Raw genomic sequence first — 142,438 nt, forward strand, 5'->3', positions numbered from 1 at the left:
TTGCTTGGCTGCTGTTTTTTTTAATATTTATTTAGTTTTAGTTTTAGGTGGAACAATGTTTAATTTTTATGTGGTTCTGAGGCTCGAACCCAGTGCCTCGTGTATGCTAGGCAGGCGCTCTACCTCTGAGCCACAACCCCAGGCCCTATTTTTTTGTTTTTGATCTGCATCCTGATATCACCTGCACAGGTCTCGGCACCCAGGAAAGTTCAGGCTGAGGAATTAATAAGTCAGACACTTTGACCAGGACCTGTTGCCCCTCAGGGATCAACAGCTGGACCCTCCCTATGACCCACACATCACAGCCCAGAACTTAACACACAGTAGGTTCTCAAGAATTGCTTCAGATCAGAATGAATAGTTGTACCAGAGCCAGAGCCATTCAGGGTCAGGGAACAGAGTACTTTCTTCCCTGTGCCCCATACAGCCCAGTGCTGCCCTGGCACACAGCAGGTCCTCAAGAGATGCCAGATAAATAAGCGGCTCAATCTCCTCAGTACCAGCACAGGAGACAGCAGGGTGAGGACCGTGGAGTCTGGTGCCTCCCTCTGACCAAACTTTGTCCAGTCCAGTTCTCAGCACACAGAAGGTCCTCAAGAAATGCCCAGGGTCCTAAAGAATAACTGTACACCCCCAGCACCAGCCCTAGAGCCATTCAGGGTTAGAGATCACACAGTGGGCTCCTCCCTATGCCTGATACATCACCCAGCCTAGAACTCAACACACAGTAGGTGCTCTGGAAATGATGGGTGAATGGGCAAATGAGTGAAATGGAACCCTAGTTGACAGTTATGGACAAAGTTTGGTCACCCGAGACAGCAGGTGAGCCCAAGCGGGTGGACCCTTCTGCGGAGACCACTAGGCTGTGGGAGGGGCCAGGACTGTGGGCGGAGCCACGATTGCGGAGAGGGCTAGGCCAGTGGGCGGGGCCTTCTGAATCCCTTCCAAGAGCAGCCTAGTGGGAGTGCGCAGGCGCAGGTGCCTCCGGTGCCTCTCAGTGCTTAAGTGCTGAGTTCACAAGGGGCGCTGGGCTGTGCCAGCAGGTGAGGGATCTCCATTGAGTCCATTGGCACTGGGCGCTTTGGCATTGTGTCAGTGTTGGCTGATCCTCTGGCGGTGAGCTCCTGGCGCTGCAGGGGAGCAAGATTCTGCCTGAATCCCTCCTGCTGTTTAAGAGTCTACCCTGAGTCTGCTGCTGTAGGACCCTAGCAGCGGACTCCAGAGGAATCATTCTAGAAGACACTTCCGAGCTTGTGACCTTGAGACTCTCCAGGATTAGCAGGGAATTAGCTTGCGCTGATTGAGCACCGGATGCCAAGCCCCCACCCCCACCCCGGGGGGGGGGGGGGGCAGCGTGCAGCAAACTGTCAACCCCAAGCTGGTTGCTCTGGGGAGGGGACTGCTGTCCTCAGAGAGTCCCTGAAGGGCGTCCAGCATTTCCCTATCACCTCAGCCTTGTGGAATTCGCAGGCTTGCGCACAGATTTCCCCTGCGGATACTCCCCAGAGGCCACTTCCAGATGCCACCTGGGTCCACGCCCTGCTCTAGAGTGGGCAATGCAGCTTCAAGGGCATGGGACCAACGGGTGGGAGAGGGCGGGGTCCCGCTCGCACTGCTCCAAGCACCTGGAGGCTGCTGCCCAGGGAGCTCTGCAGGAACCGCGCTGACGAGGCTCCCCTGTTGCCCCTCAGCCGTGAGAACCGTGCAAGAGGCCCGAGAGGGGCGTGCTGCCCAGGGGCTAGGGCCTCTCTGCAGGGAGACGTCCAGAAGGGGCACCCGGGGCAGGCACAACCCCCGAGCAGGCACTTGCACTCCCACAAGAGAGGGATCAGGGAGGCTGGTACGAGCAGGTCAGGAGGCCAGTGTGAGTACTGAGGCCCCCATGGGTGACCCCGGAGTCCAAGGGGGCAAAGTTGTGCCTAAGGAGGGCGCCTGTTGGTGGTGCAGCAGGAACCCTGGGCTGCCGAGGCCAGCTGCGCCCAGCTCAGCATGCAGCCTGCGGCCCAGCGAGCAGCCCGGGCCCCGCGTGCCTGGTGTGGCCTCCTGGTGGTCCTGATCCTTTTCACATCCATAGCCTCCATGGAGCCCCGGCTCTGTGGCAGCCCACGAGCTCCCAGAAGAAAGATAAACACACACACACCACACACATCGCACAAACAATAGACATCACACACACACACACACACACACACACACACACACACACACAATTTTAAAAAGAGCAGAATGAAAATATCAACCAGCATTAGACAAGGAAAATTTTAAGGCAAAGGCTGAGTTGAAGGCAATCATTTCATATTTGATAGAAGATTCAGGGTCAAGTTTTAACTGACATTTATTGAGTGCCTACTGTATGCCTGGAACTGTGCTTGGTGTATTACATATATTGCCTATTTGACTAAGACAGCAGTGCTGGACTTATCTGCATTGATTTACACAGCTATTGAATACATAAAGCCAATATTATAAAAATATATTGGTAAACCAGTTGTGCTAACAGATTTTCACACAGTCTGATTAGTTTCTGATAGATGCAGTGGGCCACATTAAATCACATGAAATATGAGCAGTATAACTGACCGTGCCTGGCCAGTGAGCAGACTCAAAAGCAGTTAACTTCTACAGACGATGAGCACACGCTCATCTTAAATGTCCATTAAACTAGAGAAACCAGTTATGTCCTAGGCTGCAGTAACAGCTTCTCACAATGTCTTGAAAGAACATCTATTCTAGGCCACGTTCTCTGTTCACAGTGCAGTAAAACCAGAAACGAATTTTAAGCAAAATTTAGCCAAATCACTGAGATTCAAAGCACTCTCTAGGAACACTACAAAAACAAAACAAAACAAAAAACTATATAAACAAGAAGATGACTCACCAACTTTGACGTGTGGCCAAGGCTGTATCCAGAAGTACATTTATATTTTTAAATATGCTATTATTGCAAATATAAAGAGAGTATAGATTAAGTATTCAACTTAAAATTTGAGATAAGGAATAAAAACAAGTAAAAATAAAACACAATATATATTAAAGAAAAATGAATTACAAATGAAAAATAATGGATATAAATAAATCCTAATGCTGACTCTTTGAAAAAACAGTAATAAGCCAGTTAAAACTTTCAAATCAAATTATGAAATAAACTGCAGGCAGAAGTTAAAAGGAGAATATGGCTAGAACACAACAAAGAGAAAGTCTGTGTTTAATTATAAAATAGGACACGTAATTAAAGTAGCTATCTGAAAAAGTCTATGGAATGAAGAATCCTTTAGGGGATGAAAGGCCACCGTAAACCATCAAAAGGAACAAGATGTAGAAGGTATGAATAGACTGCCATCGTGAGGGTATTGAGAAGGCTGCCCAAGGGTTCCCCTGACCCTCCCCTCCGTGGCTCTGGGACCTGGCTGCCTTACTAGTAAACTCTTCTCAACTGGCAAGGCCTTGGGCCCTCTCAGGTTACAGAAAGTATCCCAAAACAAAGAAAGGGCGAAGGTACTCAGGTCTTCCTGGGATGCAAGCTAGCCATGATGCCAAACTTCACAAAGATAGCACCAATCTCACTCGTGAAGAGAGGCAAGAGTCCCACGTAAACATGGAATAATGGAATAAAAGAACTCAGCGTAGGAAGACTGGCACACCCCAGCCCCAGGAATGGGAAGACCAGGGTGCCAGGAAGTCGCCAGATTCCACAGCCGCTAAGCTGTTTTCACCTCCTCTGAAGTTAAGAGGAGTCTTCTGATTGTTGACATCTTGCAATTGATTACCATTTTTTCTCAATGATATATAAAATAAAATGTGTTTTACAATCAATGAGGCCTAATTTTAATGAAATACAGTAATGCAAAATCTCATACTAAAAAGTTTTTTTTTTTAAATCATCTCAGTGGATGTTTGAAAGGCATTTGATAATATTTCATACTCATTCCTGATTTTTAGGCCAAACATTTCCTTAAATTGACACAGAGTATCTATCTGAAAACAACAGCCATTCTTATAGCTAAATGTGAAACATCATGGGCATCCCCGTCAAAACCAGGAACAGAAACAGCACGCACACCACCAGGACTATAGTCGTATGCTGTGGAGCTTTCGACCACTCCACAAAGCCCTGAAACAGAAGAGAGGTAAGTGTGAACACCACAGGAAGGGGCCACCACCATCACTTGCAGGAAAATAGGATTATCTGGCCAGAAAAGAAACAGCACATCAAAAGAAAAGCTTTTTGAAATTAAAACGGTACAACAAAGTGACTAGATATAAGATAAATGCACAAAAATAACATGCCTATGGTCCATTGGAGAAAATTTCAGAATAATGGATGAAAATTTGGTTTAGAAAGTCTTACAGATTTAAAACACCACTTCAACTCTGGTTAGTTATTGTTGTTCATCTCTTCCTCTAATTTATAAACTATACTGTATCATAGGTATGCACATACAGGGAAAAACAGGACATACAGGATGTGGTACTCTCCTGGGTTTCAGGCATCCATTGGGGTCTTAAGACATGCCCCCCTTGAACGTGGGGAGGTCTCTGAGCAATCTTCAGAGGTGAATACTGCACGAAGCGGCTCCCAGAACAGGAAGTAGATCATCACCAGCACCCCAATCCCCAGGTTCCCTCCCACTCTCTCTAGTCCACCTCTGTCCTACCTCTAGTGTTGTGGAAGAGTTCACCTGTTACAGCAACCTTCACCAGGGAACTTTTCTGGGCACTGGTATTTCTTTTTTCCTTTAAACTCACACACTCGGATAGGATTTGCTAGTGTTGCACCTGCTTGTGTTTATAGAATGGTAGTAACAGGACCCTTTTTTCCTCCAGAGTGGGAACTTCTTCACTCTTGGAATACAACTCCAAGGAAGGAGGACCTGTCCATGCAGAAAGTTCAGCTGGGCTGACCAGGTGAGTGGATTGATGGATGAATGGGTGGATGGATGGATGGATGAACCTGAATGGGTGAATGGATAAGCGAAGGACCTCACAGAGGCCTCTTCAAACAGCCTGTCTAAATTGACCACGTGTGGATGAAGTTATATACATATCATGTGGAGACCCTTCACTTGTGTCTGACCACCATAAGAATGTGTCCTCTTTCCCACAACCTGATCCTTGATCTCTGCAGTGCTTTGACTGTGTCCCCCAAATGATTGCAGTGGTCTACAAGACCCTGCATTGTCTACCCCATCATTCCATGGCCTCACCTACTACTGCCCTCCACTCCTCTCCCTCCTTATGACCCCTGTGCTACTGCTCAAGTGTGTAGGGGCAGGTAGGTTGGATAGATGAATTGCTGGCATGTGGTTAAAAGGGTATATGAGAAAGCATGTAGATAACTAGATACATGGGCGATGAGATGGGAACATAAGTGAACAGGGCGTTAAGGACTGGGCAGATGAACAAGTGAACATATGAATGATTGGTGGGTGTTCAATGGGAGATGGAGGAGTGGATGGGCGGTGGATAGACTGATGACTAGTGATAGAGGGTAAGTAGAGGGGAGAGTGAATGGACAGATAAGTGAACAGATAGGTGAGGTGGGTGGATGGACAGATGGATGTCACAGGGATATGGATGAGTGGGTGAATAATAGTTTGGGTGGATATAACAGTGAACATATGGATGAAATGTTGGTGATGTTTGAAAGGATGGGTAGATGGGTAGATGGATGGGTGGGTGGGCAGATGGATGGGTGGGTGGATGGATGGATGGATGGGTGCAGAGATGGGTAGATTGGTGGGTGGGTGGATGAGTAGATAGATGGGTGGATGGATGGATGGATGGATGGATGGGGTAGATGAGTGGATGGATGGATGGGTGGGTGAGTGGATGGATGGGTAGGTAGATGGATGATGGATGGATGGATGAAGAGATGGATAGATGGATGGGTGGGTGGGTGGGGTAGATGGGTGGGTAGGTGGATGGATGGGTGAGAGGATGGAGGGTAGTTTGATGGATGAATGGATGGATGGATGGAAGGGTGAAGAGATGGGTAGGTGGATGGGTGGGTGGGTGGATGAGTGGATAGGTGGGTGGATGGATGGGTGAAGAGATGGGTGGGTTTATGAGTGCAGGGATGGAGAGCATGTGTGGATTAAGTCACATACATATCACATAGTGTCTTTGTGTCTGATCACCATAAGAATATGTCCTCTTTCCCACAAGACAACTCTTGGAAATTCCACGGGGCATGGAAATCCCAGGCTAAAGAGGAAAGCATGGCAGCCCCCTAAAGTCCTCCAGGTGACACATTTATGGAAAAGGAGAGAAGCCCGCCTGCCACATACCTGGGAGTCCTCTGACTCATCATCTTCCTCCACTGAGCACCACTCCTGGGAAAGTCCAGTGTCTTGAGAAGACAGCTCTGACGGGGGAGGAGCAGAGAAGGAAGGAGCCATGAGTGAGTGACCAGGCCACTGAGGCAGGCCCCTCTCACTCTTCCTACTGGCGTCCTACCCTTCTCTGCTGACTCCTGCCAGCTGCACTGGCCAGTATAGCTCAGGTGGGCAGGAGAGGATGTGAGAATTCGGACCCTACAGCCTCCTGGTCTCACACTGGCACACCTGACGGGCCCTTCTCCCTAGGCCTCGTCCCCTCACGTGTCCACTGGCAGGAGCTCTTCTCCATGGGCCTCCAGCAAAACTGACTGAGGGAGCAGAAGCAGCAGCCAGGGAGTGACATCAGGATGACAGCTTCCTGGGGAGATTTCCCACAGTGGCCCCTCAGTGTCCTCATCCCTAAGCTGAATATCCTGGGCAAAGACTGGCATTTCCCGTCCTCCTCTGCTACAGCCCCACAGGGCCCAAGCCTCCTCCTCCCTCCCACACCTAAGCTCCATCCAGTCCCCCGCCTCCGACCCAGGGAAGAGGACAGTGGAGGATGGAGGAGGGGGACAGTCCCTGGAGGACGGTCCAGCCCCCTGTGCAGTGGGCTGAGGCTCAGATGCCCCCGCCTCAGCAAACAGCAAGCTGTCCCACTGTCTTGGTCAGAACCCCAAGGAGAAACCCTTGGTTTCTCTCACTTCCCCATGTCCCCAGCAAGAACCAATTCTCCCTCTCAAATGTGGCCCAAGTCTGTCCACTTCTCTCTCCCCTCTCTCTCTTGGACAGCTGCCACCCGCGACCTCGGAACCCTGCAACCTCTCAGGCTCAGAGGCGGGGCTTCTCACCCTGGGCACTGCCACATTTGGGCTGCATGATTCCTCGTGGCCAGAGTCCCACAGATTTACAAAACGGCCTAGACTTCCACCCACTAGATGGCAGCAGATGACCCCCGTTGGAGTAAACCAATCCGTCCCACTGCCCAAAGCTGGGCACGTCTGTTGTCTCCACTGGAATCTGAGCCCTGCCGGGCCCTCCCACTATATCCCCAGCCCTCACCACGGTGCCTGGCGTACAGCAGTGTCCACGCTTGTCACCAAGTGTCTGTGTCCACCCCCGGTAGCCCCTTTCTTTGCTGATTCTGGGCTTGATCCTGCGGCTCATCCTGGCCAATGGCCGAGGAATAACTGGGCACTCAGCAGAGACCTGCCGCCTCTCCTGCTGCTCCTGAGAAGGCCTGCTAGAGACCCATGGCCCGTGGCCACCAGCTAGCCAGCCAACACCAGCCAGGAATGAGGGCTCCGTCTCCCGGAGCCCAGCTGAGACCCTCCCGCCTCCCCCGGGACCCTCCCTCACCTCTCTCACTCTCGCAGCCAGAGGCCCCGACGTCCACGGCCTCCCGGTCCTTGGCGAAGCTGGGGTGCGTGGACTTCTCCCAGGCCCTGCTCTCCCAGGGCAGCAGCACCGTGGCCCTTTCGGGCTCCAGCAGCCCCCGCGTCTGCTCAGGCCTGAGGCTCTGCATGTCCCCAGGAGGACGTGGGGCTTCAGGGACGGCTTCTCCTCTGGTCCCAGGAACAGGATCCAGAATCTAAGGACTGACAGACATCCGGCCGCTCAACGCGTAGTTAAAAAGTGCAGGGCGCCAGGCTCTGTCCCAGATGCCAGAGGCACCCAGCCATCACCACAAAGCCACACTGTGGGATTCGCACTCGAGCGGGAAGAGAGAGGGGACGGCAAGGACACGGTGTGTCCACGGCAATGAGTGCCCGGAGGCCAACAAAGCAGGGGAGGGAAGGCTGGGCTGAGTGTGTGCCCACAGGCGCACACTCCCGATCCACACCCGAAGCACAGTCGCGGGTCTTCAGAAGACAGAGTCACCCTCAGGTCCCTGCCTTGCTCATGGTCTGTCTCCAAGCATCCATAGGTTGGCGACACCACCAGCATGGGGATGACAGGAGGTGGGGGGCCCTTTAAGAGGTGGGGCCTACAGGGAGGTCATCGGTCACCCAGGCCTGTCCTTGAGAGGCAGCAAGGAGGTATCCAGGGACCCTGGTTAGTCTCTGACACCAGCCCCGCCTTGGAATCTCTGGCTACCTGCCTGGCGATGTGGTCTCTCCCACACACTCCCACCAGAGGTCCTGTGTGTCACACGGCAAGGCCACCCTCACCAGGGCAAACCAATCGTGGGCTTTTGATTTTCCACCACTGTGGGCTAAATAAACCTCTTTTCTTTATAAAGTACCCAGTCTCAGGTGTTTTTCTACGGCAATGGAAAATGGATAAATCCAATCTTCTGTCACCAAGAGAAGGACCTGGCCTTCCCAGAGGGCCTGCAGCCCCACTGTCTCCTTTGTCATAAAAATGACCGATTTGCCATGTAGGGGTTTAAAGTCTGTGATCAAAGAGACATTTTTCGATGTTCTCATTCTGTATCTGACTAACCTGCAACCAGGAAGCTGTTGGCAAGGAGCCATCTGAACTGTAATGACTTATAGTGATGCTGACCGCCCCCCACCGGGATCTGCTGCAGCAAGGTGCATGCATCCCTGAAATCACACAGATGACCACTGACCGCCCTGACCACTGACCGCCCTGACCACTGACCGCCCTGACCACTGACCGCCCTGACCACTGACCGCCCTGACCACTGACTGCCCTGACAAATAGTTACTTTTTTAAAAACTGCACACGGTTAGAGTGGGAATCTTCTTAAAGCTTTTTCTTCTTTGCTTGGGTCATGCAAATACAGACTGTTCTATCAGATCTTTAGACCTGTACATTCAAAGAGAACTTAGAAACTCAACAGGTCTCTGAAGTGGAGGATTCCATGTTTGGATGCAGATTATAAAAACCGCTAAAAAGACTTATTTAAGAAGAGCATGTGAATTCATGAAGAACTGGGGATTTGATGAGACCAAGGGACTGCCCCTGATTTTGCTGAACGGGGGACAGCATTGCAAAGGTGTGAGAAATGGTCCATCTTCTTTCTCCAGAGGTGCTCTCGCAGAATGTAGGGGTGGACTGATGGGATGGCCGAGATTTGCTTTATGCTCAGGCAGAGAGAGGAAGGCCATCTCCAGGAATCTCACCTGTGCACAGAGCAGAGGAGGCTTCCAGAGCCGGGGGGGGGAGGGGCAGGGAGGAGAGAGGATGGCTGGGTTTGGGGCTGCCGCGGGGCCTGAGGACAGCTTCCAGTGTCCTCCAGCCCAGCAGGCACCCGTGGAGGGGCACCGGTGTCCTCCAGCCCAGCAGGGACCCCAAGGTTCCCCATCAGGAATAAGTAAGTGACAAATGTCTGAGGCGACAGACATGCCCATCGCCCCATCTGTCGTCACACATTGCTCACAGGTCCTGCTACGCCACACTCTACCCCTTAGATACGCCAACTATCATGTACCCACTAAAAAGAGCTCTGCAAAGAAATAACAAAAATATAGACAAAAGATGAAGGCGCCCGGCCTGGGAGGGCAGGAGGTGGCGCGCATAGACATCCGAGATGTCTTGTCGTGGGTGTGTGACAGGTGACGCACGCTGAATGACGTTTATCAGAGCAGGTCAACAATAAGCTGATAGTCACGTCTCGTGCACCTGTGGATAGGCCGAATGTGCCCTTTACTTCTGCATCACGAATCATCATCCACGGCTCCCTGGTGGGGAGGGTGTCTCGAGGCCCACCACTGGCCCGACACCTCTGCCCACTGTCTCCCCAGGCAGGCCCCTCCTGGGTCCTCCACCATCTCCACAGGCATCAGCCACCACTGTCCCTCCTCACGCCCACATCAGGTCAGTGGCTGAGCCCACTGCGCGTGCCTCCTGACGGGGCCTCAGCTCTCCCGCTGGCCTGTGATTCTGTCCCCAGGACGCAGTAGCCTGACGCTGCTCTCCCTGGTACCAACCCTGCTCCCAGACCACTCCTCCACCAGCTCGCCCCCTCAGGCCCCCGTGGGCCAGCTGCAGGCAGCAGACAGACCCTGGCCCTGCCCTCTGCGCTCAAGGGCCGTGGGCAGAGATCTCAGGCATGCCCAAGACCTAAGGAGAGAGGAGCCGGGGAGAAAAGGCTGCCCTCCTTGGCACTGGGACCCCTGGGCCCTCTGGGAAGTCGCAGCTCCTGCTGGAGCACCTGACGCCCCGCCAGCCCGTCTGAGGGCTGTCCCGCTCAGCTTCCACTGTTTGCTTTCATGGTCACCCGCCATCGCTGTTAACAAGTACGACCGGTGGCGCTGGCCTCCTTTATATCTGGGACATGCGTTGCCCTCAGAAACTCCAGAAGTGGATCTAGGGGGCGGGCTGCTGCATGGGAGCCGATGGGAGCACCTGACGGCCCATCCACTCCCGGGCCGCGTAGCACCATCTGCCAGGGCTGAACACGCGCTCGCCCCAGGACATGGCAGTTCCGCTCCTAGGCACTGACCCAAGACAGGTGGAGCCTGCATCAAACACTAGTTCACGGATGTCGACACCCTCTGTCATGGACACAAGCTGCGCAAGCTCTGAGTAAACCACTCAGTGCATCATGACAGGCCAACCACCAGCCAGACGGGACACGCACGTTGTGTCCATTCCCACAGCAGACCCTGCACGAATCTGCCATGTCTGCACTGCAATGTATGCAGGTAGGTAGGCAGGTAGCTGGGGACAGAGAAGGACGGATGGGTGGACAGACAGATGGGTAGACAGAGAGATAGAGATAGAGATAGATGGATGGATGGATGACAGGTAGGTAGGTGGATAGGTAGGGATAGAGATGGATGGGTGGGTGGACAGACAGATGGGTAGACAGAGAGACAGAGATAGAGATAGAGATAGATGATGGATGGATGACAGGTAGGTAGGTGGATAGGTAGGGATAGAGATGGATGGGTGGGTGGACAGACAGATGGGTAGACAGAGAGACAGAGATAGAGATAGATGGATGGATGGATGACAGGTAGGTAGGTAGGTAGGTAGATAAGTAGGTAAGTAGCTAGGGATAGAGATGGATGGATGGATGGACATATAGATGGGTAGATAGACAGAGATAGAGATGGATGGATGGATGATAGGTAGGTAGATAGGTAGGTAGGTAGGTAGGTAGCTAGGGATAGAGATGGATGGATGGACAGATAGATGGGTAGACAGAGATAGAGATAGATGGATGGATGGATGGACAGATAGATGGGTAGACAGAGATAGAGATTGATGGATGGATGGATGGACAGATAGATGGGTAGACAGAGATAGAGATAGATGGATGGATGGATGCATGGATGATAGGTAGGTAGATAGGTAGGTAGGTAGGTAGGTAGGTAGCTAGGGATAGAGATGGATGGATGGACAGATAGATGGGTAGACAGATAGAGATGGATAGATGGATGGATGATAGGTAGGTAGGTAGGTAGGTAGATAGGTAGGTAGGTACATACGTGGATGGATGGATAGCAAGATAGATGGATGATGAATAGGTAGAGAGAGATAGGTAGGTAGTAGGTAGAAAGTGAGAGATAGAGATGGATGAATGGACAGATGGATGGGTAGATAGACGATAGGTAGATAGGTAGGTAGGTAGGCAGGTAGGTTGGTGCGTAGATGGATGGATAACAAGATAGATGGATGGATGAATAGATAGAGATAGGTAGGTAGGTAAAGAGTTAGAGATAGAGAGGATGGCTGGATGGCTGGATAAATGGACGGACAGATGGATGGATAGATAGATACGTGGATGGATAGAGAGCAAGATAGATGGATGGATGAACAAGTAGATAGACACAGAGAGAGGTAGGAGGGTAGGTAGGTAGGTAGGTAGGTAGATAGATATGTATGTAGGTAGCTAGGTAAGCAAGTGGGTAGATAGATGGATGCATGGATAGACAGATACATAGACAGACGGACAGACAAAGTTGAGAGTGGGAGAGCCATTCTTTGCCATCCCTGAGGACTGGTAACCTGCACTTTCCTGCACACACCAAGACCTGTGGCGGCTCCAGTTCCTTGTGTAAACTGGTACACTGTTTGCACACCCTACAGTGGGCTTTGACTTCTGTCTAGGTGACTGATAACACTCTACAACCACGGCATCAGTGTGTCGGGTATACAACAACCACCGAGACCAGTCCCTGTGCGCACGCGGGGGCCACTGCTCTCTGACTTATCCATCCCTGGCTGGAAGATGGGGAACTCATGGGCATGGCGAGCCCCTGTGTGTGTGCATGTGTGTGTCTGTGAGAGTGTGTGTCTGTGTGCGTGAGGGCCTATCTGTTGTGTGTATGTGTGTGAAGGACCAGCGGTGTGTGTGTGTGTGTGAAGGTCCTACTCTGTGTGTGTGTGTAAAGGGACTACTGTGCGTGTGTGAAGGGCTTACTGTGTGTGTGTGTGTGTGTGAAGGGCTTACTGTGTGTGTGTGAAGGGCCTACTCTGTGTGGGTGTGTAAAGGGCCTATTTTGTGTGTGCGAGTGTGTGAAGGGTCTACACTGTGTGTGTGAAGGACCTACTTTGTGTGTGTGAAGCGCCTACACTATGTGTGTGTGTGTGTGAAAGGCCTATTCTGTGTGTGTAAAAGGCCTTCATTGTGTGTTTGTGAAGGGCCTGTGTGTGTGTGTGTGAAGAGATTACTCTGTGTGTGTTAAGAACCTACTGTGTGTGTAAAAGGCATTCTCTGTGTGTGTATGAAGGGCTGACTGTGTGTGAATGTGTGAAGGGCCTACTAAGACTTTGTGTTTTAAAAGCCTATGCTCAATGTGTTAAAAACCTATCCTGTATGTGAAGGGCCTAAATGTGTGTGTGTGTGTGTGAAGGGCCTACTCTGTGTGTCTGAAGGGCCTACTCTATGTGTGTGGGTGAAGGGCCTACTCTGTGTGTGTGTGTGTGTGTGTGTGTGTGTGAAGGGCCTATTCTGTGTGTCTGAAGGGCCTACTCTATGTGTGTGGGTGAAAGGCCTACTCTGTGTGTGTGTGTGTGTGAAGGGCCTACTCTATGTGTGTGGGTGAAGGGCCTACTCTGTGTGTGTGTGTGTGTGTGTGTGTGTGTGTGTGTGTGTGAAGGGCCTATTCTGTGTGTGTGTGTGTGAAGGGCCTACTCTATGTGTGTGGGTGAAGGGCCTACTCTGTGTGTGTGTGTGTGTGTGTGTGTGTGAAGGGCCTATTCTGTGTGTGTGTGTGTGTGTGTGTGAAGGGCCTACTCTGTGTGTGCGTGTGAAGGGCCTACTCTGTGTGTGCGTCTGAAGGGCCTACTCTGTGTGTACGTGTGAAGGTCTACTCTGTGTGTGAGAAAAGGGCCTACTCTGTGTGTGAGTGAAGGGCCTATTCTGTGTGTGTGGGTGAAGGGCCTACTCTGTGTGTGGGTGAAGGGCCTACTCTGTGTGTAGGTGAAGGGCCTACTGTGTGTGTGTGGGTGAAGGGCCTACTCTGTGTGTGTGGGTGAAGGGCCTACTCTGTGTGTGTGGGTGAAGGGCCTACTCTGTGCGTGTGTGTTAAGGGCCTATTTTATGTGTGTTGGAAAAGGGACTACTCTGTGTGTGAGTGTGTGAAGGGCCTACTCTGTGTGTGTGAAGGGTCTACTCCCTATTTGTGTTTGAAAGGCCTACTCTGTGTGTCGGTGAAGGGCCTACTCTGTATGTGTAGGTGAAGGGTCTACTCTCTCTGTGTTTGAAAGGCCTACTCTCTGTGTATATGAAGGGCCTACTCTGTGTGTGTAGGTGAAGGGCCTACTGTGTGTGTGTGTGAAGGGCCTACTCTGTGTGTGTGAAGGCGTACTCAGTGTGTGCGTGTGAAGGTCGTACTCTGTGTGTGTGAAGGCCCTATTCTGTGGTACGTGTGCAGGGCCTACTCTGTATGTGTGTGCAAGGGACCAACTATTTGTCTTTGAAAGGCCTACTCTGTATTTATGTGTGAAGGGCCTACTGTGCTGTGATTGAAGGTTCTATTTTCTGTGTCTGTGAAGGGCTCACTCTCTATTGTGTCTGTGTGCGAGTGTGAAGGGCCTACTCTGTGTGTGAGTGAAGGGTCTACTCTGTGTGGGGGTGAAGGGCCTATTCTGTGTGTATAGGTGAAGGGCCTACTCTGTGGGGGGGTGAAGGGCCTACTCTGTGTGTGTGTGTGTGAAGGGCCTACCCTGTGTGTGTGTGTGAAGGGCCTACTCTGAGTGTGTGTGTGAAGGGCCTACTCTCTCTTTCTGTTAGAAAGGCCTACTCTGTGTGTGTGTGTGCGTGTGAAGGGCCTGCTCTGTGTGTGTGTGTGGAGGGCCTACTCTGTGTGTCTGAAGGGCCTACTCTGTGTGTGTGAAGGGCCTACTCTCTCTTTGTGTTTGAAAGGCCTACTCTGTGTGTAGGTGAAGGGCCTACTCTGTGTGTGTGGGTGAAAGGCCTACTCTGTGTGTGGGTGAAGGGCCTACTCTGTGTGTGTGTGTGTGAAGGGCCTACTCTGTGTGTGTGAAGGGTCTACTCCCTATTTGTGTTTGAAAGGCCTACTCTGTGTGTCGGTGAAGGGCCAATTCTGTGTGTGTGGTGAAGGGCTTACTCTGTGTGTGTGTGTGTGTGAAGGGCTTACTATGTGTGTGTGTGGTGAAGGGCATACTCTGTGTGTGTGTGTGTGTGTGTGTGTGTGTGTGTGTGAATGGCCTACTCTCTTGTGTGAAGCGCCTACTCTGTGTGTATGGGTGAAGGGCCTACTCTGTGTGTGTGTGTGAAGGGCCTACTCTGTGTGTGGGTGAAGGGCCTACTCTCTCTTTGTGTTTGAAAGGCCTACTCTGTGTGTGGGTGAAGGGCCTACTCTGTGTGTGTGGGTGAAGGGCCTACTCTGTGTGTGGGTGAAGGGCCTACTCTGTGTGTGTAGGTGAAGGGCCTACTCCGTGTGTGGGTGAAGGGCCTACTCTGTGTGTGTGTGTGTGAAGGGCCTATTCTGTGTGTGGGTGAAGGGCCTACTCTGTGTGTGTGTGAAGGGTTACTCTGTGTGTGGGTGAAGGGCCTACTCTGTGTGTGGGTGAAGGGCCTACTCTGTGTGTGTAGGTGAAGGGCCTACTCTGTGTGTGGGTGAAGGGTTACTCTGTGTGTGGGTGAAGGGCCTACTCTGTGTGTGTGTGTGAAGGTCCTACTCTGTGTGTGGGTGAAGGGCCTACTCTGTGTGTGTGAAGGGTTACTCTGTGTGTGGGTGAAGGGCCTACTCTCTGTGTGGGTGAAGGGCCTACTCTCTGTGTGGGTGAAGGGCCTACTCTGTGTGTGTGGGTGAAGGGCCTACTCTGTGTGTGTATGTGAAGGGCCTACTCTGTGTGTGTGGGTGAAGGGCCTACTCTGTGTGTGTGGGTGAAGGGCCTGCTCTGTGTGTCGGTGAAGGGCCAATTCTGTGTGTGTGGTGAAGGGCTTACTCTGTGTGAGGGTGAAGGGCCTACTCTGAGTGTGTGTGTGAAGGGCTTACTCTGTGTGTGTGTGAAGGGCTTACTCTGTGTGTGTGTGTGAAGGGCTTACTCTGTGTGTGTGGTGAAGGGCCTACTCTGTGTGTGTGGTGAAGGGCTTACTCTGTGTGTGTGTGTGTGTGTGTGTGTGTGTGTGAATGGCCTACTCTCTTGTGTGAAGCGCCTACTCTGTGTGTATGGGTGAAGGGCCTACTCTGTGTGTGTGTGTGTGAAGGGCCTACTCTTTGTGTGGGTGAAGGGCCTACTCTCTCTTTGTGTTTGAAAGGCCTACTCTGTGTGTGGGTGAAGGGCCTACTCTGTATGTGTAGGTGAAGGGCCTACTCTATGTGTGTGAAGGGTCTAGTCTCTCTTTGTGTGTGAAAAGCCTACTCTGTGTGTGGGTGAAGGGCCTACTCTGTGTTTGTGGTGAAAGGCCTACTCTGTGTGTGTAGGTGAAGGGCCTACTCTATGTGTGTGGTGAATGGCCTACTCTCTGTGTGTGTGTGAAAGGCCTACTCTGTGTGTTTTGGTAAAGGGCCTACTCTGTGTGTGTGTGAAGGGCCTACTCTGTATGTGTGTGTGAAGAGCCTACTCTCTGTGTCTGAAGGGCCTACTCTCTCTTTGTGTGTGAAAGGCCTACTCTGTGTGTTGGTGAAGGGCCTACTCTGTGTGTGTGTGTGTGTGTGTGTGAAGAGCCTACTCTTTGTGTTTGAAGGGCCTACTCTGTGTGTGTGAAGGGCTTACTCTGTGTTTGTGAAGAGCCTACTCTGTGTGTCTGAAGGGCCTACTCTGTGTGTCTGAAGGGCCTACTCTGTGTGTGTGTGTGAAGGGCCTACTCTGTGTGTGTGTGTGTGTGAAGGGCCTACTCTGTGTGTCTCTTAAGGGCCTACTCTCTCTTTGTGCTTGAAAGGCCTACTCTATATTTGCGGTTGAAGGGACAACTCTGTGTGTGTGTGTAAATGGCCTACTCTATGTGTTTAAGGGCCTATTCTGTTGTGTTGGAAAAGGGCCTACTCTGTGTGTGTGAAGGGCCTACTCTGTGTGTGAAGGGCCTACTCTGTGTGTGTGGGTGAAGGGCCTACTCTCTCTGTGTCTGAAAGGCCTACTCTGTGTGTGTGTGAATGGCCTACTCTGTGTGTGTGAAGGTGTACTCAGTGTGTGCATGTGAAGGTCATACTCTGTGTGTGTGAAGGCGTACTCAGTGTGTGTGTGTGAAGGTCATATTCTGTGTGTGTGAAGACCTATTCTGTGGTACGTGTGAAGGGCCTTCTCTGTATGTGTGTGCAAAGGACCAACTATTTGTCTTTGAAAGGCCTACTCTGTGTTTATGTGTGAAGGGCCTACTGTGCTGTGATTGAAGGTTCTATTCTCTGTGCCTTTGAAGGGCTCAGTCTCTATTGTGTCTGTGAGTAAGTGTGTGCGAGTGTGAAGGGCCTACTCTGTGTGTGGGTGAAGGGCCTACTCTGGTTGTGTGAAGGGCCTACTCTGTGTGTGGGTGAAGGGCCTACTCTGTGTGTGGGTGAAGGGTTACTCTGTGAGTGAAGGGCCTACTCTGTGTGTGTGTGAAGGGTTACTCTGTGTGTGTGTGAAGGGCCTACTCTGTGTGTGGGTGAAGGGCCTACTCTGTGTGTGGGTGAAGGGTTACTCTGTGTGTAGGTGAAGGGCCTACTCTGTGTGTGGGGGTGAAGGGCCTACTCTGTGTGTGTAGGTGAAGGGCCTACTCTGTGTGTGTGGGTGAAGGGCCTACTCTGTGTGTGTGTGTGAAGGGCCTACTCTGTGTGTGTGGGTGAAGGGCCTACTCTGTGTGTGTGGGTGAAGGGCCTACTCTGTGTGTGGGTGAAGGGCCTACTCTGTGTGTGTGGGTGAAGGGCGTACTCTGTGTGTGTGGGTGAAGGGCGTACTCTGTGTGTGTGGGTGAAGGGCCTACTCTGTGTGTGGGTGAAGGGCCTACTCTGTGTGTGGGTGAAGGGCCTACTCTGTGTGTGTGGGTGAAGGGCGTACTCTGTGTGTGTGGGTGAAGGGCCTACTCTGTGTGTGTGGGTGAAGGGCCTACTCTGTGTGTGGGTGGGGGGCCTACTCTGTGTGTGTGTGAAGGGTTACTCTGTGTGTGTGTGTGAAGGGCCTACTCTGTGTGTTGGTGAAGGGCCTACTCTGTGTGTGTGTGAAGGGCCTATTCTGTGTGTGTCAGTAAAGGGCCTACTCTGCATGTGTGAAGGGCCTACTCTGTGTGTTTGGAATGCCTACTCTGTGTGTCTGAAGGGCCTACTCTGTGTATGTGTTTTAAGGGCCTACTCTCTGTGTGTGTAAAGGGCCTACTCTGTGTGTGTGGGTGAAGGGCCTACTCTGTGTGTGGGTGAAGGGCCTACTCTGTGTGTGGGTGAAGGGTTACTCTGTGTGTAGGTGAAGGGTTACTCTGTGTGTAGGTGAAGGGCCTACTCTGTGTGTGTGGGTGAAGGGCCTACTCTGTGTGTGTAGGTGAAGGGCCTACTCTGTGTGTGTGGGTGAAGGGCCTACTCTGTGTGTGTGTGTGAAGGGCCTACTCTGTGTGTGTAGGTGAAGGGCCTACTCTGTGTGTGTAGGTGAAGGGCCTACTCTGTGTGTGTGGGTGAAGGGCCTACTCTGTGTGTGTGGGTGAAGGGCGTACTCTGTGTGTGTGGGTGAAGGGCCTACTCTGTGTGTGTGGGTGAAGGGCCTACTCTGTGTGTGGGTGGGGGGCCTACTCTGTGTGTGTGTGAAGGGTTACTCTGTGTGTGTGTGTGAAGGGCCTACTCTGTGTGTTGGTGAAGAGCCTACTCTGTGTGTGTGTGAAGGGCCTATTCTGTGTGTGTCAGTAAAGGGCCTACTCTGCATGTGTGAAGGGCCTACTCTGTGTGTTTGGAATGCCTACTCTGTGTGTCTGAAGGGCCTACTCTGTGTATGTGTTTTAAGGGCCTACTCTGTGTGTGTGTAAAGGGCCTACTCTGTGTGTGTGGGTGAAAGGCCTACTCTGTGTGTGTGTATGAAGGGCCTATTCTGTGTGTGCGTGTGCATGTGTGTGTTAAGGGCTTCCTCTGTTAGAGTGGAAAGGGCCTACTGTCTGTGTGTGAAGGGTCTATTTGTGTGTGTGTGTTGAAGGGCCCCCTGTTCTCTATGTGAATGGCCTATTTGTATGTGTCTGTGTGAAGAACCTACGCTGGGTGTGTGTGAAAGACCTATCTGTTTGTGTGTGTGAAGTGTCTGCTCTCTGTGTGTGCATTAAGAGCCTACTCTGTGTGTGTGTAAAGGGCCTAGTCTCTGTATGTGTGTAAAGGGCCTATTTTGTGTGTGTGTGTAAAGTGCCTACTCTCTCTGTGTTTAAAAGGCCTACTCTGTGTGTGTGAAGGGCCTCCTCTGTGTGTGTTTTTGTATGTGTGTGAAGGGCTACCTCTATGTCTATGTGTGTGTGTGTGTTTGTATATGAAGGCCCAGCTCTGTGTGTGTGTGAAGGGCCTATTCTGTGTGTGTGTGTGAAGGGCCTACTCTGTGTGTGGGTGAAGGGCCTACTCTGTGTGTGTGTCATGGGCCTACTGTGTGAGTGTGTGTGTAGAGCCTACTCTATTTGTGTGTGTGCAGGGCCTACTCTGTGTGTGTTTGTGTGTGCAGGGCCTACTCTGTGTGTATGTGTGTGTGTGTGAGAAGGGCCAGCTCTGTGTGTGGACCAGGTAGGATGCACTGGTGTGGAGGGAGGTCAGAACCCGACTCATGCTAGGTGGCCCGTGCACTGGCCGGAGCGGCTTCGTCTCGTCTGAGTGACCACGTGCCTCAACCCTGTGTTCACGGAGCTCTGCTTTCACTGGAAGACTCACCGTGTTTAGTTCACACTATGTGATTGTTATACTTCACTAAAAAAGGACACTAGGTACCATTGTTTAAGTGTCCTGTGAGCGCATCTGTGGTCTGCCACATATCTGCTGCAGTGAGTGAGTGGCTCTGGCTTGGGAATGACCTCTTGGTGTGCTCATGCTGCTTAGAATGACTCTGCTGCACCACCTGCCTTGTGACATCGTGAAGTCTGACTTAAGGACCCCTTTAGGGGCGGAATGAATTGGATGCTGTAACACGTTACCACGAATTTGGTTTCTTAAGACACCAAATTTATTATCTTACTATTCTACATGTCAAAGGTCTGAGATGGGTGTCACTGGGATGACACAGTGCTCCCTACGGAGGCTTCGGGGACCATCAGACCCCCTTTTGCCAGCCCCTCCTCCACCTCCAGAGCCAGCAATGACCACTGGACTCTCACACTGACCCTCCTGCCTCCCTCTCCCATGCTTGAGGACACTTGGATCCCCCGGGCTGACCTGATCACCCAGCTCATCTGCTCATCTCCAGCTGAGCTGATGAGTCCCCACATCTCATCTGCAACCTCACTGCTCCTCAGCAGGCCACCAGACGTCGTCACGTGTGCTGAGGACTTGGACCCGCGCATCTTCTGGAAGTCAGCATGCTGCCTATCACAGGTGTTAAAACACAACCATTGAAAGAGAGAAACAGAGGACTGATTCACAGGGGAAATGGAGAGCATGCGAGCATGGGCATTGCCGGAGTGAGAGAGGGTCACTCCTGCTGCTGAGGCAGAGGGCTTAGGCAAGGCGTGGAGGTGCCCACTCACCATGCACTCGTTGCTGCCTGGCCCGGGTCACCCCCACCTCCCAGGCCTGATGTTCACTGCTGACTCAGAGGCGCTGAGCCTCCTATCCTGACAGAAGGTGATCTAGGTACGGTCTCTGCAGAAGGCAGCAAACCCTGCCCGTCCTGCAAGGCTGAGTGTGAACACCACCTCCATGGGACCCTGCATATATGTGCCACCCATGGCTGGTCCAGCATCACCTCCTTCTCCAACTGTTTCTCAGCCAGAACTGTGCACCAGAGCCCTGCTGAGTGTTGGGCACGGAATTTGAATCTGAGAGCTCAACAGCCCACGTCCTCCTGGAGGGCAGGCAGCAGACAGGGTCAAAAGCAGCAGTTGCCGAGTGCCTGCGGTCAGAACCTGCCAGTAAGGGTCGAACCCAAATGCACCCAGAGGTTGGGCAGTAACACAAATGGAACAGTGTAAAGCAACGACAAAGAGCCCCTCTGGCTTTACTTCCACTCTCTGACAGTGAGATGGCACGCAGACCCTGAGGGACACTGACCACTGCAAGGGAAGCAAACGAACTGCTGTGTGTGTGTGTGTGGGGGGGGGGGCTGCGGAAGGGGAGAGGGAAGGGTGGCACAAGGAGAGCGCTTCCCCAGGTAGAAGCGCTGCCCTGGTAACCCAGCAGCTTTAGGGTGGGCTCTCCAGAGCCTTCCAGCTTGTCCAGAGAAGATGGAGGTCTCCTTTTCTCAGAAGATGTCTTCTGCATTTTATCTTATTTTTGTGGCACAGGGGACCGAACCCAGAGGCACTCTACCACTAAGCCGCATCCTATCCCTTCTTATCTTTTATTTTGAGAAAATCTCTCTAAGTTGCTGAGGCTGGCCTTGGACCTGCCATCCTCCTGCCTCAGCTCTGCTGGCCGTTGGGATTACAGGTGGGCACCACCGTGCCGGCCTCCTCTGCATTTCAGAGTGTCCACGACTATGTCAGATGTTTAAGAGGAAGACACCGGATGAGCCAAGCAGCACAGGTCATGAAGCTGAGCTAACCCCGAGGTTGCCATTCGCAGCCTCATGACAGCTGAGGACAAGTGCCCGGCCAGGAGAGGTGAGGATCCAGCATGGACTGTTCTCAAGAAAAAGAAATTATATGTATACACACATACAGACAAGAGTGTGTGAGGGGAGAGCACTCCCAGGAAGTCTGTTTTGTTTATTCTTCTTGTTTTTAACAGGAGACACGACTAATCAAGGGAGGGGGCCCAGGAAGAGGGGGATGAAGGCAGGAGAGGTGACACACCCATGTGACCAGGTCAAGGTGAGAAGACACGGGTTAATAGGGGATGGGGAGGGGAGCAGACGGAGGAATGGAGGGGCCCGCATCTCAGCCTCGGTGGGGCCTCAGCCGAGGAGAAAGGGCAGAGAGGCCGAGAGAAGGAGCACCCACGACAACACGGTAATGCCCATACCGGCGGGGACCAGCACTCCGGGCGGCTCTCAGGGTACGGGTGTGGCCCTCCGTCAAGCCCGGCGCAGGGAGCCCGGATCCCGCACGGTGCGGCTTCACAGCCTGCGCTCCCGGCCAGCGCGCTCCTGCCCACGCGGGGCACACACGCGGGGCACACACGCGCAGGTGCGCACGCGGCTCCCGGAGGCAGAGGGCCGCGCACCGACCCGGGACCCCAGACCCGCGCGCACGTGCGCGCACCACGCGGAGCCAGGGCCCGAAAGCGCGCTCCTCCGTGCGGGGTCCCATCTCCCGCCTCACCGGAGCTGAAATTCACGCAACCCTCAGGCGGGTGGGCGGAGAAAGGGACCCCACCTGGACAGAACCCCCAGCCCCTCCCACTGAAGGCCTGGAAACCCTCCCTCTCCAGACCCCCCCCCCCCCCCAGCCTCTGCGCCTCGCCCCGTACACAAACACACTCTCAAGTCACACCCGCGCACGCCTCCGGTCCCTGCCCACGCCCCCAGCCCCTCTCCCCTCCCCTTCCCGCCGTGGGGTCCCTCTAAGGACTCACCCTCCCCAACCAGACCCTGTCGGGGCACTGCAGAGCCGGCGCTGCGGACTGCGGCTGCGCAGACGCGGAGGCTGCGGTGGGAGGTGAGAGGTGGGAGGTGGGAGGTGGGAGGTGGGAGGTGGGGAGAGGGGAGCGAAGGCAGCCTCCTCCCCCAGCCTCCTCCCTCCCCCGCCCTGGGAGCCTGCTCCTGGAAGGAGCGGAGGAGGAAGGACGACGGAACTCTGTGCCCGCTGCGTGGCTGCGGGACAGGGAGGTTCTGGGCAGGCCCTGAGGGTCCAGCCAGAGTGGGATGAGCCGTCCAGCCCCCGCTGAGGGGCACGGAGGTCACCTCGCGCTCCGGCTGCTGTCGCACTCAGGACAAAAGCTTTGCACACGCCCCTGCAGGCTTTTCTGTTTTACACACGGCCCCTGGGAACCTGAGACCCGCCTGCTGGAGGTCAGGAGCTGCCTTGCCACCTGGCCCTGGAATGTCGTGGGCACATGGACACTTCCGTGCCTCGGTTTCCCGTTCTGTAGAGAGGCGCTGCTCCGGGTCACCCTCCCCCGGGACTCCCGCGGAGGGTAAAAATGAGGAGCGCGCAGTTCCTAGAGCGCTGCGAGCTGCCCCGGGGAGCCCACACAGCGGCTCTCAGCATTTTAACCTAGGTGTGGTGGCCCCACCGTCTGGCTTTTCATTTTCCGGGATTACTAACAAAGTGAGCCAAATTAGCTTGTGAGTTACCTGTCGGTCTCCCTGTATCAGCGGCTCTTATATAGTGGTTGCTAGTTGATCTTTCTATATTCTAGCTATTGATCCTGTGCCCGTCAGTCTGTCTGTGGTGAATACTTACTCACCCTGTTCCTTTTCATTTTATTTACACATTGCTGGAAGTTTTGAATTTTGAAAAGAATCCAATTTGTTTTTTGCTTTTATGTATTATTTAAGATACCCTCTTCCTCTGACCTCACAGACCCACCTTTCCGTGTGATGTCATACATTACTGCCTCGTATACAGTTACTTGAATCTTCTGGATATCTGTTTAATGCTGTGAAGTAAGGATTTGCTTTTCTTTTCCAAATGGGTAGACAATTGAATTGCACTGGTATTCTAGAAAGGCATCCAAACCATGTCATTCTTCCAGCAGATACTGTCAGCAAAGGCCCTTTCGTACATTATGTCATTTAATTTCAAAAGCCTCAAGTGCTAGACATTATTGTCCCCATTTTACAGAGAAGGGTACAGGGCACAGAGGAGTTGAGTCATTTGTTCAGAGTGTGAAGAGGAGAGATGAGTTAAAGAGTAAGGCACTTCATGAACCCTCGGTGCTTCCTCTGCTGACAAGTCATGGCGGGCCAGGACCAGGGCACTGCCCCGCTTAGGAGCCACAAAGGTCCAGCTGGACCTCCAGACAGCTCCAAGTACACACTGTCATGTTAACTGGGTCTTGGCTTCCTCACCTGCAAAGTGCAGACAGCGATGGCTCCGACTTGCGGGGTGTCTGAGCATCATGAGTTAGTGACTGCACCTCACACATACCAAGTGCTCAACAGAAGCCCCTGGTATTATCACTGCAATCACTGAACACGGGGTTCTCAGCATGGGGGATCCCGGCTGGATCCTTACATTTCTTACAATAAAGTCCCAGAGGAAAGAAAGTATCCGAAGGGCTTCTTGGGAGATCATTGCTTTCAGTAGGAAAAGAAGAAAGTGAAGGTGCACTGGGGAATCCCACTGCTTGACTTCCGTGCCGCTCACACTGGCTTCACGCACCCTCCTTGGCTTCTGCTTCCTGCATCAGTGGACACCTCCTTCAAGACTGCCCCCTCCCACACCTGTAGTACTACTCACCTCGCACTTTTACTTCACTTGGACTCATTTCCCGAGACCTTTTGAGACACTGCCTTTAAGAGGAAACTGTACTGTGCCCTCTGCATGGAAAGGCCATCTCGGGCGTCAAAACCTGAAATGGAAGTAAAATCCAGACTGATCCGCTGTGGCTGGAAGCACTGCTCCCTCCCGAGGCAGATGAAGCTGGTCGTGGGGCCTGGTTCTCCTGCCCCTGCACAGCCTCGGGCAGTGGAGGGGTGGAGGGAAACCAGCCCTTCTGGTTGTGTTCCTGCCCTTTCAGGGTAGAAAGTCACCGCAGTGAGCACAGCAATGTGCTGACTTGTGAAGCCTGCCAGGGAACCACCAAGCCCCGGTGGTCTCGGGGAGCTTCATGCGACCCTCAGGCCCTGGACGTGGCTCTACAGAATGTGAGGGCTGCTGGCACCTCCACACTAGCTGGGGAGACAGGTGACTGTGGGCAGGGACTTGTGCACTCACTCACCCACCTGTTCACTCTACAGCTATTAAACCACTGGCAGCTGCAGCTCTGGGTGACCTCGGCCTGTATTCCAGCCACGGAAGCAGACAACAGGGAGGGGAGGCCAGGAATGTAAAATGAAATGCAGTCTGTGCTGACCTCCACGAGTGCTGGACGGCTCCGTGTGCAGTAAGTGCGAGGCCCTTTTAGAAGAGAGGACATTTTGCCCTCAGACCTGAGGGCAGGGAGGAGCCAGTTAGGAGAGAATCCATGACAGAGAACATGAGGTTCAAAGGGACAAGGAGGCCAGGTGGGGGGGGGGATGGGATGTAGGTTCGGAGGGGCGGAGGGGCGGAGGGGCGTCCAGGTCCTGGGAGCCCAGGGAGGCCTTTGCGTTTGGCTGCGGGTGCGCTGGGGCTTGGGCTCTGAGAAGCCTACTGGACCTGCTGGGGGGTGGCTGGGAAGGGGCAGAGGGAGGGTCATGAGGAGACGCCTGCCATGGAAGAGGTGACCCAGAAGCTGGCCTGGAGGCAGGAGGCAGTGGGGACAAGAGCTGCGCGGTCCTGGTGGAGCTGCAGGTGGAGCTGCAGGTGGAGCCCAGGGGACACAGGGCTCCTGCGCGCGCTGACTAGGATCGCGGGTCCTTTGAGGGAAAATTGAGTTCCCTTATGGGCGTGTTGAGTGTAGGGACACCCGAGCCTCTAGGCGTGGCCCAGGAAGGACTGCATGACGCGAACTCGCCTCCCTGAGACTCTAGGGGTGGCTTTGGGGAGTGGGTCCAAGCAGCTCCCACATCTTGGAACACGCCCTGCTGGAGGACGGCCTCGGAGGAGGACGGCCTCGGAGGAGGACGGCCTCGGAGCTGTCCGCGGTGCTGAGCCGCCCGGCGCGCCGTCCGCGGTGCTGATCCCCTCGCTCCCGCCGAGGGGACGCCCCGGGAAAAGCCCAGCTGTGGCCGGGAAACTAAGCTCCCTGGGGACCTTGCCAGGAGTGGGATGGAGGCAAACGAGGAAAAAGGCTGCAGAGTGCTTTCCTAGAGTCAGCTCTGGCACTCAGACAGCAGGGCCTGCCGCAAGTTCACTGCCATCCTTTACACCGAGTTTCCACATCAGCCGTGGGCGGGGCGAGCGAGGAGACGTGTCCAGGATTCAGCAGAAGCAGGAAGTGGGGCGCAGGGGGCTGTGCACACACGGGACTGGCAAGGCACACGCAGGTGGGGTCACAGAGGAGTAGGATTGTCACTTTGTAGAAATGCAGCACGACTAGATTTTATTGGAAAATTCTTAAACCATTAGCTTGGGTGGCAGCTTTTGAAATGATGAGAAGATGGGCGATTTTCAAATTCCTCAAAAGTCCACATTTTTAAATAGAGCCAAATATGCACATTGTAAGCTGTGCTTGTTATTTTAGTATCACTTTAGCTGGTGAATAGACATTCCCATCACCCCTTGCTATGATTAGTCTTGAATTCTGTGGGTTCCAAATTGTGCCTGCTCTTCAAGAATGAGTTCCTGGCATAACACCCACCCACACTCAAAATGGTTGCATGAATGAATGAACAAGTTTGTTCTTTACAAAAATATCATCACTGGGAAGGCCACAACTTCCCACATCACTCAAAAGACAGGAATTCACCAACACCACTATGTGCAGGTGAATTAAGGCAGAACCCAGATCTGGCTCCAAGCCCACTTTAATGCCTTCTCCTGCCGCGTCTGGTCCAGTGGATTTGCCGTCCCCAGCTCTCGGAAAACACTGGAGCTCACCACACTCTCTACTTTTTCTTGCTTATTGCCTGTCTTGCCTTCTGGGATTTGGGGTCCTGGTGTAAGAACTGTTTTTAATTCACCCTGAGTGTCCAGCACCTGCAGCCCTTCTTAGCACATCCCTGATGCTCCATGGGTGCTGTTTTGAAGGGCTAAAAAATGAAAGGTGACCCTCGTGAATCTTAATCTTGGCAAATCACTAAATTAAAAAGAAAATGGGTGACCTCAACGGAGCTCATCAGTTGGCTGGACACAGCTCATGATCTGGCCAGGTGAGACACCCACGATCATGGAACCCCTGGTGACTGAGCCCAGCCCTGAGATGGCTTCCCAGGCAAGACCTCTGGTCCCCTCCTCTGGGCATCTGCTATGGCTCAGAAGGCAGTGTCCTGGAGCACCTATCAGGGAACCCACCAAGAGAAGAGGGGACGAACTGCCCTTTGTGGATGTACCTCCTTCAGGGACCATTCCCAAACTGGCTGGCACTCAGGTTATTTCCAAAGAGCAGTCATTTGGGGCCCTTGGCCTCTCTGGAAGGGGGAAAAATTCATATTGCAAATAGTTTGGCCAGGATTTAACCAGGGCAGTCTGTCCCCACAGGCTTTCTTATTCCACTAATACCGCAGGGGGAGAAGGATGACCAACAGGGAAACTTGCCCGAGGTGAAGCCTCCAGCCACCCAGGAGACAGGGCTGAAGCCATAGGGCAGTGAGCCACCAATGGCTTGGAGAGACACGCACCCCCCAATCCATCCCTGACCACAGGACTCCCCTGAAGACCCCCTCAGAAAAGATGAGCTGCCAGGTATGGTGGTGCTTACCTGTGATCCCAGCAATTCAGGAGGCTGAGGCACGTTCAAGGTCAGCAGGCGATTTAGCAAGACTCTCTTTCAAAGTAAAAATATAACCAGGGGCTGGGATGAGGCTGATGGGAGGCTGCCTAGCATGCCACGTGCCAAGTCCTGGGTTCATCCCAGCAGCAGGGGTGGTAGGGTTAACGTCCCCAAGAGAACCATTAGGACCAAGTCACATAGCAGCTTTGTGTTTCCACCAAGATCCCATCAATCCAGTAATGTTGTTATCCTACTTCCACAAGTCTTTGCAGACTACAGATCTGAAAAGGTCTCAAGACACACCTGTGGGGGAAGCAAGTTACAGAACTGCAGATGTAACCTGATGTCACTTGTAAGGAACCCCTCAGCACATAAAACCTGGTCAGATATCTTCTATGGGTGCACAGAAATGCATGTGAAGACTTGCCAAATTAAAAACACAAAAACCCATGAGATCTCCACGCTCACCAATGTTAAGTGTGTTCTTACACAATTTAAAAATGGTGATTTCATCAAACGTTTAGCATGTCCAGGGGGCTTGTGACACCTTCAGATCTCAGCCTGAAAGGCTCCGGGGTTAACCCGCCTCACCGAGAGTCCAGCCTTCAGGAAGTGCTCATGCTTTGTTGTTTGGAGACCAGACTAGACAGGGTGGTTCTGTTATTTCAGGTTAATCTCAGGATGCAACCTAGATTTTCTTCCTGACTACGGTCTGCCTTCAATGAGACAGCTCTGTTTCCACATGTATTGCTTATACAATAAGGTGTTTGATTTTTTTTTTAATTTTTTATAGTTGTAGATAGACAGCATGCCTTTGTTTTTTATGTGGTGCTAAGGATCAAAACCAGTGCCTCACACATGCTGGGAAAGCATTCTGTGACAGAGCTACATCCCCAGCCCAAGTTGTTTAAATCTTAAAAAAAGAGAATCCAAGTATATGGATAACTGTCAGACATATTTCAATGTGAGAAATGCTAAAATTAAAAAAAAAAAAGAAAGCCACCATAGCATTAAGGAAATGTGGCATTTAATCATCACTACTCACCGACATTAGCACACAGCTCACAGTAAGCAGCTGACACATTTGGCACTGTCACACGAGATGGGCAATATTCCCCAGGCCCACTAGGGACAGGGAGGCCGAGACCGCCGCATTCCCACACTCTACACACCACACTCTTCCTCGGGCAAGGAACTGCGTCAAGAATGCAGTCGTCAAACCCAGTCACTCCCCACCTGCAGCCAACCCCAGCAGCACCCTCACCTGTACAGCAGGCGGGCTGATGAAGGGTGGGCAGCAGCAGATCTCACCCGTGGATGCCCTTGACCTTCAACAAGGAAAGTGTGTTTACTTAACTCTTGAGAAGTAAAATTGTGATTTTGAAAAGATATTGGAAGAAATGAAGCCCCTGAGCCCCCGAGGCAGGAAGGAAAGGCCTTCTCACCCTAACTGCCAATGCTCGGCACACACCACGCAGCCCGCTGGTGTCCTCGCTGCACATTACGTGGAAGGCAGGGTGGCAGCCTGACTCAAACCAGAGACGGAGGAGCTCTGGCGCCTGCCCTAGTCCTACCCACGGGGCACATGCCTCATGAGGGCTTTTGTACCCAGAGGCACACCTCCTCCCCTCCCCAGTCTCACCCCAGGACCTGTGAGCTCCCCAGGGAGCAGCACTTGGAGATGGCAGTGCACGGAGTCCCTGCAGAAGCCCTCTTCTCCCAGACAGGATCCCCGCTCCATCGTGGGCTGCCCATCGGCATTTGCTCTGCCTCTTCCAGAGAAGCTTCCAGAGTTGCTGTGGAAATCTGGATCACGCCTTCAGCGCAGCTGGACGACCTGCCATTGATTACTGACCCCCTCATTTGCTGGCCCTGCTAGGGTCAGGTGAGATATGTGTGTGTGTGTGTGTTGTGTGTGTGTGTGTGTTGTGTGTGTGTGCGTGCGCATATCCAACATCTTGTGGAGGTTTCAAAAGAAACCAATCCTCCGACTGGTGCAGTGGCACATGCCTATAATCCCAGAAACTCAGGAGGCTGAGGCAGGATTCCAAGTTCAAAGCCAGCCTCAGCAACTTGGTGAGACTCTGTCTCAAAATAAAAACAGAAGGAGTTTGGGATGCAGCTCGGTTCTACAGCACCCCTGGGTTCAGCCCCCAGAACCACAGGGGGGCGGGGGGAGGCCAAGGAGGAAAGAAGCTGATCCTCATAGTTCTCAGGGGTATCGAAAGAGAAGATGGGACCAACCTTGCTTTTTTGTCATTTTATTTGACCCTTTTGAGTTTGGTATCAAACAAGCTCTTAAATGAATGATAATTCATATAATTAAGTACATTTTTTAAAGATTGAGACAAAATGAACCAACTCCCTGCTGCCAGGAAACCTGGGCAGAGGGCAGTGGATGTGCTGCATGCCTCATATGGTGACCTAGAGCTTCCTGTTACAATCAGATAATGTACCCACATGCCCTAAAAATCTAAGTCATCCCGAAAACATTATTTTTCCTGACTTAAAAAGAATGCTCAGGGACATCACTCATCCACACTGTTGTACCACCATCTCCACCATCCATCATGTGCTTACTGACCACTGGTGTATCTTCTTTGGAGAAATGTCTACCCAAGTCCTGTGCCTGGTTTTTGTTTGTTTTGTTGGTACCAGGGATTGAACCCAGGGGTGCTTAACCACTGAGCCACACCCCCAGTTCTTTTTGTATTTACTTAGAGACAGGGTCTCACTGAGTTAGCTGCTCAGGGCCTCGCTAAATTGCTGAGGCTGGCTCTGAATTCACCATCCTCCTGCCTCAGCTCCGCAGGCTGCTGGGATTACAGGCGTGCACCATGGTGCCTGGCCGGTGTCTGGTTTTGAATTGCATTGTTTTCTTTTGTTGTTGAACGCTAGGAGTTCTTTATATATTTTGGACACTAATCCCTTATCAGAGAGATGATTTACATCTTCATCAGTTCCTTTTAAAAGACATGAGGAAGGCCCAGGTCAGATAGAATAAGAATGCTCTGCTCTGTCTCTCCCACTGAATGCAGCCATGAAACCTGGGCAGAGTGTGTTTTGCAGAGCAGGAAGCAGAGGTTCATAGAGGTGGGTGACCACCTAGAGTCACTTAGTGTGTGGCCTGGCTGGTATATGAACCCTCTTGCTTTACAGACCAGTATCATCCCTGTTAACAGATTCCCTCTTTTTTCAGTAAGAATATCAAATTTTAAATAATACACTTTCACCAATAACACTGAATTTTTTGTTTCAGTACTTCTGTTTCTTAACCCTCCAAAAACATTATTTTTCCTGACTTAAAAAAGAATGCTAGACGTTTAAGCCAAACACAGCTTCAGACTTTATTTGGGATCCATGTTTAACAAACTAACCATTAAAATGCATCACTTAGAAAACCAGGGGAAACCGACCTGGCCCATTAGGTGGTATTTTGAATGACTGCTCATTTTGTTGGGTGTGATACTCATATAGCAGTTAAGTTTTTTTTTTTTTAAGTTCTCTTCTGTTGGAGACACACACTGAAATATTGATGAAGAAAATGATGAGGTAGCTGGGATGGGTTTAAATAAACCAGCAGAGAAGGGACATGTTTAATGCAACCAGACTGGTACAGTGGTAACTGGGAGATGGACACAGGGGGTTCTCAGTGCTAGAGTGTGTGCTTGAAGACTTCCATGCCGAGATATTTTAAAACGTAATGTTTATTGCAAAACATTTGAACAATTCTGAATTTAAAGTGTATAAGGTGAAAGTCCCTGTCACGTCATGTCTTCTGTTTATCAGATATTTTATACTCTTCCTGACTTTTTATGCTTAACCTGATAGAGCAGACTGCCAAGGAGACCCTCACTGGATGCATGCCTCCTTGCAATGAGGAATTTCCAACTCTTCCAGATGCTCTTGGGACTTGTCAGTGAAATGCGATGTGAATGCTGGGGTGTCTGTAGCAGGCCAAAGCCCCAAGAGGCCTCCTCCTCCAGCCCCCTCCACTCTCTCTCCTCTGTGAGTGGTCAGGGGACCCCAACTCCCTCCCTGCTCAGCCTGCACTGGCTCCAGCTCACTCGCTGGAGGACAGCCATGGAGGAGAGGCAAGTCACTCAGTCCGGGCTAGTCAAGACCAGCCTGCCCACAGCTGACCAGCAGCAACCACAACTGCACCAGTGTGGAACATCGTCCGGGAGGCCACAATGAAGAAGCGTCTCACTAACTTTTGGAGCAGTTGCCACACGGCCAAAGCTGAAGGCAACACCCCACACCCAGAGTGATGGTGAGCAGAGAAGCACTACTAGTCTCACACACATCATTCCTTTATCAAAATGCTCCAGGACATTGGTAAGCAGCTGCTGGGCGAAGGCCCCTGAAGCCCCCTCACTTTTAAAACAGGGGCACGAGCGTGCCCAGGACTGTGGCTGAGTGTTTCCATCTCACTCTCTACTCCTTTCCCGGCTGCGCTTCCAGGTGAACCCTAAGCTACTAGGCCAGTCTTTTGAGGTGATGCCTGGTGTGGCCCCTTTTGCTCTCTTCCAAGCGCGGCTTCAGCCCAGGTGGACGAGGGCAGTGCTGTCCTTCCAGCTGTGTGTGAGTGGTCTTCCCTTTGCCAACAGTCTCTGCTCCAGCGCCACCCTCTCAGGCCCCCCTCCCTGGCTGCAGCCACCCACTTCATCTGTTCTCTCATCCTCCGACGGTGCTCAGAAATCAGGGGTGGGTTGGTCGCCGCTGGATTCCCCGCCTCTGCAACAGTGCCCGGGGCACAGCTCGGATCTGTTGACCGAAGGACTCACTGCCCACCCCAGAGCTTCGTCCACTAGGCACCCACGTTCTAGGCACAGCCTCTGCCCCACCGCCAACAGCGAGGGGAAAAGTAGCTCAGGCCCTTCCTGACCCAAACCTCTCCTCCCGTTTACACACCGCCTCCTGTTCCTAGCGGCTTCACACCTGCCCCACCCGCTCCACCTCTGCACCTCTCCACCCTTCTGCAACACAGGGGATCGCTGCAAACACCCACCCACCTTTCCCAGCAGAGGCGAAACCCGACCACGCGACCCATCTTGCTGAGGCCTTTCCCAGATTTATCAGCCAAAGCCACCTCTGGCTGCAGGTGAACGCCATGCTCTGTGGGCCCCGCATGGCGTACGTGCTCTATAAGTGACACTAGTAGTAAGAGTCCTGTGCAGTGAGAGGGCCCAGACTATTAACCCGCCCCCTCCCCACCTGAGCGTCAGCGGAGCCTCGTGTAATGGGTGGGGCCGGGAGGGCGGGGCTAGAGCAGGGTGGGCAGTCGTGGGTGGGTCTCACGCGAGTGGGCGGGGCTGGCGGGGCTGGCGGGGCGGGGCCTGGCGGGGCCTGGTGGCTGCCGGGCTCCCTGGGCCCCCACGGTCAGCAGCCCCAAGCGCAGCACGGATGACGGCGGTGAGTCGGGCTGGAGAGGCCGCAGCACCCAGGCTGGCTGTGCCTTGGTTTCCCTGCGGGGGACCTGAGCGCCGCACGCCCAGCTGGCAGGCCTTGCGTGCCTTAGATTCTCTCCCGCTGCGTCTGGCCCGGGCATCTGGGAACCCAAGTCCTCGCCGCGGCTTGATGCCAGCAGAGCCAGCAGCCCGGCCCCTGGAGGCGCAGTCACCGGTGCCTCCGTGCGGGGTCCAGGGCTGGGACTGTCGCCCAGCTGCAGGCGCTGTCACTTACCCCTTTGCAGGTGAGGAAACTGAAGCACACACAGAAAAGCGCCACGCGGTGGGTGAGAAGCCCAGGCGGCGCCCTTGGGCACTAGCACCCCTGACGGAGGGAGGAGGGCAGAGGGGTGAGGGATGTGGGCAGCCTCAAACGGGTCCTGCCACCCAGGCGGCCGCGGGGTGTGGGCGGGTGTGTGGAGATTGCCAAGACTGTGCCGCGGTCCTGGCGCGGGCAGCGAGGCCATTCACCATCCAACTGAACTCCAGATCTCACGTCTACACACGTGAATGTCTCCAAGATCAAGATGCCCATCAGCACTAAGGACGGGCCTCCTGCAGTTGGTGGATTTTTTCCTTCAGGGTCATGACCACGCGGCCGCGTGATGGCTGGACCCTGGGTATAGCAGCAGCTCAGTTCCCACAGGAACCTATACCCATGACGTCCCTGGGGGATAGTCACTCAGTAAGACGGGAAGAACCTGTGTCCTGAATGGCCCGTGGAGCAGAGCTGCCACTGCCCTGCGCCTTCAGCCTCCCAGGAGGTGTGTGGCAGAAACAGGAGAGCCAATCAGGGGAGACGGAGAGCCCCAAGCCGCAGGGTATAGTGAGCGGTGCTCTGTGACCTGGGGGTGCCACTATGTTCTCATTTTCAAGCCGAGGAATCCAAAGCCCAGGAGTTACACGGGACATGGTGGGGTTATGAGGCTGGCGAGGAGCCACTTCCCCTGGGCTCTATCCCACCACACTTTGCCTTTTGGCCCCACAATGTCTTGGGCACGTGCCACTGTGGGACAGCAACATGTCAGTATCCCCATTCTCTCCCACCTCTGCGAAGGGCTGGGCGTCCTGCTCTGCAGCAGAAGTGTGGGTGCAATGTCAGCCACCAGGACACGCAGGCGCCCCTGCGGCCCCTGCCCCACCTCCTGGTTAACACACAGGGAACAGACATGGCGATGGCCTCCAAGAGACATGTGCAGTGAGAAACACGCTCATGAGGCAATCAGCGGGAGGAGTCTTGCTGACCCAGGCAGATGACCAGGTCATATTCTCCACACTGCCACTCGTCTCCCCTACTGTGATGTGGAGGGACTGACCCGGACACCCACATCAAGGGTAGACAGTGGCATTGATACCATCCTTCACTAGAGCTATTTGGGAGTGCGGAAAGGGCCCAGATCTGCTCTGACCAGCACACGCCACCTCTGTGCAGAGGTCAGTTCATGCGTGAACCCAACAGAAGGAAGCTTAGGATTTCTTCCCCCAAAGACTGGAAGAAGTCTTCTCTCTCCATCAGGATGCGGCCGAGGGGCTGCTGCGAACGGCAAGGTCCCACAGGAAGTCATGGGGGATGCCAACTCATGAAGGAGAGCCAGAGATTCAGACAGCAAGGGCTCCACCACCGAGTGCCTGGACCAAGCCCACCCGACACTCGACCAGCTTCCAGCTGGAAAACGGTCCAGCTTGCTTATACGTGCCAGGAGGGCACTTTCCCCCACTCGCCTTACAAAGTGTACTTGTGATACCAAAGTGACCTTTAAATGACTTGTTTATTCTTCATATACACCAGTATCAAAAAGTGGGAATCATCAGAAATTCCAGGGCGTTCAGAACCAGTTCTATCAATGTCAGTATTAAAAGGTGGCCTAAAGGCCCCAGAGAAAGCCTGTGGGGTGGTGGGCCCCCCAGGTGCAGGCAGAGCTGCCAGTCAGCCAGGAGGTGCAGTACAAGGTCCGGCAAACCTGCGTGTCGGTGTCCCTCACATTCATGGTGGGACCACATGAAGAGGTGGCCTCTGGGAGGAGGGGTCCTAGGGGCAGAGCCCCTGTAAGAGGCCCAAGGAGCACAGGGAAGACACACAGGGGCAGTCTATAAAGAATGGGCCTCTTCAGGCACCAAACCTGCGGGCACCTTGGCCCTCCCAGCTCCAGGACTGTTGTAGGCAGTGCTGTGCCACTGCACATGGCTACCCAGCGGAGGGCTCTTCCTGTGGCAGCAGGAATGGGCTCTGCACTTACCTTCAAGCCTAGCTGCTAAAATAACTGCAGGAACAGTCTGCTGGAGTGCATGCCTCACTGAACCCCACAGGGACCTGAACCTGGCGCAGCCTTGGTTCCCTCCCTCCCACTCTCCCCTCCGTCTCCGAAGTCGACTTTGACACAGGACTGGCATCCTATCTCTTACACTTAAAAGATCACTTAAAATGACCTAGTCTCCCTTAATCAAAAGCTTTATTTTTAAAAATCCTAACAGACGACTCTAACTTTGGCATTCAAAGCAGGTATTGTTATTTGCTAACTACGGCATGGGGACCTTTCCTCCCTTACCAAGAACTGGGACCCAGCAGGACAGGACGGACTGCGAGTGGGAAGGACCATTAACCCATGGAGAAAACTGAGATGGGACAAACTGATATCTGGATTCAGGGCGCACATGACAAAGGGAGTAAGAGCCCAGTCTTCACCCTCCTCCCACCTGCCCCTTAGTCCTGCTGACATGTAGCCCCGAGACACTGCCATTTGCCCAAGCTCCTGTGGTATTCACACATAGGACTAGGCCCCAGGCCTAAGTTCCATTACTAACTGGACCTCAGAAACCTTACAAAGTCCCCAAATACACCAGGTATCCAGGGACTTGCTTACCTTCCTAGGAGGGCCTGTTGGAGCAAAAAGCCTTCCAAGGATGCCCACATTCCTGGGCCTCCTGGGGTCAGTCATCATGTGCTCCAAAGACAGAACTGCCCCACTGACCTGCACGGTGCAGTCCACCCACCTGGTGTCCACCGCTGAGCTCAGGTGTGGATTCGCAGGTGCCGGGTCAGGTTCGTGTTGCGGCTGAAGGTCTTCCCACACTCGGCGCAGCGGTAGGGCTTCTCGCCGGTGTGGATGCGCAGGTGCACCGTCAGCGAGGAGTTCTTGATGAAGGACTTCCCGCACTGCGCGCAGCGGTAGGGCTTCTCGCCCGTGTGGATGCGCTGGTGCTCTATCAGGTACGCGCTCTGGCTGAAGGCCTTGCCGCAGTCACTGCACTTGTAGGGACGCTCGCCGGTGTGCACGATCTGGTGCACGACAAGCGACGAGCGCCCGGTGAAGTGCTTCTTGCAGACGTAGCACTCGTAGGGCTTCTCGCCCGTGTGGATGCGCTGGTGCTGCGCGAGCGCCGAGTTCTTGCTGAAGGCCTTGCCGCACTGCGCGCACTCGAAGGGCTTCACTCCGATGTGGAACCTCTGGTGCTGGATGAGGTAGGAGCTCTGGCTGAAGGCCTTGCCGCACTCGTTGCACACGTACGGCTTCTCGCCAGTGTGGTTCCTCTGATGCAAGGTAAGCGAGGAGCTCTTGTTGAAGGCCTTGCCACAATCTTTGCACGCGTACGGCTTCTCTCCCGTGTGCGTGCGCCGGTGCTCTGTCAGATGCATATTCTGGCTGAAGGCCTTGCCACACAAGGGACACACGTATGGCTTCTCGCCCGTGTGCGTGCGCTGGTGCACAATCAGGTGCATGTTCTGGCTGAAGGCCTTGCCGCAGTCCCCGCACGCGTAGGGCTTCTCGCCCGTGTGGATGCGCTCATGCTGCGTGAGGGACGAGGTCTTGCGGAAGGCCTTGCCGCACACACGACACGCGTAGGGCTTCTCGCCCGTGTGCGTGCGCTGGTGCACTACGAGGTTCATGCGCTGGCTGAAGGCCTTGCCGCAGTCCCCGCACGTGTAGGGCTTCTCCCCCGTGTGCACGCGCCGGTGGATGGTGAGGGACGAGCGCTCAATGAAGGGCTTTGCGCACACGTCACAGCGGAAGGGCTTCTCGCCCGTGTGGATGCGCAGGTGCTTTACGAGGGACGAACTCCGACCGAAGGCCTTGCCGCACTCCCGGCAGTCGTAGGATGCCAGGCGCTGGCCAGGGTCTGAACCGCTGGGGCGCTCCCCACGCACCCCAAACAGGCAGGCCCCCTGCTCCGCGGGCACCTCCAGCGGTAGTGGGTCAGGGGTGCCGCTCTGCGTGGTAGAGGCCTTCAACTCACGGCCCTCAGAGACAAAGCCCTCTGCCAGGCTGCTGCCCTGGTCAGTGGGCCGCCGCTGCCCGCGAGACCCCATACCCCAGCTGCCCCGCGTGGACGCTCCTGCCCAGGCGCAGGTCCTCTCAGGCCCTCCCAAGGCTGCCCTGGCAGGTGCCTTGCCCTCTACAGTGTCGTCCTTAGCATCCAACTCCTTCATTTCAGGTCTAGTCCCCCAGTCTGGAAAAACAAAACAAAACGACAAAAACAGAAGCAGTCAGCGATGCTGCGTGAGGAACATCCACAGCGGGACTGGGCAACGGAGCCCAAGACGCTGGCAAGGCAGGGCCGGGCGAGAAATCACGCGCTGGGATCTGGGAGAGCGAGCGAGCGGGGAAGCAGGGTGCGGGTGCGTGTGGCTGAAGGACCGAGGGGGCAAAAAACGCCCCTTCTGGGAGGGAGAAGGGCGGCTGTGAGCTCCGGAGTCGCACAGAGGCTTGGACGCGATTGGCAAGACGCCGGGGAGGAGGGCAGCCGAGGCTGCGCGCTGGCTCCACCCTCGCCCAGTGCGCCCGAGCCTCAGCACTCGCTCGCACTAAAGTGTCCACAGGTGACGCGTGCTGGTGACTCTGCTCCCTCACCTGCCTCCTGTCTGACCGGCCACCGGCTTCTGGGTGTCAGGCAAAGGGAGAAATTGGCAGCGTTGGCGGCGAAGTGGGGTGCTCGGGGTGCCACCCTCACCCTGCAGGGTGCAGGCCCACTCCTGCGTTCCACCCGTGGTCTCCGCACGCCCTGGGGGCGCCCCCACCCCCACGTCCCCTCTGAGCGTCTGACGCTCCTTCTCTCCTGTGAGCCTAATAAGAAAACGACCCCTGCAGGAGCCTCAGTCAGACGTGGGGCATGGAAGGCAGCGGCTGCAGGTGTCGCCCGCAGGAGGCGCCTGGCAGGAGGCTGCGGCCACAGCGTCGCCGGGGTGGGAGCAGCTGCGGGTATCAGGTCCCAAGACCAGACAGTTCTCCAGGTGGATGGTGGCGATGTCTGCACTACAGAGTGAACGAACCTAATGATATTAAACCACACTTAAAAATGATCAAACTTGTAAGTTTTATGTATATTTTATCACAATTTTTAAGTATATTCTTAGAGACTTAGCAGTCGTCCTTGCTGCTCCCCTTTCCTCCCACCACCGGTGTAAGTGCCACTGCATGCACAACTGGCGCCAGTGGGGCCAGAGCTCCTGCAGCCACCACAGGTTCTCACCCAAAGAGCGACCCACAGGCTCCCCACCCTCCCACCGCGGCCTCCTCTTCACGCACCTCCATCCTGGGGACACCAGATCAGACCCAGCACACTGGCAATGGAGTTGGGGCCTGCCAGTGGCCCGTGGACTCCCCAGGCCTGCCCCCCACATGAACTGCCCATCCTTCATGTGTGTGTGTGGGGGGGGGGGTCCTGGGGATTGAACCCAGGGGTGCTCTACCACAGAGCCACATCCCCAGTCCCTTTTATGTTTTACATTGAGATGGGTTCACTGAGATGCCCAGGCTGGCCTGAACTTGTGGTTCTCCTGCCCCTGCTGCCCAGGAGCAGGGCTGCCCTTGGGTCCCCAGGGGTACAGGTGGGCCCCACCACACCCATTTCTTGTCCCTTTCTATCCCCTGCCCATGCTCTACAAATTACAAAAGAAAACTCAGAATGAAGCCTTCGGGGCCTTGGGAAAAGATATCTTAGATTTGACACCAAAAATACTATCCATAAAAGAAAAAACGTTGATACACTGGAGTTCACCAAGTTAAAGACCTCTCTGCTCTTCAACAAACGCTGGGCACCAGGTGCCCACACAAAGGAACAATTTGGGCCCTTTCCTACACCACTCATAAAAATGAATCCCCAGCGGATCCCAGACCTAAGGAAGAGCTAAAACAGAACTTGAGAAGAATATAGGAGTTGACCCCCTGCAACACTCTGCCACCAAAAGCACAGATACAACAAAACAGATAAACGGGACTAGAAATTATGGAAATCGGAAATTAGATGGTAGGCCAGTCTACCCCAAAACCATCATGGAAATGAGAAACTGTGTTTCAAATGACACCATCAAGAAAGGGAAAAGAGAGCCCCCAGAAGGGGGGGAGATGTCTGCCCAGCACACCTGCTCAGAGACTCGCACCAGGAACGGGAACTCTCAAAACTCCGCCATGACCTAACTGATTTGAAAGGGAGCATGCCCCAGGCTTGAGGCCTGACAGAGATGACACACAAGGCACGGGACACAAGGAAGACTGTCGACTCCAGATGAGGGCCAGGGCGATGAGGCCACCCATCTGTGTGGAAAGCCAGGCCGGAAAAGGGCAAGGCTGGTGGACCTGGACCTGAGCCCAGGCCCTGGACACGCATGCTCTCTGGGGCTTTGTGCATGACAGACTGAACTGGAAACAGTCCGAATACTCAACAAGTGGCTGGGTAGACAAACCGCAGGTGCCCACACGGTGGCATGATGCACGGCGAGGAGGAGAAACGGACTGCTGAGACACACGGCCACTTGGGAGCATCATGAGCACCACCACCAGGTCAGGGAACCGGACACGAAGGTGCACGCCCTGTGGCTGTGTGTGCACAGAATCAAGGACACGCGGAGACACTACAGGGACCAAACCCCGGCCACAGGAGAGGGCCGGGAGGCAGGAGTGATCTCCAAGGGCAACAAGGGTGGTGGTGGACACGCTGTCCTGTCATGGCCCTGGTGGCACTGTGCACTGCACGTATGTGCTGTGAATCGCAGGCCAGTCGTAGCCCAAAACCATCCACGAAGGAGACAGGAGCACTCCAGGTGCGGGTGGGCTCCCTCCACAGGGCAGTGCCCAGACTGTGCCGTGTGGCCGACGACTGGGTCTTGTCCTTTGGTTTTTTCCCACACACTTCCCCCACTTATGGAAGGGGCCTGAAGGACAGACCTTAAAAGTGGACTGTTAAAAATGTGACTTACTGATACCAACTGTCCTCCAAGAGACTTGCCAGACTGCACTCCTGAAGTGGGTCTCTGGCCCCAAACCCTCGTGAGGCAGACGTCTTTCTCATTGATCTTAGTGTATTCCAAAAGGATGATCTCTCAATTTGTAAACTTCTATCAGGAAAGCGTTTTGCAACTTCAGGCTGTGACCTGTGTGTCACCTTGTGTGTCTGTGAACTGCCAGCTCCTGTCAGTGTGGTCTGATCACCTACCGCTCACTTAGTCTTTCTGCCCTTTGTTCCCAGGGGTCGTTGATGGATCATGACCCCTTGGTTATACATGTGAAGAAATCATCCTCATGTCACCTACCAACCTGACTTTGAGCCTCAAGCCATGACAGGACCAGGAACGTACCCTCTGTGCCAGCTCCTCAGCTGCACCTTCTAGCGGCCCCACACCCTTCCTGGCAGGATCCTTTTCCTGAGACTTTGTGGTCCTGTTATGGGCTGCTGGGGACGCCACAGTACCACCCTGACCCAGAGAGACCAGGGTCCTGTAGTTCTGCAGCGTGACATCCCTGTGCAGGTCCTTCTGGGCAGGCTCCAGCTGCTGCCACTCCTCCTGGGTGAAGTCCACAGTCAGGTCCCTGAATGTCACTGACTCCTGCAGACAGACCCGCACCACTCACCGCCAGGCCCTCCTCACAGAGCTCTGGAGGTGTGGCGGGAAACACCGGCAGGATTTAGGGATGTCTGTGAAGCCAGGGGCAGACAGGGAGGAGGGACAGGTGCCTCCCGGGCAGGCGGGTGACCAGGGTCTGGAGATGCGGCCACAGGGGGCTGAGCAGAGCTCTGAAGCACCTCATAAGGGTGGCTTTAGGGTGAGGCTGCGCACAGTTTGGAGAGCTGGGGGGCTTCTCGAAGAGGGTCCATGGAGCCGAGCTGGGCCCTAGCAGGTGGTCAAGCGGCTGGGGTGGGGAGCAGTCCTTGAAGCACAGGCTGGAACCATGAGACCACACCACAGCGGAGCAGCAGACGGTGGCAGAAGGGTCACAGAGCAGTGGCCCTTACTTCCTCCCAGCTGCTCGGTGCCAGCCCTTCTGGGCGGTGCCATGGGTCAGATCAAGGGCTGTGCCCCAAACATTTGTAAGGGCACGTCCTGACTCCCCAGGGCCCTGACCGGACTGAGACCCAGGGTGGCTGGGGAAGTGATCAGTCACGACGAGGTCATCCTGCAGCAGCAGCCCTGGCCGGCCATGATGCAGAACCCAGCCAAGATGGCAGCCGTGTGCCACACGCATGCCACCCAGCCACAGGGACAGTGAGTGCCAGGGCAGACCCCTCCCCCGCCTTCAGAAGGGTGGAGTCCTGTGGGCAACTTGCCAGGGCGTCAGTCTCCGGGGTGGGAGGACAGCTCCTGATGGCCCTGTGCAGCCGCCCGGTAGATGGACACAGCACTTCCCACGCTGACCCACTCACTAATTCAGGCAGGCCCCTAGACAGCCACGGCGGCCTGTCACCTCTCCGTGACCTCTCCCAGCCCCTTCCTGCCTGCCCCAGCACTCCTGGTTCCCCACGGCACGCTGGGCCCTGCCAGGAGCAGGTGCTGCAGGGAGCTGGCAGGTGCAGGGGGCGGCCGGCACAGAGGGGCAGACCCTGCGCGGTTCAGATGTGAGGCGCCCCCGCGAGCAGTGTAGGGGGAGAGGCTGGGTCGTGAGCTGCCCGCCTGACCGGGCATCAGTCCCCTGGCGGGGTCAGCATGTAACTGGAGGTGGCCGGGCTGTGGCTGGAGGAGGTGTCCTGGGGGCTGTGCCTTGGGGCATTTATCTTGTCGTGGAGAGGAGAGCTCTCTCTGCTTCTTGGTGCCGCGCCCTCAGATGCCCTCCCGCACACACACTCTGCCCTGATGTTCTGCCTCACCTCAGGCCCAGGGAACACAGGTGGCCATCTATGGACTAAAAGACTCTGAAATTGTGAGCCCCCAAATAAACTCTTCCTCCTCTGACTGTTTTTCTCAGGTCTTTTGGTCGCAGCAGCAAAAAGCTGACTAAAACAGCCCCTCCTCTGGTCACACGGCAGCTAGTGGACACCAGGCATGGAAATCCAGGGCTGGATCCCGAGCCCGGATCCTAATGCCTCTCGGGAACCAGCGAGAGGGCGGATGGGAAAACTTGGGAGTGTCCAGGCACAACGTCCCCATCCCGACGGGACCCCAACCCTGCCCGCCTGCCCTGCACCTCACCTGCTGCCCTGAGCCTGCTGCTCCTCTGCCTCGGCGCTCTCCCCTCCTCAGCCCAGCCAGCCCCTTCCCCTCCTTGCCGGGACCTGACTCTGGACCTCAGGGGACACCCTGTGCCTGCAACTGTGCTCTCACAGCTCTGCTCGCAAGCCCAGAGGTGGCAGCATCCCGCGGGAGCACAGCCAGATCCGCCCAGGAGGAACCCAGGCGGCCTTACAGAGGAAGACCCGAGCCCTGCTGCAGCACGGTGGGCCTCGAGGACAACGTACCACGTCAGATCTGCCGGCCACCAAAGCACCAGAACTGCAGAATTCCACTGAGAGGGAGGACGAGGGCCGCCGGGCTCGGGCGGGGGTGGGGGCCGGGAGGTAGTGTCCAGTGCTGGAGTTTCAGTTCTGGGTCAACTGGTCCATAAAGCCAACAGGGGGAGACAGGCCGCGTGGGCGGACATGGGTGTGCACTGGAGTATCACAGCTGCGCTGAAGGGAGCGCACGTGTCCTCAGGGACACACCCTGCCAGTATTTGGCTAAGTGAAAAAAAAAGTCACAGAAGAGCTCCTATTGCATGACTTCATGGATCTGAGACGCAGTCTATCGAGACAAAGGGTGAACCGAGGTTGCCACGGGCCGGGTTTACGGGCAGAACAGGAGCGAGGGCTAAAGACCACACGGTCTTTTGGAGGTGATAAATGATCTAAAATCGATAGTGGCGATGGTGCCACAACGGTGAGTTTACCAGAACCGGCGAAGGACGCACTTGGCGGCAGGTGAGGGCAAGCCCTCGGTGAAGACGCAGCAAGCCGGGCTCAGGAGTGAGTCCATGCACACGCTCCTACAGCAGAACGAGCTGCGGACGGAGCCAGCAGCCATGCGGAGTGCTCAGGGGACAAGCAGCAGGCAGGACAAGATGCCGCTGCTGCTGACCTGCGGGCGGCGAGGCCTTGCACAGGCTGAGCACCACGGAGGCCCTGCAGGCCAGCATGGACGCGACCTCCGACACAAAAAGCTTTTGCAACCAGAAATAAAGTGAAACGAACAAATTAAGTGAGCGAGAAAAAGCGAACCTGGAGGAGCAGCCGCCACCTGTCTATGCATTACACGCTCTTGTGAGCACACACACACTTCTCCCGTCTAGGACACGAGGTTCCCGCAGGCCAGGGAGCACAAGACCCCACCCACCTCCTACAGGAAGGGCCAAATAGATAGCGGTTTTTTAAATTTTAAAATACAAAGTATTTAAAAGTTGGATTTTTTTTTTAATATTTATTTTTTAGTTTTCGGCAGACACAACATCTTTGTTTGTACGTGGTGCTGAGGATCGAACCCGGGCCGCACGCACGCCAGGCAAGCGCGCTACCGCTTGAGCCACATCCCCAGCCCCCTAAAAGTTGGATTTTTAAAAATTAAAAGTAAAAAAATAAATAAATAAAAAAAAATAAAAGAAATGGCTAATAAACATTTTCTAAGAATTAAGCCCAGCAATAATTCAAACACTGCCACTTGGAAAGAGGTCCGGTGTTACCATATGTCACCTATCATGCTCCAGGGGCACCACTATCTCTTAAATCCATCTATCCCTTTGTCCACGTGTCTTCTGCATCTAGCACCGGTCACACATGGACAGTGGCCAGCCAGCGGGAGCCCTCTGGGACTCACCTGCCCCAACACACCTGGACAGCTACACCGACAGGCCTGCTCGGCCACAGCTCCTTCTCAGGAGACGCTCCTAAGACATCATCTAAGACCCGGGAAGAGTGGACCCGCCTGTGTCCCTCGACCACAGTGGTGACCAGAACGTGGGAGACCAGCACGTGAACCATGAGGAACCAGGGACACCACGCAGAGACCCATGTCGTCACCCACAGATGTCACAGAGGAGTTTTAAACAACGTGGAGAAACACCAGGATGGAGTCTTTGATTAAAAAGCAGAATACAAGACTGCTTAGCCAGGGTCGTCGTTTTTTGCAAAACAACGTGAGTGTCCCGGGAGAAAGAGACCGACCTGAACACTGTGGAGTGCTCCTCTGCGGGAGGTCTTCCGGGTGAATCTCATCTCCTACGCGTTTTCTTATGGGTTTTCTACCCTATGATCCTGTATTTACTAGTGATCATGTATCTCCTTACCTCTGGCAACTTCCTTCCATGATCTGTTCATGTGCATGATTGGGAAACAGCCAGAGGACTCGGAGGGCGGCTGTAGGAGGGCAGCACTCCCAGCTGCTCCCTGGCTCAGGATCCTGTGCAGTGCTGCTTCTCAACAGGGAGCTCAGAGAGGGAGTCCCCGACACTCAGCACAGAGAGCCTCCCAGGGACTCGGAAATTCAGGTGCACTAAACAAAGAGAGGAAAGAAGGCCCGGGGGCCAAGTGGCTGCTGCAGGGGCAGCAGCGCCCATCACCACGGAGGGTGACCTCCGGAAAAGCAGCCTGAACTTGTTGAGGCAGAGGCCAAGCGTGAAAAGTGCAGTGTGTTTCCTGACCGGCTGCAGAGGGCTGCTGTGGAGCCGAGGTCACAGCAAACTCCACCATGCTGGCCCCGCAGGCGTGCCGTGGGGCCAGGGTATGGCTAGCAGGATGTGCATGAAACAGGCACAGAGAAGACGGCACCCAGGGGACCCATGTCAGAGACACTCGGGCAGCCCACCCGCTTCTCCTTCGAGTCTGGCTGCTCATGTGACAAGCCGAAGAGGGTCAGGAATCTGAACGGCCAGCATGGACACACTCAGGACGGAGCCTGGGGAAGGCTGTGTTTGTGGGCAGTGCAGTGGGGGGCAAGTGCCAGGCCCTAGGGTGTCCTGACCTCGTCTCTCTAGAGCAGTCACCACCCAGCAAGCCCTGAGGCCTGATCTGCCCTAAGCCCACCCACCAGAGGTGCACCCACAGAACGCTGCAGCCGCCCCACCCTGGGAGTGCACCGTCTGGCAAATGAGAAATGGGACCAAATGAAACACTGGAAATAAAACAAAATAGCAACAATTAGTTTAAAAAAAAAAAAACACCTCTCTATGATAATATTAAGTGTAAGTGGTCTCAACTGTCCAATCCAAAGACACAGGCTGGCAGAATGGATCAAAAACCAGACCCACTCTGTGTGGACTGAAGAGATGCACCTTCCAGGCACAGGACTCACAGGCTGAAGACGAAAGGCACAAGTTTACATCCCATGCAAAAGCAGCCCCCAAGTGGGCAGGAGCAGCTACTCTGGTATCTCACAAAGCAGACTTCACACCCAAACCAGAAGACACACAGAAGGTCACTTGACAGTGGTAAAGGGATCAACACCACCAGAAGACATGACAATAGTAGATATTTATGCCCCAAACACTGGTGCACCTAAGTACATAAAATAGATAATATTCAAATCGAAGACTCAGACAGACCCAACATACAATAATACTGGGTGATCTCAACACACCCCTCCCACGAGTAGACAGTTCACCCAGACCTATCTAACTCAGTTAAGACTCACTGGAGTCTCAGACGGCGATGACAGACTCTATAGAACATTCCATCCAACAGAAGCTCATACACTTTCTTCTCAGCAGCTCATGGAACCTTCTCCAAAATAAACCATGTTTCAGTCCATGAAGCAACTCTTAGCAAACACACAGAAAACTGAGACGATCCCTTGCATCTGATTATGAATCAACACCAAAACCCCATAGACACTATGTAAGCATCGGAGACTGGACAACACTCTTCTGGATCATGAACGGGTGATAGGAGAAATCACAGGAGAAATGTGGGAATTCTTAGAATGAAATGAGAACGGCGACACGACTCTGTGTCACTATGAGGGACAGCTCTAAGAGCAAAGTCTACAGCTACGAGAAACCCTACCTGGGAACTCAGAGACCCGAAATCCACAATCTGATGATGCCTCTCAAGGCCCTTGAAAAACAAGAGAAAAACCAATTCCAAGACCAGTATAAGGAAGAAAATAGATCAGAGCTGAAATCAATGAAATTGAGAATTAAAAAATACCAAGAATCAATGAAACAAAAAGTTGATTCTTGAAAAGATAAAATTGAGAAGCCCTTAGCCACACTGTACAAAAGAGAAGACCCCAAACTAAGGAAATTAGAGGTGAAAAGGAGAAATCACCGCAGACATCATAGGATAATTAAGAACTATTTTGAAAGTGTATACTTCAGTAAATTGGAAAACCTAGAAAAAAACAGATACACTTCTAGACACATATGACCTGCCAAAATTGAATCAAGAGAACATGGAAACCATATAGACCGATAGCTAGAAACGAGATAGAAGCAATAATAAAAAGTCTTCTGACAAAGAAAAGCCCAGGAGCAGATGGATTCTCAGCTGAATTCTATCAGTCCTTTAAAGAAGAGATAAACGCCAGTGCTCCTCAAATTATTCCATGAAATAGAGAGGGATGGGACACTTAGAATTCATTCTACGAAGCCAAATACCAAACCAGATAGGACATATCAAGGAAAGAAGACTACAGATCAAAAATCCCCGATGAAATTAGATCCAAAAAAATCCTTAATAAAACTTGGCAAATTGTGTTCAACAACTTATGAAGAAGACGTGCATCATGACCAAGGTGGACTTTTCCCAGGGATACAGGGTGGCTTACTATGCAAATCAAGGGCTGGGGCCGGGGCTCAGTGGTCGAACACTCGCCTTGCACATGTGAGGCCTTGGGTTCTATTCTCAACACCACATAAAAATAAATAAAATAAAGATATTGTGTCCATCTACAACTAAAAACATATTTCAAAAAAATGCAAGTAAGTAAACGTGATTCATCACATAAATAGCAGGATAAAAATCACTTAATCATCTCAACAGATGCAGTGAAAGCCTCTGACAAAATTCAGTACTCATTCATGATAAAAAAAAAAAAACTAAAAAAACGAGGCATAAAAGGAACCTATCTCAACATCATAAAGGCCAACATCATAGTGAATGAGTAAAAACTTAAAAGTATCCCCTTTAGAACCTGGAACAAGACAAACCGTCTACTCACCATTCCTGTTCCACATAGCATTAGAAATACTAGCCAGAAAGATCTTAGAAGATGGAAAAATATTCCCTGTTCATGGATAGGCAGAACTAACATCATCAAAATGGCGACATTACCAAAAGTTCTCTATAGGTTTAATGCAATGCCAATCAAAATCCCAAAGGCATTTCTTGTAGAAATAGATAAAGCCATCATGAAATTCATATGGAAAAATAAAAGACCCAGAATAGCAAAAGCAATTCTAAGCAGGAAAGGTGAATCAGGCGGTATAGCGATACCAGACTTCAAACTATACTACAGAGCAATAGTAACAAAAACAGCATGGTACTGGTACCAAAACAGGCGGGTGGACCAATGGTACAGAATAGAGGACACAGAAACCAATCCACAAAATTACAACTATCTTATATTTGATAAAGGTGCTAAAAGCATGCAATGGAGAAAGGATAGCATCTTCAACAAATGGTGCTGGGAAAACTGGAAATCCATATGCAATAAAATGAAACTGAATCCCTTTCTCTCGCCATGCACAAAAGTTAACTCAAAATGGATCAAGGAGCTTGATATCAAAACAGAGACTCTGCGTCTGATAGAAGAAAAAGTTGGCTCCAATCTACATATTGTGGGGTCGGGCTCCAAATTCCTTAATAGGACACCCATAGCACAAGAGTTAAAAACAAGAATCAACAAATGGGACTTACTCAAACTAAAAAGTTTTTTCTCAGCAAGAGAAACAATAAGTGAGGTACATAGGGAGCCTACATCCCAGGAACAAATCTTTACTCCTCACACTTCAGATAGAGCCCTAATATCCAGAGTATACAAAGAACTCAAAAAATTAGACAATAAGAAAACAAACAACCCAATCAACAAATGGGCCAAGGACCTGAACAGACACTTCTCAGAGGAGGATATACAATTAATCAACAAATACACGAAAAAAATGCTCACCATCTCTAGCAGTCAGAGAAATGCAAATCAAAACCACCCTAAGATACCATCTTACTCCAGTAAGATTGGCAGCCATTATGAAGTCAAACAACAACAAGTGCTGGCGAGGATGAGGGGAAAAGTGTACACTTGTACATTGCTGGTGGGGCTGCAAATTGGTACGGCCAATCTGGAAAGCAGTATGGAGATTCCTGGGAAAGCTGGGAATGGAACCACCATTTGATTCAGCTATTACCCTTCTCGGACTATTTCCTAAAGACCTTAAAAGAGCGTACTACAGGGATACTGCCACATTGATGTTCATAGCAGCACAATTCACAATAGCTAGACTGTGGAACCAACCCAGATGCCCTTCAAAAGATGAATAGATTAAAAAAAATGTGGCATTTATACACAATGGAGTACTACTCAGCACTAAAAAATGACAAAATCATGGCATTTGCAGGGAAATGGATGGCATTAGAGCAGATTATGCTAAGTGAAGCTAGCCAATCCCTAAAAAACAAATGCCAAATGTCTTCTTTGATATAAGGAGAGCAACTAAGAACAGAGCAGGGAGGAAGAGCATGAGAAAAAGATTAACACTAAACAGGGATGAGAGGTAGGAAGGAAAGGGAGAGAGAAATTGCATGGAAATGGAAGGAGACCCTCATTGTTATACAAAATTACATATAAGAGGAAGTGAGGGGAAAGGGAAAAAAAACAAGGGCGAGAAATGAATTACAGTAGATGGGGTAGAGAGAGAAGATGGAAGGGGAGGGGAGGGGGATAGTAGAGGATAGGAAAGATAGCAGAATACAACAGTCACTAGTATGGCAATATGTAAAAACGTGGATGTGTAACCGATATGATTCTGCAATCTGTATACGGGGTAAAAATGGGAGTTCATAACCCACTTGAATCAAATGTATGAAATATGATATGTCAAGAGCTTTGTCATGTTTTGAACAACCAACAATAAATAAATAAATAAATAGTAAAAAAAAAAAAGAAATGCTAGCCAGAGCAATTAGGCAAGAGAAGGAAATAAAAAGGGTAAAAATAGGGAAGGAATAAGTCAAACTATCACTGCAGACAAGATGATCCTATACTCAGAAGACCTAAAAAAAAACTCTACCAGAAGACTGCTGGAGCTAATAAACAAATTCAGCCAAGTAGCTGGTTGCAAAATCAATAGAATCACCAATAATAAATACACTAGTAATGAGTCTGTGATAAAGAAATCAGGAAAACAATTCCATTCACAATAGTCTCAAAAAAAAAAAATAGCTAGGAATCAATCTACCTAAGGAGGTGGAAGACCTCTACAATGAAAATTATAGAAGACTGAGGAATGAAATCTTTAGAAGACTTTGAAGATGGAGAAAGCCCTCCCATGTTCATGGACAGGCAGGATTAATATCGTTAAAATGGCCATAGTACCAAGAGCAACACACAGATCAATGCAATCCCATCAAAGTACCAACAACATTCTTCAGAGAACTAGAAAATTAATTTGGAAGAATGAAAGATCCAGAATAAAGCAATTATAAACAAACAAACAAAAACCCAGTGATACTAGAGTCATCCTGACAGAGCTACAGTGACAAAAGCTGCATCATAGTGGTATAAAAACAGATGCACACACCAGAGGAACAGACAGAAGACCCCGAGACAGACACAGCCATCTGATCCTTGATGAAGATGCCAGAAACACACATTTCAACAAATGGTGCTGGGAAGAGTGGCTGCCCATAGGTGAAAGAATGAGATGAAAGTCTTATCACCCAGCCTGCACAAAAATCAACTCGAAATGGATTGAAGACCTAGAAATTAGACCAGAAACCATGAAATTTTTGGAAAAAAAAAATAGGGTCAACACTCCAACAGGCAATGACTTTCTCCATAGGACTCAAAGCTCAGGAAATAATGCCAAGAGTTAATAAATGGAATGGCATCAAATTTAGAAACTTCTGCACAACAAAGGAAACAATTAAGAGTTCGAAGAAAGACCTACAGAACGGAAGAAAATCTTTACTAGCTCCTCTTCTGATGGAGGGTTAATATCCAGAATTATAAAAACTCAAAAAACTCAACACCAGAAAAAATAGGCAGATGAACTAAACCAACACTTATCAAAAGAAGAAATACAAAAGGCCAACAAATAAATATATATAAATATAAAGTTCAACATCATTATCAATTAAGAAAACACAAATCAACACTACAATGAAATCTCACCTGACTCCAGTTGGAATGGCAGGCACCAAGAGTAGAAGCAGTGGTAAATGCTGCAGAGGGCGTGGAGAAAAAGGAACACGTTTACAAAGCTGGGTTATAAATCAGCACGACGACTATGGAAATCAGTATGGAGGCTCCTCAAAAGACGGGACGTGGAGCCACCACCACCATGGCCAGCTACACCACTCTTACTACAGCAAACACGCACACCCATGTTTCTGCAGCACAATCCACAGCAGCCAAAATATGGAACCAGCCTAGGTGTCCATCAACAGGTGAATGGATAAAGAAAATGTGGGATTTATACACAATGGAGTTTTCTTCTTTTTTAGTTGTAGAGAGACACAATATGTTTATTTTTATTTATTTATTCTTATGTGGTGCTGAGGATCGAACCCAGGGCCTCACGCATGCGAGACAAGCGCTCTACCACTGAGCCACCACCCCAGCCCCGACACACAATGGAGTTTTACTCAGCCATAAAGAAGAACGAAATCATGTCATTGGCAGGAAAAATGGATGAAACTAGAGACCATCATGTTGAGTGAAATAAACCCAGGTCAAAGGTCACGTGTGTTCTCTCATACCTGTCAGCTAGAGAGGAAAACGGAAAAGAAAGTGGGGAGGATCTTACGAAAAATGAAGGGTGATCAGCAGAGCAGAGAAAAGGAGCTGGGGGAGGGAGGAGAGGCGGACGGGGAAGCCCTGGGGATGCTGCTGGCAGACTCCATGTCACACTGTGTGCGTGTGTGAGTATGTAACAACGAGCCCCACTGCTGCACACAACTAGAGCACACCCTTGCACTATGGGAAAGAGGAGGGCCAGGCGCACAGGCGCACACGGGTGCTGCGGCAAACAAGACATGTCAGCACAGGTTCAAAGGCCGGGGAATCCTCGCGGCATAAAATTGGATCAAAACCACCCTCGAGGTTGAAGCAGCAGAGCCAACACTCGCTCGCCCTTTACAACAGCGCTCCCCCAGAAGGAAGATCTCAACTCAACTCCAGCGCCCACGGGCTCCTCCCAGACAGAGGCCTGTGCGTGGACCGTGCGGCCTTAGCACCCGCGTCCTGACGCCCAGTGCTCTGGGCCGAGTACTTATATGCCACCTACTTTTATTACAAACTATTTCTGGTCTAAAAGTAAGTTTATGGGGAAAAAATCCAACAGCCCCCCCCCAGCTAAAGATAAAGCATCGTGGCTGGGACTGAAGACCCTACGTGGGCCCCCATATTCTCCTCCCTCTCACTGGAGGTCCCCCCACCTCCTAGATGGGGTGTGCCTGCTTCCATAGGTGTGTGTCCTGTCACAGCACAGGTGGATGCCCACAATGGACATTTAGTGCTGCGTGTCCACTTCTAAAGGCCACACGCCCAGCAGCACCTCACCAGGCCCGTGTTATTCAGCATAATGTGTTTAAGTCACCCCTCACCCGGGGCCCACTTCGGCACTGCCCTGTCCTGCATGGCTGGCCCCCAGCCCTGGAGGGTGCCAGACAAGGGCATGCCCTCCTTACCAAGGCACACACAGCCCCCAGGAGACAGCTGGGGACGGGGGCCCTGGAGGGGTCTGTGTGGGTGGAGGCTCATGGGGAAGCAAGAGCCCTGTGCCCTGGGCCCGAGACTTCTGAAAGGAGGCAGGGGTGACGTGACTCACCAGCGGTACGTCAGTCGGCAGCTGAGCAGCCATCTCTCCACCGGGACACGATCATCAGGGGAAGAGGAGGGTCCTGAGGGACCAACAGAGCTGTGGATGTGGGGGACAGACCAGGTGAGAGGTCAGGCCTGGCCCTCACAAGGACACACAGGAGGACACACACAGGGCCCGTGTTGAGGGGGCTTACTGCATGCAAGGCACTCCACACATGATCTCCTGGAAGCCCTGTCTGCCCAGAAGTGGGCACTACTACCCACCCACTTCACATGGGGGAACTGAGGCCAAGAGAGCCAAGCCTCTGCCCCAGATGGGAGCCGGGACTGGAGTGGGTGGAGTACGTCGGGGTCCACTGGCTTAACAGTAGCCCATGGCCTCCCGGATGCACGTCACAGGGCTGCTCTACCACACACAGCCTTCGGGGGAGCAGGACCCCTGGCTCCTCCCAGTGCCTCCGGCTGCCCTGCCCAGCCCCAGCCCCTTGGGTGCTCCCAGACCTTATGCTTCTGTCCTTACTATGGGCGAGAGCCATGTTTGTTCCCAAGGGCAGACCTCATGTGGCTGTCCAGGGCCCTCAGAGGCGGGTTCCACATGCTGAGAAAGAGCTGGTGGCCACAGCCTGGGTCATCACCTCACCTCCTGAGCTCCCTTAGGACAAAAGGCAAGCAGGGCCCAGGCCCCAGCCCCGACCCCGACCCCAGGCAGGACTTTCCACCTAGTCAGTCACCTGGCCGGCCATTTGGTCTGCACCTCCCTGTTCACAGCCACACTCAGCTTCTGCTCACACCAGTCCAGGGGGCACTGAAAACTGCTGATGTAGGAAGAAGAATCAGGGACTGATTTAAATGAAGCTGAAGAAATAGGACAGCTGGCTCAGGTCAGGGCAACACCCACAGGCCCAGGACAGCTGGCTCAGGTCAGGGCAACACTGCAGGCCCAGGACAGCTGGCACAGGTCAGGGCAACACTGCAGGCCCAGGACAGCTGGCTCAGGTCAGGGCAACACCAAGGCCCAGGACAGCTGGCACAGGTCAGGGAAACACCCACAGGCCCAGGACAGCTGGCTCAGGTCAGGGCAACACTGCAGGCCCAGGACAGCTGGCTCAGGTCAGGGCAACACTGCAGGCCCAGGACAGCTGGCTCAGGTCAGGGCAACACTGCAGGCCCAGGACAGCTGGCTCAGGTCAGGGCAACACTGCAGGCCCAGGACAGCTGGCTCAGGTCAGGGCAACACCCACAGGCCCAGGACAGCTGGCTCAGGTCAGGGCAACACTGCAGGCCCAGGACAGCTGGCACAGGTCAGGGCAACACTGCAGGCCCAGGACAGCTGGCTCAGGTCAGGGCAACACTGCAGGCCCAGGACAGCTGGCTCAGGTCAGGGCAACACTGCAGGCCCAGGACAGCTGGCTCAGGTCAGGGCAACACTGCAGGCCCAGGACAGCTGGCTCAGGTCAGGGCAACACTGCAGGCCCAGGACAGCTGGCTCAGGTCAGGGCAACACTGCAGGCCCAGGACAGCTGGCTCAGGTCAGGGCAACACTGCAGGCCCAGGACAGCTGGCTCAGGTCAGGGAAACACCAAGGCCCAGGACAGCTGGCTCAGGTCAGGGCAACACTGCAGGCCCAGGACAGCTGGCACAGGTCAGGGCAACACTGCAGGCCCAGGACAGCTGGCACAGGTCAGGGCAACACTGCAGGCCCAGCACAGCCGGGCTGCCCTGAACATCTACAACCTGGAGATCACCTGGGAAAGCCCAGGCCCCCTCCACGATGGACCTTCAGCAACTGCCATCTGTCAAAACTCCAAAATTACTGGGAGCTCAGCAAAATGTCATTACTCAGCACAGACTCCTGCCCAGCCTGGAGCCTGAATGGTGCCACTTGGGGGCTAGAACCAGCATCTACCCTGTCGGGGTACTGGGGTTGGACCAGGCAAGTGCTCTGCTCAGAAGAGCCTCCCAGTCCAGCCTCAGCACTTGTAAACCAGCTTCCAGGGCAAGAACCCGAGACAAAAGCAGCCACAGCACCAAGCCAGGCCTTGTCATGGCAAGGGCAGAGCCGAGAACAGGCATTCCCCCGGGGTGTAGGAATGGCCTCTGCCTCTGCAGGGTTCTCTTCCCACCCAGAGCCTCGGGTCAGCTCAGAGGTCACCTGGAGAAGGCGCTCCAGGCCCTGAGCCCTTCAGCTGCAGCCCACTCGGGTCTTGCCTCAGCACACTTCATTACACCATCAGTGCCGCCTTTAGAGGGTCACCTGTCTTCCCCCCAGACAGAAGTCCCTGGCGGAGCACAGGATTAGCAGTTTTGGATGGCATCTCAGAAATCTAGGACATCTGTCACATAGGAGATGCCCAAATACAGCGCTGACTCCAGAACAAAGCCACGTCTTACGGGGCAAGGGACCAGGAAGTGGGACTCCCCACAGGCTGCTGAAGGGGTGGGGGTCCTCACCCTCCTTCTAGAAGTGAGTGGGCAGGACACAATCCTGGGATCTGCCACAGCTATGAGAAGTCACACACGGAATACAGCAAGTTCACTGCAGCACTGCTCCCAGAGCCAGGAGCAAAACAAAATGTAGAACCACCTCAACCGACAGAAACCCTGGACGTGCCGGGCCAGCGGCACACACCTTAATCTCAGGTCCTTAGGAGGCGACGCGGGAAGATAGCAAGTGTGAGGACAGCCTCAGAAACTTAGTGAGACCCTGTCTCAAAAAATTAAAAAGGAGGGGCCGGGGTTATAGCTCAGCGGCAAAGCGCTTGCCTCACACACGTGAGGCACAGGCTCCATCCTCAGCACCACATAAAGATGAATAAAGAAAAGATATCGTGTCCATCTTTAAAAAGGGCTGGGGTGTGCCTCAGAGGTAAAGCGCAGAGAGAGAGAGAGAGCGAGCGCGCGCACGAGAGCGTGCGAGCCTGATGAGTGACTAGGGGGACAGGTAGTGCACCTAGAAGGGCGCTGTCCTGAAAGCCAAGCAGGAAGCAGAAAGTAGCTGGGCACTCAGAGGCACAGGCCTGTAATCCCAGCTTCCTGGGAGGCTGAGGCAGGAGGATCTCAAGCTCCAGTCTGGGCAACTAGAGACTGGAAGTGAAGTGAGGGCGGGGAGCCCTGCCTATCACGTGAGGCCTGGGCTCCATCCCCGCTGGGAGCAGGTGGGGGACTGGAAACCAATGAACCCGGTGACCAAAGGAACAGGTCACATAAATGGAGGGGCCTCTGACAAGGAGAACAGGTCACTTTAGGTCACTTCTGGAGAGCAGAAGTCAGTCGTGTTCCTGTCCATGTGTTCACGGTTTTACTAAGTGGTGCCCAGTTTTCCAGAAGTGCTGGGCAAGGCTGGTACCTTGAGGTGTGGAATGGAAATGGGGAGGGGGCTGCTAATTATTGTTTTCTTTCTACTCCTCTGAGTTGTGCCCCTGGGTGCAGCAAGCTTAGAGTCCCATCGTGAATTTTTTAACAGAATTTAATTTTTAAACCGTATCTCTTCTGGGTCAATGATCTCTAGCACTCACCCTGGCACTGAGGTCACCACACTGGTTCCTTTGGCTGGACTGTGGCAGTGACCACAGTCTACTTAACCTGTCCACACACAGCAGGGCCCCATAATACCTGCAGGGCCTGGGCAAAGTCTGATTTATTTTAAAATCATAAGAAAAAAAAGGTTAATCTAAGGCAACCTGAACTACACTTGTCTGTATATTCACGAAATCACAAAATATAACTTGATTTTTTTTTAATGGCGCAAGCTGCCCATGAATAGAAAGAGTCCCAGAAATCATAAAGTAGCCCTAGAAGCAACGTGGCCAGGAGCGCAGCGGGTGAGGTGGCACTCAGTGTGGCTTCCACGAGCTGAAAACTCAGCGGCTTCTCGTTCCCCTTCTTCCCCTGAGCTTCCCGGTATTTCCAGTTTCCAAGGGAGCCTCCCTTAGGGAAACCCTGTAACCTGTCTCAGCTGAGCAGGAAGGGAAAGGGGGCCCTGGAACCTGGATGCCTGGGCGCAGCCTTGGGTGGCCCCCTTAACGTCGGAGCCTCGGTTTCCCGTGTGTAAGACAATCTCAGGAGCCCTGGAAAAGTGCCCAGACCGACACCAGCTCGACACCCTCCGGAGAGAGGACTCCTGTGGGAAAAGAGCGAGCGGCCCTTCAGGCACGCCCCTGGGAGGCAGAGGGAGAAGCTGCAGCCCCGCCGGTCCTTCACACACCCCCTGCACGCCCAGGACCCGCCCCTCCAGCCCATCCTCGCCAGGCCAGGGACAGTAGGGGGAGGCCGGGAGGCGGACTAGGAGAAGTGTGGGCCGGAGGCAGTGGCTCTCTAGGCCCCAGGCTCAGGCGCCCACGGGCTGGCACACACACCGTGGAAGGAGCACACGCACCTGCACGTGTGCACCCACCCAGACAGGCACTCACACCCAGAAACACTCAGGCGACACTCCCGCTCCCCCAGACACAGAAGGAAAAGCCACACACAGGTGGACACCCAGAGGGCAGCGCAGAGACACCAGGGACAGAGATCACACCAGAGACTCGGGCCGAGGGTACCAGCGGAAACGTCCTCACACAGAGACAAGGACTCTGATGAAGCGTTTGTGTATGAAGGACCTTGGCGCACACACAAAGGCAGGGCCACCCAGTCCCCCAAGCAGACCTGCACTGAGACACTGCAGAACCTTGAACAAACACGCTCTCTCCTGTCTCTACTCCCTCCCCAGTCCCTACACTCGCCCCCCCCCCCCGCCCCGTGCACCCTCCCTCGCCGCGTACACGCCCCTCGCCGCGTGCACGCCCTCTCCCCGCGTGCACGCCCCCTCGTCGCATACACGCCCCCTCGCCGCGTGCACGCCCTCTCCCCGCAAGCAGCTCCTCGCCTTGTGCACGCCCTCTCCTGAATATTCGTCCCTCTACCCGCGTGCACACCCTCTCCTGCATACTCATCCCTCTCCCCGCATAGACGGCCTATCCCCAAGTCTGTCCCCTCCGGGGGCCGGATCGACTGCGGCCGCGTAGAGGGTGGACTCACCTGCGAAACGTGCCAGGACAATGACCGCACCCGCTAGGCCCTCCAGGCCGCGGTGCGCCTGCGCGGACAAGGCCGGACTACACCTCCCAGAAGCCCGCGCGCGGCCGGGCGAACCCGAGCGGAGCCGAGGCCGCAGGGCGCTCCCCCGTCTCCCCGAGGCCTCCGCGGGTCCCGTGACAAGCGGGTGGGGCGCGGTGGGCGCAGGGACCGGGACGTGAGGGGCAGGAATGGGGGCGGGGGAGAAGGCCGGCGGGAGGGAGCTGGGGAAGGAGGGAGGACCGGCTGCGGTGCCGGCGGGCTGGGCTGGAGGACGGCTTCTTGATAGGACCGGTGTGAACCACCGAGATGCAGAGGAGCCCGGAGCCCAGGCTGCTGAAGACGTCTCCCGGAGGCCGCCGGGGCGGGCCGTCCGCGCTCCCCGGACGCCAGGAGCGAGCGGGAGGGCCAGGTGCAGACACAGGCTGGGCTGGCAGTCCTGGGACGTGCCCTGAGCTTTGCCCTTCACGGAGAAAGTGACCGGACCTCTGGCCCACTGGGGTCTGCTGTCCCCGCCCTTTCCTCGTGTAAGCCCGACCCACTCCTCGCCTGAGCTCTCCACGACACTCCTTTTTGACCTGCTGCCCCACTCTCAAATAGAAAATGAAAACAGATTAGCTCTTTAATCAACTTGGTGCAGTTTTGCCTTCCTGAGATACCAACAGAGAGCCACGTACGGTGACACCTCGGGAGGCTGAGGCCAGAGGAGCTCAAGTTCCAGGCCAGCCTCAGCAACTTAGGCACTGCCTCAAAATAAAAGAAAGCGCAGCTCAGTGGTGCAGCACCCCTGGATTCAAAATTCCCATTACCAAAGGTTGAAAAGGAGAGAGCAGTGCCAACTGCCTTTCCAACTCCAGCAAGAATGTGATTGGCCAGGTCCTTCGGAGCCACGCGGTAGAGCAGGGCCAGTTACTCAGCTGAAAAGATGCGGACGGAGGCAAGGGACACTGCACGGAGAAACGTGCCTTCAGCGCCGCATCGTGTTTCCGACGCCGAGTTCGTACTGTACCGCGCAAGGTCCTCTCGGTGTCGTTTTCACGTAGCTCTCTTTCATGTCTATATGTGCATTTACATCTATTTTCCTAACAGCTGCATAGATTCTACTGAATGAATACACCGTGAAATTTCATGATGGGCACTCAGGCGTTGTTTCTAATAGTTCACCATTGATTTTTTTGGCCACTGTATGTTTTTCTCTGCTTGTACACTTTTGTTTCTGAGAAATACGGATTCGCGTAGTATGTACGCATAACGAACAGTGGACTTCCTACTTCCCATGCACTCACCTATACCGGAATTATCATTCTTCTATTATTTAAAATTGAAGCACATACATTACTTGAGTTAGCTTCTCATGGTCCTAAGTTGCAGATGTTGCCATTACCAATTTGTACCGGTGCTTTGAGTCAGGGAATGGCCCTTTGTTACATATATGGCAAACATTAGTTCTCTCACCTCATAAATTTTGTACAGCCTAATGTCAGCTTCTGGGTTATGTGTAATGCTCAAGGTCTGACTCAAACCAAGGGTATAGAAATATTATTCTACCTCTTTCTTGTGCTTTAACATATTACACTCAAAACCTTAATCTTTTAGGTTTCCATTACTGTACAAAGTACAGGTCAAGTTTTTCCAGTGAGCTAGGGTACCAATACCATTTAATCAATCCATCTCCTCTACACTGCAGTGAACAATCATTTTTCATATCCACAGGAAATCTGAAGGCTATATATGCTCTGCATGAGGCTGCTCATCCTGTGGCCTGTACCCTGGATCACATGTGAAGAGGAGCTTGAGCCAGGAGCAGTGGCACACACCTGTCACCCCAGCAGCTCAGGAGATTGGCAGGAGGATCCCAAGTACAAGGGCCAGCCTCAGCAGCTCAGGGAGGCACTAAGCAACTGTGAGGCCCTGTCTCAAAACATTAAAAAGGGGCTGGGGATGTGGCTCAGTGGTAGAGCATCCCTGGGTTCAGTCCCAAGCACTAAATAAAGACAGAAAAGAAAAAAAAAAAAAAAAAAAAGGAGGAGGAAGGGAGAGCGCTGGAAATCTCCATTTCTCTAGCAGCCAGGTGCTCTGGTTAAGAGCTTCCTTCACAGGGACCTCTATACTGTCAGAGGCAGCATCCAAGAGAAGACCCAAGAGCTTTGGGGCTCCAGAAAATATACCCCTCCAGGGATAGGTTAACTGCTAGAGCGCACAGGACTTCACTTGGGAGTGACAAGATTCTAAAATTGTGGTGACAGCGACACAACTCTTAATACACTGAGCCACGCATTGTTAGTTCCAGTGACGCCTGGAGGTTCCTCTTTACTTCTGCTGATGGCAGCACGGGGGTCTTATCCAAAATTGCATGGCCTGTGAATAATTTCTCAACAGGGCTGCTACCAAGAGGAAATTCCCCCACAGCCTCTCCATCACGGTGTCCCAGATCTCCCTTCAACACCTCTCACTCCACAGCCCCTGTGTCTGAGGAGCAGGCACCCACACCCAGCACTCCCTAGCACCTTCCTTAGATGGTGGCTCTCTGTGGCACCTGTGTTTGTCAAATAGTATTTAAGCTTTTGTTCTCTCCCACCAGTCTGTGAGGTACAGTTTTTGTCTATCTCCTACTCCAGCCCATCTCCACTACCTAAAACTGTGCCTGGCACATTAGTAAGTGCTCAGTTAACATCAACTGAATGATCACTAATTTCTAACCCAAACTACATTTCTCTCTATAACCACAAATCTAGGCAGATTTGTTGGACTCAAGAATGTCACCTTAAAAAATATTGGGATTTATATTGTAATACCAATAAATCTGCATATTTAACTGGAGGAGAAATAGCTTTACCCAACTGAGTATTTCTATATAGAAGCATGACTAGCCTTCCAACTTTTTCTTTTTTTGGAGAGTTTTCTTTTTCTGGAGAGTGAGCCCAGAGGAGCTTTACCATTGAGCTACATCCCCACCCTTTTGAGGATCTCAAACTTGAGATCCTCCTGCCTCAGTGTCCCAAGCCACTGGGATTATTATACTTGTGCACCACTGCTCCTGGTAACTTTTTACTATCTTAAAAATTCAACATCTATATTCAGAATTAATTGCAGTATTTCTGTTTGGGTATGTCTTGTCAATCTCAGGAACAAGATAGGAAATTTTAATGCAGGTTTTTTTTTTTTTTTCCCCTGGAGGGGGAATTTGGTGTTGTTTTGGTACTGGGGACTGAACCCAGGGGTGCTTAGCCACTGAGCCACATCCCCAGCCCTTTTTAGTTTTTGAGACAGGGTCTTGCTAAGTTTCTTGGGGCCTCACTAAGTTGCTGAGGTTGGCCTAAAACTTGCAATCCTCCTTCCTCAGCATCCTAATCCACTGGGATTAAAGGCATACACCTTGGTATTATTATAGTATTTCAATGTTCTACAGCCATTAAAATACTCCAGAACTTGTCTGTGCTACTGTGTGTGTGTGTATGTGTTTTCTTTCATGGCTACTAACCTATCGAAGCTTCCTTCTCGGTTTTACTACCACTACCCACTGGCTAGTCCAGTGTGCTTCCAGAAGCTTCTGTTCTAACTGGCTTATTCTCTAAGTCACAGTGAAGAAAGAACACCTGGGCTATTGCCTGCACATACATGTTTACAGGAGAGGGGAGCCACCCTGTTACCTTATGCGTGGGAACCTTTCATTCTGAGAGTACTCATGACTCAGGGAGAGTGGAGGTTCCAGTCTGCTCTAAAGCTGCAGGTTTCTTACCTTGACCTATGGTTCTCTTTTTTGAAAATAGTTGTAAGAAAACTTTTACCTAAATGACTAGCATTTATGTAGTGCCAACTGTATGTCAGGACTGTGTGCAAACCCTTAAAAAGATGACCTCCTCTGTTTTTTAAAGTGTTTTAAATGGAAAAGAAACAGGAACATGTATTTTTATTTTAAAAGATTGAGCTGGAATCATGCCACACTGTAGAAGTCCAAATGAAATTGGGTAGCGGACTGGAAACGGAAGCCTAGAGGCACTTGGAGGACGGCTCCCGGGGACCTGGTGGCCCGGCGCGGGGAGCGGGGAAGGGCTGGGGAGGCGGCTGCGGAGCGCGCACACTGAAGGTGGGCAGGATGCGCACTCTGCCTGAAGGCCTTCCCGCAGGCTACGCACAGTAGGGCCTTTCCCCAGTGTGGGTCCTCTGATGCCGAGTCAGAGGGGCCACCTGGCTGAAGGCCTTGCTGCGGTCCTTACAGTCATGCGGCCTCTCTCGCATGGACTCTCTGATGCAGAGCCAGGGACTTACGATGGCTAAAGGCTTTCCCACAAACGCCACACTCGAAAGGCTGCTCGCCGGTGTGACGGCATCCATGACAGACCAGGGATGCCCTCTGTCCGAAGGCCTTCCCACACTCAGGACACTCGTGGGGCCTTCTGCCAGTGTGCACCCGCTGGTGCTGCACGAGGTGTGCCATCTGGCTGAAGGCCTTGCCGCAGGCCCGGCATGCGTACGGCCTCTCCCCGGTGTGCACCTTCCGATGCTGCGCCAGGTGTGAGTTCTGGCTGAAGGCCTTGCTGCAGTCCTGGCACGCGAACGGCTTCTCGCCCGTGTGCACCCTCCGGTGGTGGGCAAGGTGGGTGCTCTGCCGGAAGGCCTTCCCGCAGTCCTGGCACGCATAGGGCTTCTCGCCCGTGTGGACTCGCCGGTGCAGCGTGAGCGAGCCGCGGTGGCTGAAGGCCTTCCCGCAGGCGGCGCACCGGTAAGGCTTCTCCCCCGTGTGGACCCGCTGGTGCACGGTCAGGGACGAGCTGTGGCTGAAGGCCCTCCCACACTGGCCGCACCTGTAGGGCCTCTCCCCGGTGTGGACCCTCCCGTGCTGGAGGAGGCCTGCATGGTCCGTGAAGGCCTTCCCGCAGTCCGCGCAGTGGAAGGGCTTCTCCCCATTGTGGTAGTACCGCTGGTGCCGCACCAGGGAGGCCTTCTGCCTGAAGGTCTTCCCGCAGTCCGCGCACCCGAAGGGCCTCTTCCCAGAGTGGACCCTGCGGTGGTGGGCCAGCGAGGAGCGGTCGCCGAAGGCCTTCCCGCACTGCACACACTGGAAGGGCCTCTCCCCCGTGTGCACCCTCCGGTGCTGCGCCAGGTGTGCGGGCTGGCCGAAGGCCTTGGCGCACTGCGGGCAGCGGAAGGGCCTCTCCCCGGTGTGGACCCGCCGGTGCTGCGCCAGGTGAGCGTTCTGGCTGAAGGCCTTCCCACACTGGGCACACTCGAAGGGCCTCTCTCCCGTGTGGACTCGCCGGTGCTGGGCAAGGTGGGCGTTCTGGCTGAAGGCCTTCCCACACTCGGCACACTCATAGGGTCTCTCCCCAGTGTGGATTCTCTGATGAAGAGTAAGGGTCGAAACTTTGCTGAACATTTTCTCACAGTCGTTACATTTCAAAAGTTTCTTTTCTCCGTAGACTTGCTTGGGTTTTTTGGGAACTGAATGTGTTTTCTTATCTGTATCAAAATCGCACCTTCTCTGCCCCCTGGGAACAATCTGTGTTATGTAAGACACTGTATTCTGATGACAATGGGTTCTGGATTTGGTAGAACGGTCTCTTTTCTCAACATGGGTATCCACATGAGTGACTGTCTCCTGACCTACCAGCTCCCTGTCCAGCAAGGGTCCACACTTCCAGTCTTCCCCAGAATGTGCACAACACTCAGGGTCACGGCTTGTCAGTCTTTCCATTACTGCAGCCTGGGATAATTTTTCCTCGTGCATGTCCCGATGTGGAGATGATTCCTTGGTCACCCCCACACACTCCAGGTCTGAAAGGTAGTAAGAAAACAAATATGTCCTTTATGCAGTGCTAGAAGAATGGAAACCTTCAAAATGAAAGTATGTGAATCAACCATGATGCCCACAGGAAGCACCTGCATCTGTTGTTTGCGACGCCAGCTGAGATGACACAGCCACCCCAGCACTCCGGGACAGACCCTGGGTGGCCGGGGTACTTACTGCGGCACCTTCTAGTCAAGATTTCACACCAACACTCACAATGGGAATTTGTCTGTGGTTTCCTTTTTCTGGTGCTTTTGGTAGATTTCAGCATCAAACATTATGCTGTCTTCATCAATCATTTTTCAAGCTCTTCTTTTTATTTTCTAAACTGAATGTTTCAGATGATGGTTATATTTTCCCTAAGGGTCTCTTAGATAGACTCACAAAACTGTTTCAGGCTGCGACCTCTTTTCTTGGGAGAGGCATCCACAGGCGATTTCCTGCAATTTGCTGGCAGAAATGGTCTGTTCAGATGCTCTCTCTCATGGTGTCAGCTGTGCCACTTTAGATTCTCCTTCATCCAGGTTTTCAAATTAATTAGAGGGTTGAGGAAAGCAGATGCATATGATTGTGTTTTTCCTTATATATTTTTGGGTTTTTATGTTTTCAATCATTTGTCCTGACGATTTTTATATTTTACTGGTTTTCTAAAGAGGCACATATTTGATTTATTTGCATCAGATCTGTTTTATAATCATTTATTCCCACTTTTATCTTTAGAAGCAGAAGTCACTATATGTGAGTTATTTTGGTTTTCATTAGATTCACTTTGTTCTTTTTCTACTACCTTGATCTTATTTAATTACTTATCAATTAATGTGCATAGTTATGGCCACATGTGACTTACTAACAATCCTCTTCTTGAAACTCTGAGAACTGAAAGCAGGAAGAGGTCACACAACAGGCCACAGAATAAACTTTGACCCTCTCACATGAGGCTCATTCCCCTCCAATATTCTTTTATTTTTGTTTGTTTGTTTTTGTTCCAGGGATTGAACCCTGGGGCACTTAACCACTGAGCCACATCCCCAGCCCTTTATGATTTTTATTTTGAGTCAGGGTCTCACTAAGTTACTTAGGGCCTTGCTAAGTTGCTGAGGCTAATTTTGAATTGCAATCCTCCTGCATCAGCCTCCCAAGTTGCTGGTTATGGGCAAACACCACTTCATTCATATATATATATATATATATTAGTTGTTGATATACCTTTATTTGCTTTATTTATACGCGGTGCTGAGAACTGAACCCAGTGCCTCACACATGCCAGGCAAGTGTACTACCACTGAGCCCCATGTCTTTGTGTCTTTTATCTAAGTTTCTAAACCAGAAAAACCGCTCTAACACAAAGTGAGGAAATAAAAAGTTTTCTGAAGAAAACAGCCCCAAATGCCAGTCAGTACAAGGGGAAAGGATGGGACACATGGGAAGAGTTAACACTCGTGAACTAATTTCTCCATCTTCCTTAGGAGTACCAAGGGAAATATTCTGAATTTCAGGTGGATAAAGTTTAAAATACAGATAAAAAATATATAGACAAAGAAGTAACAACTTATAGAACTAAAAATATTTCCAATCAAGAGGTAGTGTGGGATGAAGTCAAATAAGAAAAAAAAAAAAAACAAACATAATAAACAAAATAAGAATAATAAAAGAAACATCAAAGAGAAAAATAATTACAGGCCGAAGAAAGACTATAGCTATTATACATGTTAACATAATAAATCATCTTTTAAAGAAAATATTTTAAAAATTAAAAAAAAAACATGAATTTGTCAAAGAATTCAGAAATGTTTAAGGGCAGGGGTGAGTATAACAACATGAGCATGACTAGGAAAGCATCAATAAACATAAGTCCAGAAAGAGACCCTGGCGCATACAGAGCATCAGTGGGGAAGAGAAGAGCTCTTAAAACATGGGATCAGAGGCTGGGGATGTGGCTCAGTTGGTAGGGTGCCTGCCTCGCATGCACAAGGCCCTGGGTTCAATTCCCAGCACCACACACACACACACACACACACACACACACACAAAAGTGGCACTAGAAGTGTCAACTTGAGAGGGAGTGAGGGGATTTTCCAACACACACCGGCGAAGACACTCGAGGACAGACTCAGCCTCTCACCACCCAGCACTCACCTGGGCACAGGCCCCTGACTACTTCTCCTGGCATCGTCCAGGGCTCCTTCTCCTGCTCCAGTAAGTGGACCACATCTGGTTTAGAAATGCAGAGACCTGCATATGAGACATGAAATCGGCCACGCTGTGGAGAGTCGAGAGTACGACCCTGGACCAACGGTCCTGAAGACGAGGGACAGTGAGGGAAAGGCGACAGAGGCAGGCCCGGCTGCTGGGCAGGGAGCGGGAGAGCACGGTACTCACCCACGGAGACCAGGCTCCGGTAGGTCTCCAGCATCACCTTCCTGTACAGGCTCCTCTGAGCAGGGCTCAGCCACTCCCACTCCTCCTGGGAGAAGTCTATGGCCACGTCTGTGAAAGTCACTAAGCTCTAAAATGACACAAACACGGTCCTGCTCAGTCAGTGCTCACCACACCAGGCGTTCTCTGGGAAACGGGCGTCCTGTTCCCACGGGGGGTAAGTCACTGTACCCAGGTTCTAAATGACCCCGTCAGGAAGTTACTGGACGATTCTTCCGCCTACTCATATTGTATCTGCTGGGGAAGGATGAGCAGCGACAGCAAGACAGCCCCGAGGCCAAGCCACCCAGGTCCAGGATGGAGCGACAGCAAGACAGCCCCGAGGCCAAGCCACCCAGGTCCAGGATGGAGAGACAGCAAGACAACCCCAAGTCCAGGCCACCCAGGTCCAGGATGGAGCGACAGCAAGACAACCCTGAGTCCAGGCCACCCAGGTCCAGGATGGAGCGACAGCAAGACAGCCCCGAGGCCAAGCCACCCAGGTCCAGGATGGAGAGACAGCAAGACAGCCCCGAGTCCAGGCCACCCGGGTCCAGGATGGAGAGACAGCAAGACAGCCCCGAGGCCAGGCCACCCGGGTCCAGGATGGAGCGACAGCAAGACAGCCCCGAGTCCTGTCGAGGAAGCCTCGCCTATTAGTTGTGTTTCTGACCACTGAAGCACTTCTCAGGGCTCAGGAGAACAGTTGACTGTGTTTCCACTTAGACCCCTTCCACCGCACATCCTCATTCCTCAGGTTCCAAAGTCCCTCTGGTAGAGGATCTGTCTGAACAGTTCTTTTAGAATTCTAACAATAGATTCTCTTAGATTTCCTTCATATGAGAAAGCATTCCACGCTCAGTCCTGGAGGCTACTCTCAGGACCTGAGATTCTGGGTTGACAGTCTTCTGAGAACCTGTAAAACACCTGCACCCTGCCACGCGGCTTCCATGCTTCTGAGAAGTCAGAGTCACTCCGATCACTTCTGACCTGCATGTTACGCACTGTGCTTCTCTAGCTGTTTTCTGAGATTTCTTTTTGTCTTTAGTTTTCAGCAGTTTTTTCTGAAGCTCCCAGGCAGGGATTTCTTTGAGTTTACCATGTTGGGGTTTGTTGACTTCAATGGTCCACAGGTTTATAAGTTTCACCAAAGTGAGACATTTTCAGCCACTGTTTCTTCAAATATTTGTACCTCCACTCCACTTGCTTCATCCTTTTGGGATCCTAATGGTACCTGTCAGACTTCTGGTACCATCCCACAGGGCTCTGAGGCTCCATGCCCCTTCTTCCTCTGTTGTTCACATTAGACAATTCCTGTTCATCTTCAAGGTCACCAACTCTCTTCTCTGTCACTTCCATCCTCCCTTTAAGCCCACCCAGTAAGTCTAATTTTGATTAGTATATTTTTCATTTCTTATTTACATTTTCCATTTCTCTCCTGAGATGTTTCATCTTTCCATTTTATAATAGGTGCTTTAAAGTATTTATCAGATCACACTGATGTATCTGCTGTCTCTTCCTTTTTGAATTAAGATGGGATTACCCCTGTCTTTTGGTAAGCTGAATAATTTTAGATGGGAGGCTAGACATTTTGGATATTATGTTTTTTTGTTTTTTTATAACTTTATTTATTTATTTATTTATCCATTCATTCATTTACTTATTTGTGGTGCAAACCCAGAACCTCATAGGTGCAAGGCAAGGGCTCTGGAACTGAGCCACAGCCCCAGCCTTTGGATATGATGTTATGAGACTTTTTTTTTTTTTTTTTTTTAAGTACTGTGAAGAATGTTGACATTTTGTTTTGGCTACAAGTTCCAACCAACCTTCTCTAGGTTTGTGTTTCAACATAAGTTCAACTTACACATACATGTACAAGTGTCATGTGCACAAAGAACTTAGTTCTTCAACAATAATCAAATGATGCCTTCTTTAGGTAATGTTCATAGTATTTACCATATACCAAGTACTTTTATAAGCACTTAAAACATATTAGCTCGTTAATCCTCACAACAACCCTATAATCAGATACAATTACTATTTCCATTTTTGCAGGGACAAGTGCATGGAGGACTGCATACATGGCATATTAAGGTGTCTGAGTGGCAGGCCACTCCCCTCCTGCTAGGTGCCTGAGCAGCAAACTGCTTACCTTGTGAGGCCCTGTGTTGCAGTCCCTGTGCTTGCTCCATGGCCCACTCCTCAATTGGTCACTGCAAAGACAGTTAGCAGAAATTGCATGGGTGGCTGCCTGTAATCTGCCTAGCTACTTCCCGAATATATGTGCATGGTAACTGTGCAATAAAATCAGACCTGCTTCCTGCTTGGTCTCTGGAGGTCTTGATTAGCAACTTTGCAACCACACTCTCCTCTACCCTGTTCTGTGGAACTTCTCGCTGGACAAGAGAGAGCCCACGCACATTGTATACTTGAGAAGACTGAAATTAAACAACTGAAATTAATGCGACATACTTAGCATTTAGTGCAGTTAGAATTCATACCCAGGCAGTCTGGTTCCAGAGTCCACATTACAAACCTTTATGCCACTCTTAAAATGTTTTTCCCTGGGTCGGTTGATAGGGTGCTTGCCTTGCATGCACAAGGCCCTGGGTTCAATCCCCAGCACCACAAAAAAAAATTTTATTTTTCCCTGATAATGAACAACAATGTTGTTTAAAATATTTAGCTGGGCACAGTGGCACACCCCTATAATCCCTGTGATTCAGGAGGCTGAGGCAGGAGTATCACAAATTTGAGGCCAGCCTCAAAAATTTAGCAAGACTCTGACTCAAATGGCTGGAATATGGCTCACTGGTAAGAGTGTCCCTGGGTTCAATCCCTAGTACTGCTAAATAAATAAATAAAGGAAGGAAGAAAGGAATTAAAGAAAGAAATATGGATGTATTTAAATGCTCCAAGGAACAAGTCCCAATGGCAGTGTACCTTTTGGGGCATTGTACCTAAGAAAAACTGTCATGCTATTACCAGGAGTCACTCATTATGTCTTTGGTATAAAATAAAAACAATGGAGGGCTGAGGATATAGCTCAGTTGGTAGAGTGCTTGCCTTCCATGCACAAGGTCCTGAATTCAATCCTCAGCACCACCCCCCCCACACACAAATACATAAATAAAATAAAATAAAAATAATTGAACGATTCCAAATTATTTTTATTTGATTGATTTTCTAAGTTTATAAATTTGATGATTTCTTATAATAATCAATTTGCTTAAAATTAAACCAGAGAAACCAAAAGGAAAAGACAGTGAGAAAGATCAAGATGCAAGAACACTTTTGACCAAAAATCTCCCTTACAAAGTCACTCAGATTGAATCAAAAGAAGTGTTTGAAGAGGCCATGAGGATAGGATCAGTCAGCAAGGATGGGGAAAGGAGAGGGACTGCTCACATGGAATTTAACAGAAGGTGATGCAGAAAAAAACCTTGAAAGCCAAGCAGGGGACAGCGATGGACAGGCAATTTGCTTCCCTCTACTAAACTGGAAGAGAAAGATCAAAATTAAGACTACAGAGATGGAAAGAACACCACCTGGAGTGGTGATCAAAACTCTGGTTTTAAGCAACCTCTTTTACTCTGCAACAGAAGAAACTCTTCAGGAAGTGTTTGAGAAGGCAACTTTTATCAAAGTACCCGAGAACCAAAACGGCAAATCTAAAGTGTATGCATTTGTAGAGTTTGCTTCATTTGAAGATGCAACAGAAGCTTTAAATTCTTGTAATAAAAGGGAAATTGAGGGTACTGTAATCAGGCTGGAGTTGCAAGGACCAGAGAATGGCCTAATGCAGGAAGCCAGACATTGAAAATGCTGTCAAAGGTTGGCCTGAGGATACCACCCAAGAAGCCTTAAAGGAATCATTTGACTGCTCTATTCCTGCAAGGATAGTCAATGACCAGGAAACTGGGTCCTCCAAAGAGTTTGGTTTTGTAGACTTCAACAGTGAAGAGGATGCCAAAGCCGCCAACGAGGCTGTGGAAGATGGGAAATTGATGGACACAAAGTTACCTTGGACTGGGCCATGCCTAGAGGGAAAGGTGGCCTTGGGGGTCATGGTAGAAGCAGAAGAGGCTTCTGAGGCAGGGTTGGTGGCCAAGGAGACAGGGGGAGGAGGAGACCACAAGCCACAAGGAAAGAAGACAGAGTTTGAACAGTTTCTTCTGTCCCTCTTCCATTTGAAAGAAAGGACTCTGGGGTTTTTAACTCCGAATGACAGAGCCCTCTGAGGACCTTCTAAGACAGTGCACAGTCCTATGGTCTGCTTGGAAATCCACACAGATGACATTTCAAAAGGAGGTACCCTGTTGGATATGACAGGATGTTCACATGAACTTTTTAAAGAGATGACTGATACAGCTTACCCTTATCTGTAAGTTTTGAATTTATGTTGTTTCATCTCACACACAAAACTGTTTTTTTCCCTACAAATAGTTTTTTGTTTTATTTTTGTATTAGGAGTGTTGAGAGCCACAGCCGAAGGGGCCCCAGCAAACTTCCAGCTGCCCGCTGATGATTGGCTCACAGCGGCCCCAGCAACATCTAGCTGATTGGCTCCTCTGCGGTGATGCTCATTGGGCTGTTTCCCTGCCCTTTCAGACCACGGAGCTGCTCATTGGGGGACTTTTTTGGCTCCGCCCACGTGACCCAGCCAATCGGCCTCAAGAGCAGGAGGATTGTGGGAGGTGGAGAGAAGCTTGAGTGGGAGAGAGAGGCTTGTGGAAAGCCGGTGGTGGCAGTTGAGGCTCTGAGGGTTTTTCCTGAGAGGCTGTTTTGTTTGGCTTGTGTGGTTCTAAAAATAAAGTTAGTTTCTTTTGACAAGTGGCTCCTGATTGTGCCCAGCCAGACTGTGGCAAGGAGGTTGTAAAGGAAAGCAAAATGTTTTATGATTTTTGCTCCAGTGACATTAGAACAAATTGAAAGTCCTAATCTCTGGTGCCAGACTTGTAAAAATAATAATAATCAATTTGCTGATGGAACTATCAGTTTATTCAGAATATAAATTAAGTTTAATTTATATTAAACTTAAGTTTAAGCTTCTACTGGTCATAAAAATGTTAATAATAAAAATAATATGAAAGTAAAGTAAGTTTAAGAACTCTAATCTACAAACAATAAAAAACTAGAAATTTAGTCAAAGAAAACAATCAGAAATGAGAGCAAAAATTCAACCACAAGAGTAATCACTGTAACACAATTAAACAGCAAAACGCTGACCATAATTTACCAATGGAACAACAACTGGCTGATTATAGATTGTGGTGTTTACCCTAGAGAGAAAGGAGGATGTAGAGTTTTCCCTGGCATTTTAAGATGACCCAGGCTGCACAGTCAGGTGGGAGGGGAACCTGCATCCCACCTGTGACTGTAGATCTCCTCTGCTGCCTTCAAGATGAGACTCAGGAACCCTTCCTCTGCCACATCCTCCCAACCCTTCCCTTCTGGGCATGAGCAGGACCGCAAGTCACATCCCACACAAGGATCCCTCTGCAGAGGTAAGAGCTAGAGTGAGAAGAGCCCTCTTGACAGAGGGTGTGGTCCTCACCAGTCCAGGAAGGGGCCCCTTTCCTCCCATTCTCCCTGGAAGCACCGTGGGGGTATCAGCGGCCCTCCCACCACTCCACAACATTATCACATCATATGTGTCTGCTGCCTTTCCATTTCTCTAAGAAACTACAAGTTCTTGGGGAGCCACAACAGAGACTTAGGAGCCCAGCACAGTGGCTCTTAAAAATTTCCTTAGGACTGTTCTTTTGCTTCGTCGGATGCCTAAAGAAAGACTAAGTACAAAGAAAGGGCTTACACTTGGTCATTTCTTGAATGGAAAACATAAACACCAAGGAGGAAGAAGAGGAAGAACCTCTGAGAGTCCACTGGACCCTTTGAGTCTACCCCTGAAGTCTCAGCATTCACCAGAAATGCAAGAAATGGGAAACAGGCCCCAAGGTGAAACTGTTTTTTGTTTGTTTGTTTTTGATAGGGCCTCACTAAGTTGCTCAAGCTGCTCTTGAACTTGCATTCCTCCTGCCTCAGCCTCCTAGTTGCTGGGATTATAGGTGTGCACCACCATGCCTGCCTGGAACTCTTAAATAGACAAGTTTCAGAAAAAAACAAACTGAACAAAATCAGGAAAAGTGAGACTTTAGTGGGGAGAAAGGAAACATTAACTCACCGGGCACATGGCTTTAACAAGTTCAGTTCTTGTCACCTCCACTTCTTGCTGGCTCTTTATTTGGAAAAGGGCCTTGCCTCAAGCACAGAGCTGAAAGAGGAGAGAGTTGTGAGAGACCAAGTAGCACTAGGAATCACAGCATAGAAACCTTCCCTTACCTTCAGCCGCATTTGCTTTTGCCCCCATCCCCACTCCATCTCCACAGACCAGATACCCACAGGGGAATTTGTAGCCTACAACTAGGGTTCCCCTCTGCTCTAGGTTTTCAGGTTGAACACAGCCAGTCCCTCTTCGTGCCTCTCTCTCTCAGCCACCTATTCACTAACAGAGATTTATGAGGTATGCTACATATATGAATCATCTCTTTTAATCTCCACAATCATCAAAGTAGAGGATATTGTCACCATTTTACAAAGGAAGTCTCTGGGCAAGTGAGAGCTTTTATGTAGTTACACAGCTCATAATTAGTAAGAATCAGTCAACAACCTAAGTCTTCCTGACTCTACCACACAAATTAATTGCTTGACACCAGAAAATATGCCCTCTTGCAAGAAACCAGGATTTGTCCAGATTCTACATGATGAATCCCTTGGAGAATGCCACTGTTCCCAGAGAGAGGCCTTACCTTTGATGTGACAAAACATCCTTGAGTGCAGAAAACTGTTCCAACAAAACTGTCATGAGACCTAAGTTCTCGTTTTGCTTTTGAGGCAAACTGCAGCTTTGATGAAGTTCCTCGATAACCTTAGCCATTCTTTTAATCAGGAAGAGGACAGTATCTAAATGAATTCTGGCTTCTTTCCCCAAAATTTAATTGCCTTCTAAAAGGATATTATAATGATGATAATAAGAATGAACTCTTACTTAGAACCATAAAGTTTAATAAATCTCCAAACTCACTTAGTGGAAGTTTGAAGATCTGAACTCTTAAAAATTATTTCCAGTCTCAATTGTTTCTGCAGTTGTCAAAAGTGGCTGGGAATACCTACTGCAGACAGTTACTGAGGGACAGTACAGAAGGGGCTCTGGAGGGCTGGGAGTGGAGCTCAGTGGAGGAGCCTGTGCTAGCATATGCAAGGCCCTGGGTTCAAACCCCAGCACCCCAGAGGAAAGAAAAAAAATCCTAGAAGGGGCTCTGGAGTCAGCCTGTCCTGGATCTGAATCCTGGTTCTTCAACTTATTAGTGATTACTTATCTTCTCATCCTCATCTGTAAGGACAGGTGGTCCCCACTTTATAAAGTCGTGCCTTTGCTGTTAACACTCCCAGAGGTCTTCAACAAGGTCTGGCACAGAGGCACTCATCAAAGGTGAGCCATTCTAACCCCGCGGCGGAAAGCAAGCAAAGAACAAGGGCTAGGTGGCTAGGGGCAGCAATTTGTCCCCCTCTTTAATGACCTGGAGACAGTGACAGAGGAAGTCTGAAGGATGGGAAGAGTCTCTGGCACTGACTCGAACGTGACTACGCCATGGACGAGACGGAATCGCTCCGCATTTCGAGGTGAAGTGCGAACCCTGCGTCCCTCCGCAGACCAATTCCCTGGTGGACGGGACAAGGACCCCGGAAGGAAAATCCTAAGGGCTGACAGGGTGGCGCTAGAGGACCCGGAGGACGCCGGTAACGGGGAGCATTCTCGTGTTGGCGCCCTGGGCCCACGACCTGAACTGGGGGGCACACCTGGTGAGGTGACGCTGCGAGTCACGCTCCCCTTCTGAACTCGCTCCACGCTCTGGACCAAGGTGACCCACCAACCCCGCGGACTCCGGCATCCACCAGCCCTGGAGGCCAGCGACAGCCTCCTCCAGTACTCGGACCCCAAAGGACAGCACCCAGGCCTCCATTTCCACTCTTTCGGGCGCACCCAACCCACCGTCTCTCAGCTCCGGCGAGTTCCCAGGGTCTCCGCGGCGTGGGGGCGCGTCCTGCGCCGCCCCTCCGTCAGGCGGGCGAGCCCGAAAGGCCGGAAAGGCAGCGGCCGCAACCCCTCGCGACGCCTTCCAGGGCCTCAGGCTCCGGCCCACAGGGACTACGCAGGGCACCCGGGGCGACCCCTCCCGGAGCCCCGCCGACAGCTCCCACCTCCCGCTCGGCCCCTCCCCACGGCCCGGACCGGCCACCGCGCCAGACTCGCTCAGCCCCCGGACCGGAGACTTCCAGTCGCGGCCGGAAGTGCGTGTGTCCTGCCGCTTGGAGCCCTGGGAAGTGTGGTCTCGGAGGAGGCGGCCGGAAGTGGGGAAGCCGGGCGCCTGTGTGCTGCGCGCCGGGTGGGCCGGATGGAGGGGCTGCGCTTCTCGGGCCGGGGCCAGGACACAGGCGCTCGCGGGGTCTCCGCCCGACCGGCGGGGGGCTCTCCTCCCGACGGGCGGGGAGCTGGACGCCTGGGCTGCGCGCCTGACTTCCGGGCGCCCGCCAGCACTGAGATTTCCTGGTGGGCGTTTGATTTCCTGCCCACCAGCCCTGTGCTCGGACGGGGTCCGCGGGCGGAGGACGACCCGGCACTGCCCGGCCTCCCAGCGAGCGCCCCGAGGCACGGGCTGCCTTCCCCGGCCGGGCCCGCTGCGCAGCCCGCTTGTCGCTAGCGCGGCGTCAGCAGGCGGAGCGGGACGGGTGTTGAGCGCCCTGCGGCGGAGGCCTGGGAGCCGCACCGCCGGCCGAGACCCCTGCCGGCGTCCCCGACCTCTGCCTGGCCACTGCTCGGCCGAGCTGGCCGAGAGGTCGACCCGAGGACACCGCCCTCAGCCTGACCTGAGGCCGCGGCGAGGGTAGCTCCGGCCCGCAGGACGCGCCGGGCTGCGCGCCCTGGGTTCCCAACCATCGCTGCCGCCCGATGGTCACACCGGTCACACCGCTGGGCCGCCCTCCCCCTGCACTGGGCATTCCTTTCCATCCAGGCAGCAGATGCAGAGGAGAGGGGTTGCCCCTCTGATCCAGAGTTCAGAAAGACCCCAGCTTACATCGGGGCCCCCTCCTCCTGCCCACCTCTCCTCCTGCCCATCTCTTGCAAGGACACCATTTACCATGTTAGGAGCTGCCCTGTAAAGGGTCGCACATGGAAAGGAACCGTCCAACCCAAAGCCAGAGGGAACTGAGGCCCGCCAACAGTTAGGGAGTTTGGAAGCCGATTCTCCTCTAATGAAGCCTTCAGATAACTGGGTCCCTGGCCAACAGCATGACCACAGCTTTGGAAAAGACCCGGGACTCGAGGTTCCCAGCTCAGTTCTGCCTGGATTCCCTAGGGGGAGAACTGGGATGGTCAACAGCTGTCTCTCTGAGCCACTCAGAGGTAATCTCTTTTAGGAACAGTAGATAACACCGTCACAGCTCTTCTTCTATGACTTGGTGGATTAAAATAGAAAGTCAGTTGTCAAACACCATATTGATTAGAATTACAGTAACTGCTATTACAATTGAAGCCCAAATATCAATACCTTACCAATATATAAGTTTTTTCTCATAATAATCCATTGCTGGTGGTCTTAGGTGAGCAACCGCTCTCCTCCAAATTTTGGTTTAGAGACCCGGAGGTCTCCCATCTTTCAGCTTTGTCATTATATAAGATAGATTGTTCTCCCAGTGGGACAGAACATTCCTGTCTTCAGTAACCAGGTCACTTCTATTCCCAGGAAAGAAAGTTTATAGCCACACCTAGAAGCAAGTGTGGGCAGGGAACAGGATATGCCAGGCAGTCACAACCCGGAGCCAACTCCGAACAACAGAAAAGGAAGCACAGACTTGTGATCCTCTAGTCACATCATAGATACCCTTAGCAAAACCCACCTGTGACCTGGGGACCTCCATGCATCTGGTGTCAGGTACCCTCCAGTAAGGACTGCTCCACAAGCCCTCCCCAAGTGTCAAGCCTGCGGCCAGTGACTCCTGAGCACAGGTGAGACCGAGTGCCCTGCCCTGGAGTAGTCGTGTTCTCCTGCTGGGTTGGAACCCAGTGCCTCACACATGCTCAATGGAGGGCAAATACCAGATTTATCATGTGTTAGAGTCTGTAAACAAGTCAAAATAACACCTGGCATTTTGCCAGGGGAATGTTAGAGTTCCTAAACAAGTCTGGATGGTGCCTGGAAAAATGCCAGAGGGAGTGGTTTGAGAAGTAACAAAAACAAGCCATTAAGTGTGGAGATTCCTTATTGGTTGAGTGATGTATCTAGTTTATGCTAATTAGATAAGCTGTGTGGAATGTATAAATACTGCTCCTGTCTTGCAATAAACGGTTCCTACTCCTGCTGTATCAATCTACACAAGTTGTTCGTCACCCCCCGGTTATTTTGCAGCCAGCCGGCCTTTTACAATCATGACCACTCCACCATCTTCTTGCAGTTACCTGCCACCCTGTCATCCAGCTGCTGACTCAAAAGCAGCGTCTCACAGGAAGGGGAGACTCCATGTCCGAGGAGGAGACCGTGCCTCACATGCTGGTGCTCCTCAGCCCCAGGATGGACGGGGAGGCTGCTGGCCTCGCTGCAACTGACATTCAGGGCTGACATAGCCCCTCCAGCCTGGTAAAGCCTTCAAGTCCCTCAGGTCCCTGATATTGTGCAGAGTAATTTATAACTTTAAATACACTTTGAGAAATGATCCTACATTTCTGATGGTATGACTGGTAAAGGATAGTAAATAAGGATAGTAGATATATCTGGATATTAATTTTTTTCTGTATTCCACATTATAGGTCATATTGAATTCTAGTTTTGGGCTACCATCCCAGCAATATTGTTGAGGGACAATTAAGTTTTCAGTCAAAATGGGAGAAGGTAAGAATTAACTAGTAGGTTTCTTAAGGATGGGGAGGGTCAAAGTTTTCTAAGATCCTTGAGTCATTTTTTTTAATACCTTTTAGTTGTAGATGGACATAATACCTTTACTTACTTTTGTGTGGTGCTGAGGATGGAACCCAGGGCCCCACACATGCTAGGTGAGCACTCTGCCACTGAGCTACACCCCAGCCCCTGAAGTCGTTCTTGATAGCCTTATTGCATGACATAATGGAGATGGCACTGGGAATCCATCATCATAGCTCAGCAGCCAAAGGCACCTGCTGACGGGTCTGGTTTTCAGAGGGAAGCCATGGTTGGAAACAGAGACGTTTCCCAGCATAGACATAAAGGTCTGGCTTCAGTTTCTTATGGTCAGAATTTCAAGCAGCCTTGAGCTGTGATTTTTAATTATATGATTTCATTATAAAACAAGTTATCACAACAATTTTGGAAGTAGCATCCCTCACATCACTTTCAGTTTGGGGTAGGTGCCTTTCAGTCCCTAATGCACAATGAACTTATGATCCTGCTATGTAAGAAATATCCTTTCCCACTCATGCATGGTACCACATGCATGAATCCCGGGGACTAAGGAGACAGAGACTGAAGGATCGCAAGTTCAAGACCAGCTGGGCAACTTAGTGAGACCCTCAGTGACTTAGCAAGACCCTGTCTCAAAACACAAAGGCCTGGGGATGCAGCTGGGCACAATGGCATGCACTTGTATTCTAGCTACTCAGGGCTGAGACAGGAGGATCACAAGTTCAGGACCAATTTCTGTCTCTTGATCTACACTCTGCTTCTTTATAGCCTGATAATCATTCTCTATTATCAGCTTCTGTATTATCTAGCTTTCTTTGAGAACAATAGAACCTGAATTTAATGTAAAGTTAGAAATTAAATATTAGAAAAATACAAATGGCTTAAAGATTTAAAGAAGTAAAAAACCAGGGTGTGAGAAGGCAGGGCCCCAGTGACAAATGCAGGGACCTTCAGGTGCTGCCAACGGGTGCCTGAGTCCAAGCCCTTGCAGCCCAGGAGTGACCCTACACAGTAAGAGCTGGCACAGTGGGCGTCCGAGCCAGTGGCCGTGACTCCTGGCTGATGGCAGGCACTCCTGTGGACCGGCAGTTCATGAGGAGTCATGCTGGCCCCGCTCCATCCCTTCTCCAGTGAAACAGTGAGACGTCTGGTTGGCTTGGCCACAGGTGTGTGTGACTGCCGCTCACCAGAACAGGAACACTGAAGAGGAGGAGGCCTCGGAAAAGCCTGCGCGGAGGCTGAGGACCCAAGTTCCAGGCCAGCCTCAACAACTTAGGGAGACCTTGTCTCAAAACCAAAGGGCTGGAAACATCAGAGTTCAGTGCAAAAGCTTCCATGGATTAAATTTCCAGTACCAAAAAGGAAAAAGCTAGGAAAAAAAAATGTGTTGAAGAAAAAACAGACCAGCATGTAACTGAACGTGGTATGTGCACACATACATGCTCACATGTATCTGTGTGCTCGATATCCCTGTTGGCTCTGACTATAAGATCAGTACATATGTGAGGTTCTCCAAATGACATTTCATGTAGTAACTGGGGACAGCTCTTTACAGAAGTGTACATGGAGCTTAAACCCTTCCTACCAACTGTAAACTTCAGTATTATATTAAATATCAACTTAATCAGTATGCCCCCCCAGGACCCAGAAATCCTATTGTCATGATTTTTAAGATTCTGCAATAAACATTACATGTATTCCAATGAGACAAAGTTCCTAGACCTGGAATGACTCTCAAAAGAAGCACACACTTACAATGTGGATAGGTCATGCCACATTGCCGTCTAAAAGGCAGGATACAGATTTACACTGCTAGTGACAAACAGGACCTGTTTTCACATACTGACACCAGGATGGGATGTCATTCAAACTTTAGATTTTAATCCAAGAGTCAAGAAAAATTATTTTCATAATTTTTAATTATTCCCTGTTTAATGAGGGAAGAGCATCACAAAGTTTCTTAATTCACTTGAATGTAGCAGCTGTGACATACATTCTGGTATGTGCCATAAAGATCCCCCGTGACTTTTCATATTTAATGGTATTTTTCCTAAGTGGCATATTTTTTAATGAATTGTGTACATTTTCTGCCATTTGTTTTTTATATGTTTCTGGTGACTTTCACCATGATGGAGTTCTAAATCATTGCACAAGTCAACTATTCTTTTCCTTTACAGCTTCTAGGATGACCTGTGAAGACATCCTCTTTCCTGTATGTCTTCCAGGACTACGCATCCTACTTGTTGAAGGGTCCTCTTTCCTGTATGTCTTCCAGGACTACGCATCCTACATGGTGAAGGGTCCTCTTCCTGTGTCTTCCAGGACTGTGCGTCCTACATGGTGAAGGGTCCTCTTCCTGTGTCTTCCAGGACTGTGCGTCCTACATGGTGAAGGCGTTCTCTTCCTGTGTCTTCCAGGACTGTGCGTCCTACATGGTGAAGGTCCTCTTTCTGTGTCTTCCAGAACTGTGCGTCCTACATGGTGAAGGGTCCTCTTCCTGTGTCTTCCAGGACTGTGCGTCCTACATGGTGAAGGGTCCTCTTCCTGTGTCTTCCAGGACTGTGCGTCCTACATGGTGAAGGCGTTCTCTTCCTGTGTCTTCCAGGACTACATGTCCTACTTGGTGAAGGGTCCTCTTCCTGTGTCTTCCAGGACTGTGTGTCCTACATGGTGAAGGGTCCTCTTCCTGTATGTCTTCCAGGACTGTGTGTCCTACTTGTTGAAGGCGTCCTCTTCGTGTGTCTTCCAGGACTCTGCATCTTACTCGGTGAAGGGTCCTCTTCCTGTGTGTCTTCCAGGACTACATGTCCTACTTGGTGAAGAGTCCTCTTCCTGTGTCTTCCAGGACTACGCGTCCTACATGGTGAAGAGTCCTCTTCCTGTGTCTTCCAGGACCACGCATCCTACTTGGTGAAGGGTCCTCTTCCTGTGTGTCTTCTAGGACTCTGCGTCCTACTTGGTGAAGGGTCCTCTTCCTGTGTCTTCCAGGACTACATGTCCTACTTGGTGAAGAGTCCTCTTCCTGTGTCTTCCAGGACTACGCGTCCTACTTGGTGAAGGGTCCTCTTCCTGTGTGTCTTCTAGGACTCTGCGTCCTACTTGGTGAAGGGTCCTCTTCCTGTGTCTTCCAGGACTACGCGTCCTACTTGGTGAAGGGTCCTCTTCCTGTGTGTCTTCCAGGACTGTGTGTCCTACTTGGTGAAGGGTCCTCTTCCTGTGTGTCTTCCAGGACTACATGTCCTACATGGTGAAGGGTCCTCTTCCTGTGTCTTCCAGGACTGCGTGTCCTACATGGTGAAGGGTCCTCTTCCTGTGTGCCTTCTAGATCTATATGCCCTACTTGGTGAAGATGTGCATTTCTTTTTGGTTCCTCCTACATATGATTTCATATGAGAGATGTTAAGTACTACTGCCTCACATTTATCTTAAGGAGTAAGCCTTCTTGGGGAAGGCATCTTCTGTCTCCCTGTGACAATGACCTTACAGAGATCTAAATACAACTCTTTCACATTTATCTTAAAGACTGTATGTCCTACATACTGAACGTACCCTTTCATGTATGCTTCTGACACAGAGTTTTATGGCAGCATCACCTACCAAATCTCATATGTAAAGAAAACTATTCAGCCAATATCAACATACCAGTATCACATACTAAATTTCATACGCAAAGAAAACTCTTTCAAGTATATCTTGGTTTTTCTTGCCTAGTTGTGCTTCCTTGTGTTATTTCAGGACAACCATCAACAATCATTATAGTAAACATATCTACTGGAATTCCATTTGGGATATATAATTTACAATCATTTAAGTAGAATTGAATATTTCATCTATTTTTCCTTTTTATTGACATGTTCTATTTTTCATTATCATTTAGTAATTCATCTCTTCATAAACTGTTTTATAGTCAGTCTTTAAATTTCTGATGTAAAAGTCATATTACCTTACAAAATTTGATAATTTTGTAAATTTTCCTCCACTCCAGAGCAGTGGTCAGTAAACGTTCTATAAAAGAATGGTCAGTGTGGTGGGCGTGGTGCTGCATGTCTGTGATCCCAGCAACTTGGGAGGCTATGACAGAAGGATCACAGGTTTGAGGCCAGCCTGGGCAACTTATCAAGGCCCTGTCTCAAAAAGACTGGGGATGTAGCTCATTGCTAAAGTGCCCTGGGTTCAATCCCCCTGACAAAAAACAAAACAAAACAAAAAACAGTAACTATCATCAGTGTTGCAGCTACTCAACGTCTGCCTCTGTTGTAAAAGCAGCAAGAGAAAATAGTGAACAAATGAGTATGGTCACTGTTTGGTAAGACTATTTACACAGGCTGCAGACAGGATTTTGCCCATGAGCCAAAGATTCCTCAGCAATCTGTACAGCAGGGATCACCAAATTTTTCTGCAAAGGTTCACGCAGCAGATTTCTTAGGGTCTGCAAACCAGATGGTCTTTGTTAGGGCTACTCAACTATGCTGTTGTAACAACGTGTGAATGAACGAGGGTGGCTATGTGCAAACACGACTTTATTTACAGACACTGAAATTTAACATAATGATCATGTTGAAAACATTTTCATTTTTGAACCACTTATGAATATGTTTTAAAATTTTAGATCATGGGCAATACAAAAATCACCAGCGAGACCTTGGGCACAAGTCATGGATTGCTGACTCTTGCTACTAGATTGGTTTATCCAGAGTTAATGGTACCTTAAATGTTTAACAGAGTTCATTCACAAACCAAGTGACTTTAAATAGATGAAATCCTGCCGACTTTCTCATACTTGAGTAATGCATTAATAGTTTTAACTCTGCATATCAATCTTGCATTTTCTATTTAATTCATTTGTTCCAAATGGCCTATTCATTCATGTTCTCTACACTATCAAAGACTGTTGTGAAACATAAACTTGGATTTTGTCACCAAAAAGCTCAGATCACCTTACATTCGTGTAGATCAAAGGGAATGTCACAATACTTGTCAGCATCATGGAATCAAATTTTAAAGGAACACAGGCAGATTTCATTAGCTATCTGCAGAGCTCCACTCCTGACCCACGATCGGCTTCTCCCTTCATCCCACTGCATCATTTTAACTAGAGATGACTACCATAACTTTTTCTTATTCTTTTTTCCCTCCTCTGGTGCTAGGGATCAAACCTGGGGCCTCACGCCTGCTGGGGAAGGACTCAACCACTGAGCTACATCCCCAGCCCCTACAGTCACATTTCAATGTCCAGGGCCACCCTCAACAACTTAGTGAAAACCTACCAAAAACTAAGAAGGGTTGTAGATGCGCTCAGTGGTAAAGCACCCTGGGTTCATTACCACAAGAAAAGAAAAGGAGCAAGTTTACTGAATGCTTGGTATGGACCGGCACTGTGCAGCACATCTTATGCATTAATCATTGAGAGGATCGCAATACAAGCTTTATACAAATGAATTAATTACATTTTCACTTAAAAATCAGTCTGACTTTGAAGAATGAACTTATAAGGGACAAAAACAAAGGGCAGACAGATGAGTTTTTAAGTGAAATGACGCAGCTGAAATGATATCCTGAGACTACGGCGATGGCAGTGAGGACGGACTCCAGAGGAATCTGGGGAAGAGGTCCACAGGACTGGTCGTGGAGGACTCTGCAGAGTGGCCCCGCGGAGGGTGGGCACAGTGTGCCGTGGGCCTGAAGCCTCTCCTGCTCTTCCTGCAGCCGTAGGGCCTCTCTCCAGAGTGGACTCTCTTGTGCTGGTTCAAGTGCCCGATTTGGATGAAGGTTTTCCTGCACTCCTTGCACTCGTAGGGTTTCTTCCCAGAGTGAATCCTCTGATGGACGCTGAGGGACTGCCGGTGGCTGAAAGCCTTGCCGCACGCACTGCACTCGTAAGGCTTCTCCCCGGTGTGACTTCTGCGGTGACAAATGAGGGAGGACTTGGTCTTGAAGGCCTTGCCACACTCCAGGCACTCGTAAGGCCTCTGGCCAGTGTGGAGCCTCTGGTGCTGGGTGCAGGAGGAGTTGTCCCCAAAGGCCTTCCCGCACTCCACGCACTTGTAGGGCTTCTCCCCGGTGTGCACGCGCTGGTGCTGCGCCAGGTGGGTGGTCTGGCTGAAGGCCTTGCCGCACTCCTTGCACTCGTAGGGCCGCTCCCCCGTGTGGGTCTTCTGGTGCTGCGCCAGGTGGGCCTTCTGGGTGAAGGCCTTGCCGCACACCTGGCACTCGTAGGGCTTCTCCCCCGTGTGGATCCTCTGGTGAGTGGCCAGCTGGGAGCTGATGCTGAAGGACTTCCCGCACTCGCCACATTCGAAGGGCTTCTCTCCAGTGTGGATCCGCAGGTGACTGGCCAGGTGGATGTTCTGCCTAAAGGCTTTCCCACATTCTTTGCACTTGAAAGGCTTCTCCCCAGAATGCACTCTCTGATGCTGCGTGAGGGACGCGTGATGGCTGAAGGCTTTTCTGCAGACGTCACACTCGTACGGCTTTTCTCCAGTATGGATCCTCTGGTGCACAGTGAGGGAAGAGCCGTACCTGAAGGACTTGTGACACACGTCACATGTGTAGGGCTTCTCTCCGGTGTGGATCCTCCTGTGCTGGTTCAGCCCTATATGATCACTGAAGGCCTTCCCGCAGTCGGCGCAGTCGAAGGGCTTCTCCCCGGTGTGGTAGTACCTCCAGTGGCGGATGAGGGACGTGTTCTGTATGAAGGCCTTCCCACACTCGGTGCACTCATAGGGCCTCCTGCCCGTGTGACACCGCTGGTGTCGTGCAAAGGAGGAACCGTCACTGAAGGCCTTCCCACACTCGCTACACTTATAGGGCTTCTCTCCAGTATGAATTCTCTGATGAACAGTAAGGGATGAGCTCTGAGTAAAAGTTTTCTTACATTCATTACATTTGAACAGTTTCTTTCCTGCATAGATTCCTGCTTGTTTTATTACCACTGAAGTTTTCTGAAAACCTTTACCTGAATCACAACTATGGACTCTCTCTTCTGAACTATTCAAGTGGAACCATCTTCTAGGTTTGTTATACAAATGCTCTCTCTCCTTTGGGGGGGCTTGGTCATGAGTGACTGTCTCGTGATGTGCCAGCTTCCCTTCACACACACACTCAGAAGCCCAATTTTCTCTGAAAGTGGAACCCTCAAGTTTGGCACTTGAAGTTCGGTCTATTACTCCATCAGCACATAAGTCCTGTTTTGGAAATAATTCTTGGGTCTCATGAACAGATTGCTGGCCTGAAATAAATCAAGAAAACAATTATTCTTTCTCAAGTGCAAGAAAAGAGAACTCAGGTAAAAGGAAAATTGGTGAACTAATTCACTAATTGGCGAACGAAACACAAATTCTGCAGCTCTAAAGCCATTACATTTAGACATGCAGTCTGCAAATATGTGACACTCCAGACTGAAGTCACACAGGGACCAGGAGGCAAGTTCAAAATAGTTAAGTACGCCTGAGCCAGTCGCACGGCAGAGAAGAGGCAGTGAGAGGCTGGATGTTCCTGCCTTGATCTCCCTCTCAGTCGCAACTGTCTACCTGCTTTGGACGCCACGTAGTGGTCATTCAGCATCACACTACCACATCACTAATGTGTCCAAAGGAACATGCAAAAGCACACAAAAGACCCTTTTTCTACGGCAATCATTAGGATTATTTGGAAGTCCAGTTATTTCTCTATAAGTAGAAAATGTGTCTTTATTAGCCTTATTTTATTCAGTGTATTTGGAGACAGACACATTTGCAATGGATTGCTCAAACTCAGCCGTCACTGCACACTTTTGTGCTGTCTACAAGCCAGGAGAGAAAGAAAGGAAGGAGAAACCTCACATCCCTGGTCGTTTCTTAATGGTGCTTGCAATGCCACTTTTTTATAAGAAACTTTTTTCCAGATTTGTTGAGGTGTAGTTGACGAATGTGCATACCTAAGACATGTGGTGTGTTCTGACACACCTGTACACTGCGGCATGACTGCCACAGCGGTCAACGAGCACGCGTCACCTCACGCACTTACTGTGTGTGTGCGCGAACGCTCCAGACCGTCTTCCTGGTGACTCTCCCGCGTCCGTTGTCACTCATCACAGTCACCACTGGCACGTCCGCCGGGCCTCTGGGGTGGCTCCCAGTGCACTGCAGTCTGCACACCCGGACCGACACCTCCGGCCTCCCCGTCCCCGTCCCCAGCAGTCGGTCACTCTCAGCTCCTCTCCCGAGTCTGAACCCTCCTCCCATTTTGAACATGGTCCTTCCTCTTGGTTCCTCGCTGCTTTCTGTGCTGGAGTGTCAGTCTCATGAGACCCCACTTATTCCTGCTTCTGTCACCTGCACTTCAGTGTCACCTCCAGAGAGTCATGCCAAGACCGATGTCAAGGTGCCTTTTGCCTGTTCTGGCTGGCGCATGGATCTCATGTTGGAACTGATTTCTACACCTGGTGTCAGGAGCTGATCTCTTTCTCCTCCTCTCAGTTCTGCATGTTGAACCAAAGGACATTCGACCAAGAGGCACCGTCTCCAGCCCCTTGTTTTATTCATTCACTTCTGGACACTGGTGACTGGACCCAGGGGTGTGACCAGTGAGCTACATCCCCAGCCCTTTTTATCTGGAGACAGGGTCTTGCTAAGTTGACGAGGCTGGCCTCAAAACTGAAACCCCTCAGGCTCCTGGGTCACTGGGATCACAGGCATGCCCTGCACCTGACTCTCTTATCTATTTCTCTTTTTGCATGTGACATTCAGTTTTCCAAAAACTATATATTGGAAACATCATACTTCGGTTTCTGTATATTCTTGGCCTCTGTCAAAGGCTGGTCAACCTTATAGGCATGGGTCTATTTCTGGGGTCTCTTTTTGCTCCTTTGGTCTATGTGCCTTACGTGCTTTAATTCCAAAACCATGCCATTTTGACTATCATAGCTTTGTAACAGAATTTAAAATCAGGAAATAGGATGCCTTCAGCCTTATCTTTTGGCTACTTGGGGTCTTTGGGGGTTCCATATGAATTTTCAGTTGCTTTTCCTATTTTTAGTAAAATGCCTTTGGAGTTTGTATTAGGCCACACTTGAGTCTAAGAGCACCTTGAACACGGGGACATTGGGCACCCCATCCGGCCAGCCTAGGCCTGGGGTGGCTCTCCCGTCCAGACCACCTTTGTCAAGCCCCCTCACTGGTGGTTCACAGTTTTCAGCGTACACACCTTTCACCTCTTGGCCTGAATTTGTCCCCAAGTGTTCCACTTCCTTTTTTGGTCACTATTGTAAGTGGGGTTTTCTCTTGAATTCTTCTTCAGGCGTTCACTGTCTGTCTATAGGACTGTCCCTATTTTCCACGTCGGTTGTATATCCTGCTTCTTTTGCTCAGATCGGGTCTGGCTGGCTTCTGTCGTGTGCAGGGACCTTAGAGTTTCCTACGTACAGGGGCATGTCATCTGCGACGGAGACACGAACTTCTTTAAACTCACAGCCATGTACTCCTTTTCTTGACTCACAGTCTGGCTAGGACGTCCAGTGCCGTGTGAAGTGAGACTGGGCAGCCTAGTCTTGTTCCTGGCCTTCAGGGACAAGTGTCCCACTCCTGCACTGACGACAGTGTAAGCTGTGGGTTGTCACAACAGCTTTGATTTTGTTGAGGTAGATCTCATTTGTTGAGAGTTTTTATGAAAGAATATTGATTTTGTCAAATGCTTTTCTTGCATCTATTAAGATGTTAATTTCTTTTTTGAAAAGACTGTTTTATGGGCTGGGGATGTGGCTCAAGCCGTAGTGCGCTCACCCGGCATGCGTGCGGCCCGGGTTCGATCCTCAGCACCATATACCAACAAAGATGTTGTGTCCGCCGAGAATTGAAAAATAAATATTAAAAAAAAAAAAAAAAAGAAAAGAAAAGACTGTTTTATAGTAATACCAAATACTAATATTATATTTAATTACACTCATATACACTATTGAGCAAGCCCATTCTGACTCATGGGGAAGACAGAGTGTGCCTGACATCTTTTCACTAAGTCACCCAGCTTCTACAAGAATTTTGTGAAAGCATAATTATTTTTCCCCCAAAAAATATAGATGAAATTGGTCTTGAGGGAACTGATGCAGAGCACCAAATGTTTGGAAAAAGACTTCTTCCTCATGCTGAATGCCTGCAGGTTCTGCCTCAGATCAGGACAGAACAGATGCTGCCCTCCCCACTCACTGAGCACTGCCCTGGGTGCTGCAGTCAGATGGGCGAGAAAAAGAAGGCATCCGAGTGAGAAAGGAAGGAGGGGAACACTTCTGACCCCAGCCCATGTGTACAGGACCCTAAGGAATCCATGAAGAAGCATTCGGCTAATGAATCTGGGGAAACTGCAGAAGAGTGAATTCAGAAAAAAAGATAAATACACAAAAATCGGTTCTATTTCTATATACTCAAGAATTCAAAAAGGAAATTATAAAAACAATTTCATGAAAAATGTCATTTAAAAAATAGAATACTGAGAAGTAAATTTAGCTAAGGAAGTGTAAAATTATGTGTTGAAAACTACAAAATGTTGCTGGATGAAATCAAAGAAAACCTAAATAGATATCACACATTCATGGTAAGAAGATCAACAAAGGTAAAATGTAACAGTCCCTGAAGTAATCGAAAGATCCAGTGCAATCCCTAGCAAAATGCCAGTCCTCTTTGTGCACATGTGGGAAAGCTAACCCTAAAATTCAAGTAGAGTTGCAAGGGCCCTTAATAGCCAAAAACAACCTTGGAAGAGAACAGAGTGAAGGAGTACAATTCCTGACCTCAGAGCCTACTACAGGGCGGGCTGTGGCTCCAGTGTACAGTGCGTCCCTCGCCTGCGTGGGGCACTGGGTTCAACCCTTCGCACCATGTAAATAAGTAAAGGTACTGAGTCCACCTACAGCCTTGACAACCACCACCACCAGCACCTGATGCAGAGCGAGGTATCCAAGCCAGTGAGGTACTGGCCTAACGACAGACACAGATCCATGGAACAGAACTGAGACCTCAGAAGTACACCCATACAACCAAGCCAACTGGTTTCCTAATAGAATTATGATTATTATTCTAACTATTTTTCTTTATTCCATTTTATCATGGAAAGAACACTTAAAATTGACCTTCTGAGAAAAATTTCAAGTGTGCAGGATACTCGTGGTCACTGTAAGTGAAGTGCTGTATGAAGCAGATCTCTAGGACCTAAATTCATCTTGCTTCTTTATGCTCCAATTGAATCCTGATGCCCATTCATTCTAACTCCTCATTTCTGCCTGCCCCCAGCCACCACCAATTACCATTCTACTCTCGGATTTTGTTCACTGGACTATTTAAATGCTGTGTCTCTGAGCAAGCATTCCCATGTCCTCGCAGCCAGCCGTGCTGTCACTCCTGCAGGGTTTCCTTTCTGTGGAAACAGAGTGTGTCTCATCGTGGGCATCCACCACATTTCCTTGTTTCTCCCCGTTGGACACGACGTGTTTTCCACATGTTGGTATATGAATGGTGCTGCAGTGTGAATTCATGTAAGAGGACTACTGTCTCTTTGAGATCCTGACTTCAGTCCTTTTGGACAGACCCCCAGAAGTCAGCTGGCTGAGTCTGACGTACTCCTGTTTTTGATATCACGAGGAATCGCCATACAGTTCCTCACTACACCATCCTGCAGTCCCACCAGAGCGTTCAAGGTCCCACCATCTCTTTACCTAACAGCCCAACGTCCGTGTCTTGATACGGCGCTGGTCCTGGTCAGCGTCTCCCTGAGGGACTCTGAGCACTTTTCATGTACTTGCCGAACACTTCATGCCTTCTCTGGAGTCAACTGATTTTCAAGGGTTCTGAGACCCACCCCTGGGGAAGAACGAGTTGAGGGCTGGGCTGTGGCTCAGCGGTACAGCACTTGCCCGGCGTTGAGGCTCCAGCATGGAAGAAAGGGAGGGAGGGAGGGAAATGGAGAAGAGGAGCCGGAATAGGACTAAAGATCTTTACCTCACACCAAATACAAATACTGACACAACACGGGCCAAATCCTACTCTAATGGTCAAACCACACAGATCGTACAAGATCTCTAGGACCCATGATTGGCGATGGTTTCTTATGTAACATCAAAAAAAGCAACAAAAGAATGAGTGAACTGGACCTTAACAATATTAGAAACTTCTGTACATCAAACATACTACCAAGGGCTGGGGATGTGGCTCAGTGGTAGAGTGTCTGCCTGGCATGAACGAGGCCCTGGGCTCAATCCCCAGCACCACCGCATGCACACACACACACACACAAAAAAAAAAAAAAAAAAACTATGGATGCTGGTGCAGTGGCACACACCTGTAATTCCTACACATCGGGAGGCTGAGACAGGAGGACTGCAAGTTCAAATCTAGTCTCAGCAACTAAAGTGAAACTCTGTCTCAAAATAAAAATTTGAAAAGTGAGGGGGGTGGCTGGGATGTAGCTCAGTGGTAGAGCACCTCTGGGTTCAATCTCCATTAACAACAACAACAACACTATCAAGAGTGAAAGAGAGCCAGATGTAATGGTGCATGCCTCTAATCCCAGCAGCTCAGGAAGCGAGGCAGGAGGATCACAAGTTCAAAGTCACCCTAAGCAACTTAGCAAGACCCGTCTCAAAACACAAAAAGGGCTAGGAATGTGGCTCAGTGGTTTAGCACCTCTGGGTTCAATCTCCAGTACCAAGAGAGAGAGAGAAAAGAAGTACAAAAAAATATTCCACAAAACAGGAAAACATATTTTTAACTCATAGGTATCATAAAGGTCTAGTTGGGCATGGCAGCACATGCCTATAATCCCAGAGATTCAGGAGGCTGAGGCAGGAGGATTGCAAGTTCAAGGCCAGCCTTAGTAATGTAGAGAGACTTTAAATGATTTAGAAAGACCCTGTCTTAAAATAAAAAATGAAAAGGGCTTGGGTTGCAAGGAGCAATGGCACACACCTGAAATCCCAGCAGCTCAGGAGGCTGAAGCAGGAGGAGCACAAGTTCAAAGCCAGCCTCAGCAACTTAGTGAGGCCCTCAGCAACTCAGTGAGACCCTGTCTCCAAATAAATTACAAAAAAAAAGGTGGGGATGTGGCTCAGTGATCAAGTGTGATCAAGTGTCCCTGCATTCAATCCTAAGTAGTAAAAAAAAAAAAAAAAAAGGCTGGGGCCATAGCTCAGTAATAGAGCATCATGGGTTAAATAGCCAGCACTTAAAACAAAGCAAAAAAGAATTGAAAGCAGGTGCTTAAATAAAAACATAATGTCCAAATGTCCAAATCACCACTAGTCATAGCAGCCAAAAGGTAGACACAGCCCCAGTGCCCACCAGTGAGCTGACCGACTGATGTGGCAGAGCCACAAGGTGCAGTGTTGTTCAGCCGTAAAACAAATGCTGCTTGGCACACGCTGCACCCCAGGAAAGCCCCCCGACACAGAGGCTGCATGGTACAGGTTCCTGTATGTGAAGTACTCAGAACGGAGAACCCCTGGACAGACAGACAGTGGTCTCCACGGACTGGGGAAGGAGGAATGGTAATGACCACCTAGTGAACAGGAGGTTTTCTTCTAGAGCAATCTTTAAAACCTCTGGAATTAGACAGTGGTTTTGTTGTAAAATACTGTGAATGTACATAAGGCCACCCAATCGTGTGCGCTAGGATAGCTACATAGTCATACTTTTCCATGATAAAAACAGGTAAATAAAACAGAACAGCAGCCCGCACGGCAAAAGAGAGGACAAAGAGAAAGGTCGGCAGGGAGAAGGAGGGGCAGGAAGCAGAGGGTGGGCAGGCGTCCCAGCAGGGAAGCCTGATGGTGGGTTCAGGCCGCAGACGCGACCACCAGACCACCAGACCACGCAGCCTGCCTGCCGGAGCTGCCTGCTCCTAAGCCCGGGCGTCCCCGCACTGCGTACAGAGAAGGACGCGACCCAACAGAAGAACTCTAAGGGCAGGAAACGCAAACAGAAACAGCCTGCAACAGACCGACCCTGCCTGTGATGATCTCCAGAAAGGGGCACTCTCCTGTGTCCAGCAGTGTCTGTGAGGCCCATGGACCTTAAAGAGGTATTCTGACATATAAGCAAAGAGAATGTGCAAACTGAGCCTCTTCATCATAGGTGGAAACTGGAACAGACCTAAACAGTCAGACATCTTCAACAGTAAGTGCAAGGGCAGTGGATGTCCATGGGCTGTACTACTGGACAACCATTATCTCATATATATATATTATATTTAGCTGTCAACGGACCCTTATCTTATTTATTTATATGTGGTGCTGAGAACTGGACCCACGCCTCGCAATGCCAGGCAAGGGCTCTACACTGAGCCAGGCCAGCCTTTGTCTTACTTCTTATCTTTGATGGGGTTCTTTTTTTGTTGTCTTTTCTCTTTGGAACTGAAGCTCAACCCAGGGCTTTGCTGATGAGTTCCATCTCGGCCCAAAGGGGTATTTGTTTTTTTACCTTATTATTATTTTTTTTCTAAACAACCATTGAAAAATGAAGCACAACTATGTGTATAAGTTTATAAAGACAGAAACAGAGAAATCATAATAGAAAACATGTAAAAACTCAGGGCTATGGCTGGGGCTCAGTGGTAGAGCACTTGCTTAGCATGTGTGAAGCACTGGTTTGATCCTCAGCACCACATAAAATAAATAAATAAAATAAAGGTATTGTGTCCATCTAAGCTAAAAAATATTTAAATAAAAAAATGCATATAAAAATTCAAACATTTTATATGTTCTAACTGAAAAAGATCTATTAAAATTAAAACTTTTTTAAAAATTTTTTTGCAGTTGTAGATGGACAGCATGCATTTATTTTATTCGCTTCATTTTTATGTGGTGCTAAGGATAGAACCCAGTGCTTCCTAGGTGCTAGGCAAATGCTCTCCACTGAACTACAGCCTCAGCCCAAAATTAAAATTCTTATTACCATTTGTCAAAAATAGTTTGAGACAATATGCCCATGAATTTGCATGTTTATACATAAAAAATACCAGGACTGTGAAGAAAACATCTCAGGCAAACAGCAAAGTGCGGGTAAACATAGAAAAGAAAACAGAGGAAGAGGGAAACAAAACTTAGGGGCAGCACCAAATCTTTCACGATAAGATGATAATTTTAAGCTATATAATCTTTCACCAAATAATAAGCAAGAGTTGGCAAATAAATAGCCAAGATTTTGAGGATGCTTCTTTTTTCCTGAACTGGGGACTGAGCCCAGGGGAGCTCTATCACTGAGCTACATTACAGACTTTTTTATTTTTTATTTTGAGACAAGGCCTTGCTACGTTGCTGAGACTGGCCTTGAACTTGTGATCCTTCTGCCCCAGCCTCGAGTTGCTGGGATTACAGGTGTGTGCAAGATTACCACATCTGGCTTCAGGATGCAATTAAATCCACACTCCCAGTCCCTGCCAATCTCACTAAAACAAAACACTGAGCGCCTAGCAGGCAGTCCTGTCCAGGGGTACAGCAATCGCCAGCTGTGCATAAAGAAACCGTTGTAGCATCCCTTTAATAACTGAGAAACCTAACGCGTGCAGTGGGCGTCCACGTCCACGGTGAACCTAGGGTACCCACCACTGTGTGAAAAGGAGCGCAACCACCACGTGAGAGGTCTAGGCTCCTGATACCCTCCTGTGGGGTGGGTCACGGGTGCCACTCCTTCTCCAGTAGGCAATGTGGTTACATGTTCTACAAACCGTCAGCTTGACAGGGATTTCTTGCACTTCACCCGCTGCCCCTGCCTTCTGGCACACGACTTCTGCCCGCCGTCCTGAGACACAGGGGCCTCTCAGGCCCAGGCAGGCTCTGCTGTCTCTGCTCCTGCGGTTCTCCAGGGCTGTGGCGTCGTCCTGCTGGAGTGACCCTTCCCTCAGCCTACACACTCACACAAGCCTCAGCCTGAGCGTCCACCTGCCTCCCTCCAGTCGCCTGCCTGCGCTGGGCAGAGGGGCCCACTGGCACACCTGCAGATGGTGCTTCTCACAGGAAGGGGTGCGTGATGGACAAACGGGCCCTTCGGCCACAGAGGAGTGAACCTGAAAGACGCTCAAGAGCATGTACACGTCAGGAAAAGTCACTCAAAGCTATGAGGCTGACACAGGTGCCACTGGCCGAGAGGAAGAGGGCACTGGGAGATGAGCTGTTAGGAGGAGCAAAGGTGGCGGGCATCCTTCTGGCCCAGGACTGACTCCCTCCCGGATCTGGAGGCTTGGTAAAGCTTCTACAGCCTCCTGCTGAGGACCTGCACTCTGTGGTGACAGCTCACTCTCACCTGCAGGGACTTCCCCACACCAATGTCCACACTCACCTGAGAACAGGCCTGCAGCCAGCTCTCTGGGCACCCTCCAGGGCTCCTCCTCTTGCTCCAGGAAAGAGACCACGTCTGGCTTAGAAACGCCCCGTCCTGCGTGAGGGGCGAGAGATGGGGTGGTCACACTGTGGCCCTCTAAACTCAGGCTCTCGTTCCCTGGTGAGGATGGGAGTGGTCAGGAGGAGGCGCCATCAAGACGACCCCTGGAGCATAAGGACCGCGCCAACCTTCCCCTGCATGGAGGCCAGAGGTGCACCGCGCAGCCAGGGCCGGACCCCGGGCAGCACCTCAGAAGACCCTCCCCTGTGAGTGCAGTGGGGCTCTGCAGACAGACCTGGTCTGGAGAGGGAGGCCCTTACCTACAGACTCCTGGTCACTCTGCTCCTCCCACAGCACATCCTTACAGAAAGTCCTCTGAGCTGGGTCTGGCTGCCGGGAGAAGTCCATGGCCATGCTGGTGACGGTCACCAAGCCCTGGAAAGGTGTGAACACGCTCCTGGTCAGGTCACGCCTGCAGGCTTGCGTGGCCCCAGTGGGATGGCCATGGCCACCCATGGATCGGCACAGTCTGTACCTAGAAGCGTGACCTTGGTCACTCAGCGTGGGGCTGGGTCGTCTCAGTGGCACCGTGACAGCCTTGTTAAGCCGAGGTGCTGGGTGAGAGCAGGAGAGAGGCGGGGGCTGCTCCCAGAGTGCTCGCGTCCTCTCCTGCGGCTTCACCTCGTCCCCGCCACCCCCTTTTCTGAAGTGCATCGAGGGGACAGCGTGTCCACAGGAATACTGCCCTCAGATAGAAGCCTCTCCCAGCGCTGCTCATAAAAGGCTGCCTGAAGTTTACCTCCTGACTTACCGGCTGTGTCTCAAGCAGAGCATCAGAACCCCAGTTCTCCCCTAAAATAGAGTCCTCCAGGCAACAGCCCGCGGGCCCCGCTGCTGCTGCCGCCGGGGCTCGTCCTTCCTCACGTGGGCAATCGGGAAGGGACTCCTGGGTCTTCTGCACAGCCTTCGTTTCTGAAAGATGGAAAACCAATCTCTCCTCCGTTACGTGTTAGCACGAAGAAAGCGTCCAAGCCCAACAGCTGAATTAAGATCCTGAAAAGAGCATGTCATGGGCTGGGCTGGGCTCAGTGGCACAGCGCTGGCCTTGCACGTGTGAGGCACTGGGTTCGATCCTCAGCACCACGTAAAAGTAAACAATAAAGATATTGTGTCCATCTATGATAAAAACATTTTTTAAAAAGCATGTTGGGCTGGGGATGTGGCTCAGTTGGTGGAGTGCTTGCCCTGCATGCACAAGGCCCTGAGTTCAATCCCCAGCACCACACACATAAAAAAGGCATGTCATTTTGGAAGCTTTTAAAAATGACTATGAACGTGCTTAACTTTGTGAGGTCACAGTACAAAAGGGTGCAATATGAGCCTTCCCATCCACAGGCTGAAGAAGTAGTGCTCGCTGTGTCATCCATAGAGAGATGCGAGTCCTCGGCAGGGCACGGCTCAGCAGGGCGCTGGCCCAATAAGCCTGAGGCCGGTTCCACCCAGTGGCACAACTGAGAGAGGAGGTTCCAGTCTGAACGTGGCTCACCCAGACAACCAGGAGGCAGACTGCCGTGCGACTGCTCGACTGCTCCGGCTTCCTCCAGTCTGACGAAAGCCCACCTCTACTCCCCACGCCTCCCTTTGGTCCCAAGGTTGGTTCCTAAGAGAGCAGCTCCAGCCTCACGAGCAGCGGGTCTCCACCAGGAGAGGCGCCTGCCAGGAAGACCAGCTCGTCTCCTGCACAGTCCACGCAGGGGACGTGGTGAGACACTGCAGGACGGAGAACTCACAGGCATCTCCCTCTGGCTTTCGGGGGCAGCGGCCCGCTGGGGCCTCGCCGGGTACAGGGCCAGCGACCTGTGCTTGCCTTCAACACAACTCCGCCTTAGAAGTAAGATTTGAGCAGAGATCTACGAGAGTTTCACTGCCTTCAAAACTATTGCCATTTCCTATTATAACAGAGCCTCCAAAAGAAATCTACGTCCCAAGCTGTGTCCACTTGACCAACTGCTGGTGCAGGAAGGACGCGGCGATGGCCCTCCTAGTCCCAAAAGCCTGATGTCACCACAACAAGCGGGACGTCTGACGAGCCACTCAGGTGTCTTCTGAGAGCCAACTACCTAGCTGCGCACTACCCGTCTGCATTGAGAAGCCCCCTGGACCCCAGGCCCATCCTGACGACCCTCTCTCCTGCTCGACGCTCTGTTGAGCTCCAGTGTCACTCGAGCCGCCCCGGCTCACCCCTGGGGCTCTCTTACTCCCTAGTCCTGCCATCCCTTGCCACCCGCGGACCCCAGCTGCTGCTCCCTTCAGGAGTGTTCAGAGGCACCTCCCCTGGGAGCCGGTCACTCTTCCACGTCTGCCCTCCTCGTGCCACCCAGCATCTGAGAGCACCAGCTGACCAAACCCTAACCGACATCAAGTCCAACAACAGACCACGCGAGCGTCAGCCAGCGCTGGGCTGGGGCTCCGTGGTGACACTGCCTGGCATGTGAGGCCCTGGTCCGGTCCTCAGCAGCACACAAAAATAAACACAATCAAGCCATGCTGTCCACCTGAAACTACAAAACGGGTTTTAAAAAGGATCAGCAAAAGATTTTTTTCAAACCACAGATGATTCCACACGTCTGGAAGACACAGGAGAGGAGGCCCTGGAGCGGGTGGCTGTCTGATGGAGAAGGGAGGCGGGACCGACGCGTGGCTGCGAGGACTGCCCGAGGGACAGCGTGCAGGCAGAGAGCCAGGCCGCAGCCCGCCCGCCCCACACTCACCTGGGCACCGGCCTCGCGTCCCCCTTCTCCTCACCGTCCAGGGGGCTCTTCCTTGTTCCAGGGAGGAGATCATGTCGGGCTTAGAAGCACAGAGTCCTGGAGGGGTAAGAACAGGCATGTCACACCCACCGTGGGCCTGTCCAGACAGGGGCGCAGCTCCCCGGCTCTGAGGCCAGGACTGGGCGCTCCTCAGTCGAGGGAGGACGGAGGGGGAGGGAGGGGGGCCGGAGGGGGCAGGCGGCGGGGGTGGGGTGGGGGGGGGTGGTGGTGGAAGGGAGCGGGCGGGAGGGGGCAGGGGGGGGAAGGGAGCGGGCGGGAGGGGGCGGGAGGCAGGCGGGCAGCCCCTTACCCAGCGACGCCAGGCTCCGGTAGTTCTCCAGCATCACCCTCCTGTACAGGCTCCTCTGCGTGGGGCTCAGCCACTCCCACTCCTCTGGGGAAAAAGCTACAGCCACGTCCCCAAAGGTCACCAGGCCCTGAAAGACAACCCCAGTCGTGCTCACCGGGCGGTTCCCAGATGAACTGTGTCCCGGGCTCTGGTGTGTCCAGGCCGGACCGCCTGTCCCTGTTGTAGTCTATTCATACGCGGTGCTGAGATGGAGCCCCCTGCCTCACACATGCCAGGAAGGCCCCAGCACTGAGCGCAGCCCCAGCCCAGCTGCCTCTCCTTTCAACACACTTTGTGCGCGTCTTCTAATCACCTAGAAAGACTGGATGCTTCAAGGAAGGACTGAAGTCTGTCCTCCACGTACACAGTAGTGTGGGGCCTTTTTTTTTTAATAAAAGACCGATGCTTGGTGATCTGAAGGCCTGGCGGTTGTTGGACAGCGGCCTCCTTGCTTGCTTTCTCTCCTGGTGCAGGGGTGGGAAGCCTGGAGCACACATAAGCACGTGCTCCCTCGCAGAGCCACATCCTGGCCTGGACAGCCGGCTTCCCACCTCAGCCTCCAGAGACAAGAAGAAACATGGAGACGCTCCTGCCTTGGAGTCTGCGGCTTTGTGGGGTGGCAGGAGGAGCCCCCATATTTGCCATCAGTTCCAAACAGTACATAATAGGGCTAACTTGTTCCATATACAACAGATAGGAGGGCATTTCTCACACTGGGGACATGCAAGTGGCCTGGGGTAGCACAAGCACGGGGAAAGATAGAGTCGACTGACAGGAAAAAAAGAATAGGGAGAGAAACCTGGAGACAGACCTCAGGAGATCAGCATGGCTACGGCCCAAACTGAGCTCTAAGGATTTCCACTTTACTTTATTACTAGATGTTCGTTAAGACAAAATTTAACACTATTTTTTTCTAAAATAAAAATGAGCATGTAAGGATGAAAACCTCTGGGAGTGGGTGTGGCTCAGTGGTAGAGCACTCACCTAGCATGTGTGAGGCCTGGGTTCGGTCCCCAGCACCGCAAAATAAATAAATAAAGGTAAAGCCTGCTCTGACCCACACCCTCCTGGATTTGCCTACAGCTGCACACACGCCGCCAGATTCTAACGTGTGCCCTCAAACTCTGACCCCTGGAGTCTGGCGAGCATCCGAGCATCCGTGTGACCCGCAGGGCAGGCTGCGTGCCTCACCTGCACAGACGTCCCAGGCTGCCTCCGCCCAGCCCCACCAGCCCCTCAGTGTGCAGGACATGCGAGGCCAGGCAGAGGCCAGGCAGCGAGGCCAGGCGAGTGCCGGTGAGCTCGGCTCTCCGCCTGCTGCTGCCTCTCACACTGTGCTGTCCCAAGCCTGCCACCTGCATTCGCCTGGGCAGTCCCCACTGGCTCCCGCGGTGCTCTAGGTCAATAAGGCCCCACACTCCAAGCCGTCGGACCTGTCTCCAGCAGGCCACCCCAGTCCCCATCCAGCTTTGCCCTCCCCTCAGATGAGCCAAACCACCAGGGCTGGGAAACCCACCTGGTGTAACCAGTGGGGGCGGCGCCCACAGGCCCTGCCTGCCTCTCCCCCACTGCTGGCTGAGCATGCGTGCTGGGTGCTGTCTACCCCGCTCCCTGTTGGCACTACCCTCTTCCCTCTGGGACCTGAGAACCCCCCCGATTTGGGGTCCCTCACTGTGCACACTTGCCAAGCTCAGACCACACCTAAGCACACTGGGATCCCAACACTGAACACCTGAACCTAAAGGTCGCACTGTGCTACCAGGAACCAAAGTCCTTAGAGGCTTGACATCTGATGAACAAGACCCAACCATGACTTCAGAGCCTGCCACCAAGCTCTGGGGGCACTTTACTGAAGAGTGCAGAGGTGAGTCGTGAGGACCCTGTGGGGAAATCTCCCAGGGTCCTACCCAGGACAGACTGCCCGGCAACACCTAGAAAGGGCCAAGGATGCACTAACACTGAGCCATCGAAGCTACACACATGCTGCTCGGCCCTCAGCAACAACCATGCCGGCTGCAGCATCTGGGCACAAAAGCACACCAACTGATTTTTGGGAGGATGCATATTTTTTTTCGGGGGGTGCAGGTACCAGGGATTGAAGTCAGGGGTACTTCACCACTGAGCCCCAATCCCAACCCTATTTTGTATTTTATTTAGAGACAGGGTCTCACTGAGTTGCTTAGTGCCTCGCCCTTGAGGAGGTTGGCTTGGAACTCGAGATCCTCCTGCCTCAGCCTCCCAAGCTGCAGGGATTACAGACATGTACACTGCGCCTGGCAAGAGGTTTATCTGGATGGGAAGAAGCACAGCTGGTTTCCTGTTGACCATGTCCTCTATCACTACCTGCACTTTGCACCAGCAGATGTCACATGCCGCCACTCAGGCAGTGGGAACCCACAGGCATGCTGACGAACCTCAGCATCCCAGATGTCCCAGTGCACATGTGGCACTGGAGCTGTGTTCCAGGACAGACACAATTAGGCGCTCAAACAGTGCTGCGCCTGGGCAGGGAGACGGGCTCGCACGATCCAGCCCAAGACTCCAGCTGCACACTCCTGCCTGCTCTGTCTCACACAGACTGTCTTCATATCTTCAAATATGAAAATATTCTTCAAGTACACCTCTGTATATAGAGCAAGTTATTTTTATGATATCTTTAAAAAATCTTTACATTTTTATAAATTTGTTGATACCAAAGTAAAATAATGCCCACTCTTCTATCATTTTTAACTACCTTGTCACTGTCAAGAAACCCAGAGTCTAGTGACTCCTAAAGAGAAGTAAACAAGTTCAAGTACTTTCTTAAACTGGGAACAATCTTTTTGGTTTTGATATGTTTCTTAACAAGAAATGTCTCCTGCCAGGGAAAGTGGTACACTCCTATAAGCCCAGCACCTTGGGAGGCTGAGGCAGGAGGATCCCAAGTTTGAGGCCAGCCTCAGCAACTTAGGGGGGCCCTATCTCAAAATAAAAAATAAAAAAGGGCTGGGGATGTAGCTCAGTGGTTAAGCGCCCCCTGGGTTCAATTCCTGGAACAAAACAAACAAACAAAAACAAAAAAAGAAGAAAGAAGAAGAAAAGAAAAAGTCCCCTTCTCCATCTCTCTAACCTGTGTTCTGAGGGACCCAACATTAATCACGTGCACATCCTTCTAAGACATTTTCTCAGTCAAGGACTTTTGTTAGCAAATGCCTGTGGCTATCAATAGCAGCTGAGGACCCTCATAACATTCCAGAAACAATTCTGCACCCTCATATATTAGCTTATTTTACCCCACAACTGCTTTCCTCACACAAGAGAAAATAAGGAGCTGAAACTCGCCCTGGATCCGTGTCCATTGGCTGCAGAGCTGGGATGCAGCTCGGCAGTCTGACGCCATCACCCATGCCGGACATCAGAGGCCCGCAGAGTTTCTCTGCAAAGACCCGGAGAAAACAAAATTAGGCTTTCTGAGCCACTGGGCCTCTGCCACGACCACTCGGCTCCACCTCGGCAGCACAGGTGCCCAGGCAGCAGGACGTGGACAGGCATGCCCTGCTCCAGGACACCTTGCTCAGGGACACCAAATCCAACTGCATACGACTCCACATGTCCTCAAATACTGTTCTCCCTTTCATTTCTTTCAATAATTGAAATATGTAAAAACTATTTGCAGCTCATGAGCCATATAAAAAGAGGTGACGGGCCAAATTTAGCCAGAGGCCATAGTTCCCAACGTTCTTTGTACATTGGGTACATTTTTAAAAAGCATGCCACCTACAAGGCTTACCTGCAAACTTCTAAAACTGCCATGACATCATGAGGCTGCTGCCAGCTGACACAGCAAGTTCGTCCAATGTGCTCGGCACTAATGAGGCAACAGAGGCAGTTCTTACGAGAACCGCGGAAGCAGCCTTTCATCTTCCTCACGGACAGAGGAAGAAAATGGAACCCAGTGATTGAATGTCAGCCCTGATGCTCGACCCAGGCAGCCTGGCTCCATAATCCATGCTTTAAGCACCATGCTTCTCTGCCTCCATTAAAATGCTTAACTCCTGCCGGGCACTGTGGCGCACACCTGTAGTCCCAGCAACTTGGGAGGCTGAGGCAGGAGGATCATGAGTTCAAAGCCAGCCTCAGCAATTTAGCAAGGCCCTAGCAACTTAACGAGACCCTGTCTCAAAATATAAAAATAAAAAGGGCTGGAGATGTGGTGGCTCAGTGATTAAATGGCCCTGGGTTCAATCCCTGGTACAACAACAACAAAAAAACCTCAACTCTGACAGCAACAGAAATAGTGAACACACTCATCCTCTCCTGACCAGGAAATAAGATGCACTAGAAAACAGCACGTCCTCTCACTGAGGAAGACAAACTTTCTCTGATAGCTAGATTAACCTGCTTAATTCCAGGTATGAACACCCGCTGAAAGGTCCAAGTCCTGTTCTATTCCTGTGCTGCAGCATACACAGGCAGACCTCCATCCAAACGGGGTTCACGTTCCACACCACACCACCCAGGACACGTTAGCTGAACCTGGTGCAGCCTCAAATTCAGTTATTTAACTCTTCCTTAGTACACATGTGAAAACATGAATTTAGCCCCCCCAAACAGCAACTCTATCCTTAGAGAAAAAAAATGCTTTCTGTTGAAATTTTACAGAGAAAAGTGAATTAAAAATGTTATAGGAAAAAAGTATCAAAAAGTGTTGTTGTTTTGCTCAATTAAATGCAGTTAAATCTTAAAAGCATGTAGAAACAAATATTTGGTGATTATTTTTCTGGGTGGTTACTTTTTTGGAGCATCAATTCTAGTTTTTGACATTCTACTGCTGTTGTCTCCACATAAAATTTTAAAAGTACCATGTTTTCACCTAAGTTTGGGAAACCTTAGTCCATAGAGAAAGGAAAACTTCTGGGAATGTTCCCAATAAAATAATAAGAGATGACACAATTATCAAGTGTAAGAATAATTATTCTAGCCAGGTAAGGTGGCACAAGCCTGTAATCCCAGCAACTTGGGAGGCTGAAGCAGGAGGATTGCAAGTTCAAGGTCAGCATCTAAACACTATACTAAATAGCAAAACATTGGTCACAAGAGAACTGAATATATTTACACATCTATCTAACAAATATTTTCTGTATCAGGCACATCTATCTAACAAATATTTTCTGTATCAGGCACTAGGGCAAAACTGCTCTGAATCTCTACTTATGAAGTATGGCAATGAGGTAGGAGAAAATAAGATATTAAGTAAAATAGTGTGCTGAAAGTGCTGAATTTTAAAATAAATAAATAAAGCAAGGAAGAGGAATTTGAAGAATTGTGGTGGGAGGCTCTTAGATGGTAGAAGGTATGATCAGGAAAACAAGAAGGTGATTTTTCAGAAAGAGTGGTGGTGAGGTGAAGCAGCAGGTATCAGAGATAACAAGAAGCCAGTTGGGGGCCTGTCAGTCATAGTAGGGATTTTGGCCCTTCTTCAGGGAAACCATTGGAGGATTTCAAGCAAAGAATGACAAGAGCTATGTTTGAACAGGGCTACCAGCTGCTGCATTGGCTGTGGGAACTTGGGCAGAAACAGGAGGTCATAGGGGCCAAGAGAAAAACCTGAAAGCGAGGGTTAGAACCTGGTGTCTAGACCCTTGCTTGCCTCCCTGACTTCCTGTCAACAGGCTGTGAGCCCCTTGAGAGGAAGGAATGGGGCTTAGCCAGGTGGACATGGTGGCACAAGCCTGTAATTCCAGTGACTTGGGAGGCTGAGGCAGGAGGTGTGCCAAGTTCGAGGCCAGCCCCAATTCAACCAGGTCCTGGGTGAAACCCTGTCTCAAAACTTAAAAAAAAAAAAAAGAGGGGGGGCTGAGGATATTGCTCAGTGGTAAATCGCCTGAGGTCACGCCTCCAGAAAAATCAAAGAAAGAAAAAAGAAATGGCATTTAGGGGACTGGCATTGAATGGGCACAAACAAACCAGGCACAGCACAAGGGGCCACCTGTTTCCCCAAGGAGCACACTTCCACTCCTGGAGACCACCTCTGACAAAAAGGCACAGGGGAGAGGGGTCGGAGCCCCTCATCAACCAAGACTGAACACTGGCCGGGGTGCAGAGGAAGCAGGCGGGAGGCGCTGGGCAGCGGTCAGCAGCACCCAGGACAGATCTCCCAACCAGGAACTTCACGGAAAAGAAACCTCAGTGAGTAGGAGGCAGAGGACCGGCACTCACCTGCGCCATGGCTCTCTGTCCAGCTCCCCGCCCCGCCACCTCCCGCTGGCGGTTCCTCTCCCGGAGCGGCGCAGTGTCCCCGGAAAGCAGAGCTGCAGAGGAGAAAGAGAAGGGACGCGCCTGCAGCACGCTCCCCACCACCCTGGGCGCCCCTTCCGCAGAAGCGGGGAGGGCGCTCTGGAAGGCGCAGGGGGACCCTGCTACCGCGGGGCACCGAACCGGGCCGCGACAGCCGCGCGACTCGCAGGGCACGGCCGGGGAGCGCGGGCCGGCGACCTCCGCCTCAAACCCCAGCGCCGCCGGCCCCACCCTACCCTCGCCCCCGAGGACGCGCTGTCACCGTGCGCCCGCCGCCGCGCTCACCTCCCCGCACGGGCACCCAGGACACCGCTCCTCGCCGGGCCTCGGGGACTAGGTGGCCCCGCGATCGCGGCCTTCTCCGCGCGGCGCAGGCCGGGGCCGCTGGCGCCGCCGCTGTCCGGCCCCGGCCCGCCCGGGGCTTGGTGCGCGGACCGCCTCGCCTCGGGAGGGCGCGGGCGCCCGCGTCCCCACGCATGTCACCGGACGCGCGCACCCGCGCCCTCGGGCGGCCCCGCGACACGCCCCCGGCCACACCCGCGCTCCCGCCCCGGCCCTGCCCAGCAGCCCGACGCTCGCGCGCACTCAGCCGGAAGTGGGCGTGGCCACGCAGCGCCCGCTGGGAGGCGTAGTCCCAGCTCAGGCCGCCGGGCTCGGGTCCCCCCGGGCCTACTTCGCACGTCGTTCCGCCCCGGGCCGGCTTTCGCGCGTCTCGCCCGCAGCCAGGGAAAGCCCACGCCGGACGGGGAGCGCGCAGACGTCGCGGGGGCGGGGCTTCCTCGGGGGCGGGGCCTCCGGCGGGGAGCGGGCAGACGTCGCGGGGGCGGGGCTTCCTCGGGGGCGGGGCCTCCCGGAGGGGCGGGGCCTCCCCAGGCCGCCTCCACCAGCGAGCTGCCCTGGACGTGCTGACTGGACCCGCGCTGGCCTTGACCACCGAGAGATGCGGGCGCGGGGGCGTGGGGATAGTGCTCCCGGCCGCCCTTCGAGCTTCTCCTGGTCTTCCACGTGCCGCCCGAGGCTGCCCGCGATCCCAGACACCGCCGTCCTGGAGCCCTCGGAGCCCTGGCCCGGTGGAGGTGCGTGGCCTAGGACAGCCCCGCGGTCCGCCAAGCGCGGGTGGAGGTGGACGCCCTTCGCACGTGCAGCTGCGGACCTGCAGTTCCCGTCCCTAGTGGGGCTGCGCTCCCAGGCCCGACCCGGTTGGACACGGGAACCAGTAGCGGACAGAGTGGCCACAGCCCCTGGGGCCTTGTCCCAGCCTGGTGCCAGCGACTTTCCTACTCCCACTCCCGCCAGGGCAGTGTGCCCCCGCTAGCCCTGCTCACCGTGGACGGGTGTCGGGCCTGCGCAGAGACAGGCGCCTTCCCCAGGACCCAACTCAAAGACTGAGTTTCGTGGAAGTCAGGCCCCCACCACGGCAGCCGCGCAGCCGGCTGGGCTCGCCTTCCCGCCTTCCCGCCTTCCCGTGGGCAGTTCCGAGCCTCCAGAGCTGTCCCTCACCTGGAGGCGAAGCCGTCCTCCCGCTTGTGCTCTCTGGCTTGAAGCTTTGCCTGCACCTTCTGCTTACTTTAAGTTCGTTTTAATTGACACCGGTCCCAATTTCCCCAGCCTGTGGCCTCAGTGATGGACTCAAAGCGACTCAACCTGGTGGGGCGGGAGGGTGTCTGTCCGCGTGCGCAGGAGGACAAGGTCAGCGCCCCCTCCACGCATTACGGCCTCCCGCGCTCCTCTGCCGTGGGCGCCGCCAGTGTCCTCCCCCAAGCCTGCTCTGCCCTACCTCCGCGCCAGCGCAGCGCCCAGGTGGAACCCAGGGGGCGTTTCCACTGAGCCGACCGCGTACAATCCCCAGGCCCCGTGCGGGGCGTGACTCTCATTTGGGATGTACTTTTTAGTCCAGTGAATTTCGCTGTCAAGTCAAGCTAATGAAAATATGAATTTTGTACAACTTCCTAGGTTGGGATCTTCTTTCTGAGGGGATTTTGTTTTATGTCCACGGACTTTAACCACATCATGAGATGTCAATCCTTCCTTGGCCCACTCTGCCAACATGGCACAACCCCACCCTGGGCCAGTACCAGTGTTCAAAATAAGACTAAGCCAATGACAGTCTCCTGTCGCTGCGAATGAGGTGGCTCCCTGTGAATCCTGGGGGTAAAGAGATCCCCAGTACAAGGTGAGCTTTGTTAGGAAAGACAAAGGGGTGAGTGGAGACCAGGCGGACAACCAGAAGAATGTACTAAGGGAGTGCCAGGGGAAAGTCAGTCTGGGATTACAGTGCCACGGGCAGTTCTGCAGGTGGGCAGCAGAACACAGACTTTGTCTTCTATTAGAAAAAGCATTTTGGGGCTGGGGTTGTAGCTCAGTGGTTGAGCACTTGCCTTGCATGGGTGAGGAACTGGGTTCGAGCCTCAGCACCACATAAAATAAATAAAACAAAGATAAACATATATGAAAAAAACAAAGATATACATGGCACCTACTATAATTGGAGAATGGAAAAAGGCTTCAGCCCATCAGTCTCACTTTGGTCACACGTTTATGAACTTTCCTGAAAGGCAATACAGTGACAAATTGTACTTCATCAAAAGAATGTGTTTAAACTGGAATATACAGCATGTTAGAATTTCGCTGGGCTTGCCCACACGCTGGGGCACACCTCTAATCCCACTGACTCCGGAAGCTGAGGCAGGAGGATCAAAGGTACAAGGTCCTGCCTCAAATTAAAAAGGACTGGGGGGTGTGGCTCAGCAGTTAAGCACCCTTGGGTTCAATCCTCAGTGCAAGTGTGTGTGTGTATGTGTGTGTGTGTGAAATCACATGGCCTAAAAGCAGGATGGAAATAAAAGGAGATTCTGGGGGGCTGGGGCTGGAGCTCAATGGTAAAGCTCTTGCCTTGCATGTGTGAGGCACTGGGTTCGAGCCTCAGCACCACACAAAAATAAAGTTACTGTGTTTTCATCTACAAGTAAATAAATATTTTTTAAAAAGATTTTGGGAATTTAAAGAGAGATCAGTTGAAATTATCCAATCTGAACCACATGAAAAAAGACTGGGAAAAGGAAGTGCTTCAAGGAATGAACACTTAGAAACCAAAATAAAAAATACAATACCAGGTCCAACTGAAAGCAAAAAATAGACACCGGAATCACCTAAGTGTAAATCAAACAAAACGTGTATGCTAAGGACCAAAATGCTGATAAGTCAAATAGGTGGAAATACTTTGTAAATTGTCAGATTCAACATACTGACAAATATTTCCCCCCCCCAAAAAAAAATTCAGGTTTAATGAAATTCCTTCCATTAGGCAGGAAATAAGCAAGGACAACACGAGACTGAAACAGCAAAGTTCCACCTGCCCAACAGCAGCCCACACATTCTAGATTTGGGCTGAAAGTGCACACAACCTTGGGTTGCTGCATCAGAAGTCTACACCCCATTCCCTTCCTTCAGTATGCACTTAACTTGGCTGCAATTCTTTGGGGGATCTGGTTAGAAAGGTCAATGGTGTTAAGGAAGGTATTCCTCAGGGGTACCCAGGTGCTGGTCCCACACCCAGGTCTGAGAGCAGGGTGACAGGCAGTCTGGAGCCATCAGAGGTACCTGGTCTGAGGCCTCATACCTGACGTGCTTTTAAACAAGGTGAAATCCCAGCAGCAGCTACTGACTTCCTTGCCAGACAGTTACTAGTAATCACAGAAAGTCACCTCTCCTACTAGCAGTCCAGACAAGCCCGTGAAGGTTTCCTGTGGCTCCCAAGGGGAAGGCTGTGCATGCCTGTCTTAGGTGCATCACCAGCACCCGCAGCTCTTCCTCCGTGGTGGGTACAGCTTTGCTGTCCTTAAATCTTTGCTTATGTCTTATTTCCAACACTTCCTGCAATTTTTTCAGTGGCATAAGTCACAAACATACCCAGGGCTAAGTTGAGGTCCCATTGCCTCCTTGGACCTGTCCTCTGATAGGCTGATACAAAACCTTAGGGAAGGAGCCCATGGAACAGGCCTGCACCCCCAGCGACTTGGGAGGCTGACACAGAATTGCAAGTTTGAGGCCAGCTTGGCCACCTACGCAAGACTGTTGAAATAAAACTAAAAGGGGTAGGTAAGTGCTCAGAGGTAGAGTAATCCTGGGTTGAATTTCCAGTAGCAAAGAGGCCGGGAGGATGCTGGCTAGGGAAGATCAGAGCTCAGTGGCTCCGTGGTACAGCGTTCCTGGGGCCAGTCTCTATTTAGTACCAAAACAAAACAGGAAGGAAGGGATAAGACTCCAAAGGTCTGGCAACACTTACATCAGAATGCAGGACATAGTCTCCAAAAAGTTTTTTATTTGGGGGGGGGGGGGGTACCAGGGATTGAACCCAGGGGCACTCAACCACTGACCACATCCCCAGCCCTATTTTATATTCTATTTAGAGACAGGGTCTCACTGAGTTGCTCAGTGCCTCACTGTTGCTGAGACTGGCTTTGAACTAAAAATCCTCCTGTCTCAGCCTCTGGAGCCACAGGGATTACGTTCGTGTGCCTTGGCGCCTGGCTCCTAGCTCCAAGTAGGTTTAACAGCACTTGACCTCATGGGTTGGAACAGCTTTTAACTGGGCTGGACTTATTTACAAGTGTGCACCTCAGGAGTGCACATGTGATCTGCTTATTGGTGCAGATGAATGTCCCTCAGTGGAGGCCCAGCCTATCCTAAGTGAAGTCCAGCGCTTGACCTTCCTGTACTCAGGAAGGGCCCGGAGAGCTTGGCATGCTGACCTTGATCCTTTCTGCCAGGGTTCCCCTCGCTCTGTGGCCTCGCCCAGAGCCCACAGCCAGGCCCCTTTCTGTGAACTGTGGAGGTGGGGAACACCACCACCTTCACAAAGTGCGGTACCTGTCAGAGCACTGGGTATGCTGGGGACAGGCATCACTTTGGGAGAAGGATTTCTAGTCTCTAATACAAATGCAGCCCCAGGAAGTGGAACACCAGGTGGTCACCTGAGTGGGTGTTTGGGCAGCTCCCCTTGGCTGTTTCCGGGCTGTTAAGCTGTGTGTGTACATATGTGTCTGTGTTGCGTATGCCTGTTACACACATCCCATGTTGCAAAGCAGGAAGGCTCAGAGGCGGGCCTTTCACGCACTGACTGGACCATGGGGACCCAGACACTGATCTGATGGCGCAATTGACCCAGAGCTGAATGGATACCTCAAGGTGGGGCCTGGCTGGACTGTGCCCTGGATGGCTCTCCCCTCCCTCCAGCCCCTCCCTCTCTGCCTCCCAGCTGCCCACCCTGGGGTTTCTGCCTTGGAGCCAGAGGACCATGGTCTGAATCCTCCAGTTGTTAGTGTCAGGTGTTCTGGCCACAGTGACAAAAAGTTAACATGAAATTCATCTGATATTTCATTTTTTCCCTTGGTTTAGTAACAAGATTTGGCTTAGCCTCATGAAAGAAGTGGAACCTTTTCAATCTTTTTTCTATATTCTAAACAGCTTAGTGTTTCCCTAGAAGTTAGAATGTTGAACTCAGGTCTCAAAATAGCGCCGGACTACTCAGGTTCTGTGTTTCTCCAGTCAAACGTCACTAATGTTTAATTTTTGCCCTGACTACGTATACTCATGCGTAAGTTCCTCCCCCAGAATGCTGATTCTCTTGTTCCAGCCTACCCAGAGCTCTAGCCACTTACTAACACGTGTTCTGTGTGCGCTGGCACTTGTTTATCAGTAAGGGAACGTGGCCTGAGAGGAGCCACGAAGCCCGTGTTGTCATGGTGAATGTCAGAGCTAATACACATGCCAATCATCATCATCCGGAGACATCTAGACTTTCAAAATTGTGCCTACACTCAGACCAGCCCAACGCACCTGATCTCATCTGACCTCTCGAGTTTCAAAATTGTCATGGTCACCTAGTGCTGACATTGCTTTCCAGAGTTTCCTGTTTGAAAATGATTTTCCTGAAGAACGCTGGTCCAGCACGTGCAGGGTGGTGCATATCTGTAACTTTGTCACCTTGGCATTGTCAATAAAGGTGACTGTCAGTCACCTCCAGCACAGCCTGCTTCTGTAACACACTCAAACGGCTCAAGCTGATGCCCCAGCAGGAACTTCAGAGCAGTTCTGTCCAGCAGATACTTCCTTCAACTGGACCATCCAAGCATCTGCGGGAAAATGTGAAGCTCCCCTCCGGGATGACTGTGCAGGCCTGACCACTCACACAACTGGACCTAGGGGAACTCATGCCTGCCTGCTTTAACCCTAACAACCAGGACTCCCACAGGATCCCTGTGGGGATAACCCTGGGCCCAGCAGGGGCACTGGCCCATGGGTCCTTGTCTCCTCAAGTTCTGTGACCCCAGGGCTGTGGCCTCCACGTGTGCTGTGTACAAATATGCCTCCTAATCACGGGAAGGGTGTTCTCCATCTTAAAGATACTAAATTAAAAGCCAGTCGTGATGCCAAGCACTTCATGTGCCACAACTTAAAATGCCATAGCAATGGGTTTTTAAAGAGAGCAACATGGTGACATTGACATTTACCTACAGCCTGGAGAATGGCCCGAGGGGACAACAGCAGCTGCAGATCCGTGCAGGCGAGGCCACTGCACTTCACCTAGGCCAGGCCAATGGGGACCAAACGTGGATGATCTCAGATGCTCAGCAGAGGGTCTGCGGACCTCGGTGCCATGGAGAACATGGAGGAGCCGGATGCCCCAGAGGACAGCACAGCACTGCTCCGTCGGAGACGGCTCCCATTCCTTGGGTTCACCAGTGCCCCAGGGTGGATTCTTCCATGCAGATGGAGGTGTCCAGTCTGGCTGAAGGCACTCCTCGCTTCCTGCACTGCTTTCGCTCCAGGCTGAATTCTCTGAAGAACAGCTGAGGGCTTTGCCACAGGCACACTTCAACATTTCTTTCCAACATGACATCTGGTGACGGTCATCAGATGGCTTTGTTCTGAACGCCTTCCCACATTGAACACAGACATAGGGCCTTGGCCAGTGTGAGGCCAGTGTACCTCTGGTGCTTAGTATGGGCTGGGCCATCACCCAAGGCCTTCCCACATTCAGTACATCTATAGGGCTTCTCTCCAGTGTGAACCCCCTTAGGTCTGATCAGGTGGGCAGTGCAGCTGAGGCTTTGCCACATTCCTGATATTCATAGGGCTTTTCTCCAGCATGAATTCTCAAATGAACAGAGAGATGAATGCTCTGCCTAAAGGCTTTCCCACATTTCTTTTTTAAAAAATATTTATTTTTTAGTTTCAGGTGGACACAATATCTTTATTTTATATTTTTTTAATGTGGTGCTGAGGATCGAACCCAGTGCCTCACGCATGCCAGGCAAGTGCTCTACTACTTGAGCCTCAGCCCAAGCCCACATTTCTTACATTCATAAGGTTTCTCTCCACAATGAACTCTGTAATGTCCAGTGAGTGACATGCGATGGCTGAAGGCTTTCCCACAAACATTACATGCATAAGACTTCTCTCCTGTGTGAATTCTCTGATATGCAGTCAGTGATGAACCACTGCGAAAGGCTTTCCCACACACATTACATTTGTAAGGTTTCTTTCCAGTATGGATTCTCCTATGCAGAGTAAGTCCTACGTGAACACTGAAGACTTTCCCACAGTCAATGCAATCAAGTCTTCTCTCCAGTATGGTAACGCCTAAAGTGCCGAGTAAGGGACATGCTATACCTGAAGGTTTTCCCACACTCCATACAGTTGTAGGGTCGTTTGCCAGTGTGACATCTCTGATGTTGAGCAAAAGATGAGCTATCTCTGAAGGCTTTTCCACATTCCTTACATGCGTAGAGTTTCTCTCCAGTATGGATCCTCTGGTGCTGAGCCAGGTGTGACGGCTGCCTGAAGGCTTTCCTACATTCCTTACCCTTGTACGTTTTTCTCCAGTGTGAATCCTTTGATGTATAATAAGGTGTGCGTTCTGGCCTTCCTACATTCCTTACATTCAAACAATTTCTCCTGGGTGTGTGTTCTGTGATGCTGAGCAAGGTGGGGACTCTGCTTGAAGGCCTTTCCACATTCTGCACATTCACAGGGTTTTTCACCAGTGTGAATTCTCTGACAAACAGTCACAGATGAACTATGGGTGAAAGTTTTCTCACATTCATTACATTTAAAAATTTTCTTTCCTGCATGAGCATTCTTGTGTTTTCGTACCATGGAATGATTGGAGGAGCTTTCGGTATCAGACTTATGATTATAAATGCTTTCTTCTCCATTGTGCAGGTGGCCACGATCCCCAGATCTGGTGAATCTGTAGCCTGGTTCTGCAGTGAGGGCTTCTTTATGAGGAGCTGATCCTTTCCTGCTAAATGTCTCTTGACTCTGCTTCTCAACAAGGTCTTCACACTTCTAACTTTTTCAAAGTGGAGAGTGTGTAGTTCTCTCCACTAACACATCATCACACAAAGACTGTGTCAGAGACAGTCACTGTGTCTCACATTCCACCTCTGAAAGATGGGGAAAACAACGGTTTCCTTTATCACGGGCTATTAGCAATGGAAACACAGCGAGAAAAGTAATTCAAAATTATTTCATGAACACCCTTGCCCCCGAATCTATTAAATACCAGAATCTCAAGTGGAAAATTTGCAAGGAGGTTCCAGAGAATAAGAGTAAATAAAAGGATATGGAAAAAAATGACTAAGACTTGAGACATGCGATCCTGGAGGAGGAGCCTGCAGTGACCCTGATGATACTCTATGCCTACGTTGACCCAGGGGACTACAGAAAGCTCACTCTCTTCCACTTGCAATTGATTTTCATATATGAAGTAGGTTTCTCTGTTGAAATACCAATATTGTCTTATTACTACTGCTGCTCAAGAGTCTCTAGAGAGGGGATGGGGCTGGGGCTCGGTAGGGTAGCACCTGCCTGGCATGTGTGAGGCACTGGGTTCAATTCTCAGAACCACATATAAATAAACAAATAAAATAAAGGTCCATCAACAACTAAAACATCGTTTAAAAAAAATCTGTGGAGATCCTTCACAACCACACACATGGTGCTCTGTGACCTCCTCTGGGATGTAGAGGTGATCCTGTGGCCATCTTCTCCTAACCAGATGATGGATTTTTCAGGTTGTTTTCTTACTTCAATAACCTAGGTGTGCCACTTCTCGGGCCAGTTCTTAACGGGTTTTATTGTTTTTGTTTTGTGCAAAATGAGTTATAAGAAGAAAATGAAGTGCAAGCGGCTGTGTTGGGGGTACTTGACAGCAGCAGGCTTCCCTCTCCCCCAGACATGTGGGGTGTGAGAAGCAATTCTGAGAAGTCCCAGTGAGGAGATCCCACCTCTGCAGATGGCTGAGCCACTTTCTGAAGGGATTTCCCTATCTGGTGCTCCCACACTCACCTGGGAAGGGGCTTCTCGTCATCTTGCTCTTCACCTCCCAAGGCTGTTTCCCTAGCTCCAATACAGAAATTACATATGGCTTAGAAATGCAAAGTCCTGAATATACAAGAAGACATGAAAATCGGTCTGTTCTGGGTTATTCCACAACTATAATCCAGTTCCTTACTTTGATACAATGACAATACAGGAGTGGCTAGATACAGAGACAAAGCACATTCACAAGATAGACCACATAACATTGGAACAGTCCCGTAGGACTGCCAACAGTAGATTTAGAAAAATTAAACTCTGGGGGTTGGGGAGCAGAAATCTAGCCCAGAACCTATGGACCATCAGACACTATGGACCATACAGACACTAGTAAATGTTGTACTTTTATAAAGGATCCCTAGAGACAGAATTTGGAGTGTGACTCCAGTTAATTGCTTGTTTAACAAAACAATCAATACCCTTCAGAAGAATAGAACAAAATTCATTCTCTACAATGTTTTATTTATAGTGTCTATAATATAAACCCAAATTATTAAACAAAGGAAAGAGGAAAAAGGTAATCATACAAAGAATAAAATGTAATCAATGCAGATCAATCCTGTAATAACACAGATGTGGGACTTAGCCAAAAAGATTTTGTTTTTGCAGTGCTGGGGATAGAACCCAGGACCTCGTGCATGCTAGACAAATGCTTCACCACTGAGCCACATTGCCAACAAGTAGACAGAATTTTTAAAACAGCTGTTGCATCTCTGTGCTCAATAATGTAAAAGAAGTGAGCTGAAGACTGGGTGAGAGCAAAGGGTGTGAAGATTCTACAATAACTTTATCTGCAGTGACTTACATGAAGTTTTCACAAGAGGATTAAAAAAAAGAAACCTTCCATGTGGAAAAAAAAGGAATGTAAAGGAAAACATTAAAAAAGTACACTTAAAAGTACAGTATAGATGATAATTGAAAGGCTTTAAAAGTTAAATTGAAGGTGGTTGAGATACCTTCATGGCAGAAAAAAGAAAAAAGAGATATAAAAAGATTCAAGATGTGAAAATATATTTTAATATGGAAGGTTAAAAGAAAAAGAAATGTTTCTAGATGAGATAATCTTTGTGTGGTAAAGTAAAAGGTTGTAAAATGTCTAAGTAAGTTGCAAAAGTCTTTAAAAGGTTAAATTGAAGGTGGTTAAAATGCCTTCATGAGGAAAGATTGCATCATTCAAAGCCTAGTTAATCATAAAGGCATTACTTAAAAAAATGGGAAGATAATAGGATAAAAGATATTTAGATAAAGAAGATTAAAAATTTAAAGTGAAAAACTTTAAAGACTGAAGTATAGAAAGTTAAAAAGAAAAAAGATAAAGAAGATGTAGGAAGATAAAAAAGATGTAGGAAGACAAAAATTTTAAACCCACAAAATAGGAAACAAACAAAAAAAATGGGAGAAAAAAAAAAGCAACTAAGGGTAAATATACAAACCTTAGAAAAAAAACTAGAAGATAGAAATAAGATAGAAAATGGTTGAAAATGTCAAGTAAAGGTATTTCAGTTAGAAAATACAAAAAGCTAAGACAACTATTAGATACAGACATTCAAGATAGAAAAAGGTAGAAGAGAGAAGTTTAAAGTCAAATATTGGATAAAATAGAAGAACAAGGAGATTATTAGTAATTTTTTCAAAAAGCCCATCAACTTTAATTTCTGGTGGTGCAGAAATTAGAAGACTCAGATGAGGGTGTTAAAATTTATAGACAAGAGCCAATTTAGAAAACATTAAACTAGAAGGAAATTGGTTTAAAACCACATCAAAAAATTAAAAGGACTAAAATAATTCTAAAAACTAAGGCAGAATACTTTTGAAAGAGTTAAATTTAAAAGGATCTTTAAGGGGTATATATCCCCCAAAGATAAACTTAAAATAACCCTTTTTACTCTAAACTTTTAAAATTTGGATTCATCAGGACTTAGTGCTGCGGAAAGGCATATGTATCCAAAAAATGTACATAAGCCTAAGGTACTTTGGAAAGATATTCTAACAGGACAATGGAAAGGTCCTGACCCAGTGATTGTCTGGAGTTGGGGTTCTGTTTGTGTGTTTCCACAGGGAGAACAGCAGCCGATTTGGATTCCAGAGAGATTAACTAAAGCAATTTCTACAGACCAAAAAGAAGATGCTTTAACTCAAATCCATAACAGCTGATATCCAGGGCTCCACCTTGGCTATTCTTACATCTGCGACAGTGATCAACCAGGGTGCTTTTTTCAATATCTATTTTATTATTGCATTTTTCCCACATCATAAAGTTCTATTTTATTTTTTGAGCTCATACAAACCTAGGTTAATGTTTTTCTGATCAGTTTTATTTTTTGACTGTGGAGTTTTTAAACATTGCAATGGAGATTTCACCTAGGTAAAGCTACAAGGCCTTTACTATTGTCTTATGTGTTGTACGTTTGTGTGCACATTTGTGTTTTGTGTTGTATGTCTGTGTGTGCGTATGTCCATATTTCTTATATGAGGAGCCCTCATGAAAAAATGGATCCGAATTATTATTATCATTTTTTTATTCATGTGATTTAAATGGTTTAATTTAAATCAGGTAAACAGTTGTTAAAGGTGGTTAACAGATCTGTTTGTTTACTAATTTAAATTAGGTAAACAGCTGTTAAGGGTTGTTTTTAAAGGAGGTTAACAGATCTGTTTGTTTACTTTCACCTTTCCTTTTCATCATATTTAATAATTCTGTTCAGGATAATGTCTCTTTAGCATCATTGCCAGAATTCCTATCTTCATCCCAGTGCCGGAGAAGACAAAGATAAAACCAGACTACAGCTTCTATGATAGCTATCACAGTAAACTGTATAAACTGATGCATCAATGAATATAACTCAACAAGTAATGCTCAATCAAGGACTCGATTTACTTTGGGAGGAAATGGACATATTGATAGACTCCTCCGCTTTGAACTGCTTGCAGAACTTGCCTGGACTATGTATCACTTGTATACATTGTGAACTATCGTTTGGTGCAGCGAATTGTGGTAGTGCTGGCATATCTTTGCTGATGGTGTCACCAGTGATGCAATTTTTCCAAAGGAGCCATCAATTGGCTTGGTGTCGTGGCATTTCTGTATCCTCCTCCCTTCTGCTAGTGATGGTCTAAATTTGGGGGCCAACAGAGGTGAGGCAAAGAATCTCACCCCCCCACTGGCACCAAGGGAAAAATTGGGGGCCAACAGAGGTGAGGCAAGAACCTCACCCTACCACACTGGTGCATAGGCCTATCCACAAGTATGGCTGTATGCTGGACGGGTAGTCAGTGACGGGTATGATCCAATTGCAGTGGTATCAACCTAAGACAGGAGGCTGACGCCTAGAGGTCAGTTTTTCCCATGACGGGTAAGAACCATATGTTGAATTGGACAACCTACCAGGCACGGTCCTTAAGCCACATTGCTTGTTGTTTAATTAATCAGAAGGGGGGAGATGCTGAGGGCCATTGCTAAGTAAGAATGATGCATAGCATGACCCAGGTCATTTGCAGTGTCATTGCATGTAAGGTGACCTTGCTCAAGGACCAGGGCGGATCCGGATTTAGGGCAGATCGGGTTTAGGGTGTTCCCGGTTTAGGACAATCCGGGTTTAGGGCGGTTCCAGGTTTAAGGTGTACCCTGCTGGGAATAGGGCGTATCCTGCTGCCTCAGGTGCGCCTGCTCCTTGAGTTCCCGTTGAGTTCTCATGGGATTCAGAGAGTATTTTGGGATTTTGCCCAGAACATGATTGGGGCCCAGAATGTGAATTCCCCCAGAACGTGTTTGTAGAGTGCGGTGTGAGTTCAGGAATAAAGAATTGCTGTTTGAATCTACAAGGCTGTGAGTGGCTCGTGATTTTGTGCCCAGCCAGACTGCGGCAAAACATGACTGTAATGATAATGCCAAACAGGAAATCTCGGCAGAGAACAGAAATTTAAAAAAAACCAAATGGAAATTCTAGATTTGAAAATTCAAATGGAGGCCAGGCATGGTGATACACACCTATAACCCCATTTCCCCCAGGCTGAGGCAGGAGGATGTCAAGTTTGAGACCACTTTCAGTAACTTAGCAAAATCCTGTCTCAAAAAAAACAAACAAACAAAAAAAAAACTAAAATCTAAAGGGCTGGGGAGCTGGGGCATAGCACCTGCCTATAATCCCAGAGACTCAGGAGGCTAAGACAGGAGGATAAAGTTTGAGGCCAGCCTCAGCAACATAGGGAATCCAGGTTCCTCTAGTTCTCCAGCATCACACTGTTATAGCTGTGGGATGAGACAGCCTCACCCAGTGACACCAGGTACCTGTAGTTTTCCACCATCACACCCCTGTAGCTATGGGAGGAAACAGCCTCACCAGTGACACCAGGTTGCTGTAGTTCTCCAACACACTCCTGTATCTGTGGGAGGAAACAGCCTCATCAAGGGACACCAGGTTGCTGTAGTTCTCCACCAAGACACTCCTGTATCTGTAGGAATGGACAGCCTCACCCATGACACCAGGTTTCTGTAGTTCTTCACTATCACACTCTGAAGCTGTAAAGGGAACAGCCTCACCCAGAAACACCAGGTTCCTGTAGTTCGCCACCATCATACTCCTGTATCTGGGGGAGAGTACAGCCTAACCCAGTGACACCTAGTTCCTGTAGTTCTACACCATTACAGCCCTGTAGCTATAAGAGGGGACGGCCTCAACAAGTGATACCAGGTTCCTATAGTTCTAAGCATCACACTCCCGTAGTTGTGGGAGGAATCAGCCTCACCCACAGACACCAGGTTCCTGTAGTTCTCCACCATCACACTCCTGTAGCTGTGGGAGAGGACAGCCTCGACCAGTGACACCAGGTTAATATAGTTCTCCTACATCACACTCCTGTAGCTATAAACAGAAACAGCCTCACCAGTGACACCATGTTACGCTAGTTCTCCACCATTACACTCTGTAGCTGTGGGAGGGGACAGCTTCACTCTTGACACCAGTTTTCTCTGTTTCTCCAACATCACACTCCTGTAGCTGTGGGAAGAAAGAGCCACACCCAGTGACATGAGAATCTTGTACTTCTCCACCGTCACACTCCTGGGGTTATGGGAGGGAACAGGCTCACCCACTGACACCCGGTTACTATAGTTCTCCAGCATCACAATCCTGTGCCTGTGGGACTGGAGAGCCTCATCTAGTGACACCAGGTTCCTCTAGTTCTCCAGCGTCATACTCCTGTAGCTGTGGGAGGAAAGAGCCTCACCAAGTGACACCAGGTTCCTATACTTCTCCAGCCTCACACGCCTGTAGCTGCGGTAGGGGACAACCTCACCCTGTGACACCAGGATCCTGTAGTTCTCCACATCACACTCCTGTTAACTGTGGAGAAGACAGCCTAACCCAGTACACAAGGTTCCTGTAGTTCTCCAGCATCATACTCCTGTAGCTATGAGAGAAAAGACCCTCACCCAGTGACACAAAGTTCCTGTAGATCTCCAGAAATACACTCCAGTAGCTGTGGAAGGTACAGTCTCACACAGTGACACCAGGTTCCTGTAGATCTCCAACATCACACTCCTGTACCTGTGGGAGGGGACAGCCTCACCCAGTGACACCAGTTTCCTATACTTCTCCAGCATCACACTCCTGTAACTTTGGAGTTGGCAGTCTCACTCATGATACTAGGTAATTTTAGTACTCCTGAATCACACTCCTGTAGCTGTGGGAGGGGCAGCCTCACCCAGTGACACAGGTTCCTCTAGTTCTCCAGCATCACACCCATATAGCTGTGGGAGGGGACAGCCTCACTAAGTGACATCAGGTTCCTGTAGTTCTCCACCATCACTCCTGTAGCTCTAGAAGTGGACAGACTCACTCATGACACCAGGTTCCTGTAGATCTCCAGCATCATATTCTTGTAGCTATGGGAGGGGACAGCCTCACCCAGTGACTCCAGGTTTCTCTAGTTCTCCAGAATCACACTCCTGTAGCTGTTGTGGGGGACAGCCTCACCCAGTGACATCACGTTTCTGTCATTGTGCACCATCACACTCCTGTGGCTTTGGGAGGAGATAGCCGCACCCAGTGACACCGGGTTCTTGTAGTTCTTCAGCATCAAACTCCTGTGAATGTGGGAAGCGACAGCCTCATCCATTGATATCAAGATCCTATAGTTCTCTACCGTCACACTCCTGTAGCTGTGGGAAAGGACAGCCTCACCCAGTGACACCAGGTTCCTATAGTTCTCCCGCATCACACTCTTGTATATGTGAGAGGGGACAGCCTCACCCATGACACTGGTTCCTGTAGTTCTCGACCATCACACTGCTATAGCTGTGGACAGCCTCACCAGTGACACCAGGGTCCTTTAGTTCTTCAGCATAAAACTTGTGTCTGCAGGGAGGGACAGTCTCACGGAGTACCACCAGGTGACTGTAGTTCTTTAGCATCACTGTCCTGTACTGTGTGAGAGGACAGCCTCACCCAGTGACACTAGGTTCATTTAGTTCTCCAGCATCATACTTCTGTAGCTGTGGAAGGGGACAACATCACCCAGTAACACCAGGTTCCTATTTTCTCCAGTATAACATACCTGCAGATTGGGGAAGAAACAGACTCACCAGTGACATCAGGTTCCTATAGTTCTCAACCATCACACACCTGTAGATTTGGGAGGAGACAGCCTCACCAGGTGACACCAGGGTCCTATAGATCTCCAACATTAGACTCCTGTAGCTGTGGGAAGACAGCCTCACCCAGTGACACCACGTTAATCTAGTACTCCAGCATCACACTCCAGTAGCTGTGAAAGTGAACAGACTCACCGAGTGACACCAGGTTCCTATTGTTCTGTAGCATCACACTCCTGTAGTTGTAGGAGGGGACAGCCCAACCCAGTGACATCTGGTTCCTACAGTTCTCCACCATCACACTACTGGAGCTGGGGAATGGAACAGCCTCACCCAGTGACACAGGTTCCTCTAGTTCTCTAGCATCACACTCCTGTAACTCTGGGAGGGGACAGCCTCACCCAGTGACACAAAGTTCCTGTAGTTCTACACTATCACACCCCTGTAGCTGTAAGAGGGGACAACCTCACCAAGTGACACCAGGTTCCTATAGTTCTCAGCAACACACTTCTGTAGTTGTGGGAGAAAATAGCCTCGCCCAATGACACCAGGTTTCTGTAGTTCTCCAGCATCACACTCCTGTAGCTAGGGAAGGGGAAAGCCCCGCCCAGTGACACCAGGTTCCTATACTTCTCCACAATCACACTCCTGTAGTTGTGGGAAGGGACAGCCTCAACCAGTGACACCAGGTTAATATATTTCTCCAACATCACACTCCTGTAGTTATAAACGGAAACAGCCTCACCCAGTGACACCATGTTACTCTAGTTCTCCACCATTATACTCTATAGCTGTGGGAGGGGGCAGCTTCACTCATGACAACAGTTTCCTCTAGTTCTCCACCATCACACTCCTGTAGCGTGGGAGGAAACAGCCCCACCCAGTGGCACCATGTTCTTGTACTTCTCCACCATCACACTCCTGTATTTGTGGGAGGGAACAACGTCTCCCAGTGACCCCAGGTTCCAGTAGTTCTCCAGCGTTATACTTCTGTAGCTGTAGGAGGGAACAGCCTCACCCATTGACACCGGGTTCCTATAGTTCTTCACCATCAGACTCCTGTAGCTGTGGGTGGGGACAGCCTCACCCAGTGATACCAGGTTCCTATAGTTTTCCAGCAACACACTCCTGTAGCTGTGGGAAGAAAGAGCCACACCCACTGACATGAGAATCCTGTAGTTCTCCACCGTCACACTCCTATGTCTCTGGGAGAGGACAGTCTCACCCACGGACACCAGGATCCTATGGATCTCAACCATCACACTCCTGTAGCTGTGGCAGGAGACAGCCTCACCCAGTGACACCAGGTTCCTGTACTTCTTTAGCATCACACTCCTGTAGCTGTAGGAGTGGACACAGATTCCTCTAGTTCTCCAACATGACAATCCTGTACCTGTGGGAGCGAACAGCCTAAACAGTGACATCAAGTTCCAGTAGTTCTTTTGCATCAAACTCCTATACCTGTTGGACAGAACAGCCTCACCAGTGACCAGGTTCCTATAGTTCTCCAGCATAACACATTTGTACCTGTGGGAAAAGAGAGCCTCACCCAGTGACATCAGATTACTCTAGTTCTCCACCACCACACTCCTTTAGCTGTGGGAAAAGACACCCTCACCCACTGAATCCAGAATCCTATAGTTCTCTGTGATCACACTCCAGTAGCTGTGGGAGAGGACAGCCTCACCCAGTGACACCAGGTTCCTCTAGATCTCCACCATCACACTCCTGTAGCTCGGAAAGGGGACAGCCTCACCCAGTGACACCATTTTCCTATAGTTCTCCACCATCACACTCTTGTAACTCTGGGAGTTGGCAGTCTCACTCATGAAACTAGGTACTTTTAGTTCTCCTGCATCACACTCCTGTAGCTGTGGGAGGGGACAGCCTCACCCAGTGACACCAGGTTTCTCTAGTTCTCCAGAATCACACTCCTGTAGCTGTTGTGGGGGACAGCCTCACCCAGTGACATCACATTTCTGTCATTGTGCACCATCACACTCCTGTAGCTTTGGGAAGAGACAGACACACCCAGTGACACCAGGTTCTTGTAGTTCTTCAGCATCACACCCCTGTGCATGTGGGAGGGGACAGCCTCACCCAGTGACACAAGGGTCATACACTTCTCCAGCATCACACTCTTGTATATGTGAGAGGGGACAGCCTCACCCATGACACTGGTTTCTGTAGTTCTCCACCATCACACTGCTATAGCTGTGGGAGTGGGCAGCCTCACCAGTGACACCAGGGTCCTGTAGTTCTTCAGCATCAAATTCCTGTACCTGCAGGAAGGGACAGTCTCACGGAGTACCACCAGGTGACTGAAGTTCTTTAGCATCACTGTCCTGTACTGTGTGAGAGGACAGCCTCACCCAGTGACACTAGGTTCATTTAGTTCTCCAGCATCATACTTCTGTAGCTGTGTAAGGGGACAACCTCACCCAGTAACATCAGGTTCCTGTTTTTTCCAGTATAACACACCTGCAGATTTGGGAGGAAACAGACGCACCAGTGACATCAGGTTCCTATAGTTCTCCACCATCACACACCTGTAGATTTGAGAGGAGACAGCCTCACCAGGTGACACCAGGGTCCTATAGATCTCCAGCATTAGACTCCTGTAGCTGTGGGAAGACATAGCCTCACCCAGTGACACCACATTAATCTAGTAGTCCAGCATCACACTCCAGTAGCTGTGAAAGTGAACAGCCTCACCGAGTGACACCAGGTTCCTATCATTCTGTAGCATCACACTCCTGTAGCTGTAGGAGGGGACAGCCCAACCCAGTGACATCTGGTTCCTATAGTTCTCCACCATCACACTCCTGTAGCTGTGGGAGGGAACAGCCCCACTCAGTGACACCAGGTTCCTCTAGTTCTCCAGCATCACACACCTGTAATGCTGGGAGGGGACAGCCTCACCCAGTGACACCAAGTTCCTATAGTTCTCTAATATCACACTCTGTAGCTGTGGGAAGGGACAGCCTCACCAAGTGACACCAGGTTCCTATAGTTCTCAGCATCACATTCCTGTAGTTGTAGGAGAAAATAGCCTCAACCAGTGACACCAAGTTCCTGTAGTTCTCTAATATCACACTCTGTAGCTGTGGGAAGGGACAGCCTCACCCAAACATACAAGTTTCCTGATGTTCTCCAGAATCACAGTCCTGTAGGTATGGGAGGGGACAGCCTCACCCAGTGACACCAGGTTCCTGTAGTTCAACATCATACTCTGTAGTTGTAGAGGGAACAGCCTCACACAGTGACTCCAGTTACTATATTTCTTCACAATCACACTCCTGTAGTTGTGGGAGGGAACAGCCTCAACCAGTGACTCCAGGTTCCAGTAGTTCTCCAGCATTATACTTTTGTAGCTGTAGGAGGGAACAGCCTCACCCAGTGAACACCAGGTTCCTATAGTTCTTCACCATCAGACTCCTGTAGCTGTGGGTGGGGACAGCCTCACCCAGTGATACCAGGTTCCTATAGTTTTCCAGCAACACACTCATGTAGCTGTGGGAAGAAAGAGCCACACCCAGTGACATGAGAATCCTATAGTTCTCCACCATCACACTCCTGTGGCTCTTGGAGGGGACAGGCTCCCACTGATACCAGGTTCCTATGGATCTCAACCATCACACTTCTGTAGCTGTGGGAGCTTTATCCAGTGACACCAGATTCCATTAGTTCTCCAGCATAACTATTCTGTACCTGTGGGAGGGAACAGCCTAAACAGTGACATCATGTTCCTGGAGTTCTCAGCATCAAACTTCTGTAGATGTGGGAGGGGACACCCTCACCCAGTGACACCAGGTTCCTAAAGTTCTCCAGCATCTCACTCCTGTAACTGCAGGGGGCAGGGGACAGACTAACCAGTGACCCCAGGATCCTGTGGTTTTTCACCATCACACTCCTGTAGCTGTGGGCAGGGACATCTCACACAGTGACACCAGGTTCCTGTTGTTCTCCACCATCACACTTTTGTTAGCTCTGGAGGGGGACAGCCTCACCCAGTGACATTACTTTCCTATAGTTTTTCAGCATCACACTTCTGCAGCTGTGGAAGGAAAGAGCATTACCCAGTCACAACAGGTTTTTGTAGTACTCAGCATCACACTCCTGTAGCTGTAGGAGAAGACAGCCTAACCCAGTGAAACCAGGATTCTATAGAAGCAAGCATCACACTTCTGTACCTGTGGGAGGAGAAAGCATTACCCAGTGACACCAAGTTCCTGTAGTTCTCTAGTATCACACTCCTGTAGCTGTGGGAGGGGACAGCCTCATCAGTGACAGCAGGATCCTGTAGTTCTCCACAATCACACTCCTGTTAGGTGTGGGTGGGTACAGACCCACCCAGTGACACCCGGTTCGTATAGTTCTCCAGCATCATACTCCTGTATGTGTTGGAGGGGACAGCCTCTCCCAGTGACAGCAGGATCCTGGAATTCTCCACCATCACACTCTGGTACCTGTGGGAGAGGAGAGCCTCACTCAGTGACACCAGGTTCCTATAGTTCTCCACCATCACACTCCTGTAGCTGTAGGAGGGGACAGCCTCACTCACTCAAACCAGGTTTTAATAGTCTCCAACATCCATCTCCTGTAGCTTTGGGAGGGGACAGCCTCACCCACTCAAACCAGGTTCCTATGGTTCTCCATTATCACAACTCCTGTAGCTGTGGGAGGGGACAGCCTCACCCAGTGACACCAGGTTTGTGTAATTCTTCATTCTCACACTCCTGAAACTGTGATAGGAAACAGCTTCAGCCAGTGACACCCGGTTCATGTAGTTCTCCACTATCACACTGCGGTAGCTGTTAAAGGGGACAGCCTCAACCATTGATACCTGGTTTGTATAGTTCTCAAGTATCACACACCTGTAGCTGTGGGAAGGGAGAGCCTCACCCAGTGACACCAGGTTCCTATGGTTCTCCAGTGTCACCCTCCTGCAGCTGGAAGAAGAGACAGCTTCACCAACTGACACCAGGTTCCTATACTTCTCCCAGCCTCACACTCCTGTAGCTGCGGTAGGGAACAGCCTCACCCTGTGACACCAGGATCCTGTAATTCACCACAATCACACTCCTGTTAACTGTGGAGGAGACAGCCTAACCCAGTACACAAGGTTCCTGTAGTTCTCCAGCATCATACTCCTGTAGCTATGAGAGAAAAGACCCTCACTCAGTGACACCGAGTTCCTGTAGATCTGTGCAATACACTCCAGTAGCTGTGAAGGGGACAGGCTCACACAGTGACTCCAGGTTCCTGTAGTTCTCCACCATCACACAGCTGTATATATGGGTGGGTACAGCCTCACACAGTGACACAGGTTACTGTAGTTCTCCACCATCACACTCCTCTACCTGTGGGATGGGACAGCCTCACCAAGTGACACAAGATTACTGTAGTTCTCCACCATCACACTCCTGTACTGGTGGGAGGGGACAGCCTCACCCAGTGACACCAGGTTTTTATAGTTCTCCACCATCACACACCTGTAGCTGTGAAAGGGGACAGCTTCACCCAGTGTCAAGAGGTTCCTAAGTACTCTAGCATCAAATTCCTGTAGCTGTGAGATAAGAAAACCTCAACCACTGACACCAGGTTCCTATAGTCTCCACCATCAAACTCCTGTAGCTGTGGGAGTGAAGAGCCTCACAAACTGACACCAGGTTCTTATAGTTCTCCACCTTCACACTCCTGTAGCTGTGAAAGGGGACATCCTCACCTAGTGACATTAGTTTCCTATAGTTCTCCAGCATCAAACTTCTGTAGCTGTGAAAGGCGACAGCCTCTCTCAGTGATATCAAGTTCTTGTAGTTCTCCAGAATCACACTCTTGTAGCTCTGGGATGGAACAGCCTCACCCAGTGACATCACGTTCTTCTAGTTCTTCAGCATCACATTTCTGTACCTGTGGGAGGGAACAGCCTCACCCAGTAACACGAGGTTTCTGTAGTTCTCCACCACCACACCCTCTAGCTGTGGAATGAGACAGCCTCACCCAGTGATACCAGGTTCCTATTGTTCTCCACCATCACACTCCTGTAGCTAAGGGAGGGGACAGTCTCACCCAGTGACACCAGGTTCCTATACTTTTTCTACATGACACTCCTGTACCTATAGGAGGGGACATTATAATCCAGTGTCACCAGGTTCCTCTTGTTCTTCAGCGCCACACTCTTGAGGCTGTGGTAAGAAACATCCTCACCCATTACACTAGGTTCCTATCGTTCTCCACCATCACACTCCTATAGCTGTGGGAGGGGACAGCCTAACCAAGTGACACCATGTTCCTATAGTTCTCCAGAATCACACTCCTGTATCTGTGTGAGGTGACAGTATCACCCAGTGACACCTGGTTCCTGTAGTTCCTTAGCATCACACTCCTGTAGCTGTGGGAGTGGACAGCCTCACCCAGTGACACCAGGTTTCTGTAGTTATTCATCATCACACTCTTGTAGCTGTTGGAGAAGACAGCCTCACCCAGTGCCAGCAGGTTCCTGTACTTCTACACCATCACAGTCCTGTTAGCTGTGGGAGGGTATCTCCTCACCCAGTACCACCCGGTGCCTGTAGTTTTCCAGCATCACACTCCTGTTGCTGTGGGAGGGGACAGTCTTACCCAGTGACATCTGGTTCCTGTAGTTCTCCAGAATGACACTCCTGTAGCTGAGGGAGAAGAAAGACTCACCCAGTGATTTCAGGTATCTCTAGTTTTCCAGGATCACACTCCTGTACCTGTGGGAGGGGACAGCCTCACCAAGGGACACCAGCTTCTTGTAGTTCTCCACAATCACACTCCTGTAGCACTTGGAGGGGACAGCCTCACCAATGACACCAGGTTCCTATGGTTCTCCACCATCAAACTCCTATACCTGTGAAGGTAGACAGCCTCACACAGTGACACCAGGTTTCTCTAGTTCTCCAGAATCACACTCCCATAGCTGTGAGTGGGGACAGTCTCAACCAGTGACATTAGGTTGCTGTAGTTCTCCAGAATCACAATCCAGTAGCTCTGGGAGGGAAGAGCTTCACACAGTGACAACATATTCCTGTAGTTCTCCATCATCACACTCCTCTAGCTGTAGGACAGAACAGCCCCACCCAGTGATATCAGGTTACTATAGTTCTTCACCATCACACTCCTGTATCTGTGGGAGGGATTAGCCTCACCCAGTGACACCAGGTCCATAGTTCTCCAGCATCACACTCCTGTTGCTGTGGAAGGAAAGAGCCTCACCCAGTGACACCAAATTCCTATAGTTATCAGCATCACACTCTTGTTTCTCTGGGAGGGGACAGCCTCACCCAGTGACATCAGGTTCCTATAGTTCACCACCATCATACTCCTGTAGTTGTGGGAGGAGACAGACTCACCCAGTGAAACCAGGCTTCTATAGTTCTCCAGCATCACACTCATGTAGCTACTAGAGGGGACACCCTCAACAAGTGACACCAGTTTCTGTAGTTCACCAGCATCACACTCCTTTAGCTGTGGGAGGGGACAGACTCACCAGGTTCTTATGGTTCTCCAGCATAACATGCCTGTAGATATGGAAAAGGACAGTGTACCAAGTGATACCAGGTTCCTGTAGTTCTCCACAATCACACTCTGTTAGCTGTAGGTGGGGACAACCTCACCCACTGATACCAGGTTTCTGTAGTTCTCCAGCATCACACACCTGTAGCTATGGTGGGACATACTCACCATGTGACACCAGGTTCCTGTAGTTTTCCACCATCACACCCCTGTAGCTGTAAGAGGGGACAGCCTCACCAACTGACACCAGGTTCCTATGGTTCTCCACCCTCTCACTCCCATAATGGTGGGAGAGGACTGCCTGACTCAGAGAAGCCAGGATCCTCTAGTTCTCCAGAATTATACTCCTGTAGTTGTGGGAGAAAAAAGCCTCACCCAGTGACACCAGATTCCTGTAGTTCTACACCATCACACTCTGGTACATGTGGGAGAGGACAGCCTCTCCCATTGACACCAGATTCCTGTAGTTCTCCACCATCACACTCCGTAGGTGTGAGAGGGGTCAGCCTCACCCAGTGATACCAGGTTCCTCTAGTTCTCTACAATCCCACTCCTGTAGCTGTGCGAGGAAACAGCCTCATAGAGTGACAGCAGGTTCCTCTAGTTCTCCACCATCACACTCCTGTAGCTGTGGGAGAAGAAAGCCTCACCCAGTGACACCAGGTTTCTATAGTTCTCCTGCATCAATTCCTGTACCTGTGGGAGGGGACAGACACCCAGTGACACCAGGTTCCTGTAGTTCTCAGCATCATACTACTGTAGCTGTGGGAGAGAACAGCCTCACCCAGTGACATTAGGTTCCTAATATTCTGCACCATCACACACTGTAGCTGTGGGAGGAGACAGCCTCACCAAGTGACACCAAGTTTCTGTAGTTTCCCAGCATCACACTCCTGTAGCTGTGGGAGTGAACAGACTCAACCAGTAGTTCTCCAGCATCACACTCCCATAGCTGTGGGAGAGGACAGTTCTTCGCATCACACTACTGTAGCTGTGGGAGTGGACCGACTCACCCAGTGACACCAGGTTCCTATAGTTCTACAGCATCACATCCCTGTAATTGTGGGAGGGTACAGCCTCACCCAGTGACACCAAGTTCCTGTAATTCTTCACAATCACATTTCTGTTAGCTGTGCGAGGGTATAGCCTCACCCAGTGACATCAGGTCCTGTAGTTCTTCAGCATCATACTCCTGTAGCTCTGGAAGGAAAGAGCCTCACCCAGTGACACCAGATTCCTGTAGTTCTCCACCATCACACTCCTGTAGATGAGGGGACAGCCCCATCCAGTGACACAAGGTTCATGTAGTTCTCCACCATCAAACCCCTATAGCTCTGGGAGTGAACAGCCTCACCCATGACACCAGGTTCCTGTAGTTCTCCAGCATCACACTCCCATAGCTGTGGGAGTGGACAGCCTCACCCAGTGACACCAGGTTTCTCTATATCTCCAGCATCACACCCGTGTATCTGTGAAAGGTGACAGCCTCACCCAGTAACACCAGTATTCTGTGGTTCCCCAGCATCACACTCCTGTAGCTGTGGGGGTGGACAGATAACCAGTGACACCAGGTTTCTCTAGTTCTCCAGCATCACACTACTATAGCTGTGAAAGGTGACAGCCTCACCTAGTGACACCAGGTTCCTATAGTTCTACAGCATCACACTCCTGTAGTTGTGGGAGAGTACAGCCTCACCCAGTGACATCAGGTCCTGTAGTTCTCCAGCATTGTTAGAGTCTGTAAACAAGTCAGGATGGCGCCTGGCATTTTGCAGAGGGAGTGGTTTGTGAAGTAACGCCAGCGAGCCATTAAGTGTGGAGATTCCTATTGGTTGACTGCTGTATCTAGTTTATGTTAATTAAGATAAGCTGTGTGGAATGTATATATACCCCTCCGGTCCTGCAATAAACAGCTCCCACTCCTGCTGTATCAATCTACACAAGTTGCTCGTCACCCCCCAGTTATTTTGCTGCAGCCAGACTGAGGCAGATGATGGCCCATATGGGGAGCCCCAGGACACTTGGGGGTAAATGACAAAAAAAAAAAAAAAAGCTGCCCGTCCCTAGATAGGATGGGAGCAAATCTGCTCATCCCTAGGCAGACAGGGCGAGAGGAAAAATGGCCATTTTGAGGAAACGGAGAAGATTGATACAGTATGTTTGTGTCTGGTTTTGTCTCAGTGTATTGTATTGTCTTTGTGACGAAAATATGGAAGGGGTGAGAAGTAAATTGATAAGGGAAAGAGGCACCCCAGTGGAACCAAGAATAGTTAGGGCATGTGTTGACGGAAGCCCAGGAACTCTAGTCAGAAAGAAGAAAGTTCAGAGGAGGAAGGATTATCAGGAAAAAAGTTGCAGCAAAAGGCTATTATTGAATACTTTTCGTTACTGGAGGGTGCGTGAATCGGTGCGGCGGCTGCCACGTGCGCGAACCGGTCATGGTGCAGCAAGGACTTTCCAAGAGGTGGCAGCCAGCTCTTCCCTGCCCCAGCCCGGGGAGCGGGTTGCCACTGCAAGAGCCCATATCCAAACCTGACCTGGAGGCACGGTCTCACAGGCTCTTGCTCCCTGTGCCCGGTGGCAGTTTGAGTCCAGGACACTCCCCGGCCTCTCTCCAGGACCATCGGGGGCTGCCCGGGATGCTGCAGGTGGAAGACGGCCCGCGTCCCTGAAGTTTGATCATTTCCAAGGCCAGTAACTACAATGGTTCTCCCACACCTGGAAGCTAGTTCCTGCCTTCGTCCCAGTGCTGGTGAGGACTAGGATGGTAGAATGTCCAGTGTTGCTGAAAACCGGGCGAGACTTCGGCTGAGAACCGGACGAGACTTCGGATCAAGCTAGCTGCCTGCAGAACTTACCTGGACTATAATTTACCTGGACTGTGAGTTAATCTATTGACACTGCTTTACCTGGACTGAGACAACAAACTGTAATCTACAACAATTTGTAACTCGGGACCTTTGCTAACGGTGTCAATGCTGGTATAATTTTTCCAAGGGCTTTTTGCATGGAGCCATCAATTGGCTTGGTATTGTGGCATTCTGTATCCTCCCCTTCTGCTTGTAGCAGATTATTTATGGTTTAAATAATGACCACTATGGTCATTATTTAAATTAAACAAAAGGGGGAAATGTTAGAGTCTGTAAACAAGTCAAGATGGCGCCTTCCATTTTGCAGAGGGAGTGGTTTGTGAAGTAACGCTAGCGAGCCATTAAGTGTGGAGATTCCTATTGGTTGACTGCTGTATCTAGTTTATGTTAATTAAGATAAGCTGTGTGGAATGTATATATACCCCTCTGGTCCTATAATAAACGGCTCCCACTCCTGCTGTATCAATCTACACAAGTTGCTCGTCACCCCCCGGTTATTTTGCTGCAGCCGGACTGCGGCACAGCATCATACTCCTGTAGCTCTTCAAGGAAAGAGCCTCACCCAGTGACACAGATTCCTGTAGTTCTTGTAGAGAATCAGATGTAACTGTGTTACTATTACTGTCCTTGACAGAGTCTGCCTGCAAACAGGATATTCTGTCAAGGTATAGATAGGTAACAGCGGACATGCTTGAAAACGAGGTGTCTGCTGTCCTTGGGAGGACTTGCCTGCAAACGGGATGTTCTGCCAAGTGGGCTAGGAGGGCGCTGAGAAAAATTTTATTATCTGTTCTTAACAAAGAGCAGAGCTCAACATACTCCGGGCCGAGAATAGATTAGCCATGAGAAGCGGGTCACTTCTGATTAGAAAGTAAAACTTCTGTATGCTATGTTTAATTAGCTGAAAGACCTGATTTATTGATGTTAGAAGGCTGACTTCTTTGTTCACAATACTATAAAAAGATTGCTTGTACACAATAAAGGACTTTTTTTCTGCTGCTGCTTTGCTTGCTCTGCTTCTTCTTTCTTTTCCCATGCTGACCTGCAAGTGAATTACTGCAACATTTGGCGTAGTCGGCAGGATCCAGCACCGAAAGGGTAAGCACCCCGGGTTAAGAAAACGAAAGGGGGACTTTCAGGATTAACAAAATATCGAAAGGTATCGCCCCAGGTTGAAAGAGACTTTAGGGGGACTTTCAGAACTAACAAATATCGAAAGGTATCGCCCCAGGTTAAAAGAGACTTTAGGGGGACTTTCAGAACTAACATGGGAAACTCCCAGTCCTTAAAGGAACAATATGTGGAGTTACTACAAGGATTATTATATTCCATAGGTGTGAAAACATCTCATAAGAGACTCAAGGAGTTATTTAAAATTGTAGAAAGTCATTGTCACTGGTTCCAGTATCAAACTAAGGTCCAGTTAAATTTAGGAGAATAAAAATTGGTTCAAAAAGAGCTCTGTAAGCAACATCAGGCTGGGAATGTTATTTCTTTGAAGATTTGGACATTGTGTAGCTCTATTACTCAAGCATTACAATTATTAGAAAGCAATAATAAAAAGGGCTCTCTTTGTGAAAGACAAGTTAATACATCAGAATCTGATAATAAGGTTAACAAAACAGAGCCCAAAAAAGATATTTGTGATACTATAGATGACTCTCCTAAATCAGATCTGGGCGATGAGAAAGATTCAAAAAGTTCAGATAGTGACTCCAGTATGAAAAAAATTATGGAGGCCTTTGTGGATAAAATAAAATTAAAAAAAAAAAGGTCCTCTCTTAAACTCCTTCTAATGCTTCTCTCTTTCCAATGACAGAGTATAGAGTTAATGTGGGTAGAAAACAACAATGTTTTTCATTTCCTCTTACTATGACACATGATGATGATGATCTTGCAGCTCCTCCTGGTTCTTTTGTTGATCCACCACATTTGTTTCCTATAACTAGACAACAAAACCTTCAAAATCCCCCAATGATTGATGTTAACTATACTGCAGTGAAATACAAGTTTATAAAAGATTTAAAAGCTACAGTCTTTCAATATGGCCCTCAGTCTCCTTTTGTGTTAGATATGTTAAAAAATTTGGGAACTTCTAAATTACTTATTTCTTTGGATTGGGAGGCATTAGCCAAAACAGTTTTGGAGGAATCTCAGTGGTTATAATTAAAAAGTTGATGAAAAGATGAGGCACAAAAACAAGCTGGAGAGAGTGAAGCTCAAAATCCCCCGGGACCTATGGAGGATAAGTTAATGGGGAAAGGTAATTACCGTGCCTTTAGAGACAGGCTCATATACAGATCCAGATCTTCAACAAGTTTGACAGGTTTTCTTAAGAGCTTAGAGATGTGTGATACCCACTGGTCAGGCACAACCTTCCTTTACTAAAACTGTACAAGGGGCTACTGAACCTTACACTGATTTTCTTGCGAGACCGCGTACTTTGGTAATGAGGGCAATGGGTCAAGATCAAATAGCAAAGGTATTATTGGAAACATTAGCATTTAAAAATGCAAATCCTAAATGTAAGCATATTTGGGGGCCGTTAAAAGGGCAAAACGCCTCATTGAGTAAATATGTGAGAGCTTGTGCTGGAGTGGGAGGAATTGAACATCAAGCTTCTGTTTTTGTTGCAGCCATGGCTGGAGCCCTTAAACCCAATAAATCAGGAACTTGTTTCAATTGTGAAAAAGCAGGTCATTTTAAAAAAATTGTAAAAAATAAAATAAAATAAAATAAATAAATAAATTTTATGATACTTTCTAATTACCGGCCGGTTATTTTTTCTAGGACTCTTGCTTTTTCCTAGATTCTGTATTTTTTGAGCTCATAATTTTGATCCTACACACCTAAGTTAATGTTTTTCTGATCAGTTCTATTTTTGATCAACTGTGAAATATTTAAACATTACAATGGAAATTTCACCTAAAATAGCTACAAGGCCTTTATTGTGTTATGTGTGCACATTTGTATTATGTGTTGTATGTCTGTTTGTGCGTATGTCCATATATCATGTACATGATATAAAGATTGATATATATGTAAAGAGCGCTCATAAAAATTAAAAAAAATAGATCCAAATATTTTTAATTCACTGATTTAAATGGTTCAATTTAAATTGGGTAAACAGATAAAAAATAAGATGTTTTTAACATGTTAATGACTGATATGCTTTGGTTCTAGGACTTTTCTTCAACAACAACAACAAAAAATGGCTAAGACTATTCATTATACTTGTCTAATGTTTTGATAAAATAAGTAAATTAATTAGACATAAGATTACTTATTTATGAGTACTTTTGTTAAATATCTGGTTGATTTACAAGGTTAATATGCTAAATGTTAAATATACCATTAAATACTTTTAACTCCTTAAATTACATGAGATAACATTATTAATAATTTTTTAAGTTGGTAAATAATAAAAATAAATAAATAAATGGTTGCTTTGTCATCCCTAATATTTAGACACTATATTTTCATAGTATGGTAAACAAATGTGATTAATTGTGTACTACAAATAACAAAATATCTCTTATTAAAATGGAATAATTTGCTTAAATTCAAAAATTTACAAGGATTATTTCAAAGTGTGAATAAAGAAGAGGTTAAAAAAATTAGAAGGTTCTAGTTATGAATTTAATAAAAAAAATGTGTTTCTAGAAGTGAGTAAATTTCTAGTAAAGTAAATTTCTAGAAGTGATAAAAACGGTCTATGTATGTTGGCTATATAGGTTTAAGCAAGTGATAAAGAAGGTCTATGTACGTTGGCTATATATGTAAGTTTTTTAAACAAATAATCTTAAAGAAATTAAAGATTATACAACTATGGTTAAACAACAACTATTATTTTGCAATATTCTAATATGTTATTTCTTTTAGAGCTAAACTTAATTAATATAAAAACATCAATAGTAATTATGGTACTATTACTCTTCTTTGTATATTAAATGTGTTCATATTTTCCAGGTATATGTCATTAAGATAGAAGCTTTAAAAAAATTATATCAAGCTGGTATTCTCCAAAAGGTTACATGGTAATTTTAGGCTTATAAAAATAACATATTAGAGATTTATTTATATCATTTAATTTCTATAACTGGGCCTATTATCAATAAGATATATAAAGTTTTGTGTTATTTTTTACACTGAGGTACAATTTAAATGTATTTTTTAGTTAATGAGAGCCTAATCTACATAAAGGTTAATATTATAAAAAACAAAAACATTTTTCTATTTTTCAAAAAGCTAAAAGCTTTCAGCCTTTCTTTATTACATGTTTTAGATGTGTTATCATATTGTGTTAGTTTTTACTCAAATAAACTTAAACAATTATTTATATAAAATTTATAATCTAATATTTAATAAAAACAAAAATAAACTTTAAAACTACAACACTTTACTTAAAATTTATAAAGAGCCCTACCTACCTAAGATAAGACTCTATGTCCTATCTGACTACATGTAAAAATAACAACAAAAATAGTAGGCCAAATCTCTGTATATTTTACTCATATTAGAGCACATTCTACACTGCCAGGACCATTAACTAAAAAAAATCAAAATATTGATCAACTATTATTCCCCTTACAAAAGGCTCATCTAGAACATGCTTTACATCATACAAACACTAAAGGACTTTATAAAAAATACAAAATAACTCAAAAACAAACATGTGAAATTATAGCTAACTGTTCATCATGTGCTCCTTTTAATATTCCTTATTGTCCTCCTGGTGTTAATCCAAGGGGACTCCATTCTATTGCTCTTTAACAAATTGATGTTATTATAATTCAGTCATTTGGACAACTAAGATATGTACATCATACTATTGACACTCATACTCATTTTCTATGGGCCACAGTTTATCTTAAAAAAAAAAAGGCTGATGCAATCATTTCTCATTTATTATCTTGTTTTGCTATCATGAAAATTCCTTAAGAACTTAAAACTGACAATGCACCTATATATACCTCACAAAAATTACATTCATTTTTACAAAAATATTACATTACACATACATTTGACATACCCTATAATAGTCAGGGTCAAGCTATTATAATAAGGACAAATCATACATTAAAAAATATATACTAAAAATAAAAAGGGGTGATATGGCTATGGCTTATACACCTCAAAATATACTTCATAAAACTTTACTAACTTTAAATTTTTTAAATGTCTGGTCAACTTCCAAGGTTCCTGCAGCCCAGCAACATTTCTCTACATTTAAATCTCAGCCATTATTTCTAAAAATTGGAAATACCTATGTGGAACAGGGATGAAAATAAAGAATGGATTTCTAGGTTGTTGCACCACATGGGAAGGGGATTTGCTCTTATTTCTACAGGTAAAACACCTTTCTAGGTACCTTCAAGACTTATCAACTTGCAGAATGAGTGACCCATTTGTCAGACAATTTCAGGAGCTGACTATGCAAAAAACTTCTACAATGGCAACGAAAACAGCAGACCCCCCAACATAGGGACAGATAAAAAAGTTGACTCAAGAAGCTGAAAAAACCCTTCAAAAGACAAATCAGCCTTTAAATCCTGTTAATATTTTATTAGCTATGCTTGAAGTTATTAATTGCCAGGTAAGTATAGTTACTGCTCATTCTTTTGCTTATTGGGCCTGTGTTCCTAACCCTCCTTTGGTGCGCAGTGTTTCCTGGGGAGAACCTGAAGTTCGTGTGTGTACTAATAATACTAATTTTCCCCCCCCTCCTGTATGTGGGGGAATTAAAAATATTCCATTCCATAAAAATCTGTATAATATTTCTAATATAACTGTAGCTGTTGAAGGAGTCCCATTGTGTATAGGGGCTCGTTCTTTCTGTTTGCCTCTTATAGCACATAACGACTCTCATTCCTATAATACTTGGGGAGTTAATTATCATAGTTATTCTACTGCTGTTTTTACTGTCATGATATCTTCCCGAGGATTTAATACCTCTAGTATGTATGTTAATCAATCATAGCTATTATCTAAGGAATGCTTTGTCAGAACTCATCTTCCTTTATGTTCAACTAAATATTTTTGAAACAGTTTTAACTCATTTAAAGTGGGATAAATGTCATGATCATCACCCTAAAAGAGTAGTCAAATATCAAAATATCACTATAGTTGATTGGAGTCCTGATCATTCTAAATTTATAAAAAGTTGGTCAAATCGTACTTTAAGATGGCATCGACATAATGGGACAATAAATGCTTGGGGTAATGAGACAATTAAAATGCAACATTATGCTTTGGTCCCTCCAATGTTACAGCATATAAGGTTTTCCAATATTCAAGGGGATATATGGAAATTATGGGCAGTATCTGGGAAACTCACTGTATGGACTGGAAACTTCACGTTAGATGTATCCCGTTCCTCTCCTTTTGAAGTACATCTACATAATAATCTGACTTATTTTGCTTCTGCATGTGTTAAATTCCCTTATTCTCTTATGATTGAAAACTGGGAATGGAATGTAACTTGGGGAACAATATCATGTATAGACTGTTATCTTACTCAATGTGTAAATAGAACTAATTGGGAATTAATAGAAATTAATAATTATTCTTCAGTTATTGTTAAAGCTCGCACAGAATTGTGGGTGCCTGTTAATTTGACTCATCCTTGCTCTGATTCATTGTCTGTTACTCATTTGTACAATGCTGTTCAAGTTTTGTTACATCGCTCTCTACGATTAATAGAAATAGTTATAGCTTCATTCCTTGCAGTTGCTTCTGTAACTGCCACTGCTACAGTAGCTGGAGTTGCTTCACATCAAGACATTCAAACTACGGATTTCGTGAGAACATAGCATCAAGATGCTCATTTATTAGGGCAACAACAAAAGGACTTAAACTCTCAATTGGCTACAGATGTGATCAATTTACAACATACTGTTTCCTGGCTTGGCGATCAAGTGACTATCTTGGCTACCAGAAGTGTTCTGAAGTGTGACTGAATTTCTTCTCATATTTGTGTGACTCCCGTGCCATATAATACCAGTGATTTCTGGGAAACTGTTAAAAGACAGTTAAATGGACATCAAAATTTAACTTTTAAAATTATAAATTAAAAAAAAACTATTATGGATACCTTTAGTAAGACATTATCTGAACTAACAGGATCTGACATTTTACAAAAATTGTCTTCAAGTATTGCTAATTTAAATCCTTTAAGTCATTTCTCTACCTTGTTGTCAACTTCTTTAGGTAACACTGTAATAATTTCTGTTTTGTGTTTTGTTTTGTATATAGTCTTCCAATGCTAGAAAAAGCGAAGGCAACTGAAACATGAAACCTTTCTTTTCGCTTCTGCTATGGCTCATTTACAAAAACAAAAGGAGGGAGATGTAGAGAATCAGATGTGACTGCGTTACTATTACTGTCCTTGATGGAGTCTGCCTGCAAACAGGATATTCTGTCAAGGTATAGATAGGTAACTGCGGACATGCTTGAAAACGAGGTGTCTGCTGTCCTTGGGAGGACTTGCCTGCAAACGGGATGTTCTGCCAAGTGGGCTAGGAGGGCGCTGAGAAAAATTTTATTATCTGTTCTTAACAAAGAGCAGAGCTCAACATACTCCGGGCCGAGAATAGATTAGCCATGAGAAGCGGGTCACTTCTGATTAGAAAGTAAAACTTCTGTATGCTATGTTTAATTAGCTGAAAGGCCTGATTCATTGATGTTGGAAGGCTGACTTCTTTGTTCACAATACTATAAAAAGATTGCTTGTACACAATAAAGGACTTTTTTTCTGCTGCTGCTTTGCTTGCTCTGCTTCTTCTTTCTTTTCCCATGCTGACCTGCAAGTGAATTACTGCAACAGTTCTCCAGCATCACACACCTGTAGCTGTGGAGGGGACAGCCTCATCCAGTGACACCAGGTTCCTATAGTTCTCCACCATCAAACTCCTGTAGTTCTGGGAGTGAACACCCTTACCCATGACACCAGGTTCCTGTAGTTCTCCAGCATCACACTCCTGTAGCTGTGGGAGTGGACAGCCTCACCCAGTGACACCAGGTTTCTCTAGATCTCCAGCATCACACCCGTGTATCTGTGAAAGGTGACAGCCTCACCCAGTAACACCAGGTTTCTGTAGTTTTCCAGCATCACACTCCTATAGCTGTGGAAGTGGACAGCGTCACCCACTGACACCAGGTTTCTATAGTTTCAACTATAAAACTCCTGTAGCTGTGGGAGTGGGCAGTCTCACCAATGAAACCAGGTTAATATAGTTCTCCAGCATTACACTCCTGTGCCCTTGGGAGTGAACAGCCTCACCAAGTGATACCAGGTTCCTATGGTTCTCCACCATCATACTCCATAGCTCTGGGAGGGGAAAGCCTCACCCATTGACACCAGGTTCCTTTAGTTCTCCACCATCACACTCCTGTAGCTGTGGGACAAAACAGACTCACCCAGTGACACCACATTCGTGTAGTTCTCCATCACACTCCTGTAACTGAAGGAGGGTCAACCTCATCCAGTGACTCCAGGTTTCTAAAGTTCTCTAGTATCACACTCCTGTAGCTGTGGGAGAAAACAGCCTCTCCCAATGTCACCAGTTTCCTGTAGTTCTCCACCATCACACTCCTGTAGCTGTGGGAGGGGAAAGCCTCACCCAGTGACACCAGGTTCCTAAAGTTCTCCAGTGTCATGCTCCTGTACCTGTGAGAAGGGACAACCTTACCCAATGACATCAGTTTTCTGTAGTTCTTTAGCATCACACTCCTGTAGTTGACGGAAGGTACAGCCTCACAAAATGACTTCAGGTTCCTATAGTTCTCCAGCATCACACTTTTGTTCCTGTGGGACAGGACAGCCTTACCCAGTGACATCAGGTTCCTGTAGTTCTTCAGAATCACACTCCTATATCTGTGGAAGGGGACAGCCTCACCCAGTGATACCAGGTTCCTATGATTCTCGACCATCACTCTTCTGTACCTGTTAAGGGGGGGACAGCCTCAACCAATGACACCGGGTTCCTCTAGTTCTCCAGCATCACACCCCTGTAGCTGTCAGAGGGAACAGCACACCAAGTGACACCAGGTTCCTATGGTTCTCCACTATTACACTCCTGTAGCTGTGAGAGCAGACAGCCTCACCCAGTGACACCAGGTTTCTATAGTTCTCCAGCATCCCACTCCTTACTTGTGGGAGGGGACAGCCTCTCCCAGAGACACCAGGTTACTATGGTTTCCCACCATCACACTCCTGTAGCTGTGGGAGGAAACAGCATCACCCACTGACACCAGGTTTATATAGTTGTTCACCATTACACCCCCTTACCTGTGGAAGGGGACAACCTCACTCAGTGACACCAGTTTCTTGTAGTTCTTTAGCATCATACTCCTATAGCTGAGGGAGGGGACAGCCTCACTCAGTGACATCGGCTCCTATAGTTCTCCAGCATCACACTTTTGTACCTGTGGGAGGGGACAGCCTCACCCAGTGACACCAGGTTCCTATACTTCTCCAGCATCACACTCTTGTATATGTGAGAGGAGACAGCCTCACAGGTTATACCAGGTTCCTGTAGTTCTCCATTATCACACTCCTCTAGCTGTGGGACAGGACAGCCTCACCCAGTGACATCAGGTTACTATAGTTCTTCTCCACTACACTCCTGTATCTGTGGGAGGGATCAGCCTCACCCAGTGACACCAGGTTTCTCTGTTCTACAGCACCACACTCCTGTAGCTATGGGAGGGGACAGCGTCACCCAGTGACACCAGGTTGTTATAGTGCTGCAGCATCACACTCCTGTAGCTATGGGAAGGGACAGCCTAACAAAGTGACACCAGGTTCTTGTATTTCTCCACAATCACACTCTATTAGCTGTGGGTGGGGACAGCCTCACCCAGTGACACCAGGTTCATCTAGTTCTCAAGCATCACACTCATATAGCTTTGGAAGGAAAGAGTCTTACTCAGTGACACCAGGTTCTTGTAGTTCTCAGCATCACACTACTGTTGATGTGGGAGAGGACAGCCTCACCCAGTGACTCCAGGTTCCTATGGTTCTCCACCATCACACTCCTGTAGCTGTGGGAGGGGACAGGCTTACCCAATGACTCCAGGTTTCTGTAGTTCTTAACCATCACACTCCCATACCTGTAGGACGGGACGGCCTCATCCATTGACATCAGGATCCTGTAGTTCTCCAGCATCACATTCCTTTAGCTATGGGAGGAAACAGCCTCACTCTGGTATACCAGGACACTATAGTTCTCCACCATCACACTCCTGTAGCTGAGAAAGGGGACAGCCTCGCCCAGTGAAACCAGGTTCCTGTCGTTCTCCAGCATCACACTCCTGTGGCTGTGGGAGAGGACAGCCTCACCCAGTGACACAGGGTTTCTGTAGTTCCCCACCATAAAAATCTGTAGCTGTGGGAGGGGACAGCCTTACCCAGTGACTCCAGGTTCCTATAGTTCTCCAGAAACACACTCCTGTGACTGTTGGAGGAAAGAACCTAACCCAGTGACACCAGGTTCATGTAATTCTCCACCATCACACTCCTGTAGCTGTGGAAGGGGAGATCCTGACCCAGGGACTCTGGGTTCCTATAGTTCTCCAGCATCAGATTCCTGTATCTGTGGGAGAAAAGAGCCTCAAACAGTGACACCAGGTTTCTGTAATTCTCCAGCATCACCCTCCTGTAGCTGTGGGAGTGGACTTCTTTGGCTATGGGAGGAAAGAGCTTCACCCAGGTACACTAAGACACTATAGTTCTCCACCGTCACACTCCTGTAGCTGAGAAAGGGGACACCCTAATCCACTGACACCAGGTTTCTCTATTTCTCCGGCATCACATTCCTGTATGTGTGGGAGGAAAAAGCCTCACCAAGTGACATGAGGTTCCTGTTGTTCTCCAGCATCACACTCTATAGCTGTGTGAGTGGACAGCCTCATCCAGTTACTCCAGGTTCCTGTAGTTCTCCACCATCACACTCTTGAACATGTGGGAGGGGACAGCCTCACCCACTGATATCTACTTCCTCTAGTTCTTCTCCATCACACTCCTGTGGATGTGGGAGGAGTTAGACACACTCACTGACACCAGGTTCTTGTACTTTTCCAGCATCATACTCTTGTAGCTGTGGGAGAAGACAGCTGCACCCACTAAAACCAGGTTCCTGTAGTTTTCCACCATCACACTCCTGTGGCTTTGGAAGTGACACCTCACCCAGTGACTCCAGGTTCTCATATTTCTCCACCATCACACTCCTGTAGCTGTGGAAAAAACAGCCTAACCCAGTGACACCAGGTTTCTGTAGTTCTTCACCATCACACTTCTTTGGCTGTGGGAGGGGACAGCTTCACCCAGTGACACCAGGTTCCTATTGTTCTCCACCATCACATGCATGTAGCTGTAGAGATGTCAACCTCACCCAGTGACACCAGGTTCCTGAAGTTCTCCATATCACTCTCCTGTAGCTGTGGTAGGAAACAGCCTCAACCAGTGACACCTGGTTTTTATAATATTTCACAACCACACTCCAGTAACTGTGGGAGGAAACCCAGTGACACCAGGTTCCTCTAGTTCTCCAGCATCACACTCTTGTAGTTGTGGGAGGAAACAGCCTCACCCCGTCACACCAGGTCCTGTAGTTCTCCACCATCACACTCCTGTACCTGTGGGAGGGGACAGCCTCAACGAGTGACACCAGGTTCCTGTAGTCCTCCAGCATCGCATTACTGTAGCTGTGGGAGGGGACAGCCTAACCCAGTGACACCAGGTTCCTATGATTCTTCACCATCACACTCTTGTAGCTATAAGAGGGGACAGCCTCACCCAGTGACACCAGGTTCCTGTAGTTCTCCAGCATCACACTCCTGTAGCTGTGGGAAGGGAGAGCCTCACCAAGTGACACGAGGATCCAGTAGTTCTCCACCATCACACTCCTGTGGCTGTGGAAGGGGACAGGCTCACCCAATGACACCAGATTTATGTAGTTCTCCAGCATCACACTCCTGTAGCTGTGGGAGGAGCATCACCTAGTGACTCCAGGTTCCTGTAGTTCTCCACCATCACACTCCTGTAGCTGTGGGAGGGAACAGCCTCAACCAGTGACATCAGATTACTATAGTTCTCTAGGATCACACTTTTGTAGCTGTAAAAGGGACAGCCTCACCCAGTGACAACAGGTCCCTTTAGTACTCCAGCATCACACTCCTCTAACTGTGGGAAAAGACAGCCTAACCAAGTGATACCAGGTTCCTTAGTTCTCCACATTCACACTCTGTAAGCTGTGGGTGGAGACAACATCACCCAGTGACACCAGGTTCCTGTAGTTCTCCGGCATCACACTCCTGCAGCTATGGGAGGAAAGAGCCTCACTCAGGTCCACCAGGTTCCTATAGGTCTCCAGCATAATACTTTTGTACCTGTGGAAGAGACAGTCTCACTCAGTGACACCAGATTCCTGGAGTTCTCCAGCATCACACTCCTGTGGCTGTGAGAGGGGACAGCCTCTCCCAATGACTCTAGGCTCCTCTAGTTCTCCACCATCACACTCCTTTATCTGTGGGTGGGGATAGTCTCACCCAGTGACACCAGGGTCCTATGGTTCTCCAGCATCACACTCCTGTAGCTGTGGAAGGGGACAACCTCACCCCGTGACTCCAGGTTCCTATAGTTCTCCCCCATCATACTCCTGTAGCTGTGGGAGGGGACAGATTTACCCAGTGATTCCTCGTTCCTGTAGTTCTCCCCCATCATATTCCCATACCTGTGGGAGGGAACAGCCTCACCCAATGAAACCATGTTCCTGTAGTTCTCCAAGATCACACTCCTGTACCTGTGGGAGAAGACAGCCTCACCCAGTGGCACCAGGTTCATATAGTTCTCCACCATCATACTCCTGTAGCTGTGGAAGGGGAGATCCTGACCCAGGGAATCCAGGTTTCTACAGTTCTCCACATCACACTCCTGTATCTGTGGGAGAGGACAGCCTCGACCAGTGACACCAGGTTTCTCTACTTCTCCAGCATCATACTCCTGTAGATGTGGGAGGAAAAAGCCTCACCAAGTGATACCAGGTTTCTATAGTTGTCCACCATCACACTCCTGTAGCTGTGGAAGGGGAAAGCCTCACCCAGTGACACCAAGATTCTGTAGTTCTCCACCATTACACTCCTGTAGCTGTGGGAGGGAACAGCCTCACCCAGTAACACCAGGTTCCTGTATTTCTCCACCATCACACCCCTGTAGCTGTGGGAGAAGACAGCCTCATCCAGTGACACCAGGTTCCTATTGTTCTCCACCATCCCACTCCTGTAGCTGCGAGATGGGACAGTCTCACCCAGTAAGACCAGGTTCCTGAATTTCTTCAAATTCACACTCCTATAGCTGTGTGAGGGGACAGCCTCACCCCATGACACCAGGTTCCTGTAGTTCTCCAGCATCACACTCCTGTACCTGTAGTAGAGGAGAGTCTCATCCAGTGCCACAAGGTTCCTCTAGTTCTTTAGCATCACACTCGTGTAGTTGTGGGAGAAAACAGCCTCACCCAGTGTCACTAGGTTCCTCTAATCCTCCATCATCACAGTCCTGTAGCTGTGGGAGGGACGGCCTCACCGAGTGATACCAGGTTCCTATAGTTCACCAGCATCACACTCCTGTACCTGTGTGAAGACAGTCTCACCCAATGACACCAGGATCCTGTAGTTCTCCACCATCACCCTTCTGCAGCTATGGGAGTGCACAGCCTCACCCAGTGACACCAGGTTTCTGTAATTCTCCAGCATCACACTCCTGCAGCTGTGAAAGGGGACAGCCTCATCCAGTGACACCAGGTTCCTGTAATTCTCCCCCATCACACTCCTGTACCTGTGGGAGGGGACAGCCTCACTCAGTGACACCAGGATCCTATAGTCTCAACTATTAAAATCCTGTAGCTGTGAGAGGGAACAGCCTCACCAATGACACCAGGTTAATATAGTTCTCCAACATCACACTCCTGTGGCGATAAATGGAAACAGCCTTACCCAGTGAGAACAGGTTCCTATAGTTCTCCAGCATCACACTACTGTAATGTGGGAGGGGACAGCCTAACCCAGTGACATCAGGTTCCTCTAGTTCTCCAGCATCACACACCTGTAGCTCTGAGAGAGGTCAGCCTCATCCAGTGACATCAGGTACCTATAATTCTCCAGCATCACACTTTTGTATTTGTGGAAA

General features: G+C 50.0%; 4 protein-coding genes across 17 annotated transcripts; all 4 read right to left on the reverse strand.

The window, feature by feature from the left end:
- Nucleotides 1-3,798: 3,798 nt before the first annotated feature.
- Smim17 (small integral membrane protein 17) lies at nt 3,799-7,842 on the reverse strand. Its single transcript, XM_027921203.2, has 3 exons — nt 7,677-7,842; nt 6,288-6,364; nt 3,799-4,111 (listed from the first exon to the last, which is right to left on the reverse strand). Exons 1-3 carry the CDS (start codon nt 7,840-7,842, stop codon nt 4,001-4,003), a joined length of 354 nt encoding a protein of 117 aa, XP_027777004.2. The 3' UTR covers nt 3,799-4,000.
- A 26,542-nt stretch (nt 7,843-34,384) lies between these two features.
- On the reverse strand, nt 34,385-57,038 carry Znf71 (zinc finger protein 71). 12 transcript variants are annotated; one of them, XM_071605148.1, is made up of 5 exons: nt 56,861-57,038; nt 55,828-55,961; nt 52,573-52,656; nt 51,849-51,938; nt 34,385-37,080 (listed from the first exon to the last, which is right to left on the reverse strand). In XM_071605148.1, exon 5 carries the CDS (start codon nt 37,058-37,060, stop codon nt 35,645-35,647), a length of 1,416 nt encoding a protein of 471 aa, XP_071461249.1. In that variant the 5' UTR covers nt 37,061-37,080; nt 51,849-51,938; nt 52,573-52,656; nt 55,828-55,961; nt 56,861-57,038; the 3' UTR covers nt 34,385-35,644. The 12 variants fall into 12 exon arrangements, 11 of the variants coding, with proteins under 11 accessions (XP_071461249.1, XP_071461248.1, XP_071461255.1 ...); XM_071605147.1 differs by having other exon boundaries at nt 52,573-52,653; nt 55,788-55,961; XM_071605154.1 differs by lacking the exon at nt 55,828-55,961 and adding an exon at nt 50,192-50,241 and having other exon boundaries at nt 52,573-52,653; nt 56,861-56,913.
- Nucleotides 57,039-60,773: 3,735 nt separating this feature from the next.
- LOC117794542 (zinc finger protein 470-like) lies at nt 60,774-73,433 on the reverse strand. Its single transcript, XM_071605136.1, is given in 9 exon segments — nt 60,774-61,033; nt 61,036-61,130; nt 61,132-62,671; nt 64,821-64,916; nt 65,064-65,190; nt 67,252-67,312; nt 67,413-67,537; nt 71,284-71,373; nt 73,153-73,433. Coding segments are annotated over 8 exon segments (2,256 nt in total). The 5' UTR covers nt 71,293-71,373; nt 73,153-73,433; the 3' UTR covers nt 60,774-60,830.
- A 7,163-nt stretch (nt 73,434-80,596) lies between these two features.
- On the reverse strand, nt 80,597-101,865 carry Zfp28 (ZFP28 zinc finger protein). 3 transcript variants are annotated; one of them, XM_071605134.1, is made up of 8 exons: nt 101,788-101,849; nt 98,911-99,004; nt 95,551-95,677; nt 95,202-95,297; nt 93,242-93,402; nt 92,751-92,865; nt 92,389-92,484; nt 80,597-83,321 (listed from the first exon to the last, which is right to left on the reverse strand). In XM_071605134.1, the coding sequence occupies exons 3-8, from the start codon at nt 95,582-95,584 to the stop codon at nt 81,655-81,657; spliced, it is 2,169 nt and encodes a 722-aa protein (XP_071461235.1). In that variant the 5' UTR covers nt 95,585-95,677; nt 98,911-99,004; nt 101,788-101,849; the 3' UTR covers nt 80,597-81,654. The 3 variants fall into 3 exon arrangements, with proteins under 3 accessions (XP_071461235.1, XP_071461234.1, XP_071461236.1); XM_071605133.1 differs by lacking the exon at nt 98,911-99,004 and having other exon boundaries at nt 101,788-101,865; XM_071605135.1 differs by lacking the exons at nt 93,242-93,402; nt 95,202-95,297; nt 95,551-95,677; nt 98,911-99,004; nt 101,788-101,849 and adding an exon at nt 92,966-93,007.
- Nucleotides 101,866-142,438: the final 40,573 nt, after the last annotated feature.

The sequence above is a fragment of the Marmota flaviventris genome, chromosome 18 (genome assembly GCF_047511675.1).
Source record: "Marmota flaviventris isolate mMarFla1 chromosome 18, mMarFla1.hap1, whole genome shotgun sequence".
Taxonomy (NCBI): domain Eukaryota; kingdom Metazoa; phylum Chordata; class Mammalia; order Rodentia; family Sciuridae; genus Marmota; species Marmota flaviventris.

Coding starts and splice junctions, on each gene's coding strand:
- Smim17 (XM_027921203.2), bottom strand. CDS start 7,842: ATGCAGAGCCTCAGGCCTGAGCAGACGCGGGGGCTGCTGGAGCCCGAA. Junction 6,365..7,676: donor TGGCTGCGAGAGTGAGAGAG/GTGAGGGAGGGT, acceptor CTCCCCCGTCAG/AGCTGTCTTCTCAAGACACT. Junction 4,112..6,287: donor ATGAGTCAGAGGACTCCCAG/GTATGTGGCAGG, acceptor CTTCTGTTTCAG/GGCTTTGTGGAGTGGTCGAA.
- Zfp28 (XM_071605133.1), bottom strand. Junction 92,866..93,241: donor CTCTGCTTGAGACACAGCCG/GTAAGTCAGGAG, acceptor ACACCTTTCCAG/GGCTTGGTGACCGTCACCAG. Junction 83,322..92,388: donor GGCTGCAGGCCTGTTCTCAG/GTGAGTGTGGAC, acceptor GATTTATTTCAG/GCCAGCAATCTGTTCATGAG.
- Znf71 (XM_071605145.1), bottom strand. CDS start 44,190: ATGCACATGAACAGATCATGGAAGGAAGTTGCCAGAG. Junction 37,081..44,153: donor ATGGAAGGAAGTTGCCAGAG/GTAAGGAGATAC, acceptor TTGTTTTTCCAG/ACTGGGGGACTAGACCTGAA.